Source organism: Pleurodeles waltl, chromosome 2_2 (genome assembly GCF_031143425.1).
Source record: "Pleurodeles waltl isolate 20211129_DDA chromosome 2_2, aPleWal1.hap1.20221129, whole genome shotgun sequence".
Classification (NCBI taxonomy): domain Eukaryota; kingdom Metazoa; phylum Chordata; class Amphibia; order Caudata; family Salamandridae; genus Pleurodeles; species Pleurodeles waltl.
This window is the reverse complement of record NC_090439.1, coordinates 1,099,097,060-1,099,241,238: the sequence shown is the minus strand read 5'-3', so window position 1 is coordinate 1,099,241,238 and position 144,179 is coordinate 1,099,097,060. Positions and strand designations below refer to the sequence as shown.

General features: G+C 46.7%; 1 protein-coding gene across 1 annotated transcript; it reads right to left on the bottom strand.

The window, feature by feature from the left end:
* Nucleotides 1-33,164: 33,164 nt before the first annotated feature.
* LOC138278383 (ly6/PLAUR domain-containing protein 2-like) lies at nucleotides 33,165-100,575 on the bottom strand. The gene is made up of 4 exons (XM_069219252.1): nucleotides 100,561-100,575; nucleotides 99,944-100,070; nucleotides 86,985-87,104; nucleotides 33,165-33,538 (listed from the first exon to the last, which is right to left on the bottom strand). Exons 1-4 carry the CDS (start codon nucleotides 100,573-100,575, stop codon nucleotides 33,318-33,320), a joined length of 483 nt encoding a protein of 160 aa, XP_069075353.1. The 3' UTR covers nucleotides 33,165-33,317.
* Nucleotides 100,576-144,179: the final 43,604 nt, after the last annotated feature.

The window sequence follows — 144,179 nt, the reverse complement described above, 5'->3', positions numbered from 1 at the left end:
ATTTAAATGACTTTAGCATTGTTAATATAGGGAAATAAATATTTTAACTTTTACTAAAAGATGTGGTTATTCATGGCTGAAAGGTCATGGTGCGTGACATTTACTGACTCTATTGACTATTATTGTTATTGATTATTGTTGATTATTGATATTGTGTATTGGTTATTGATTATTGATCTGCCTGTACTGGAATTATGGTGGGAACATCCTAATTGCGAGTCAAAAGGTTCATCGACCTATTTGCGTCCCCTTGTAAGTTTCCTTATTAAGGTCAGACATGCTAACATGACCAACTCCTGCCAGGGGAAGCTGACTGGCTCGCTGGAGCCTAAGACTTTGAGTCTATTGAAAGAGAGAAAAGGACTGCAAAATTATTGGACCATGACACAGCTGTAGGTGGATCTATCAGCAGGTTCCTCGGATTCGTAAATATAGGGTCCAGCAAGTGTCTAGCTACATGAATGGGAGAACTACTGGAAAGCTGGATGTCCAAGACCCTAAAATCCTGTATCAAAAAGGAGGCAATTTTGCAGGTCGTACTTTCAGGGTGGATATTGAAATCCCCCAGAATGGTGAAATTGGCGTATTTGAGGATAAACTGGGAGAGGATTTCAGTGATACTGGAGCTCCAGTTACCAGCAAAACCAGGAGGGTGATAAATTAGAGCTCCAGACACGGTGCTCCCGGCCCGCTTTGTTAAACGTGGCTGTTGGGCAGGTGAATGGCTCCACTTGTGGTAAATGGGTCTTATTTGTTTTTTACATTTTTTTAAAAATTCACTGTTGTGTTAGGATTGACAGAATTTCATTTATATGTTGATGAGGTTTTTGTGCTAAAACTTTCATTTAACTGAAATAGTGCTGAAATTGAAATTGAAGGGGGCATTCAAGTGAGGAAAAACCTAGCAACTGGTGGCCATTTTGAGCTTGCCACTCTAACAGAGCAGTTTTCGCTCTAGTGTTTTACTGACACTGATCATTGAAAAATTTTCTAGCTATCGCGTTTAGAATTTTCAATTCTATTAAGGACACAGAGGCAAGGATTATGCTTCTCTTTCTATGCTTTAATATTTTTAGCAGCCAATCAGAAAGAACTTTTTTAAATAAACTACATATCCCATGAACCCACCATGACACATGAACAATCATAGAGACCAGCCCTATAAAACCTTCATGACAAAGCGTCCCTTCCTCTTTCTTTACGAATAAACACAGTTAATGGACTGATGCCGAAAGTTTCACAATTAAAACAGAACCTTAAAGCCCAGGCAAACAACAACATTTCTGAACCAAGAAGACAAATCATCTCCCCAACGGTGCGGACGAGGTAGAAATCCCAAAAGGAGTCCAATTGCCAATTGTGATAAAAAGAAACCTCTACCCACGGAATAATTCTCACCTGAAGGAGAGGAGTCCTGGTTGGCGGCAGCCGCACCCCTGAATCTTCCTCTACGGAAAAGTTCTCTGAAGGACCGTCTTGAAGGGTAGAAGGTAGAGGATTGGTCTTGGTAGCCACCTCTACCTCTGTGGCCTTGGAAGCTGTCTCCGAATGTAATTTGATATCCACGGGCAAACGCTTGCTCCCTGAAGCGGCCGGCTCGGGCAAAAAGTGGGCGAAGTGCTCTCTTAATCGAACCCTGAGCCTTATCAAAGTTGGAGAAAGTGGCAACGAATTTAGAAAGTTCTTTAAGGAATGACGCTCCAAATAAAATGCCTTGTGCTGCTGGGCCTGCTTCGGAGGATACAAGGTCTGCTAATTTCGGGTCCAGCTTCATCAAAATAGAACAGCGTCGTTCCTTTGAAATCGTGCAGTTGGTATTGCCCAACAGACAGATCGCACGCTGTGCCCAACCAATAGGGGATTCAGTATCTACTGTAGAATTAGACTCTTTTGCTTGGTAAGCCAATTCCAGAATTTTTGTCAAGGGACCTGACAAGTCTATGAGCTTATCTTGGCAGGATTTCCAAGCCCTGTTGATTCCCTTATTTGGGTCTTTAGTATATTTCTTTAAATAAGTCACCATGGAGGGGTCTACCTCTGGGGTCTCCGCTACCTTGTCAGGGAGTTCAGGTCTGGGGCACTCTGAGTGCAAATGAGCATGCACTTCCTTATCAAAATCCTGTCTAACTTGAGTCTTCACATAGTCTGTTACCTCAGAGGGGGGTACCCAAGCAGTAGACCTGGGGTGGATAATTTCTCCTGGTTCATAGATAAAAAGTTTTGCTTATTTACTAGCTGAAGTATGATGGGATATTGCCTTGCGTGGGGGTTGAGAATCATCTTTCGAAGAACTCTGAGAAGATGAAGAGTCAGAGGCTTCCGTTAACGCTTCTGCATGGGATTCCGAAGGCATACTGTAGGGGTATTAATTTGCCAAGGAGGCTGCCAGTTTCTCAAAAGCTTCAGAGCAAATTTCTTTAGAAGGTAATGTCATGGAAGTGGCTCTAGGCCCTTCAATCATGCCCCCGGGGGGGAAGCCAGCCCTGCTGTTGAGCAAACCCTTAGAGATGATGATTCAAGGGAGTTATAGCCTTGGCTAAGGCTTCATTAACGGTCTGGCACACTCCCGCGTCCAGCGCATGCACAAGGTTCTGTTCAAATGAACTAGTGTGTATTTCGTCATAATAATAGTTCTCATCTCCCTCTTGATATTCCTCATACATGATTGACTGAAATGAGGGTAAAAATGTTAATCAATCTGACCCCGAACAATAGGGTCACCAACTGGGTGTGGGGGACCTAAAAAGCGAATCAAGGGGGAGCTTGGTAAATATAACCCAAATTAGGTCAAAAAGTAGATAAAGTGTGGAGGGAGCACCTGAAAAATAGCTCTGGGCAAAGTGTCTGAATATTTTACAAACCTGACAGATCTCAGTTCTGTCAGGGCGTTCAGTGGGAGCAGAGGGGTATAATGAAGAAAAAAAACAGATTAATAATGCCAAACCCTTCCCCAGAAGGCTGGATGTACAGGTTGTCACCGTCTTGAGGATCGCGCTCTGGAAGGCAGTATGCGTGAGTCGGCAAACACTCATCAGGAAGAGAACGTCTGCCAGATCGCGCGGATGCTGAGGCTCGTCCTTAGGGAATGAAAATGAAAAGAGGACCGCGCGGGAAGGGCGGCGGGCCCCGCTCCCAATAAATAACTCCTGCTCCACCTAACGCTGGTGGCAAGCCACACCCGAAGTAATGACAGGTGAAATGCTGTGAACGTAAACATAACCACGCAAACTCATTAAAACACATGAAAACAGGCCATAAGATAGAGCGCTAAAGGTAGAATGGCTTAACTGGCTGAGGAGCAGCAAAGAAAGAGGAAGGGACGCTTTGTCATGAAGGTTTTATAGGGCTGGTCTTTATCGTTGTTCATATGTCATGGTGGGTTCATGGGATATGCAGTTTGTTTAAAAAAGTTCTTTCTTATTGGCTGCTAAAAATATTAAAGCATAGAAAGAGAAGCATAATCGGAGCCTCTGGCCCTGACATAGAATTACTCCCGGCCTGCTTACTTAAGCGTGGCTGTGGGGCGCCAAAGGCAAGTCTGTCAGGGGCGGTGCCCCCCAACTTATAGATATGCTTTCTTATGCCCCTCGCAACTGCTTTTTCTCCGTCCCTCTTCCCCCGAAGCCTGTTCATTAGACCCAGCCTCAGCAGGGAGAAATTGCCCACACTGCAACGTTTTGATCACCCGTGCTCACTCAGAGCCTGTAGCCTTAAACAATTTTAAGGCAGTCCAAGGATAACACCAGAGATGTCAGTTCTATGCATCTTTACGTTACTGATCACGTCTCCGATCCGCTCTTACTTCCTTTCCCGCCACGCACATCATAAATCAGCCATCTAGAGTGGTGCTGCATCAGTAGCACTAATTGTACCATTCATACATGCTCTTAGGGACAGTAAAATGTCTGCTTGAGTAGTGTTGTTTCAGTGGTGCAGACTACACCAGTTCCCAGCCCCAATCCCTTTGCACAGAGTAAAGCAGCCCACTGGGACCGGACTGCACCAGGGGCACTATTTGTGCCAGTGACCCCGCACTCACCATGTCCCATTGTAGACAGTAAATCAGTGCTGGAGTGGCACTGCTTCAGTAATGCTGATTGTGCCAAGGACATGCTGTCATCCCTCCCCCTTGCAGTCAGTATAGCTACAGCTGTTCGGCCTCTGCAGCACTGATCATGCCGATGACTACTCCTCCATTTTGCACCCCCCCCCCGGGACTGTTCTGAATAAGTAATCCTGATCGCGCCAGTGATCTACTATCATCTTCACCACCTTGCAAAAAGTGAAAGTGGTGATGGCAGTTGACCTGTTCTACTCAGCAGGAAGGAGAATGGAAAGGGTAGCCATCCATATGAACAGTGTTGCTACAAATAGAAATTTGTTTCTAGCTAAATAGGGATCAAATAGCAGTTCTTTACCACTTAACACAAGCTTAGCCGCTGTTCAGCCCTACCAAGTAAAAAGCATCAGGGGTTAGTCTAATGCATGATGGTGCTGGTCTCTGCATCACCTCACTGTCATGCAATGTCATTAGTAAATTGATGGCTCTAACACTGCTTGAGGCACCCACCGATTGGATTTTACAACTGTAGACAACAGAGTCAATCTGATTTTCTAAAGAAAGGCATTGTATTGTTAAACTGCAGCTCTGATACGTTTTCTGGATTATTATTCCATATTACAGACCGTATAGTCCTTCTAGACCACCTGTCACTAAGGTCTTTGTCAACATGTCAACCAGACACAGAAAGACAGCTGGACTGTAACGAACTGAGCAATATTTGGGTGAGATGTGTGCCAGGGAACAATATAATTAGTGGACTTCAAACACATTTTCATCATGGAAAAGCACACTCAAAACCCTTGGATGTACTTTAAGGATTTATTTGTAATGTAAAAACTCTATCCTACTGCATACAATATGAGTGGTAAATATTATGAAAATCAGGAAAACAGTAGCCACAATGTTTAGCAGGAGTGTGAACACTAAAAAATATTATAACATATTGGTTAAATGGTGTACCTTTTTTATACCAATATTTACAATCCCACCCTCACCTAATTGGGTAACTAACCTTAGCACAAAAGAAAGGGCCTAATTCGAGTTTCAAAGATGAAAGAAAGCCGAAACGCAGCTAGAGTCAAGCCTAAGTACACCTTCCTACAGCCTTCAGCACGGGTGGATGTTATTACCTCCCGTCCCTCCCTCGCCTTCCTTTCCCAACCAATGAGGCTCCTTGCCTCCCCCTAGACCCCTCCCTTCTCTTTTGAAAAGCCTCCCCCACCTCCACCACCTCCTGTTCTTTTTGTCTAGCCCGCTAGACTTACCTTCTCTTCCTCCTCCACGGTGGGGCCTAGGGGGGCCTTGTGTTGACTCTCGGTGGGCACGGTGTTCCTCGCAGTGGGTCCCCCGGCAGTCGCATCTTCATATGGGTCAGCGGCGCTGCCTTGGGAGACGCTTCTTCCAGGTCGGCTGACGGAGTCGGACGGCTCTCTGGTGGCTGGGGCTGCACTTCCGGGCCTTCGCCTCGCATGTCCTGGGCTGCTTCTCCGGTTGTGTGGATCTTCCTGGATGCGGTAGGGCGGGCGTTTCTGCCCACGTTTTTCTTGTTTTTGGGTTAATTACTGCGCTATTTCCATTGCTGCTTTTGGATGGGGGTAGTTTCTCCTTTATTTTACTGGATGCTGTTGGCCTCTTGGGTGCATTTCATGTTTGGAATATGTCAAGGCAGGTTCCTTCCAAACGGCGCAGGATTGTCTCTTCTTCCTCTTCTTCGGGGAAGGATGTTGCGGTTCCCCTTAACACTCCTGGTGGGCACCAGGTTGCGCTGGGGGTTCCTGCGCCTCTCATGTCCAGGGAAGAGGTTCAGGACATAATTGAGGTGGCTGTGTCTGGTGCTCTTCAGGCTGGGGCTCCTAGGCCTGGACGTTTTCCTGCCTCCCGTCATTTGGGGGCAGCGGAGGGGTCCTCTTCCTCGGATGATGACGCCCCTTCATCTTCTTCTGGTGGGAAGTATGTCTCCAGGGAGGAGATGTGGGATGTTCTTACCCATGTTCAGGAAAATTTGGGGTTTCCTGTTTTTCAGCCTTCTGGGACTAAGTCCACTTGTTCCCACAATATCAAACGCCTTTGCGGTTTGCCGTGCCTTTCCAGGGCCCGGTTAAGGATATGGTTTTCCGTGAGTGGAAAGATGTGGACAAATTTTGTTTGGGCTCAGGAGTAGGTTCTGTCTCTTTGGGCCACCTACATTCAGGGGTGGTCAATGTTCGGGCGGATCTGTTGAGTCGGGTCATTCCTTCGTCCCAGCTTTTTTCCCTCCGATTGTCTCTGTTCCATCGTCTGGTTCGCCTGTGGGGTCTTCCGGTGTTGGATTTGTTTGCCTCCCCACAGAATGCGAATGTGAGGCGATTTTGCTCCCGGTTCCGTTGTCTTCAGGCTTGGGCGGAGGACGGGATGTCGTGTCCTTGGCTTCAGGATCTTCTGTATGCATTCCCACCCTTCCAGTTACTCCGTGCTTCTCTTGTGAGGGTACGTCTTCTGAAGGCTGGGGTTCTCTTGATCGCTCCGCATTGGCCACGGGCAAAATGGTTTCCGTTGCTTCGGTTGATGGCCTCCGGTTACATGTGGACTCTCCCTCTCTGTCTCTAGCCTCTGGAGTTTCCTTGCCTCCCTCTGGGGTCATTGCAGTGGTTGAACTTGACGACTTGGAAGTTGAACAGAGGGGATTGATGGTCTTCGGGGTCCCGGTCACTTTGACTTCGACTTTGCTGGCTTCGCGGCGTTGTTCCACGTTGCTGTCTTATGGTCGAGAGTGGAAAGTGTTTTCTGCCTGGTGTTTGTGGCAGAGGTTGGATCCTGCGGCGGCTTCTCTGTTTGAGGTGATGCAGTTTCTACAGGATGGGGCCCAGTTGGGTTTGTCTGTGGCTTTTCTGCGGGTGCAGTGGGCTGCAATTCAGGCTTTTTGGGGTCCGTGGCATAATCTGTCTGATGAGGGTCGTTTGATGCCTAGATTTTTTCAGGGCCTTCTTAACTTGTTTCCTCGTCCGGTGCGGGCCTTTCCTTTCTGGGATCTTTCTTTGGTGTTGGAGGTCTTGACTGGTCCTCCCTTTGAGCCTCTGGAGTCCTGTGATTTGCGTCATCTGATGTTGAAAAAATTTTTTTCTGGTGGCCATTACTTCGGCCTGCCATTTGGGGGAGTTGGGGGCTTTGGCCTGCTCTTTTCCTTTTTGTAAGGTTTTTCCTGAGCGGGTTGGGCTTGTGCCTGTTCCCTCGTTTGTTCCCAAAGTGAATTCTGCTTTCCATGCTTGGCAGGAGGTTATCCTGCCTTCTGTTTGTCACCATCCTTCCTCGGCTGAGTAGGTTCGGTTGCATACTTTAGAGGTGAGTAGGGCATTGTTGGAATACCAGCGGGTGGTTGCTCCTTTCCAGAAAGGTGATTCCTTGTTTGTTAATTTTGGCCCGGCTCGGAAGAGGGAGAAGCTGTCAACTGCTTCTTTGAGTCGTTGGCTCTGCTCTCTGGTTTTGATGGCTTATTCTTTGCAAGGGGTTGTGCCGCCTCCAGGGATCCAGGTCCGTTCTACCTGGGGTATGGCTGCTACAGTGGCCGAGTTACAGGGCGCTTCTGTGGTGGAAATTTGCAGGGCGGCTACTTGGGCCTCTCCTTTTACTTTTGTTTGTCATGATAGACTGGCGGACTTGGGGGGTTTGGTGTTGGCGTTGGGTCACTGTGTCTTGTCCTCTATGATGCAATAGGGGGATTGTTTTCCGGTGTCCTATTTGGTTGTGATTAAACTTGTTGTAACTCAGTGTCCATCTCCTGTGTTTCTCTTGCTACATCTCATTAGTTGGGAAAGGAAGGCGTCCATTTCTTACCAGTAACGGCATAACTCCTAGTCCTACTCCCTCGCCTTCCTTTCCGTTCCCTCCCGCCCTCCCAGTTCGTAACCCCTGAGTTGCTGTTTTGGGCTTGTTTCTGTACAGGAGGTGGTGGGGGAGGCTTTTCAAAAGGGAAGGGACGGGTCTAGGGGGAGGCAAGGAGCCTCATTGGTTTGGAAAGGAAGGAGAGGGAGTAGGACTAGGAGTAATGCCATTACCAGTAAGTAATAGACGCATGATTTTGCATGAGCTCTGCCCCACGTCTCTCGCACGAAGTCCCCTGTATCTTTTCATACTGTCTATTCATTTTTAAGTCTTTTATAATAAATACTTAACAGAAAAAGGGTTGCCAAGTTCTCATGTACCTACATTGTATGAAGGGAAACATATTTTATAACAAAAATTTTACCACGTAGTGCCTTTACCACGCAGCATTTATAATACATGCATTTACCATGCTGCAATTTTTTGTGCTTTTACAATGCATATCTTTTCCACACATGGTAGGTTTAGTTAAGGTAAATACATGTGTGTGGGGGGCGGCGCTTATATAAGGGTTTAGGTGGGGTTAGGTGTATAGGGTGATACAGGTCCTAAAGGTATTTTTAGGGTTCAGGGGTGGTTAGAGACATAGGATGGTAATGGTATTTTTTAGGGTTTAGGGGTGGATAAGGACATAGGTTGTAAGTGCATTTGTGGGGTTTATGGTTAGGTAGAGGCACAGGGTGGTAAGTGTTTAGGTAGGGGCCTATGGCAGTAAGGGTATTTTTAGAGTTTAGGGATGGGTTGGGGTACAGAATGGTACAGGTATCTTTTAGGGTTTAGAGGGTGGGTAAGGGCATAGGTGGTAGGGAATTTTGTACATGTCGGTGTGTGTTTATGGGCTGTGATGTCATACAACATTGTATGGGACCGAAAAAACAATAAACGAGAAGCAAACTTGCCAGTTTTCATGATACCTTGCCTATCATCCAACACAATCACTAGAACAAGAGATTTGATTCATACACAATGTTATGAATATATTTATGCAGACTTAATTATCACAGGCAAAGATTAATAGCATGAATAAATGTGCATTGTATATATCAAATAACCAACATGTATAATTTCAAAAGGGGAGCACCTAAGAGGAAAAAAACATGATAATCATAACATCTCTGAATGACAAGAATGTTTATCAGATGAATATTTTTACATATGCATATATGTACAAGATAAATGTAAAAGGATAGACAGCTATCTTTCATTGTCTATTGTAGCTAGCTGCAAAAAGCATTTAAAAAGAACACTTCAAACAGTATAAAGTGTCCTGTTAAAAAATTTGTAATTTATGGGCATGTCAGTTTCTTAAGCATGGAACATGAAAGAAGCTAAAACACTCTTGCACTTTGGTGCAATCTCATCAGTTCTCTCTAGATGTCGGTTGACAATGGTGAGCCATAGGACTTTAAAAAACAAGGACGTTGAAATCATAGATGAAAACAATGTCATTGGCGATGGCAAAGAAGTGGAAGCTGTTATGGTTTGCTGAATGGCTTGCAGAATGGCTCCAGCTGTATCCAACATTACAGATTCTTCTGATGTTGAAGATGAAGTCTTTGCACTTTACTCAGCAACACCTATTGAGCCAGCAAATGCAGACACTGGCAGTTGTCCAACTCTCACCATGGTCTGCATTGATGGTGATGATGTAGCCGCTGTTGACGCTGGCACACCATCATATTGCTAGATGTTTTTTCAGTGCAATACGCTTGATGCCTTCTCATTTGTCTGATCACTTCTCTCATATTAAGCGCCACTATGAGAGTTTGCTCTTGTGTCATATCCAAACAACTATCAGAAGTGTTGCTGGAATTCCACCAAACAGATTTGAAAACAATGAACATTGTTAACATTAAACATACTGTTAAAATCTGTCAATAGGCCATATTCATTTTTTTAAAAAGATTGAACCATGTACATTGCATTTGATGGGCAGAAGATAGTGTCTAACAAGTCCGCAAAGTGGTTTGGAAATTGTGTCTACAGAAGCTGTTGAATTTCAGAAGCAGATTGCACTCTTTGCAGGTGAAAAGGTTTGCCACAGAAAATTATTTTCTCCATTACAGACACACCTTTCTGTGCTAACATCACAATAAGCTTCTCACATTTATCAAAGCTTGTGTTTATTTGTTTTATTTTTAGCCAGGAAACACTTTGAAACAATTTTTTTGGAGGAGGGTAAAATGTAATACTACAGCATTTGTAACATGGAAATATAGTCAGGAGTCTACCCACAACAACTTTCATTTGTTCTAATTAGATAACAACCATTTCCTTTGATTGTATGGTAGGAAGGAAAGAATATGGAGGAGCTGCAAGCAACTTACATTCAAGGCCGAGCTTCAATCAGTTATAAGCCCATTGCAGAGTGACAGAATATTACAGGAGTGAACTAGGGGATTGGAGCATATTGATGTGCTTATGAATGCCGGATTGTGTATTACGTATTTTTACATACCAGTTTAATGACCTTTTTTTTCTGACAATCATGTAAATGAAAAGCAACAATTGATAGGGGGGGGGGTGTGGTCAAGATGGCGGCCGTGTAGGACGCTCAGAAACGAGCTCCGTACGGGGCCTGAAATTATCCTGTACAATCACGCGTAAGAGGAGCCTTACATACAAAGAATGCCCCCTCTCGAAATCGGGGACCGACGAGGGACAAGCTGCTGGTGTCAACGGAGGCAAAAAATGAGGTATTTCCTCTCACACGGCGCTTGCAACCTGCACCTCTGAAATCAAAGTCGAGATGGCGGCCCGACCAGTGCAATAGCCTCCCCTGCAAGAAAGCTCCAACCGGACTTTCGCCGGCGGCTACACTGCCAATCTACCTGCGGTGTAAACAAAGAATATCTATGTAAACGTACCGACGCGGATGCGACCCAGCGCCCTAGTGCCGGGAGGAAGCCCTCCGTGGCCTCGGACCTTCGAAGCAGCCTGGATCACAGCGGTGAGTGCATCGCGCATGCTGCGGAGCGGTCCGCTGTGCTGAATCCTTTAAATAAAGAAGCTGCTCGCTTTACCCCTCATCCCCCACTTCTGTGGCACACCGGGGCCGTTGAGTCCCTGGCCCATCACAACACGTGCGGACTGAGCTATGGCCCGCAGACGCTGAACGCGGTATATTAAGAATGCAGTAACCAGCGCCCAACGAACTGCCTAAGAAACACCATAAAGACCAAACCCGGCACTTTGAAATACCGGGCGCTGCCAACACGTAACGTTCAGATATCGCCAGAGGTTCCTCGATCCACTCCCCTAGGTTCTGAACGGCACAAGGACACCTAAGGAGCCTCAAAAAACTATCAGTCGCTGCACTACAGATATTAAGCAGTGTCGCAACGTGACCATTACTTGCAGGAAACCAACAACAACGAAGACATAGTGCGCAAATACAAATCTCCCGCCCACCGCCACCATGAGGAAATCACGACTCAACAAAACCTTCAACAAAACTATGGACACGACCTTTCAGAACCGCTGTCACAAGTTGAACAGTTTCGCCAATTGGAAAATACATTACAGCGTCACTCAGAAAAATTTGAGTCAATCCTACATGCAATACTAGACACTAAAACTTCATTAGAAACCAAGATTGACACAGTCTCATTGGAAGTCAATCTACTGAGAACTGATCATCGTAAACTCACAGAACGAGTCACTCAGATGGAAGCAATTACTCAAACAGTACAACCAATCTTCCAATCGCTACAAACGCAGGTAACAACCATGCAAGACGAGCTCAATGTACTTCATCGCAGGGCGGAAGATGCAGAAGGACGCTCGAGAGGTAACAACATCAGAATCATTGGATTCCCTGAACGATCGGAACAACCCAACGCAGATATATTCCTGGAAAAATGGCTTAAATCCATGGTATTTCATGAAAATTTACCACCTCTGTTCTCCATTGAAAGGGCTCACTGAATATCGGCAGACCACCCAAAGCAGGTAACCCTCCTTGCCCTCTCATAGCTCGCCTCCTGAACTTTCGCGATCTGATTTTACAATTATTCCGCACCAAAGGGCCTTGGCGCTTTGAAAATGCAACAATACCAGCATTCCCAGATTACACAATGGAAGTGCAGCGTAAAAGAGGATCATTCATGGCGGTCAAACTACGCCTCCACGCCCTACAAATCAAATACGCCCTTTTATACCCAGCAAAACTTAAAGTCATAGACCAAGAGACCACACACATCTTTCAAACACCTGAAGATGTGTGGACCTGGCTTCACGCAAAGGGCCTGGTGACAGCTACGGAGGACGAGAAGTAGGCGGACACATGGATTACTCCAAGAACAAAACGCCATCGCAGGAAACCAACTAAAACCCGTCCTAACCAAGAACAAGTGGCAGCAGAGCACGACCAAGCAGTAGCGGCAGCCATACGCTGCTGCAAAAACCCCTTAGATAACCTCCGATCGGAATCCACACAAATATCAGGATCAGATTCTAGTTCTGAGATTTCCGAGACTAGCAGCAATAAAGCCCCACATATCAAGCCTGGCTCAGTGGATGACATTATTTGAGAGACAAGAACAGGCCACACAAACAACGAAACCCGTCATTCTCAAGATAATCCATCATAGAATACCTGGACAGCCCCGCAGACACCACCTACATGGATCCTTTCTCCTCTACTGCATCAATTATCAAAGGCCCTGGAACGGGGTAGACTCTCTTAAAAGCTGGTTACCAACCCCCCAAGATGTACCTTTGGACACCTTGTTCATTGCGACATAGAGACACACGTTTCCTGTTACTAGTTAACATATATTGGGCGGCACAATATATAGGTGCGGCCCGGAAGGGATTGTTTTCAAGGTTAAGGTTTTTTCTTCTTAATTTTATACATGTGTCACCATGCTTTCTACTATGCAATGTCTTACACCTTCGCAGCCCGAAATATTGGGCCATATCCCCGCAGTTGCCCAAACAAAAGCTTGCTACGGAAACTGAAATGTACAAACGTGCTATACTGTTTGTAGCTTTTTGCAAAAGAACTAAGGAATGATGTCTTATACACAATGACCGACCCAAGCCCAACAGTATAGAATAATGACCTGGAATGTTAGAGGTATAGCAACATACACTAAACGTTACAAAATATACTCATATCTCAAACGCCACAAAGTACATATTGCACTACTCCAAGAAACGCATCTTACAAAGGCCGAATTGACAAAAGCACATTCTCGCTGGCGAGGTCAACTATATGGCACTGTTACTTCAGAATTTGCCAAAGGTGTCCTAATATGGGTAGCCCCCGGAGTTCCCTTTGCCCTCACTTCCCAGACAATAGATAAAGAAGGCAGATTTGTGATATTAGAGGGAAATTTAGATGGCTCACCCATCAACGTAGCAGCTGTTTATGCCCCAAATAATAGCCAGATCCCCTTTCTAGACTCCCTCACACCAGCCCTGTTCAATGATCCACTTGCACCTACGATCTGGGGTGGTGACTTCAATTGCATAATGGACCCACAACTAGACCAATCCCATCCCCCAATATCCTCAGCCCCCGGTCTGAGGAATACTCGCCATCTTCGTACCTGGAGTACAAACATGGGATTAGTTGATGTATGGCGTTTAAAACATCCCCAGAACTGAGAATATTCATTCTATTCCCCGGTACACGACCTTCACACCAGGATAGACATTTTATTCAACACCACCAATAATGGTCCTTTTTTAGAACACGTAGAATATCTGGCAAAAACAAACTCAGATGACAATCCGCTATCAGCACTTATATCTTGGGGCACACCACGACCCGCCATACCTACCTGGCGCCTGCAAACAGAGGCCTTATTAGACCCTCCATTTCGTGAATCACTGGCAGACACTACACGCCAATATTTTTCAGCAAGCACCAACACAACTCCCACCCGTGCAGCAGAATGGAAAGCACATAAAGTGGTTGTTCGTGGGCATTTTATGACCACTTCTTGGGGAGTTAAACAACAATTAACTAAGGACCTCATCAAGATTGAACATGACTTACGGCGGACAGAAATGCACGCTGTGGAACCCTCTGGGTCCCCCACACAATTGCACCAACTAAGACGACGCAGGCATGAAGCAGAGTCCACCCTAAGTCGTTACGACTATCGCACACGAATGGCCTTACAACATGCACAGGGTGATTGCTCGGGTAAGGTACTTGACTGGCTCCTCCGAGAAGCAAACCATAGAACATCAGCAATGGCCATCGGGTTGCCGGATGGACGTATGGCCACGACACAACTCGCAATAAACGACGCCTTTAGCATTTACTACAGCAGTTTTATGAGCGTCATATTGATTTAAATATGGAAAGAACATGGGGTTTTATAAGAGGAATACATCTCCCTAAATTGAATGATACACAACACAATGCTACAGAAGATCCCATACAATTAGATGAAATTGCGGCTGCGGTCCAGCAAATGGCACGCGGTAAAACTCCTGGCACTGATGGCTTGCCCATTGAGTACTACGCCACATACCCAACCACTCTCTATCCACGATTGCTAGAGGTGTACCAAGAAGCATTTCAACAAGGCACCCTGCCACTCTCTATGAGGGAGGCCCTGATCGTGGTGCTACCTAAACCAGGGAGAGAAACAACAGATGTAAAGTCGTACCACCCCTTATCGCTACTCAACTTAGACTGCAAGATTCTGGGTAAAATACTTGCCAACCGCCTGCTTCCTATAACTCACTCATTGGTACACCACGATCAATCAGGCTTCATTCCAAACCACACCACATTTATAAATATCAGACGCCTCCTACATTTAATACATAGCACACCGGCCGAAGACAAGCATCGTGTAGCGGTCTCTCCAGATATAGAGAAGGCCTTTGATACACTAGGGTGGGATTTCCTATTTGCCTGTCTAGAACAGATGGGATTTGGTCCTTGCCTATTACGCTGGATCAAGACGCTTTACGGAGAGCCACTAGCAAGAGTAAAAACGTGCGGGGTAATATCTAATTGTTTTAATATACAACGCGGCACGCGGCAGGACTACCCCCTATCGCCGTTATTATTTGCATTAGCAATGGAACCTCTGGCATGCTACCTACGTTCCAAAGCTCAAACCTGGGGCATATGGGACTCTCACAGATTCCACGTGGTGTCACTGTACGCGGACGATGCCCTGGTATACCTCAGAGATGTACATTCCACACTTCCTGAACTTGAACATGTACTATCACAATTCGGCACGGCATCAGGACTCCAGGTTAATTGGCTCAAGTCATGTGTCTTTCCCTTAGTATTATACCCTCCCACTGCGTGCCTTGCCGCGAACAACACACAATTACAGTGGCAATACAACACCTTCAAATACCTAGGTGTATATATTTATCACTCGACCACAAATTTCCTAGATGGTAACCTAACCAAGGCGCTAACGTCTGCCCGCACATCCCTCAATTTTTGGAAGTCGCTACCTTTATCCCCAAAGGGCAGAATAGCGATATCTAAAATGTTAATTTTACCCCGGTTGCTATATTATTTCTCGGCATTGCCTGTTGTGGTACCGCATGCCTTCTTCAAAATGCTAAATAGTTTATTACTAGACTTAATATGGGGAGATAAATGCTGCAGAGTGGCACTATCTGTACTCCAGAGACCGCTCCAAGATGGGGGTCTAGGTGCCCCACACTTTGAGTCTTACTACGCAGCAGCACAGCTACAATGGCCAGCCACGTGGTTGACTTCTCCACTACACCCTGAGACACGTAAACTGAAAGGCTATCGGGGTTCCACACGATTACATACACGTGGTTATCTAGCAACAGGACAGGTGACTCCACTATAACCCCACTGCTAAAAACGGCACATACGTCCTGGGATCGTTATCTATGTCAATCATCACCTACTCCATATTCACCGGCAATAACACTATGGGATATACCTGGAATAATACAAAATATACCAACCCAGACACGAACACTATGGACAGATAAGGGGGTCACACGAATGGAACACCTCTTTTCCGATGGTGCACTTAAATCCTTACAGGATATGATATCTGAATACAAAATTACATCAGGTCAGTTCATTACCTACCACACCATAACACAAAGTATACGTCACATATGGGGCCCAGAAAACACCGAACCACCTACCCCTCTGGTCCTACATGCTATACTCTCTGCAATGACAACTAAACGCATCATCTCCTCTCTACACACTGCCCTTTGGGCACATACTGATATCCCATTACAAACAACACATGAAAGATGGAATAAAGTACTACCAAGCCCACTGACAACAGCAGAATGGAATCTGTCTCTGCACTCAGTAAAGGAGATCTCTCGTAATGCCAGATTTAGATTCATCCACTTTAACTATATACATCAAGCCTATTTAGACCACCAACAACTAAATCATGTGTATCCAACACACGAACCCGCCTGCCCGAGATGCGCTACGTCCCCAGTGGGATTTTACCACATGGTATGGGATTGCCCGAGCTTACAAACTATTTGGCATGCAATTACTGCAATAATCTCTGAAATAACAGATTTTATGTTACCCACGACGCCATCCCTCTGCCTGTTAAATATTTGAACAAAAAAAAAAAAAATGACAAATACCTCCACAAGTTCATTGATTTAGCACTTGTACTATTTAATCGCAGGATAGCCATGGCATAGAAATCCCAAACACCCCCATCAACAACGCAATGGTTAAAAGACCTTTAGTTATGGTCCAAAGCAGAAGCTCACCATCTACAGTGGCTCCAGACGAAGGGCATAACAAGCTCGGGGGCAGAATATTGGGAATCACTAGTTCTGAAGGTGGAAGCAAAAAATGACCTACGCTCTCCATAAATGGAGCACCCTCCTCTAGGGGTAGAACAGGACTACTATACAGTCATACACTCACCCTATATACTCACATGCACACCCAGGGAACAGAAAGCCAGGGGAATGAGTCAGACTTACAAAACTTACTACTCACACTGCGAAACAGACCTTGATATATTTCAAGCATAACATGACAAACATATGATACAACATAAGCATGGTGACAGTTAAATATTTTGCTTTTTACTTCCTCCCCTTTTCTTTACATCTTAATTTTTTAATATATATCATTAATTTTCATTCCTTTATTCAGCAAACAGTGTTTGGTTTTGTTAATACAAAAAAAAAGAAAACGTATGTTCATATATTCAACAAACTGCATATCAAGCAGGAAATGTACCACGGTAACAGGTGAAACATTTGGATTCCTCTATAAACTGATTTGATTGTTAAGACACAAAATACACCTGGACAAGAAAAAATGACGCAACACTATACTGTTCTGTATCACTTGAATTTAAATATGTGAAAATCAATAAAGAAATATACAAAAAAACAATTGAAAGGGTAATTACTCTGCAAGGAGCCACATAAGACATGGGCCTTCTAATACAGAAAATAAGGCATTTGCTATCTCTTCTATGGGCAAAAGTGTGTACAATGGCTATTGTTGGTGATGGTTATCTTTGAGGTTGAATTATAAGGATCAAATACAGTAGGTTTGTTTATGAACTGCTGGGGCACTTTATTGGTTTTGAAGCCTTTAATGCCCAAGTAGATGAGTTATTGCTTGCATCTGAGCCTGTCTTAGTTGTAAAATGCTAAAATCGTCTCTGAAACGATTGAGAGCAGAAGAGATAATGGTAGTCATTGTGTATATTCGATTTGAGAGTGTTTGGAAATCCTTATCAAAAATTTAGAATATAGTTTGCGTTGTTTCTCTAATCCTTTCTGCAACTTCTCTTTCAGAGTAAGCCTGATCTTCTTTAATAAAACATATATCAAGGTGGATATAAATCACTGATTTTTCACAGGGTTTGGCCTCTAGAAGAAAGCTACTCAAACCCATGTCCTCACTCATTCTTTACAACTGTTCTTTCACAGCACTTAGAGTGGAATGTGATGTTCATCGTTGGCATAGTTTCCCAACACTATGGTCCTCACTAGAAGTTTGGCGGAAGGTTTTCACTGTCCGCCGAACATCCGATGGAGAGGTTGTTGCCACACAGGCTGCCTCCCCGCTGGACTCCATAAGAGTTTCCCACTAGACTGGCAGGTGGAAACCTCGGTTTTTGCCTGCCAGCCCAGCAGGAAACAGGCTACAGCATTGTCTCTGACTCATAATTGTACCGGCGGCAATGCTGTAGCCAGCAGGGTGCACCAGCACCTTTGTAAGTTCACTGTCTGCAAAGCAGGCAGTGAACATTGCGGGGGACTAGCCAGGGGAGGGCCCTGCATCCGTTCTCCTCCAGCCTTTTCATGGCAGTGCTACCGCCATGAAAGGCTGGTATAGAACAAGGTCGTAATTGCCAGGGCAGTGCTGTTTGCAGCACTGCCCTGGAAGATTAAGACTGTCACCAACCTCCAGACCAACGAGATCTCTGATGCTGGCGGACCTGGCAGTTCCCTGGTGGCCCGACTGGCAGGGTTGTAATGTGGCAGTCAGACCGCCGTATTGGCAGCGGTTCGACCACAATCCACAAGTCTGACAGTCTAGTGACCACCTGACTTGTAATAAGGCCCTGTATGTGGTTACCATCACAAGAAAATACATGTTATATTGAGGTCAGGGTTGTTTGGTAATGGATCAGCAACTTTGAGCATAAACCTATCTATACACATACCAGTATCAGTTAGCCACAGGGAAATTCCTTCCGAAATAAATACATTTTTATTGTAAGTGCTGTTCTGTATAACCTCAGTCATTTTCTTTCCATTCCCATCCTCAAAAATCAGTCAAGTTAATTTTTGTAATATATCGCATTTTCATATCTCACAATAATTGTAGGAACTGCCAGATAAGCCTTCTGAAACTCAAGTACCAGGGCAAACATTTTTGCTAACTGTGCAGTGAAATTACCTAAAACTTACTGTGTACACAGCTGCTTAATGTCAACTTCTTCAAACACTCCCTGCATTGCAGCACAAGTCAGACAATGTTAATTTAGTGCACACTGTGCTGAACCTTCCGTGTAGAAACCGCTCTCGTTCTCATGTCTGTAAACATTTAGGGTCAAATTTATGGGGATTTGGCACAGGGCAGCGCAGCAAGTCACCTTGCGGTGCTACCCTTCGTCAAAGTGAAAGGGCCGGAATGTGCTGTATCTATGGCTTACAGTGCATTTCTGTCCTTTCGCCCAGTGCTGGTGCCCTTTTGGCTGCCTAGCGCCAACACAGGCAGCCTTGCACTAAGGTGCAAGGGTGCCTGCAATGCATGAAGGATTGTTGTTGGGGAATTTTCCTGCACAAAAAAAAATCCTGAGAGGTTTTTCCCTCTTTCAATGTATGCTGCATAGTGCAGCACACATAGAAAGAGGAAAAACGAGGAGAAAGATATTTCTCCACTTTGCGCCTCACTGGGGAGGTGTAAGGTCTTGTAAATCTGGGGATGCATTAAAATCCATGGGTGCTGCGTGGAAACACTCACAGCAAGATCCATGTAATGCATCCCTAGCACAGAGTGAGGCAGCGCAGCAATTTGCGCTGCCTTGCCATTCTCCCTATGTACGAGGCCATGCCAAGCCACACAAAGTGGCTTTGTGTAGCCTCATAGATATGAATTGGTGGTTTGTGTCGCCATTGCATCACAAAAAGGGGTGCAACGGTGGCACAAAGGGCTCGTATATATGCCCCTTGGTCTCTAACATGTCTGCTTGCAGTCCATAGGATAGCTGTGTGAGCGTTCATCCAATTCTTTTCAGAGAATGTTGGAGTGAATAATTCATACAAGGGCTGAACCCTCTCAGCATAATGTGACAAGTAAGCCCTGTTGAAGTTAAGAAAGCCCATAAGGACTTGTTATGTTTTTAATGTGTTTGGAGGTTGTGAAGTCGCACACTTTTGTAAGAGGTTAGCTGCCAATCCTTTAACCTCACTCATCCTAGAAAAACCACAACAAGATATGCAATTTTAGATTTCCTAAAATGTATTCTATCCCAGTGTCAATTTAAGTGGCATCATCGTGTCCACCCTGGCTAGGTGTTCAATCAATTTATCGTCTGTGATATAGATCTCATCAATATATGATAGTGCCTTGGCATCATCTTGTAAGATATCCATAATTCTCGCCGCAAAGAGTCCAGGGCTCTTTTTACTCCCCAGTGGCAATTGTGTATAAACATATTGAAAACTATTGAGAAGGCAATTAAATACAAGGATTCAGGTGCTGTATTTTGACTAAAGAAATCATTAGATATATCTAATGTGATCTTGCATTTTTTCCTTAATAAATTAGAAAATACTCCAGTACTGTGAGCATTTTGTACAGCGTGTGTCTATGTGCATTTAAATTTCTATAATCCCAAACTAATATGTATAAATTCTCGTTTTTTAGAACTTGAAAAGGAGGGGTGTTCAAGGTGGAATGACAAGGCATTACAATAGTTTGCTATTATGGCTGATCTTAACTTTGACATCATGCTTAGCTTCCATTTACAAAGTATATTGTGCTTGTACTTGGGGGTCACTCTTTAAGGCACACATGTAGGACAGATTCTTTGATGCACCCTGGTGGGCTTCTATACAATGCAGGAACCTGCTTCAAAGCCCATTCTTGCAGATAATACTTGCATTTTTACCTTCTAACCTCAAGGACATCCCTTACAAAAACAAAGGCCAGTCATCCTCTATCAGAATGATACTGTTAAAAATGGGGTCTCTAGTTGGCAGAGGCATAGACCCTTTTCCAAGTAGGGACCACAATCCTTGTCAAGGTAAGTCACACACAATCCAAATTATCCTGTGCCCACCCTCTTGTATCTTGTCACTGAGCACCCAGGCTTAACTTAGAAGGCAATGTATAAAGTATGTGTGCAATAGATCATACAGTAACACAGTGAAAACACAACAAAAATACACCACACAGGTTTAGAAACATAGATAATATTTATCGGAATAAAATGAGGTCAAAATGACAAAGATCCAATAAGTAAAAGTTGAACTATCACTTTTTAAAGGTTTAAAACAATCTTAATCCTTAGAAATGAACAGTTGTCTCTTTGTTACACACAGTACCTGGTTTGAGTCAAAACTATCATGCATGGAGACCACAGAGGAGGAGATGCATGGAAAAATAGGGTGTTTTGTCAGATATTCTGATGTGATACAGATGTTGCATAGTTTCTTTTCGTGCTGCAAGGAGTTTGCATCGTTTTATCGGAACGCAGTCTTGGTTCCTCAATGTGATGTGGGATTCCTTTGATGCCCAGGGACGATGTGAGGAAAATCCTTGACGCGCTGGAAGGAGGCACAGGTGCTGCGTTGATCCGGTAGGTTTTGCGTCAAATTTGCCATCGCAAGGCAGGCGCTGCATTGAATTTCCGGTCCGGAAGTCGGGGCTGCGTCATTCCAGTCGGCTGTGCAACGATTTCTCGTTCACAATGCAGGCTTTTCGTCGATTCCGGCAGGCGGTGCACCAATTTTCTACACACATGGAGTTTCCTGAAGAGGTGAAGTCTTTTTGGCCCTGAGACTTCAGAAAACATGAGGCAAGCTCAATCCAAGCCCTTGGAGAGCACTTTCGGGGAGGGCAGAGTCCTTCTCAGCACAGTCATTTGGTGGGGTCAGAGACCCATTTTATATACCCAAAATTGCTTTTGAAGTGGGGGCGACTTCAAAGAGTGATTTTGAAGTGCACAAGTTCCCCTTTCAGCCAAGTCCTGTCTGCTAGGGTCCCAGTGGGAGGTTATCAGTCCTATTGTGTGAGGGCAGGCCACTTGCCTTTGAAATGTAAGTGTCAGGCCCTCCACCCTTCCATCCCAGGAAAACCCATTCAATATGCAGATGAATACAGGTGTGACTGAGTGTCCTGTGTTTGTGGTTGTCTGGGTGAAATGCACAAGGAAGCTGTCAACCAGCACAGACCAGACATTGATTGGAGACAGGCTGTAAGGCACAGATGGTTTTAAGTGCAGATAAATGCTCTCTTTCTAAAAGTGGTGTTCATAAAATAGCAACATAGAATCCAACCTTACCAATAAACAGGATTTTCTATTACCTTTCTGGCAATACTAAACATGACCTGGTTATCCCTTTCAGATCGGAATCTACTACTCAAAAAGTATATGGCGGCAGTCCTAATGCTAGTCTATGAAAGGATCAGGCCTCACATTAGTGGAAAACGAATTTAGGAGTTTCTCACTACCAAGACACAAAAAACACATAGGTACATGTCCTGCCTTTTATCTACATAGCACCCTGCCCTATGAGTTACCTAGGGCCTACCTTAGGGATGACTTATATGCAGAAAAAGGGGAGTTTAAGGCTTGGCAAGTACTTTTAAATGCTAAGTCGAAGTGGCAGTGAAACTGCACACACAGGCCTTGCAATGGCAGGCCTGAGGCATGGTTAAGAGGCTACTTATGTGGGTGGCACAATCAGTGCTGCAGGCCCACTAGTAGCATTTAATTTACAGGCCCTGGGCACATGTAGTGCACTTTACTTGGGACTTATAAGTAAATCAAATGAGGCAATTGGGTATGAACCGATGTTACCATGGTTAAGGGAGAGAGCATATGCACTTTTAGCACTGGTTAGCATTAGTAAGGTGTGCAGAGTCCTAAAACCAGCAAAAACAGTGTCAGAAAAATGGAGGGAGTCAGGCAAAAAGTTGAGAGATGACCACCCTAAGGCTGTCAGGTGTAACAGATACCATAAGCACCCAATAAACGAGGCTAGAAAATAACGTTATGTCCCCGCAATATATCACCCTCAGCTGGGTTTATGTGTCCATCTTGAATCTTAACCTGTATGTATTCTTTAGCTGAAGTCAACACCAGTCCTCTATGAGAGTCTGGTAAGCTAGATTCATTTCTGCTGTGCTGTCCAGAAACACCACCGTCCAAACATGGTTGTGCAGATGTGTCTGTAGTTTCTAGGCCACGCTTGTTTGCTAACCCAGCTAAAAATAAAATTAAGGTGTGTCTTTGCATCCCAATCTTTCTCTTCCTTGTTTATACTAATTTACTGCTTGAGCACTTGTCCTTTCTCCCATACTCAATCCATCCACTCCTTACTGTACTTTCACTGCCTCAGACTCCTTTAAATAATGCAGACAGCAGCTATCAGAAAACTGATACAAATGTAGCTGTTGAATTTTATCATACTCCCGCAAGCTTTTTGCACCCCTGCTGGACTCATCCGTTTGAGTTTTTTCAGCTTTTTCGTTTTCCCAGAGCTGTATGTGGCTTTCCCGGAACACTCATGCTCCTTTTTTACTTTGAGCTGCAGTTTTACGGGTCCTGATCCTTAGGTATCATTGCTCATAGAGGTGTAAACTTCTAAGATGATCTTTGGAAGCTTCTGTTCCCAGTCTGAAATGCGAACCGCTGCCAGCCTGGCACACTGCCTAAACTGCAGCTCTGCTTGAATGTTGCTCAAAATTATTGAAGAAACTGTCTCATATTACTTTTTAATTTCATCCCTAATTCAAGAGCAGCTGCAGTCCCATGCTTGTTTTGTATTTGATTTAACACCACCGGTAACACTACTAATGAGGGTGTGCCATGCGCGCTTGCAAATATTATTCCCCAAGTAGTATACTGTTCTACATGTGGTACCATAACAACTTGAACACACAAATATAACATCCTAAGTCTATTCGGGGGTCTTGTGTGAGGATAGTCCCTACATGTGATACCATAACAACTGGAACACACAAAGATAACATCCTAAGTCTATTCGGGGGTCTTGTGTGAGGATAGTCCCTACATGTGATACCATAACAACTGGAACACACAAAGATAACATCCTAAGTCTATTCGGGGGTCTTGTGTGAGGATAGTCCCTACATGTGATACCATAACAACTGGAACACACAAAGATAACATCCTAAGTCTATTCGGGGGTCTTGTGTGAGGATATTCCCTACATGTGATACCATAACAACTGGAACACACAAAGATAACATCCTAAGTCTATTCGGGGGTCTTGTGTGAGGATAGTCCCTACATGTGATACCATAACAACTGGAACACACAAAGATAACATCCTAAGTCTATTCGGGGGTGTTGTGTGAGGATAGTCCACTTCTACTTGGTTATTTTTTAAAGCAGTCCGAAATGGAATCTCACCTCTTTATTTGGGTGCTTTGCCCATTAATAGCCTGTGCACTAATTGCCTGCACTTCATGATGGGGTTGTTGTCCAGGACTAGGAACGAATTCCCCTGTAGCAGTTGACCATAGAACATAAAGTCTAAGTCATCTATAGAGTGGCCACTATGTAGTTTAGTATGTGTCTTACTTCTGCAATTGCTAAATTTGCAACATAAGGATATATAGTATATACAGCCAATATGGGGCAAGTAGACCCTTCGATACTTAAAGGACCCATTCTAATATGTTGAACTTCATGAAGTAGCTTGCCACCAAACCATGATGATATGGTTCATAAGGAGTAGGAATTGCAGCATTTTTGTACGTATGAAAATCTCCCGTATTGGGATCAACAGCATGAAACTCCACCAGTAAGAAAAATATTTTAAAGGGTATGCAGTAAGCGCATATGCAATACACGTTACCCCACTCTTATGTTAGGAACACCCCAAGCAAGGAGCTGTTGTGTGACAGGTGCCCTGAAATGTATCCCTTTAGGAATAGGTTGTGCCGTTTTAAAACAGATTAAAACATGGGAATAAAAACTGAAGCAAAGTGGAGAATAACCTCTTATAAATTAAGGTCCCCTTTCTTAGCTAGGTGAGGTATCCAGTAATACAGCAGACATCTCCAAGAAATTATTTTCCAGGGTATGTATCCAGAATTACTCAAAAGTCAAGAAGAAGGTACCCCGTGACGGGGCGCCAAACTAAAGATTTTCTGGATTAATATTCCAGAACACAGCCCAGTATAGGTTTTCTAGACCCTCTGTTTAGGAAAGTCCTCCTTTTTGGCCTGGTCACCCCCATAATTTTTGGAAAGATACTGGTGGTACTGACTCTTGGCTGTGCCCTGGGTACTTCTTACCAGTCCCAGGGCCAGTGCTCTGTATAAAGTGGATATGCACATTAGGCTAATTATAATTGGCAAAATTAACCTACCTATAAGTCCCTAGTATATGGTAGGGCATGTAGGTTTAGGGACCCCAGCATAGGTAGTGCACCCATAGATGCACTGTTGAGGTGCCCAGTATCACTTTAAAGGCAGGCCTGCCTTGCTGGCTGCTTTTAAATTAAAGTTACATGCAAATTCGACTTTGGAATTAAAAGTACTTCCAAAGTCTTAAACTACCTTATTGTTACATATCCGTCAACCCTAAGGTGTGCCCTATGTGCCCCTAGGGTTGGGTGCTATGTAACTACAAGAAGGGACCTTATAAAAATAGTTTTATAAGCCCTGGTGAGGTAAAACAGCCAAATTTGTTTTTCCCTCATTGTAGTGAATGGCTTCCATAGGCTAGAATCGGGAAATTGTATTGTAATTTTAAAAGTCCCCTTAAGTCACAGATACCTCAAGTTTGGTATAAAATTAATTGTTTTAATAAATCCCACAACTTCCAGTTGTGGGATTTAATATAACTTGTTCAGGTAAAGACTTTTAAACTTTACCTGAAAAGTTGCCAACTTCAGCACTGCAGTGTTTTTGCTGCTTTGCTCTGATTGGCCAGCGTCTGGCAGCCTGGCCAGGCTGCCTTGATGAGGTGTGAACTGGCCTGGCTCAACACAAACAGATGTGCCTGGGGGAGGAGATCTTCCCTCAGCAGATGGGGAAGGAGGACGGAGGGAGGGCTGCCAAACTGATCTTCAAAGGCAGGGAAGGACATCTGGAGCAACCCAGCACCTCCCTCACATCCTGCAAAACCAGACAATTAGGTGCCCCCTTGATTAGATTTGGAGAGGGGTGTGTTTATGATTTTTAGCCACACCAGTGGGTGGGTTCAGCCCAAAAATCATTTTCAGCCATGATGGATTTTTGAGGAATGTTACTCCCTGGGACTGATTTCTGCCACACTCAGGAAGTGGTCATCACAGGGGAAGGACCCTGAACCTGATTAGAGAACCAGGCCCCCCCTGTTTTTCACCTAGGAGCAAGGATACAACTAGCAGTCCTGCACCCACACCTCAGATACCTACCAGGAAGAACTACAGAAGAAGAAGGACTGCCCTGCTAGACCCCTAACCTGCACCTGGACACTGTACTCTGGAAGACTGCACCAGCTGCACACTTGGGCTTCAACACAAGAAGGACTTTGTCTGGCTTCAACTGGTTCAAGAAGGGACTCCGTTTGCTACAGGTCAAAACTTGCTAACCAGAGTCCCCTGCACCAACTCCTAAAGAAACTGACCAGCTGATCACTGTCCAGTGGCCAAAAAGGAGTTTGTGTCAGGTGCATTCTAGGAGTTGTAGTCCGTACCCTCAAGTAGCATCTCAGAGCTTCTGGTACCTTGGGGTGAGCTGTGGACCTCAAAAGAACTTTAAAGGAACATTTGGAAGAAGATCCAGAAGTTTGGAGAAGCTTGGAGAACTTTTGAAAAAAAGCTCCATAAAGGGACCGACCCGCTGCAGCAACTCTAGCCGGCTTGCCTCAACCGCGATTCGGCCTGACTTGCAGGTTCGTCCCGGTGAAGAAAATCTCTGAAAAAGTTACTAAATCTGAACAGAGAAAGTTTACTGGGACCTCCCAGCAGTGTATCCGAAGAGGGCTCCAAGGACGTTGGATCAAGATTCAGGTTTGCCACGGTCGAAGGATTTTCATCTCGAAAAAACAACTAAGTCCGAAGGTAGAAATCTCCACGAGGGCTCCCGCGACATGTATCCAAGGAAGAGTTCCAGGTTGGATTGGACTAGCGACTTGGTCCCGCTGAAGAAAATCTTAAACGACTAAGTCCGAACATAAACTTTTGACCGAGGCCTCCCGTGGGCTGTAGCCGACCAGGGCTCCATTGCGGTTGGCCATAAACTTTGACTTTGCCCAGGACGAGGTGCAACAAGATGACCAAATTGGCGCTATTCGTTTCTAAGCGCCAAAAAGCATTCATTCTTTAAAAATGTATATCTCCTGTTCCCTTTATCCAATTTTATTTGTTTTGGTGTCATTTTAAAGCAAACAATATTTTGTATTTGTATAAATTGGTTTTAGATTTTTAAACAGTTTCCTGTGTTTTTTTAATTACTGTTGTGTGATATTTGAATGCTTTACGCTTTGTCGCCTAAGTTAAGCCTTCTCGCTCGTTGCCAAGCTATGAAGGGTTGAGCTTGGTTTAATTTACTGAGACCTAACTGGACCTAAGTGGAGGTTACTGGCCTATTGCTAAGTGTAGGTACTTACCTGCCCTTACCAGTAACCTATTTTCCAACTCTCTGGCACTAAGAAATTTGTCAGCGTGCCAACCCAAGAGAGTAAGCCAGTTGGACTACAGCCATCCGACAACCCACTGAGTAATATTTGTGTGGGAAGTGTTCCAGCTAACGATCAATCCTGAGAGATAACAAAGGGAGAATGGGTGAAATCCAAACTCGCTTTCATCATGGAAAGGAGCAGGCATACTTAGGAACACTAGGAAAGAAGGTATATGCTTTAAATATAGATTTCTAAAGTCAAAATCCTGTCCTAGTGCATATAACTTTAACAGTAATTATTAAGAAAATCAGCAGAACAGTAGCCACAACGTTTACCAGGAGTGTACACAGCAAAGAAAATTGGTTGCATCATTCAACTTTTTTATTTGAATATTTGCAATCCCACCTTGCACTCTTTGAATAACTACGCTAATCTTAGTACCAATGAAAGGATGCAATTTGAGGTTCAGTGATGGATCACACCTGCATACTGTCTTTGGACAATAATGCCAATTTTACATGAAATAGCAATGTTTGCTATTCAAAACTATGTTGAAAGGAATGTCGAGAAGCCCACAGAGTTAAGGTTAATTACATCTCCCCTCATCCTTCAGCAGTGGAAGATGATACGATTCTGCATGGGATCTGTCCCAAGTTTCTGGCAAAATACAGTATTCCCTATATCTTTTCATACTCTGTTCTTAGTTTATATAACATATCGATGCATTGTTTAATCTTTTAGAATAAATACCAGAAAAGGCCCTAGCACCCTTTAATTTACCTCCATTTTGTGACATTGTGGTTTTGTTTTAAAAATTGTAAACGAGAAAAGCTTTCAAACAGTTTCATTATCTATCATTCAAATTAGTCACTATACCACAAAATTATATTCATATGAAATAATACCAATATGTACAAACAGATCTGATTAGCATGAGGCAAAAATGAATAGCATGAATAAATGTGCATTATATATATTTAAATACCTAGATCTAATAACCAACATATATAATTAAAAAAGAGTAGCATCTAAAAGGAAAACTCATTAGAATCATAACAGCTGGACAGCTCTAAACCAATAGCAGGAATATTCATTACTGTTATAACAGTGTTTGACTAGTCTTTATTTTTTCTTCGTTTATCTATGTAAGATAGTGTTTGTAAAATGGCGCCAGTCTGTCTTGCAGTCCTGCGGTCTCCTCAGTGCAGATTCAAGCTTGCGCCTGCACAAGGTCGGACTGAGACAAAATGTAGGCTCGAGCACCAAAATAAAAGTTGACCTTGTTAGCGAACCTTGTAGTTAAAAAACAGTGGCACACATTTGCAAATCAGGCCAGCTGTATAGATATTATGGGAGGTATGGGAGATTGCACGCATATAGGTTTGATGTAGACAATGTTTATGGTAATAGAATGGAACACAAAAGTTAAAAACAGCCCACCAGACCACAAAACAGGCCCAGGAACTGCTAAAAAGCTAGCCCACACACTGACCAGTGAGCCTAGGTGATCGGCACTGCCTGGCTGCCTTATAGGCTAGTCCAACCCTGCACCTGCACAGTGGACAGCATCCCTTGAAATATGGCACATTGTTCTGTATGCAGCAGGAGCACCCAATGGAGGATGTGACCACCACAGGCTCTGCATATAATTAACGCTGCCTGTTTTCCATTTTTACTGATTTTTATAGGTAAATACAGACAGAAAGCCATTTATTTTCCTATCCGTGTTTATTGTTAAATGTGGATTACAGTGGAAATTAGGTTGCTTTTGAGTGATTCTAGATGCTGTCACTCATGACTGCTGCTCCAATACAGTGTAGATTGACAGGTAAGGGGGTTAAGAAACAAACAAAGTAATTTTAGTAATGAAGCTATTCCACCAGTAGATGTGCACAAGTTTGATCTGAAAATTGACATGTTCTCATATAAGTGCATTGACTTATCATCATTATCGGTGTTCATATCATTGAAACCTGTCAGGAATTTAAGTACAAATGCACATTTATTGTTTAAATGTGGAAATATAATGGTTTCCACTTCATTTTTCACATCTAAAATAAATATGGGTAAATAAAGGCAAAATCAGCAAAAGGTAAATAGGGATAAATACGAACAGAAATGCCAAAAACATTAATAACATAAAACAGGGAGCCCTATGTATAATATATGTGTGTTTGTCCAATGTTTCCTTCCCCCTCTACTGTATTGACTTGGCCAAGCCCCCTGTTCATTACTTGTTTGCTTCCAAACTTGGTTCACTTTCTACAAATACAATTAACCAACGCATGCATACATAGATACATTTACAACCCATTCTAATGGCCTCAGAAAGTGCACTCTAACCCGTTATCTAAACAGATTGACAATGCTCCAACACCAACCAGAGCATGGCTTACGCAGCGGAATCATATTTTTCTATCTATCATCCATGGTATGCAGACTTAGGGCCTGATTTAGATCTTGGTGGAAAGGTTACTCTGTCACAAACATGACGGTTATTCCATCCGCCGTATTACGATCTCCACAGGATATAATGGAATTGTAAAGTGGCGGACGGGATATCCGTCATGTTTGTGACAGAGTAACCCCATCTGCTAAGAACTCAATCAGGCCCAAGGTACCTTATTGTAAGCCCTGTGTAAATCTAGATTCAGACACATGCAGTGTTTTTTGCGCTATGCAGTTAATATTAGCAGTGTTTTTTGCGCTATCAGTTAATATTATTAATCCACAATTTTTTTCTGGACACATTTGACCATGAATGATTTAGTGAAATTTGGCCTTTGAAAAATGATCAAAAAGAAGAAAGATGCATGGTAATCCGATGTCATGTGCTGTGTCTCTTCAGAAAGAAGCTGTGTCTCCACTTAAGTGAAAGCAATTGGAATTAGAGACAGGGGTATGAGGTGGGAGTGTGACTGACAGTGCAAGATTGGCCTGGTGACTAAGGCTAAGTGCAGGGATAACCCACTTATTAAGAGCTGTCATTCCATCAAAGCATGTTCACAAGATATGGTCCACCAACCAAAGGTGGGATCTACATTATATTGGGTGAAAGTGGAGGAAGGAAGGAGCTGTGTCTCTACTGTGGGCGTGTCACTTTTTATTGGTGAGGTGGGTAGGAGGTGAGACCGTGATTGAAGGTTCAAGCATGGGGCTGTGACCGAGGTTCAGTATGGGAATAACATTCTTACATAAAAGCTGCTGTCTCATCACAAGATCTTCACAAGAGTCTTTTCACTGACAGACGGTGGGCTGTGCATCATCTTGCTGGAAAATGGTAAACAAGCACAACTTCCTTTCAAGAAAAATCCAAATGAAGTCCTAAGGCCACTTTGACCATGAGGGCGCAAGTGCCACTATACACCAGATCTAAAAGTGTGCCTTTTGCTTACTGCCTGACTGATGAACACTATGGCGGTCATTCTGACCGCCGCCGCCCGCCATGTGGTCACCGCCATTTGGCCGCTCCGCGGTCAAAAGACCGCGGAGGCCATTCTGGCTTTCCCGCTGGGCCGGCGGGCGCTCCGGCGCCCGCCGGCCCAGCGGGAAAGGCCCTGCAACATAGAAGCCGGCTCCGAATGGAGCCGGCGGTGTTGCAGGGGTGCAACGGGTGCAGTTGCACCCGTCGCGATTTTCACTGTCTTCTACGCAGACAGTGAAAATCATGCTGGGGCCCCCAGGGGCCCCACGACACCCGTTCCCGCCATCCTGTTCCTGGCGGTAAAAACCGCCAGAAACAGGCTGGCGGGAAGGGGGTCGGAATCCCCATGGCGGCGCTGCTTGCAGCGCCGCCATGGAGGATTCTCCCAGCCGGGGGAAATCCGGCGGGAAACTGCCGGACCCGGCTGGGCGACCGCGGCTTTACAGCCGCGGTCGGAATCCCCAATGAAGCACCCGCCAGCCTGTTGGCGGTGCTTCCGTGGTCATCCACCCTGGCGGTCGATGACGCCAGGGTCGGAATGACCCCCCATGTGTGCCGGGGTGTCCTACAATGCATGGGTGCAGCTAAGCTTGTGTGTACATCTGTTCCACAATCAAAGTGTGACTGGGCCAGCGTAGCTATCATAGTCAAAAGGGATGCCCCTGCTCCTGCTCTGGTGGGCCCTCCCATCCTGTTATTTTCTTCCCCCCGCAATGATTTCCATGGCTTCCATCATTTTAATAGAGGTAACAATGAAATTGGCTTATGTCCTATCAAGCAAAATGTGTTCTTCAACTATGTTCATTGAGTTTCGGAGCATGAGGAACGAAGCAACATTTATTTAGGCCAAGCTTTGTCGCACATGTACTGTGCCCCCAGCCTTCTAAAATGGGTAAGGCTTTTCATTAAAATGTTACCTGTTTGCTGTTAGATATTCGTCACAAATCTGCGATATTCAACACGCACCTAATAGTGAGTTACACAGTGGGCTGTGTGGTTTCACCTGGTGCTGTATACCTCCATTGTAACGAAGAAACTCAAGTAAGCTGCTGTTCTGCGTCGACATTTAGTTTACGGCTTTATTACTTACTGATGGTCTTCAAAGTCTGAGCCAACCTAGACAATTGAGGTCCATATCAGATCATTAGGTGGCCAATCTGTCTCATTAATAATAATTAGGCAAATCCTGAGTGCGCGACTCTATTTGGCCTTCAAGGATTTGTCTACAAACAATAGGGGTCAATTGCTGGGTGTTTTGAAATGAAGATCCCCTTGTAAAACTACTAAAAATGTAGGTCCATATTCTGGTAGGTGACATGCAATGCAGCAGAGCACGCAAAGTTTGTGCATTGCGTGACAGGAAGAGAGCAGGAGAGCGCCATATTCTTATAGGAATGGCTCTCGCTTCACCTTTCTCTAGCACCGGTGCTGTTTTCAGCTGCTGTGCGTCATGCACACACCTTAGCGCCACAGTGCTAGGCTGTGTGCGTGAGTCTAGCATAGGTTTTGAACAGCAAGAGTATCCTGACTGTACAAAGTACTATGCCTAGACAAGTGCAAATGCTTTTCCCACTTCGTATGTGTGCTGTACAGAGCAGCACACATGCAAAGTCGTAAAAGCACAGAGAAAAGAAAACATTTCTCCGTTTTCCCCCTGCTTTTCAAAGGTGTTAATTTTTGGCGCTAAACCCTTTCTTCTGATGTTTCAAAAACAGGTAAAGTGTCAAAATGCATGGGTAGTGGCACGGGTACACCCATGTACCACCCATGTAACGTCCCTTTGATGCAAAGTAAAGCAAAGCAGTGATCTGCGCTGCTTTGCGTTACTTTGCCACACAAACCAACACAAATACCTATTTGCTTTCTGAATGCCCCAAAAAGTTTAGTGACAGTTTAGTATTGAAAAAGTAGCGCTAAACCGACCCTAAACCTTTGAGAGTCTGGGCTTTAGTGCTCTAGTCAAAAAGTTAAACTTGATTTTGCGCTTGTAAATATCTCTCTCTCTCTATCTATCTCTCTCTTTTCCACCCTCTCCCTCAAATTATACCAGTATTTGTGAGTAAGTCTTCCTACAAGGCCAGGGTATGGTCGCACAAGGGGGCAGACAACTGCAACATTTAAGAACACCCATAAACCTGTTGCATGCGTTTCCCTACATCCCATGCAGGTAGTTTAAGTGTCTTCAGAGGGTCTTAGAATGGTGCAGGGAAAGGTGTTTCTTTGTCCAGGTGAAAATATTTTTTCCATGGATTGAAAAATGAAAAAAAGTCATCAATCACAAATTCTATTATGCAATTCATGCATTTCTTATAAAAAAATGAACACCTCTCACATCTCTAAAAAGTATGAAGTCTTAAACAGTTGGCAGCTTGCTCTGTAATCGCAGTGATAATTCTCTGACAGCAAATGTTCCCTTTCTTTGTGAATCGACACACATATCTCAAAAGTGAAGGACTTTGCGGTGAATTTCGTAATTTACATACTCGTGATGAAAGACAAAAACCAGAACGAACGTGGCTTCTTGCAAAATTGGGTGTTTATTTTAATGTTTTAAAAGCCAACCCGCTTGTATAATTAAATCTCTGCAGAGGTCGTTTTCTTTTAGGGCCACTGGTATATGTTACAATAATTGTGGAAGGGGTGCTGTCTCTAATCGCGGCCTGACTGTCCATCATCGGAGGAAGGCACTCAAGGTCACTGCACTCACGGATAGTAATGCGTGACTAACTTTCACGCTTGGCACGCCATTGCTTTTGAAAAAAGCTTTATGGTTGCAAAGGTCCTCGGTGCAGCAGGAGACAGGATAACGGAGTCCAATCTGCACAGCTTGCGATGGCTTGCACTCGTCCACACAGTCGCTGATGACGCTCGGTTGTCCCGTGAAGGGGTAACCTGGAAGACAATGAGAATATTGAGATCAGTGCTTAATTTGTGTTGGTGGTTTCCGGTGCTGAGCACCGGCACTTATTTTTGTGGGCCGGCACTTATTTTTTCTGCCACAAGCATCTACTGTTAGCAAAACACAAATATAGGAAAGATGAAGGAAGAGAAAAACGAAAAGGCGTCACAAAGGGAGAAAGCAGAAAGGTGCAGGAGTGGGATGAAGGGACAGGGAGTGGATGTAAATGGACTAAAGAGACCCGAGATGGCTTCACGATTGCGCTGTCTCAGTGTCCCGTGCTCGCGCATTTCATTGCAGCAGCCGCGTGTTTCAAAGTAGAGCTTTGGGCACCTGCGCGTCTTTATTTACAAATTAAGCACTGATTGTGAGGAGTCCTGTTTCACATCAAAGCATCTTCCATTGGTGACGCTCACATTGCCTGCTAGAGTTTGATCATTTCGGAGGGAGTGCGGCAGGTTTGTGGGTTTATTGGCTGCAGTGCTGTCACCAGAAGACGATGGTGGACCATGGCGAACCGCCTCTGTCCCTGTTCATAACTCATTCCCTGTCCTATCACTGCTCGCCTTCTTGGTCCAACCTGCATCCCTGTCTCTTCATCCTACGTCACTGGGCCCATCCTTACATATTCGTTCCTATGGCTCCCAACCCTACATTACTGTGTTGATCCACCGAGACATTTTAAAGCATGAGGAACGTGGGCTCTGGCCCCAGCTTTTCGGGGCTGATAGAGCGAGCTCTGTTCTGCAGAAGTCGTGCCCGATAACCGTGAATAATTCTTAAACATATTTTTTTGACTACGTTTTTCTTTATTTATGTTTTTTAACGTGGGTCGCTCTGTCAGAGCCAGTTATAGGCATTTTGCAGAGAAATGTTGTGTGAAAGTTTCATGCAACATCCATAAAAAAGTTCTTTTGAACCAAAACAGGGCCTCACTTATGAGAAATGGGAGGGTGACACAGAGATTCTTTGCAGTAATGTTTGTGAGCTGCAGGCCTTTTACAATGTTGAAAACAAGTCAATATCCCTGAATACTAGATGTGAACACGTTTCAAATTTGGAGGAGTGTGTATGTGAACTGTAAGTGACCTGGACAAAGAGGGCATGAAAGATTTGAAACTTGACTATGAATTCCAAGCTGTTGTAAACAGGGGCCCTCAAAAGACGTTTGGCCCAGGGCCCCCAGAATCTTTAGTTGTCCCTATTGCTCCCCATCTTGTAACGCTCGCCATGTACATGGCCCTTCCACACAAGACCTCCATCCTTCTCTTCCCTCCCCCTAAAACCGACAGCACTTACATGTTCAACATCACTTCTGCCCTGCTGAATACACAGTTCATTTGTTGGACCCATAAGTTCAAATACACTCCCCCCCCCCCCGCTGCAGTCGTGTCTGCGATCTGGCAATCCACAACGCCCCAGGTGTGCCATTTTTATGTTTATTTTTTAATTCACAGGTAAATCGCATTCCACAAGGGAAGTTTACTCTTGACGTCTACAGGAGATTTCAGTAAAACATAAAAAATGCAATCCCAACGTTGTACAATTAACACACTCAAGCAAAAATTAATGAATTCTGATGACGTTAAACAAATAAATCTCAGCCGCGGGAATAACCAACAGGCGGGGACCCATCAGTACTGAAAGTATGTTTCCTTAAACTAACTAGCTGGGTCAGGGGATCACCAGAAAACTGCCCTAGACAGAGAAGAGGATGACACTGTTTGGAACCTCTGAGTTTTAGGCACTTGGTAATCAGGTGCCAGTTCACAAAACATTTAGGGGGTCATTCCGACCCCGGCGGGCGGTGGGTGCCGCCCGCCGGGCGGAGACCACCAGAAGACCGCACCGCGGTCAAATGACCGCGGCGGTCATTCTGACTTTCCTGCTGGGCGGGCGGGCGACCGCCAAAAGGCCGCCCGCCCGCCCAGCGGGAAAGCCGCAGCAACGATCAAGCCGGCTCCGAATGGAGCCGGCGGAGTTGCTGTTGTGCGACGGGTGCAGTGGCACCCGTCGTGATTTTCAGTGTCTGCTTTGCAGACACTGAAAATCCTAATGGGGCCCTGTTAGGGGGCCCCTGCTGCAGGGGCCCCCAGGGGCCCCATGACACCCGTTCCCGCAATCCTGTTCCTGGCGGTAAAAACCACCAGGAACAGGGTGGCGGGAAGGGGGTCGGAATCCCCATGGCGGCACTGCTTGCAGCGCCGCCGTGGGGGTTCACAGGGGCAGGGGAAAACCGGCGGGAAACCGCCGGTTTCCCTTTTCTGACCGCGGCTTCCCCGCCGCGGTCAGAATAGCCCCTGAAGCACCGCCAGCCTGCTGGCGGTGCTTCCCCGGTCGTTGGCCCTGGCGGTCCATGACCGCCAGGGTCAGAATGACCCCCTTAGTCTAAATGTTACCAGTAATACTGGGTTGTTTATTGTATATAGTTTATGGCCCAGATTTAAGAAAAGTAGTGCTTCATTTCATGAAGCGGCACTTTTCGTGCGGCCCATTGCACCTAAGAGCGCAATGTGTGCGTCGCATTTAACATACGCCGCACCATGGCGCAAGTTAGGGACAATACCATCATCATTTTTTTGGTTATTGTTGTACTTTATAGGATTAGCGGCAAAAACTTTGGCGCTAATCCTGCAAAGTACATAGAGGCCCATTAAAAATAATGGTGTGCCTGCTTTTAACATATGCACAGTGCAGGCGTTAAAAATGCTGCTTAAAATGGCGCAGTGGAATCCCATACATGTCACTGCACCATTTTTTTCAGCCCCCCTAATGAGGGAACACCCCCTCGCATACATTATGTCTGGCACAGGCATAATGTGTCACAAGGGTTTGCAAAGTGGTTCAATGCAAGCATTGCTCCACTTTGCAACTATGGCGTGGCGTTTTTGCCACACTATCACCACATTAGCATAAAAAAAATGATGGTAATGTGGCAATAGTTGGCGCAAGGCCCTTACATTTGGACCCATGTTTGTTAGAGCAGCAGCATCTCTAATCTAAGTTGCGGTGTTCAGATTGTACTTGTGAGGCAGAAACTGAGATGGGATGGTAACTTACAATGACATTATCCATGCTTACAATTTCACAGCCAGGAAGGTAAAGTGATTTACACAGAATCAACCACTTTTCAGTGAAGAGGTAAAGCCAGATTTTATCCAATTTCTCTACTTTGCAAGTGACCAATTAAGCTACTAGACTACAACTCGTTTTTAACCTAAAATATTACACGGTTAAGGTTGAAAATACCACTGTGTGATATTCAGGTCAGGAATTAGGCGCACAGTGGCATTTAATGCTCTTTCCAGCCTTTTAAATTGATTAACTTGATAAGGTGTTAGAGTGGGCTGGGTGGGCCGACAGCAGCACCCCGGGGGTATGTGGTGGTAAATTTTGATAATAAATAGCTGGTTGGGTATTTGATCTCTCGTTTAGCATGGTTTCCTGATGAGGGGGTCTCAAATCTCAGTGCACACATTGGGTTTTGTCCACCCTCTTGTGATTGGTCGCCCAGTCCCTATTCTGTCGCACACACCTGCAATACATGAGCCCTCCAGAGACTAGTTTGTAGTGTAGAGAGCCAATGGATATACAGCTTTAGCCTCTTGTGGGGGTGGACTGACTCGCCCTGTCACCATTGGATCCTATGCTATAGGATTTACAGGTGGAGGCTGGCAAATTATCGGACCCCAAGTGAATAGAATTTTTACACAAGTTTAATATCACATGTTGCCAGGAAACCTGAGGAGTAACTATTGTCCTTTTTAGGTTGCAGCCTACCACACAGCGCAAAGACTTCTTGGGGACCTTCAGAAAGTTGACTTAGGAACACATTTCACCCGTTTTCTGGCTTTCTGTTTGCTGGCTTTATTTGCTTTACGCTTTCCAAGTTCGGGTTGTCCCTCCTGTTGCCTAATTCATGTTTTACTGTATCCTTCCACATACCCCCTTTCTGTAAACAGGCTCTCATCTTATCACATTTGCTGTGCATTCAAAGACCGAGGTCAGATGTCAGGCACTGTTTTCCGAGGGGCTTGTTTACTTTTCATTCTCCAGCTTCAAAGTGAGTGGATTTATGTGGCAATCTTGCTGGATACTGTGGGTAGGAAATAGTTAGTTTCTATCACAGGAAAACATTTAAATGAACTATGTAAATATTTCAGAGTGCATCAGACCTAGGAACACTGATGAAACAAATGTATTGTTATTTCTGAAGTGTGTTGGAAACTAATACTTTAAAATGATCAAACCAAATCCTTACACTATGTGATGCAATTTCCACACATTTTTGCCCGTGCACTGTATAGGTTTAGTAGTAAAACTGTATGTCTGTGCAAATGTAATGGTAATTTCAATAGAAAAACGTGTTGACTGTAACATCACTTCACTCTATGCCCTCCACTCTACTTTGCATCACTCCACACCACTGCACTCTACTCTCCACCACTCCACTTTGCACCACTCCACACCACTACACTCTGCACCACTGCACTCTATGCCCATTCATGCTACACCTCTGTACTCTCTGCCACTCTGCAACACTGAACTCTATGTCAATACACTCTGTGCCAATGCACTTTACTCTTTAACACTCAACTCAATGGCCCTGCACTCTACACCAATCCACTGTACGCCACTCTAATCTACTCAGCACCACTGCACTCTATGTCACTGCACTTTACACCATTACACTGTATGACACTCTATGCAACTGCACTCTATCTTGCACCACTCCACTCTACAGAACTTCACTCTGCTCTGAAACAATCTACTCTATGTCACTGCACTCTACGCCACTCTACTCACGCCACTCTATGCCACTGCACTCTACTCTTAACCACTGCACTCTACGCAAATGCACTCTACACAACTGCTCTCTATGCCACTGCACATTGTCATTGTACTCTATGCCTCTGCTCTTTATGCCACTCTACTCCAATCTACACCACTGCATCCTGACACTTTAGGGCATATTTACAAGGAGCTTGTGCTGCTGTTGCGTCATTATTTTTGATGCTCTGGCTGCGTGGTCACTATTCCAAATTTACAAGTGGTCGCATTTGAACCGATGCGTCAGTTTGTGTAGGCCTGTAGGAAAATACGTGCACTAGATCCGGCTGCGCCACACAGATTTTAAAATCTACCTTACAATTGACGCAGTAATATTTACAAGCTAGGCAATGTGTGACGCAACTTTTAGACACATCACGGTAAGCCTGGAATGCGTCAAAATTCCTTAGACTCGGTAACCCAGGCATTGAAAATGACGCAGTGGCTGTGGAATAGGAATCTGACCAGGTGAAGTCACTTAAACAAAACAAATGGAACTAGTAGATAAATCATATCTCCTCAACTAGTAATAGGCCTACACATGTAATAGTCATGTTGTTGGACCCTTTGAGGAACCTGGGAACATGGCTCCTTATATATTATCATCAACCGCAGCAATTTATTGTGATGCTGTGTGCTGCATGTGAGGGACAGGATTACCACACATCATATAGGAATGGGTCCCCAAGTCAATCCAGGCCAACTACAAACTACAAGAGGTAAGTGCACACATAGAATAGGTAACACAGAAATTGTCACTTTACATTACAAAAATGATTTGTATCCACTCTCATTAAAGTTTCACTCAGTATGTCACACATACCTAGGTATATTGGTGCACATAAGTAGACTATGCCCATGGTAATGTAACACATAATCATACTTATACATGTCTGCTATTCATCCTGGACCAATGGAATTGTGTTTAAGATTAGAATTTCTCAATTTCACACTTCATTACATTAGTCCCCACACATTAGGTCTGTTGCATCAGTAAGAACCCAAGCAAAGCCTCCGATGTGTGGCCCATTGTTGAAGATGCGCTTGTCATAAGCCCAAAATCAGCTATGCATCACTTTGGGGCAGGTGCATTGCGCCATCCTTCCCACAGATGTATCAGAATTTCGGACGCATCTTGGGAACTTTTGCCATGGTGCGTTGTCTCATAAATACCTTGCATCCAAGGCATTTGGAACTGTTGTAACGAAGCACATGTTTTTCTGACACAACGCTGCCTTACCACAATGATGCATCAGTTCTTGTAAATATGCTCCTCTATTCTGCAACACTGCATCTCCGCCACTGAACTCCACAACACTCTACTCTGCACTACTCCACTCTATGCTACTCCATGCTACGCCACTGCACTCTATGCCATTGCACTCTACGACCTTATACTTTATTCTGGACCACTCTAGGCTACTCTACTCTGCACCACTCTACACCACTTCACCCAATGCCACTCATCTTTACTCTGCAGTCTTTGGCACTGCAATCTATGCCACTCGACTCTACTCTGCACCACTGTCCTCTGCATCACTCAACTCTATGCCACTGCACTCTGCACCACTGTATGCCACTGCACTCTATGCCACTGCATTCTATGCCTCTGCACTCTACACCACCCTACACTGCACCACTCCACTCTGTGCCACTCCACTCTGCGTCACTACTCTCTGCACCACTGCACTCTGCACCACAGCACTTTACTATAAGCCTCTTTTATCTACGCAACAGCATTCTATGACACTTCATTGTACATCACTGAATTTAATGCCACTGCACTCTGCACCACCATAATCTGCAACACCCTATGCTAATGTACTCTATGCCAGTCCACTCTACTCTGTCACTCCAGTGTATTCCACTCTAAGCGACTCCACACTTTGCCACTCCAATACATGGCACTCTCAGCTACTCCACTCTACAATACACTACACTACTCCTGGCCATTCTACTCTGCAACACTCCACACTACTCTCCCCTAAGGCCACTAACTTTTTGCCGTGCTAAACACTAGCTATGCTAGTGTACAAAAGGGCTGAAAAACATTGGCAAAGCCAATAGCTTTTCCATAGGCAAGAGCTATTGGCTTTTCCAATGCTGGTTATTGATGGCTTTATTTCTTTCCTGTCCTCGACCATGCCCTTAACTTCTGGAAGGGCAAAGGGGGTCTGGCTACATTAGTTTTTTATGAGCTGGGCTGTGTTGCCTACTCTTGCAATACAGGTTTCAGCATACCTCTTAGACTCAGTTGGTTGTGTTACAACCCTTCGTAAATCACCTGAGAAAGGATTCTAATCCTTTCATTCCAGTAGTTATTATGAGGGATTTGAATCTGGACTTGTGTGAGTCAAACCGTGGAGAGGGGGAGGTTTTAGAACAGATGAGTAAGATGGCCGCTATTCACATTTTGAGCACAGCTCCCAGGGAAAGATATTGAATGAAATCATTTGTGTTTTCAATTTATCTTTTAGCTAGAGCCGGTTAGGGGAAGGCCTCTATAAGACCTTCCCTCCTCAATCCATGGGCCGGGGGGCTGCTACAACGATTAAGTCGTCCTCTCTGCATCATTGAACCCACTAATAACTATGCGATTACGAGCCAGGCTTGGAGTGATCCTAAGTCGGTTTCAATGTCTTTCAGATGGATTATTGAGAGTACCCCAGTTTGTCACATAGTGTTAAATAGCAGTGATGTGGCATTAGGTGCCCATGAGAAAAGGATCAATTGGAAGAGGGGTTTTCCCGAGTCTTTTCTAAAAGATCTGACTTGCCAATGTATCAGGGACATGGAGGCTTGCCTCACAATAGCCCTGCCCAGTAAGTGTGTGGTGACAGCTAGCTTCAAGGTGAAAACTATGCTAACCTGGGAAGGGAACAGAGGGAGCAGAACCCAAGCTTATTTGTTTGATCAGGCTTGGTTAAAAGTTTAACAAGATCTGCTGCATGCTCTTAAACTTAAATATAAACATCGAGTGGTGGCCAATATGACATTGTAGGCGGATTTACAAAATATCCATTAAAAACAGGAATGATGAGTTGAGGCACGAAGTCTGGGCACTGAAATGTAGTGCAAATTCTGGGAAACTGTCAACCCTCCTGTCTCTTCTAGTAATGAGTCACCAGCTTTTTACAAATGTATTTCCCCTGATATATGGTGGCCCACTTCAGAAGTATTTATGGATCTGTGGCTATGAGGCAACTGTGGACGATTCTTTTATACTGCAGGATTATTTTAATTTACATTTATCTTGGGGAAAGTTAGGGAAGCTATTGAATGGTTAAGCAGAAATAAAGATCCTGGCCCTGATGGAGTTCCCCTTGATTTGTTCGAGTCTGATATTGTGGTCAAGACTGAGATTTCAATGTCATGGACACACTCTGTTATTAGTCCCAACTTCAAAAAGGGTTTGATATCCGACCCTAAGCACTACAGGCCAATTTCCCTGGTTAGCTCGTCTTTAAAGTTATTGAGAGGGTTATCCCATAAAGAGGTTTCAAGAGTGGGAGTGGCAAAACTTGATAGTTTCAGATACTCAATATGACTTTTGACAGGGGAAAGGCACCATTGGCCAGGCCCCAAATCTATATCTAATCATTAATAAATTCACAGAGGCAAGATCCTGTAGTATTCACATAGCTTTAATGGATCTGATATCCACCTTTGACAGTGTGAGCAGGAAGAAATGATGGCCTTTGATGATCTCTCTATGGGTTGACATTGATATTGTTCACTATTTGGCAGACCTACACCAGAACATGACTGCCTGTGTTAGGCATAGTGGTAACAGGGATTGTGTGGACCACTTCTTCATCAATCATGGCGTCAGGCAGGGATGCATTCTGGCCCCTTTCTTGTTCACATTGTATGTCAATCATCTGGAGGGCCACTTGTTCTGTGAAGGTCTTGATTTACCACAAATGATTAAGAGGCTTATACCTCTCCTCGTATATCCAAAAAAATGTTGTCCTTCTTACCAGGACAGCACTTGGGCTCTTGTGCCTCTTTGACTCTTTTGTGATTTTTATGGCCTCCCTCGATTTAGCCACAAATATCTGGGGAAGTTGCATGTTATGGTGGTGGGCCAAAAATGAATGAAGAGTAGGAAACATATATTTGAGGGGTGGACATTTCTAGGGTCCCTTCCTTTCCATATCTTGGGGTTTTGTTTTATGATGATAGCTCTTAGTCATCCCTAATTTAGTCTAAAAGGCTGACTTTCAGAAGGACTGTGGAAGGAGCTATTTTTGGTTTTGTGGCCAGGCTCGGAAACAAACCGATTCAGCTCGAATTTAAGATCTATAATGCAGAATGTGAATCTAGAGTGTATGGAGGCAAAATGTGGGGCTACGTGGATAGTTCATCTTTACAAGCAATTGAGGACCTTTTTCGCTCAAATGTTTGCTTGCTCTGTCACGTGGTATGTCATCCTTTATTTCTGAATAATTAGGCAAGAGATATATTATTGACACAATTACCGGCTGGGCTCAACTAAATTGTCTTTTGATGTGGGTCAATCCAGATTTGGAGCTTAACAGGTTATTTTTGAGGGATAGTCTTTCTTTGGACCGGACCAGGTGGAAAAAATAGCTTTGCTTAATTACGTCTAAGCGAGATTTCAGGCCCTTGGGTGAACGGGGCTGTTTTTGACTTCGGAGCCTACCATAAAACCAGATGTAGCCAAGACTAAGGACAAGTTCTTCGCTCTGAGTAAGTCCCATAGAGAAGTTCATTTAATGTAAAAGGGGACTGTCCGTGCTTATGTTATTCTTAAGACAACTTTTTATATTGAGCCCGACCTAACTTTCGTAAATGAGTGTTACCATTGCTGTCTTTTTAATTAGATTCCACCTTGGGATGACACATCGGCTATCGGATGTACCCAAGTGTTGGTCCCCTGAGGAGAAATTTCAACCCTGTAGCTGTGATATCTTTTTGAAACAAGACGCCATTCATTTTATCATGTTTTGTGATTTTTATTCTGATCTATGCTGTAAATTTATCATTCCCCTTAAAAGGTATGAATGTTATGCCTACAAAACCCGCTATTATGTTTTTACAACTGCTAACTACAGAACACACCTGTTTTTATGTTGCCGGGTTCTGCAAAAAACAGGCTAAGTTGGGGTACTTAACCTATAAATTAGTATTTTTTGCTAGAACTTAATTCAGGTTTTTATCTTCTTACTGTTACTTTTTTTAAATGCTGATTTGTATGATTTGTGTGCGTTTATGTGTCACCAGGCAGGTCGCTCCCCCCATCTGCCACGCAGCCCCCTGTGGGTTGAACCTCCGTTGCCACTTTTGCCGCCAGACTACTCGCTCTCTTTTTTCTATTCCCCTGAGCTTGTGCTTCTGTGCCACTTGTTTTTTCCATTCTGTGCCCCTGTGTTTTGCTTTCTGTATCCCTGTGCTCTGTTGTCCCTCTCCCGCCATCTTTTCCCGCTGTTTTTTCCCCGGGTTTTCCCCTGGGTTTTTCCCCGGGTTTTTCCCTTGCTGCTGAGCCCCTGCTGCCCCGCCCCCTTCACTCCCATTGACCGCCCCGCTCCCACCTCCCAGCTGCTCCTCCCTCCCTCTGCCCTCATATGGAGGCCGCGAAGCGGTGGTAGAGAGCGACCTTTGACCCTGTCACCAGGCAGGTCGCTCCCCCCATCTGCCACGCAGCCCCCTGTGGGTTGAACCTCTGTTGCCACTTTTGCCGCCTGACTACTCGCTCCCTTTTTTCTATTCCCCTGAGCTTGTGCTTCTGTGGCACTTGTTTTTTCCATTCTGTGCCCCTGTGTTTTGCTTTCTGTACCCCTGTGCTCTGTTGTCCCTCTCCCGCTGTCTTTTCCCGCCGTTTTTTCCCCTGGGTTTTCCCCCGGGTTTTTCCCTTGCTGCTGAGCCCCTGCTGCCCCGCCCCCTTCACTCCCATTGGCCGCCCCGCTCCCACCTCCCAGCTGCTCCTCCCTCCCTCTGCCCTCATATGGAGGCTGCAAAGCGGTGGTAGAGAGCGACCTTTGACCCTGTCACCAGGCAGGTCGCACCCCCCCATCTGCCACGCAGCCCCCTGTGGGTTGAACCTCCGTTGCCACTTTTGCCGCCTGACTACTCGCTCCCTTTTCTCTATTCCCCTGAGCTTGTGCTTCTGTGCCACTTGTTTTTTCCATTCTGTGCCCCTGCGTTTTGCTTTCTGTACCCCTGTGCTATGTTGTCCCTCTCCCGCCGTCTTTTCCCGCCGTTTTTTCCCGGGGTTTTCCCCTGGGTTTTTCCCCGGGTTTTTCCCTTGCTGCTGAGCCCCTGCTGCCCCGCCCCCTTCACTCCCATTGGCCACCCCGCTCCCACCTCCCAGCTGCTCCTCCCTCCCTCTGCCCTCATATGGAGGCAGCGAAGCGGGCGCGCCGCTGGCGCGCCAAAGGCGCGCCTAAGGCAAGCCCGTCTGCGCCCGTCTGCGCCTGGACCGCACCCAGCACCAGAACCCCTGGAACCCGCACCCCCCGCAACGCCAGACTGCACTACGACGCAAGCACCCTCCACGCACTCAACACCAGACGAGACCACCCCTGCTACCGGGCCACCCCAAAACGCACCCAGGGGCCTTTCACCTGCCGGAACTGCAGATTCACCAGCATCCAACCCTCCACACCACCAGCCAGAGAACCCAACCACCTCCGCTGCATCCTCCTCAACACCCGCTCCGCTCGCAAGCACGCCATCGCACTTTGGGACCTCCTAGACTCCACTGCCCCTGACGTTGCCTTCCTGACGGAGACCTGGCTGAACGCCACCTCAGCACCAGACATTGCCATAGCCATCCCACAGGGCTACAAGATCTCCCGCAGAGACCGCACCAACGGAGTGGGAGGAGGAATCGCCATCATCCACAAAGACTCCATCAAAATCTCAACGAACACCGATGACACCCTCACCACCGCCGAGCACATGCACTTCCAGATCCACACCGACCCCAAAACCACCCTCAGAGAAACTCTCATCTACAGACCTCCCGGACCCCGCCCACAGTTCAGTGACACCATCGCTGACCTCATCAGCACCCACGCCCTCGCTTCCACGGACTACATCCTCCTCGGGGACCTGAACTTCCACCTCGAGAACAACAACGACGCCAACTCCACCGCCCTGATCGACAACCTCGCCAACCTCGGACTCAAACAGCTTGTAACGACACCCACTCACGCCGCTGGACACACGCTTGACCCCATCTTCTCCGCAAGCCCCCACGTCTCCTTTAACCACACCACCGAACCACACTGGACCGACCACAGATGCGTCCACTTCACCTTCAGAAAACCCACCACACACCACCGCACCCAACAGCTACCACGCCGCTGCTGGGGCAAGGTCACCGGGGACCAACTGACTACTGCCCTCGCCCTGAGACCACCCACCGACCCCACCGACCCAGACACTGCCGCGACCAACCTCACACAGTGGATCAACGACTGCGCCAACACCCTCGCCCCTCTCAAGACCTTTACAACCAACCACACCAACAAGAAAGCCGCCTGGTTCACCGAGGACCTCCGTATCTCCAAGCACACCTGTCGGAAGCTGGAGAAGAAATGGCTCCACGACCGAACACCAGACAACCACACAGCCCTCAAGAGTGCCACCCGCAGACATCACCAACTCATCAGGACCGCCAAGAAGACCGCCTTCAAGGACCGCCTAGACAACAACGCACACAACACCAAAGAGCTCTTCAGCATCGTGAAAGAACTCTCAAACCCCAGCTCCATCACCAACGCCATCCCGCCATCTCAAGACCTGTGCAACTCCCTGGCCACCTTCTTCCACCACAAGATCAACGACATCCACGACAGCTTCAACCCCGACCCCCCTCACCCACCACCGAGTCCACCACCCCTGCGACTACCACTCGCACCAGTCGCCTGACCGTCTGGTCCAGCGTCAGCGACGAAGACACCATCAAAACCATGGACTCCATCCACTCCGGATCCCCATCGGACCCCTGCCCTCACCACGTCTTCAACAAAGCCAGCACAGCCATCGCGCCCCACCTCCGGAAAACAATCAACTGTTCCTTCGAGACAGCAACCTTCCCAGAAAGCTGGAAGCACGCCGAGATCAACGCCCTTCTGAAGAAGCCCAAGGCAGACCCCAAGGACTTCAAGAACTTCCGTCCCATCTCCCTGCTCCCTTTCCCGGCAAAAGTGACCGAGAAGATTGTCAACAAACAGCTCATTGTCAACAACAGTCCTCATTCTCGGATCCACCCCATCAGCCTGGGACGACTCTTGGTGGCCCACGTCACTAGGCACAGCCCCGGAACCCACGGACCACGCACGCAACCTGGGGGTCATCCTCGACTCCACTCTCTCCATGACCAGGCAAGTCAACGCCGTCTCCGCGTCCTGCTTCAACACCCTCCGTATGCTCCGCAGGATCTTCAAATGGATCCCCCTCGACACGAGAAAAACCGTTACCCAGGCCCTCATCACCAACAGACTCGACTACGGGAACGCCCTCTACTCAGGAACTACAAACAAGCTCCTGAGACGACTCCAACGCATCCAGAACGCCTTGGCCTGACTCATCCTCGATGTCCCCCGCCGCAGCCACATCACACTCCACCTGAGAGGCCTGCACTGGCTCCCCATCAACAAAAGGATCACCTTCAAGCTCCTGATCCACGCACACAAAGCACTGCACAACACCGGACCCACCTACCTCAATAACCGACTCAGCTTCCACACCCCCACCTGAAGCCTCCGCTCAGCCAACCTCGCCCTCGCCACAGTCCCCCGCATCCGAAAAACCACCGCCGGCGGCACATCCTTCTCCTACCTCACGCCAAGACCTGGAACACTCTCCCTACCATCCTACGACAGACCCAGGACCTGCTGGCCTTCAGAAGACTCCTCAAGACCTGGCTCTTCGACCAGTAGCACCCCCCCTCCCCAGCGCCTTGAGACCCTTGCGGGTATGTAGCGCGCTTTACAAATGCGGTGATTGATTGATTGATGTTTCTGTAACTTTTATGGAACTCATTTTCGAAATCAAACATTTATGATGATGATGTGTCAGATCTGCACTTAAGGATTTGACCAAGTCAAACATGGACAAGACCTTCCTTAGAGGTTCAAGTGAAAACATTCTGCCCCTCTGAGTCTCAGCTGGTGTCAGCATCATACCAAATATTCAGTTTCTTTACAGCCATCGTTTATTGGTAAGCATCTTCTTAAAATGACAGGAGAAAGGCAAAGTGTATCACTCATTTCCAGTAAGTGACACCAGCACATTAATACTTGAGTATTGCTCTCGTTTAACTTCAGTCTATTGTAGTTCATCGAAGACACCATCGTGGGGAACACTTGATCAAGAACACCTAAGCCAAACCTAAAAAAACCTAAGAACAGTAAGCCAGTGTCCTGATCTAGTCCCTGAGCTGGTCTCTGTGCAATCTGGCTTAGCAAGTAAACATGAATGGAGACAAATATATGCCTTGTCACACATAGCACATAACAGGATGGACTTGCAGACAATTCTAGCCTCAGACAGAAAAGGAAACTACTCCACTTGGTCTTCTCAGAGTGAATCACCACACTCAAATAATATGGGGTGATCTAAGAATCTGCTGCATGGAAGCAGCCTGCAGAGCTAACACAAAAAACAGGGATCACCAGCCAGAATCAAGCAGGTCACTATGGACTGTCTGATGGTGTGACTTGATGATGTGAAGAGATAGGAATTCTGCCCATAGTGGGTGGAAAGATAACATTTCTCCATAAACTACTGGATCCACTTGTAATCTTCTATAACACTCTTTTCCAGACTGGAGTGCTAGAATTATGCATGCACAATAGGTATCAACCCCTGAAGAGAGCAAATAATAAGGTGGGTCAACACAGGTACATTATTAATACATACCATGGTCACCATTTTGAAAAAACAAACCTCCTTTTGAACAATGAATTCACAATAATCAGAGCACTGGTCAACAGTGAAGCCCATGCACGATGATTATCACCTTTTATCAGTGAGAACCAGATTTATTAATTAACATACAGTTACATCAGATATCTCTCAATGCATCACGTTCCTCCCCAAAACAACAACAAAGAAGTGTTAAAATAATGCTTACAATTTATATTGACTGCATTCAGTGCACCAAAAACCCTTTTAGCCATGTCTTGTTGTCTTGTCCATGAAAGTACTAAAAGAAATATCTATGATTTTTTTCTTGATCTGCATTCACTGTCCCTTTAGAGGATTGTAGAACCCAAGAATTGGGCAGCAGACGTCCTTGTACTTGAGTTTCCTTTGCACCCTGGCTTCCACATTGTTTTAGAACCAGTGAGCATCTGCTCAGTGAGCAGTAAGGTAAAATACCACAGCAGTATGATTCACACAGAAACATGCAACAGTGACTAGATGCAAATAATTATTGGTGTATGTTTTTTTTTTCTTTTTAGGCTCCCATTTCGTTAAAATGATTCCTTTTAGGTCTTATTAAGACATCTTACTCTGTAGAATTCGCAGAGTGGGATTTAGGTTAGTCTCCTTTAACAAAATCGCTCGCTTGGAAAGCCCTTCAGCACCTTTCTTTGATCTAAGATATTATGAATAACATCTTAGATCAGCCCAGAGGAGTATTTGAGGCTCAGCATAATATTATTGGTTGTCTGGGTGAATCCTTCCGTCTTTAAGAATGTGCTTGGCTGAAATACAGTAAGGGCTGCTTTATTTTTAAAAAGAGCACTCAGGGCCTGATTCAGAGTTTATTGGAGAGAGTACTCATTGCTATAATGACAGAGTATCTCGCCCATAAACACTCAGTCCTCCCTCCCTACTTTGAGTTGGATAGACTGCCAGATTTAGACCAATGGAGTACAATTTATTACGTAAGGGTAAACATTCCTCTACAGCCCGAGGGAATATGGGTTACCGGAGCTAAGCAATCAACCATCTGATCTATTTAGATTGGGTGGGGGTGGTCTGATGTTTTTTTTTGTACTGACCATCATCACCATGAATACAGTAAAAAGATAATTCCTGAACGTCAGGAAAAATTCCTGTGGTGTAGGGGCCATTAGTTTTTTTATTTTTTTCAAAAACAGAACTTCTTTGATAGATGGGCTGACATGATAGTTTCCAGAGCTGCAACATCTGTGACCTTGGATCAGTGTTTTCAGTGGAAATACAGAAGGGCTGGTACTCTGTATTCATTTAAAGCAACCAATCAATCAACCAGGGTTTGTCAAGCGCGGATACTCACCCGTAAGGGTCTTAAGGCACTCGGGTTAATAGGTTCATGACAGCCCTCGGCTCAGGACTGAACTCTGTAGAACAGACACATGTACCTGATTCTCCTGGGCCTTGACAGTGCCTTTTCGGTGCATACATTTGTGCACTGGCTGATGATTTTGATATGATAATTATCTCTGTTATGGTGGCTACTCAAAATTTGAAATCTTGCCCTTGCCATCTGGACCATTCAGACAAGTGCGGGAAGCCTGGGTTTTGACAATTGAGTGTTTTTTCTCCTAGACCAGTCGTGCCCAGTGAGGCTCCTACAGGGCTGGTTCATTGGCATTTTTTCTGGCTAGGAAAAGGCATTGGCATTTTTTTTTGGCTAGGAAAAGGATCCAAATGTATGTTTTTCTTGGGATTTCAAGGTAGGTCCAGAACCATGTCAGAGTTTCTTGTTACATAAAAATAATTTCAAATATTTGTAATGTGGACAAAATGTGTAATGCAGTAATGTAAAAAAACAACTTGATATACATTATTTCAATTGTCTAGGGTCTTTCCACTGCGGCCCTGTGCAGGCCATATTATAATAACCTATTAATGTAGTGCCAGTGACAAATCTGGACTTGCCATATCCTCTATTTGTCGTCTTTCTTTGTTGTCTTATACAAAAAAAATACTTCAGTCACAACAACAGATTTGGGTTACATAAGTACAAGCACTGGCTGGTCCTTGTGGCCGAAGTTTGTGAAACAAAAGTTCTCCTGTTTAAAACATCTTTTGCCCCTGAAGTATTTACTGTTACTGCCCAGGATGACTTTGAGATGTAGTCCATCGGGTGTGTATGCATATAAACAAACAAACTCACATATATTCCTATGAACAAGGCTGAAGCACTGAGAGGAACATCAGTAGAAGCAGGAGTAAGAAAAGGACCACAATAGGGTCAGAAAGATATTTTCTTGACATTGATTTTCCATGTACTTGGTAACCATGGCAATCAGAAATAATGTATAGAGTTTACATCAAATGATGCATAGGAACTTAGTGGAGTGGTTACATGAAGCCTGGGGTTGGAAGAGCGGAGAGCAGGTTAACCATTACTGGACTGTGACAGACGATGTGTGGATCATTACACACAGGAGTCCAGAGGGTGATGGGGAAGCGATCTGCGCCTCTGACAGTGTCTGCGGGGGGTATTCGAGGTGGGGCCACTTCAAACAGGAAACAGTGCTGTTCGAGCCCTGTTTTAGACAGCACTTCTGGAAGTGTCATCTGCAAGGTCTCAGTAACTTTGAGGGGATTGTCAAAGCCATGACACCAGTGAATTCTGAGAGGAGGAAGTGATGGAGTTTGCTCCACTTTTGTACCCTATGAATGGCTGCTCCTCTCCTGTGGCACACTTGGGTTAGATTTTTTGCACTACAGGGTTAGGAAATGGCTGCCTCTACTAACTGAACTCTATTTGAGAAGGCCTAATTTACATCCAAAGGCTTTTTATTTTTTGCTCTTAAGGTTGAAGCCGTGAAGCGCTTGGGTCTTGAGTCATAACTCCTTTTCCACCATTTTGGAGACAGCACCTTTCACCATCTTCTTGCCTAGAACTAACCTATGTGTTTGGTTGGTGACCGTCCGGAGGTTATCAAGAGCATGTGCTATTGCCTCGTGTTAAGCTCTACACAAGTCAGTTGGTTAATGCCCCCACTACACTACACTTGACAGAACGAGAATGTCACAGATTACAATCTTGACATCGTTTTTTCACCTCCTCATCTCTGCAAGGTTGATGCAAATGAATTATAGTGATTTTGTAAAGAATGGCACCTGCTTTGCAGCGCTGTGAAATGGTACGACCTGTATTACCAAACGAGATATAAAACAAAACAAGCTATTCCCAGACTGCCCCAACACGCACCAGACAAAGAACCTTAGGGGAGAGGATGTGGCGTAAGGGCCAGCGCTGCCGACTTTGGAGCTTGAGATCACAGTTCGAGTCTCGGCATCGGCTCAACATCCCATGATTCTGGGCAAATCATTTAATCTCCCCTTACTACCAAAAATGATTGTGTTGTTGTGTAATGTAACCGGTGGTCATATAAAATGCTGTAATACCATTGTATCGAGTTTGCACTTTATAAAAATGAAAAAAATAAAGTGCTCCAATACCTTCATCTCGAGTTTGCGCTACATACAATCTGCAGGATCTTTGCCACGCACAGCCGCTTTTGGGGTGGTACCGTTTCAAGTCAGGGCAGAAGGTATTTGGATTTCTGATCTTTATTACCGCCAAGGAGGGGAAGAACTTGAAGAACTTTTTATTGAAATTCCTCACCAAAAGTGACAGGCATAGAGACAGTGCTGCAAAGGTCCTGCCTGACATCGGAATCACTGACATGATTTCCCCGTTGTGACACTAGCACTGTGAATTTTTCGAAGCCGCAGCCATAAATAATATTGCCCAGACACTTCAAAGTTAAAAGTTTGTAATGTGTTTGCATCTTACTGTTATAGCACTTGCAGGTACCCTCGTTTAAACTACAGCACATTTCCCTCGCATAAATAACTATTATAAGAAATAGCTCAGCCTCGATGAGTGGTAAATCAAGGGACTAATGAAGGGTACCCCCTACTAACCTCCAGTTACCCAAAGACTAGGAGAAAAGACCTGTGATTGGTGCTTAGGAGGAAACAGATACTCCCATTATCAATACCAGTAGAAGAGTTCATCTTGCTGGGGGACCAATGGAGGTGGACACGCACATGTTGAGTCAGAGACAACTCATACAAATACCTACCAGAGATTTGTCCAAGCGCATGCACTCACAGGCTCGACCTTAAAAAGCGGGCTTTACTTAAGGTGGCCAATCACCACTCACTCCTTTGTCTGCATGAAACCCAATTGGCCAGCTCCAGGTTCCATTGCTGGGATGATATGGTTTCACAAATTAACTCCATGTAGGTTTTACTTCAAGATCAAGGAAATCTGTTTCCATAGAAATTCCCCCATACACATATATACCTCTAAAGCGAACATACAGGGGATATATCTTTCAGCTCCTGGATTGATTGAGGGTCACCCATATCTTGCCTAAATGTTTTTGCAACCCCTCCCCCCCCCACCAAAACTGACGTGCATTTTTCTGGAAACCCTAATTCTTGTCATACTTGTTGCCCTAATTGGTAGTCTTACATTAGCAGGAGACTTTGATGGGGTTATGGACTGGACAGGCCAGATACAGTCATAGAGCATTCGCCTGAGTAGAACACACTTTTCCTAAGGACTTCATTGGCTAACTGGGCCTTACTGTATATGTGATGACTACCTCAAGTTACCAATGAAAGGTACACATTCTTCTCAGGAGCACACACATCATTCTCCAAGCTAACTAAAGTCTTTCTGCCTACAGTAAACTTGCATGCTGTCGTGGAAGCTGAGATTTTTCCATGGGCATTTCAGACTATGCTCCAGTTCTACTTGTCATAGGCCTCTGGAAATGGGATGTGGAGGCTCAACGCCTGGTGGCTATCAGATGACACCTCCTCATCTTAATTAAGAGAGGACACTGACTCCTATTTGTATCTCATCACAGGGTCTGGTGACACACAGGTTACATTATGGGAAGCCTTTAAAATGTTATTGAGAGGATGAGTGGTAGGCTTATCATCTCCACTCCTAGAAACAATTGCCCTATTGGAGACCTAACTTATGACACTCATATAGGTGAACAGCTGCTTGTAAGACACGGAAACTGTCTGCTTTGGAGATGATCCAGATCTCCCTTGAGCAACATCTGACTGACAAATGGAAACATCGCTGGCTCGTGACTCAAAGATGCATATATGAATGTGGTGATAATGCTAGTAAACTCTTGTATCGGCTGTGTCGCAGGATACCTTCCTGCCATGTCAGTCCGAAACACCCACATCTATTGCTGATGCACTGAGCTAGATGTCATGGAACTGAACTCCTTCCAGAAGGGCATCACCTTGACCCCCATGACATTAGAGGCACCAAAGCTGCTGTACCATTGCTGACAATGGAGAAGTAGGTAAGCCTGTCCCTCAGCTCTCATCAGGTAAGTTGGCAAGTCCCAAAGACCTGCAAGTTGAGCTCTTCAAGTGCCTTTCCTCCAGCATTTTAACCTACTTATGTGATATATTCACCACGGAAGCCTAAGAAAAGAACTTGCTCCAAGGGTTAAGGGAATCATTTATCACTGTTCATCAAAAACCAGGAACACCCACAAAATACTGAGCATCATACAGACCTATTTGCTTAATCAACACGGAGACAACAATTTTTACTGAAATTCTTGAAAACAGACTGCTCCCCCACATGTAATCTCTGTCCCATCATTTATCGAAACTACTGACATTGCTAATGGTTGATTTGAAAAATGTGTTTGATTCAATGGGATGGTATCACTCTATCTCAGTCATAATCAGGTTTGGATTTGACCGCTATTCATATTATAAGTCTGCTTTCTGCACATGAAAATGACTGCCAGGATTCTAATCAACTGGGGTTATTTCCAGATCGTCCTTCACTGAGTGCTCTTACCCTTTAAATTTGCCCTGGTAATAGATCTACTAGTCCAATCGATCCCTTACAGAAGAGGGTGGCATTCATGGGCTCCACTAAGCTGAGGTGGTGGATGGCCGAGTATCATTTTACACATTTGACCTTCTTCCATACCTCAGCAAACCTTTAATAGCTGGTCCCAAGGCAATAGAACGGCTTGATTATGTGGAGAAGGAATCTGGATATAAGGGTAACTAGTCTAAATCCAACACAGTCTGCAGCTCACCTGAAGAGGTCCTATGGGTTTCACCATTGATGCAGGAGTGTACTGATGCTGGAGTGTACTGATGAGGTTTCAAGGTGCTACAGTGTTTGTTTAAGATAGTTTCCTGGCCTACTCTCCAAATGGCCCTGGTCAGTTCTTCTCCTTCCCCTGGGTTTGGATCAAACTGTCTAGGGTAACAAAGGCAAGGGTAGGCATGTTGTCAGGGTCCTTTGTGAGTGCTGCAGGAACAGTCCTTTGAAGTGTAATCAGGGCAGGGCTCAGTTGGTCCCCAGCCATCCTGCCAGGAAGACCCACTCTCCCCACACCTAAGCCCATTTTCTCCTCATGTATGGATGAAATCCACAATAGGAGAGTCATTTAAAGCGTGTCACTGTGGATGCTTGCAGAAAAGCATATTTGGTTTAGGCAGAAAGATGCCAACTTTGTATAAGTCCAAAAACAATAGGGGTTGGGACAATTTAGTGTCAGCAAGGCTAGGCCACTATACAATTTCAAACAAACAAAACCCAGTACTGATGTTACTTCACTAAAATACCAGTTAACACCTTAGAGCACACAACTCAATTAATGTGTTCTCCTTTTATTTACATCATTATTTATGAAAAACACACTTGCATAGTTTCCTTCAGCAAATCAAAAGCAAATGAATTTTAGCCCACAGGACTGAAGTAGATGTAAGTTTCTTTGTGGAGGACATTTCTAGAATTAGTATAGACCCCACTACTTAATAATTTTTAGGATTCACGATTTGGAAGATTCATTAACATTTTTTTACTTTTTGTGTTTTTGTTTTGTTTAGAGTCCAGCAGTTCTTAGTCCTGAGGAGAATTCTGCAACTCTGTTTGAGTTTGAAACGCATCAACCTCTTACATACACCAGGGAGAACGTATGAAAAAGAAGCATTGGTATACAGGGAATTTGCTTTTGGAACTGTCCAAACTTTTTAGTCCCTGTTTTTGAGCCAGTGAACATAATATAGGCTTCCTTCCCCTGGTCATGGGTTTTTGACCAAGAGCCCTAATTGTCTCATCAATCCATCATTGGCTTTTGTTGATGGTTAATTTCAGAACTGGGACACCAATATTTGTATATATCAATAATTTGATGTTGTGTGATTTCTAACAATTTAGGGACATATTTACAGGAAAGTGGCGCATCGGTCCTGATGCGCCACTTTTCTTGCGTGCCCCTACCACCACCTAACAACAACATAGTTGGGCTGTAATTACAATACGGAGCACCATGGCGCATGTTAGGACAATAGAGTCAACATTTTTGAAGCTATTGTGGTGCTTTTCTCCACTACCATCAAAAACTTTGCTAGAGGAGCAAAGTGCCAAGAGGCCCATTGATTACAATGGGTGCATCATTTTAACACCTGCTTTGAGCCGCCCCTATGCATACATTATGCCTGGCACAGGCATAATGTGGCAGAAGGGGTCGCAAGTGGCACAATGCATGCTTTGCATCACTTTGTAAATATAGCGCAGCGATTTTTGTCTCGTTGAGCACATTAGTGTAAGAAAGGTGACGCTAATGTGTTGCAAGGAACCACTACAGCCATGTAAATCTGGCCCTTGGGGCATATTTATACTTGTTTTGTGCCAAATTTGCGTCATTTTTTTTTACTCAAATTCGGTGCAAAACTAACTCCATATTTATACTTTGGCGCTAGACCCATCTAGCTCCAAATTTATTGAGTTAAAGTCATTTTTTGGATGTGGAAACCTACTTTGCGTCAATGAGATGCAAAGCAGGCGTTCCCATGCAAAAAATGACTCTATGGCCTTAACGCCATATTTATACCCCATGCTAAAATCACGGACGGACGGAGGAGTTGTCAAATAATGATGCAAAGCTTGCTTGGCACCATTATTTAACGCCTGGGTCAGGGCAGGCATTAGGGGACCTGTGAGCCTATTTCCATGGTGGAACACCATGGAATAAGCCCACAGGTGCCCTCCCCAGGCCCCATGGACACCCCCACCCACACCAGAGGGACAGCAGAGGATGGGGGAGCCAGGTAAGTACAGATAAGTATTTGTTTTTTAAAGTGCCATTTGGGGCTCTGAAATGGGGCCCCCTTCGTGGCACTGGGTGCAATGGCCATGCCCAGAGGACCCTGGTCCCCTGTACTGGCCATTGGGGTGGTGGGCATGACTCCTGTCTTTTTTAAGACAGGAGTCATGTGGTATGGATGGTTTTGCATCAGAAAATGACGCTAGGCTGGATAGAATCATTTTTTTTTACTCTAACCTGCCTAATGTCATTTTTTGGCGCAAAACCCCCTTCTTTCATACCCCTAGTCCCACCTGGCTAACACCATTTTTTTTTACACTAGCCTACCCTTTGCACTGGCTTGCACCATTCCATAAATACGGTGCCCGGCTGGTGCTCAGAAACGGTACAAGCCGGTGCTAAAATTTTTGGTGCAAAAATACCTTAGTGCAGTTTTGCACCAAAAAGTATAAATCAGGGCCTTAGGGGCATATTGATACTCTGTTTGCGCCGGATTTGCGTAATTATTTTTACACATATCCGGCGCAAACTTAACTCCATATTTATATTTTTGGCAAACATGTCTAGCGCCAAAATATTGGAGTTAAAATCATTTTTTGCCTGGGGAAAACTACCTTGCATCAATGAGATGCGAGGTAGGCGTTCCAGAGCAAAAAATGACTCTAAGGCCCTCGCGCCTTATTTATCCTCCTGTGCAAAAATCATGCACAGGAGGAGGAGGGTCTTAAATAATGGCGCTAAGCCTGCTTAGCGCCATTATTTAACGCCTGGGTATGAGCAGGCATTAGGGGATCTTTGGGCCTTTTTCCATGGTCTGAGACCATGGAAACAGCCCATAGGTGCCCTTCCCTGTCCCCAGGGACGCCCCCAGGGAAACCCCCACCCACCTGCACCCACACCTGGAGGACACCTAAGGATAGGGGACCCATCCCAGGTAAGTCCAGGTAAGCATTTTTTATTTGTTTTCAAAGTGCCATAGGGGGGCCTAACTTGGGCCCCCCTACATGGAACTGTGCCCAAAGGCCATGCCCAGGGGACATAAGTTCCCTGGGCATGGTCATTGGGCTGGGGGTGCATGTCTCCTGTGTTAACAGGACTCATGTCCATGGGGTTTTAATGTCAAAAAAGGCTTATGCCCGTACTAGTGTCATTCTCTTATGATAAACCCCCTGTTCCCCCTATACCTCCCGCACCCGGCAAACGGCCATTTCTAGGACGCTAGCCGGACCTTAACGTCGGCTAGCGTCATACCATAAATATGATGCCGGGCTGGCATCTTGGTATGGCACTAGCCGGCGGTAAACTTTTAGACTCTGAACTCCGTTAGCGCAGTTCAGCATCAAAAAGTATAAATATGGACCTTAGTGTCCTAGAAACAGTCTGTTGTGTGTTTAAATGTGATGTGGACATCTAAAAACTCGATTTGATGTAAACATTTAATTTGTTGTGTCAAAGTTTATGGCAGATAAGGCAACAGTAACATATAGAAAAAAGTGTTTTTCATAAATAATAATGCAAATAAAAGGAGTACACAATTACTGAGCTGTGTGCTCTCAAGTGTTATCTAGTATTTTGGTGAAGTAACCTCAGTGCTCACTTTGCTTGTTCAAAACTTTCTAAAAGTTGCATTTTCAGAACAGTAACTTAGAATCCTTCTTTACCATTAAAGAGTATTCAAAATTACAATTCAAAAGACTGGAAGTAGCATTTTTCTATCCAGTCCTAAGCTGAAGTTGTCACCTATTAAGTGTAATAAGGTAACCCAGTGTTAGTCTATGGGAGAGCTAGCCTTGCAATTGTGAAGAATGACTGTAGGCGATTTTCCCTGTCAGGACACGTACAACTTAAACATAAACATACGTACTACTTTTTAAATAGCATGCCTTAGGAGTGGGTAGGACCTACTGTAGGGATGACTTATAAGTATTAACAAGCATTTGCAATGCAATGGGTCTCGCGTTTATTCGAGTTAGAGCTATTAGCGTTGTAAATTCCTTAATGGACTTTTCTTGCCACATAATTTGAAAATAAAAAGTAAAACAGTTGACATAAGAGAGCCGATTCAAAGTGACACGCCGCCATGAGCATGAGCATGAGCGTGAAGGAGAGACACAAAATGAAAAAGAAGTTTGCTCGCAGTTAAACGTATTGGCAAAGGTGCAATTATCCATGTAACAGGGTCGATGGCCAAGGCGGCAACAAAACTGCCCCAACAAAGAAAAAATGTAACGCATTTACCAATGATAGCCAAGGCAAGCCCTTGAATGAGTGATGGGCGTGCAGTGGGTGCGGCTAAACTCCCACAGATAGATTACAACAGGCCAGAGCGTTTGCATGCCCGACTTAATAATTTAGCATTATACAGCATAACATATAAAACAAAGAACAACAGAGCAAGGTAGCAACTTTAGTATCCCATAGCTCAACATAACATATAGTATCACAATATAAACTAATGCAATAAATATAGCAGAGCACAGCATTGATTGGAGAAGTGACAGTGAATGTGCGATGTGAGTGCACCACTTCTGCCATTAAAAAAACAGAGGGTGCTAGGTGTCATCCTGACCACTTTGTGCATGGTAGGCATATTGAGACTGTACAAGGGTTGAGGGACAGGGCTGAGGTAGACTGAGACTTGGAACTGTTTTAGCCCATAACTCTGAGCATGCTGGGATTTGTAGTTTCACTGCCCCTGTAATAATTTTAGGCCCACAGTTCAGAAATGCTTAGTGGAGTTAGCTGAAAAACCAGGAAAGGGTGAAAGTCACACTTATGACATGGAGCGAGGTGACAGCCAAGCCTTTGACGAAAGACGGATCTTGGTAGCATGGCCAGCACGAGCTCTTCCACCGCTCCAGCTCCGACAGCAACTCCAGTGTTGAAATGAATTAAGGAAAAGATTGCAGAGCATTTGATACTTAAACGTCAATCAAACAGCACTGGTGGTGAAAAAAATGAACAGTTGGCCGACTGTTGGGAGCAGTAAGAGAATTGAAAAATAAAATTCCATACTGGGCGGAAGGTCGGGTGCCCCTTCCGCTTTCCGGGTTGAGCTGCGTGCTTCCCGTTGAGCCAGGCCTGACAGGCTCTTCGATGACAGATGAAGGTGTCCCGTGAACGTCGGGGTGTCGCCTTTCAGCAGTGACTTGGGCGCTGCGGCGACAATGAAATCCAATCTAGTGAGTTTAGAGGCGGCACGTATTAAGCCGGCCCCGCTGCTGTAGCTGATATCCGGCTTCAGACATACATGCCGCTTACCCATTTAAGTCTAAGAGCCTCTTTAGGAGGAGGTATTTCTTTCAAAGTCTTGGTCAGGTGTCCATCTAAAACAACAGACATACATCATCCCTCGAGGAGCTTGGTGACAGCTGCACAAGGCCTTTGTAATTGAGCAGGATAATCATCAGATTAAATCCATTTTAATATATACCACTGCCTCTCTGTACGTAGCCAGCTGTTCTCCCGTTAGCTGCCAACAGTCAGAAGCATTTGCAATGCAACGGGTCTCGCATTTCACGGAGTTAGAGCTATTAGCGGTTGTAAACTCCCAACCGGACTTTTCTTGCCACATTAAATGGAAAAAAAGAGCGAGGACATGCTGCTACAGTTCACTCGTAGTGAAACCTATCGGCAAAAGTGAAATTATCTACGCAGCTGGCAAAAGTGCAATTAACTATGTAACAGGGTCGATCGCCTGGAAAGCGCTTACCTTCTGCTAAGCGAGATCACGCTGCAAATAAAGAGAGAAAATAGTCCACAAACCGGACAGAAAACAGCGATCCTCGCATGTTTTCAGTACTTGGTCGCTGCTCTCGAGGATGGCTAACTACTGGAAAAGGCATGACATATGCATGCCTTCTGCTAATGGAAGCAAGCAGATTTTAACAGGCAAGCCCACAAACCAATGAAAGAAACTGACGTGACATGGGCGGGGCTCCGAGCCCTTTTCTATTTACTGAAGCGTCTCGCAAGTGAAACGCATGCGGGCTCAACCCTAAAAAGGAAGGTTTATGCATGGAAAAGGTTTATTTTGCCAGGTCAAAATGGCAGTTTAAAACTGCACTAATGGGTGCAGTGGTGGGCCTCAAACATGTTTTACAGTGCTAGTTTATTGGATGGCACAATGGGTGCTGCAGCCTACTTTTAGTATTTCATTTATATGTATTTGTAACACGTGGTGCCAGTTACTAGGTACTTATAAGTAAATTAAATGTGCCAATTTTATAAATGTCAATCTTATGATGTTTGAGGGAAAGAGCGCAAGCACCTTATCTCTGGTTAGCTGAGGTGAAGTACACAGAGTCCTCATGAAAATTCCAACAAGTTCAACAAACCTGGGTTAATGAAGGAATGAAGTCTGGGGGAATACCACAACAAAGATGTTCAGTCTAACAGGCCTGTTTGTCTGCATTCAGCATAGCATTCGTCCACCCACAAGTGAGGTAATGAGAGTGCTTGGACTGCAGACTGCTGCACTAACCACTCAAGATACCCTTGCACCTAGCTCCAATGGTTTGCTTCTAGTAGCCCCCTTTCCACTGCTAATTCCTTATGCTGGCTACAATTTGTGGCCAAACAAGATCAGTACACACAGAATAGTGTGACCACTAACACTAGTTAGCAGCTCTCACAACCAATCAACTGTACCAGTGTTGGCAATGGCCCTCTAAGCAGGGTCACCCCAAACCCTTTGTCTTCCTCCTCCTGCTTTTGCTGGATTTTTGCTTTTGATGGTCTTAGGACTCTGTGCACTTTCACACGGCTAACCAGTGCTAAAGTGATTGTGATGTCTCCTTAAAACATGGTTTAATTGGTTTATATTCAATCAGCATATTTAATTTACTTGTAAGTCCCTTGTAGAGTGGTATACCATCTACCCAAGGCCTGAAAATTAAGCGCTGCTAGTTGGCCTGCAGCACATATTGCGCCACCCACCTAAATAACATTTCAAAACATGTCCTAGGCCTGCCATTGTAAGTTGGATGCAATGTCCCACTGCCATGTCGACATTGCATTTAAAGGTGTAAAACCTCCTACCAAGACTTATTTACACATAAGTAAGCCCTAGGCAGCTCATAGGGCAGGGTGTTGTGCAATTTAAAGGTAGGACATGTACTTTTAAGTTTTATATGTCCTAGTGGTGAAAAACTCCCGGTTTTGTTTTTCACTTCTGTGAGGCCCACCCCTGTCGGAGGATAACATTGGGGGCTCCTTATTACATTTAATAAGCTGTAATTCCTAATTGAGAGGAGGTGGATATATTATGTTTAGTACCCATGGACTTGTAATGATGACCCCTCTTAAATGGCAAAGTCAGATTTATCATTACAGTTTTGAAAATGGCACTTTTAGACGGTGACTGCATTGGGGGGTTGAGCCTATTTACTCAGCAAGGTTGGGCCACGTGTAAATCGAAGAACAAAAGATACCTATGCTGATAATTTTTTGTCCACACAGTTAATGAGAGTGATCAAGTTTTTAATTTTCTTAACTTCATAGTTATCTAGTGAAACCTTTTGTTATTTTAAACAACACATGTATACACTTTCCATGTTCTTAAGACAAACACCGCACTTTTGACAATATTTTAAGCCCACAAACTCAAAAAACAAAGAGCATAAGTCATATATCATACTTCAAACAATAACAAAACACAGTACTATCAAAACAATTACCTTATACCTTTCATTATTTCAAGAAACGCATGGAGTTGTCTTAATCTGTTCTATGTTTGAGCACAGTCCTTATTTAAACACATTTAGAGGGGTTATGCCACCATTTTGTTTGGACAGAGCAAGGCATCCATTGTTCCTTTTTGGATTGCCTTTGCGTGGTTATTAATTGTTGACAACTCCCTTGCGCAACATGGTCAACACTTTTTGTAATTCCCCTTATTATGGGTTATCCTCAGGAACAAGACTGGTTTCTGGACCAATGCCAGTGTTGAACTCTCCTTTTTTCTTTTAAAGGGATGTTATGTCCAAGGCATTGCATCAAGCACGTCAAGCCATCTGTAGGCTTTTTTCCTTTGTTTCTTACTTTAGTTTTGAATTTTAGTTTGCAGTCAACGTTTTTAAGCTTTTCTGTGTCACTGTGTTAATTACTCCTTTTCCAACTTGAATTCAATTGTCTCTCTGGTTAAGTGAAGCCTTTCCCAACTTCATTCTGTAGCTCTGTGCTGGGTTTTCAGTTAATTAAAAAGTTTCTCATATTCTCTCCGGTTAAACTCCTTAGCTGCAGTGTTCTCTTCCTCGTGGTCATGCAGTTAATTGCAAGAAGAAGCCATTGAACAAAGGGCTGTGCCTCGTATGCCTGTGACATTGTGCAGATTTTAAAGGCGCAACAGCCAAAGGACAGTCTCAGGGCAGTCTCAGCAAATGCCAGTGATCATAGACAAATCACACATGGCTAAGTGCCAATAGGGAGTTCATTGAGGTCTATTACCCAAAGATATTTGTCAGAGTGAGATCTATAAGGCCCTGTGACCCGAGGTCTATTTTACTGATGCCATGCAGTTGGTCCCTAGGGGTTGGAACTCTAAGGACCAAAGCCCAAAGGCCTGTATCCAAGATCATTCACTAAAGCCATCGCCAAAGTCCTGTCGATGACCTTAATTTGCTTAATAGGTTATAAAGGGCTAATGTTTATGCTCTTTATCTTGCACACAAGGCTAATAGTGGTATAGGCACTACCTACCTTGTGACCATGTTCTAATCTGGCCTTACCTGTCAACTGATCTTTTTTCCCATTTCAAACACTTTCTCAGTCCTTGCCTTTCACACTTTTCTTTTGTCTTCTCACCCATTGTCTTACCTTCTTCTCTTTCTCTCACTGCTCTGACCTCTCCATTTATGCATGTTGACTCTTCTTCTTCTCTTTTCCTTTCTCTCATTTTGACTCGCTCTTTTGTTCTGTCTCCACTTCATTCACCTACTCTCGCCATTACTCCTTTGTTTCCTTTCTTCTTTCCCCTTAATCTCGTCTTTCCCTCTCCCCTTAATCTTTCCTCTCTCTTATTTCTCTTCTTTCTCCTGTACTCATAGTCTCATTTTCTCACAGGCTTATCCCCGCCTCCCTCCTCATCCACTAATGCCCTCTATTTATTCTTATCTCCCTAGTCTGTTTATTTTTAATTCTTCATCTATTATTTAACTTATTCCTCCAGCACCTTGCCTTCAGCTCATTTGTCACACTCACTTCTTCCTTTTTCTTCCTCCTCTTCATTGTCTCTGGGAGCCAAGATAAATATCAGTCAAGCTGCTGGTACTGTCTATCTCAATTCTGTACTGAAATAAGAAAGAAATAGAAAAAAGAAAAAGGAAGAAAGAAAAATAAAGAAGGGGGGAGAGATGTAGTCAACCTGTACCAACAGGAGCCACATCTTAATAATTCTCATATCCTAGAATAACCTGCATGGCAGGCCTAGCCCTTTAATTGGCAATCATTTCTCCTTACTGTTTCCAGACCTCTGTTGTTTCCAAGACACATTCAAACTGGCTATTCTGAGACTCAAGTTATATTTGCCAAGCTCTAAGTAGATAACTAAGGGGCTAATTTAAATTCTGGTGGATGGCCCACGGGTCGGGCGGGGAAGTGGAGTAAATTACTCCATTGCCCAGGTGGATGGACCACCTGCCAGATTTATAAAGGACCACAAGGCAGACAGTCGTGTATATATAAAAGCATTGTCAGAAACTGTTGTGACGGTGACTCCTGTCAATGCATTTTACTGTCTGCCAAGGGGCTGCATCATCAGGACGCAGCCATGTACCACAGAGTATTTAATTTTTCTTTTAAAAAAGAAAATCCCAAAATTAGATTTTCTTTTTGAAAAGAAAAAATATAGAGCCCGCCTCACTATGGGAGTCTTCTCTGATGGCAGGTGGAGCATTATGATTATTTTACTGTTCCCTACCGCCAGGTTTTCCCCTATCCAAATTGGATGGATTTCTCTGACGGCTCTTACTGGTCAGGACTGTCGGAGGAGATTAATCATAGTGGAGACAGAGTAGTCTCTGCCCTCTTATAGTCCGCCCACATATAAATGTGGCGGGCGGGCCACTATATTGGCAGGGAGGGAACTTTGGGCCTGATTACAACCTTGGCGGAGGGGATTACTGCATCCCAAGTGTGACGAATATGCCGTTCACTGTGTCACATTTCAGATGGAGTAATCCCCTTCACCAAGGTCGTAATCACTCCCTTAGTCTCTATTATGAGTAATCCCGCTTCACCAATATATAAATCAGGGCCTAAGAATTTAACATTATTGATAAAAGTAATCAGAGCAGACCTAAAACTACATCTATAATTTTAAGACTCTCTCAGAGATATACATGTGATATTCCCCTGATTATGCACATAAGGTTTTGATGTGGTGAGGGTTTTTTTTCCATGCTTTGGGGAAGATATAAGATAGGAACCGGCCTCTGGCTGTGGCTTTGTGTGGATGCGGGGTATGTATTCTAGTGAAAGAACAGCTGAGCAGAGGTGCCTTGGAGGTGTGTGGGAGTGTATGAGGCTGTGAAGGTAGGCAGTGCCTGTACTATGTTGTGCCTCTACGTGTGTGTGCGAAGTTTGAACAGAGTACGTTTGTAGATTGGGAACCAGTGCTGTTCCCTGAGATGTGAGGCGATGTGTTCCTCCCAGGGAGTATGTCCTGGCTTGTGTAGGCAGTTCTCATGTTGAAGCTTGTAACCTGCTGGAATAGCTGTGACGATGTAGGGTGGGTGTTTAGAGACATACATGATAGCTTATCTTAGGGTGCATGTTCATAGATGGGTGCAGGAGGTATGCTGTTTAGGGGTTGTGTGGGTGGGGAAGGTGTGGTGGGTGCTGTGTTGCATGCTGAGTTGCAGTGGGTGCAAGAGAATGCTTTCTCTGTGTGTGATGTGGTGCTGTGCGACAGCAGTGAGTCGATGGGTACTCTGGGTTCAGAGGCCGGGTAAACTCCACACTGCGTGCACCCTGTTGCTGCCTTTAAGTAGGCATGGGGGAGAGCATAGGGAGCAGGGCTTGTTGTTCGCATGGAAAGGAGCAGCGTCGTGGATGGCACAGGTAAAGAGTTTTAGGTGGAAAGTCGAAGGCAAGGCATGAAGAGGAGGGGGGCAGAAAAGACTACAGAAGGGTGAGAAATAGCAATGTGCACAAAAGGGTGACTGAGTCCATGAGGAACTGCATTAGAAAGGCAAATGAATGGCAACAAGTGAGATGCAAAAGTGTGAGGGACTGAAAAAGCAAGAGGCGGCACAGGCACGGGTGAGAGCAAGTATGTAAGGAGGCAGAAGCCTCAAAGCATTGAAGCCAGGTCTGTGAGGGCCTTGACTGGCCGGAGGACTTGTCTCAGGTAAGTCGGGGGCAGGGGACTGGGCGCCTGCTTAATGACCGATACGTACTTCGGCTGCCATTGAGTAGGCCATGGGAGGGGGAGGCGAGCAGCTGCCATTAAGTAGGCCCTGGGTGAGCGGAGGAGAGCAGGGGGCGGTAGGTGGGGCTTGTCAGGAGCACAGGAAGTAGCAGAGGCATGGGAAGGAACAGATAAGGAGTGTGTGGAGATGTAAGGGAACACATGGGGTGGGAGTAGGAGTGGAGCGTAGTGGAGGCAGAAAAGGCAATAGAAGGGTCAGAAAGAGCAAAAGGCACATAGTGTGACAGAGAGCAAGAAGAATGGAACAAGAAAGGCAAAAGAATGGCCACAAATGAGAGGCAAAAGGGTGTGAGACATAAGGAGCAAGAGGTGTCACAGGCACTGGAAAGAGCAGAAGAAGAGGCGGGAGCCTCAGTGACTGGAGCTGGGTGCATTAGGCCTCACTGGTCTAAGCTACGTCAGGGACTGGGTCCTGGGCTCCTGCTAAATGACTGGTCTGTGCTGCATCTGCCATTAAGTAGGCCAGGAGAGGGAGACAGAGCACAGGGGGTGGCGGGCAGGGATTGATGGCAGCGGTGGTGCAGGAAGAACAGCTAAGGAGCGGGGAAGGAGAGAAGGGATGCAGGAAGTGGGAGGGGAAAAGCGGAGAGTGTGGAGAGGCAAAAAACCCAACAGACGGGTGAAAAAACTCAAAAAGGCTCAAAAGAGTAACGAAGGGAAAAAAAGGCAACGGAAGGGTAAGAAACAACATAGAAGTAACAAAAGAGGCGAGAAGGCAAGAAAGGGTGAGAGAGAGCAAAAAGGCACAAAAAATGGGAAATAGATGAAACAGTGATAAAAGGGCAAAAAAGGAGCGCAAAAGCACACAGCAGTGAGAAAGAGCAAAAGGCACAAACGGTGACAGAGAGCAAGCAGAGAGCACGCAGATTGGCAAACGAAAGGCAAAAAACTGGCAATGAGTGAGAGGCCAAAGTGTGAGAGACAAGAAGTGCAAGAGGCGGCACAGGCTTGAAAGAGAAGGTAAGCGAGAGAGGAGGCAGAATCTTCGAAGGGCTGGAGCCAGGTCCATAAGGGCCTCCACAGGTCGGAGGACTGGTCTCAGGCAAGTCAGAGGGCAGGGGCCTTGGCATCCTACTTAACCCAGCAATTCAGCTTCTAAATGCATAGAATATCATGCATTTATAGAAGAAACATTGATTTTAATAATAATTATATGCATATCATCATGCAGATTTTAAGTCAGGACTGTAGGTGAGGATTATGCATTATTTACTTCTGTTTGTCTACTCTGTAACCTTTTTAAGGATTTTCCCAAAAAATGGAAAATATAAGAATTACCAAACTACATTTCCCCATCCTGCTAGAAAAAAGAGAAACAAATACATAATGAGACCATCCAATTACAGTCATCAGCCTACAGTAAAAGTGTCTTTCAAGTCAGACCATGTCTAGTTTCCTTGCTCATTACAAGCCGGAGACAATGATGTAACCTGTTTCCCAATAGGCCGGCAGAAACCAAGGTGTCCACCAGCTGACCTAGCGGGAAACTCTTAATAGCTCAGGCTGAGTGGTTGCCACAAACTCCCTGTCAGGAGTTTGACAGACAGGCTTTCCTAGCCGCCAAACTCAAAATGAGGCCCTACGTCTCTTAGGACTACTGGCAGATTTAATATACAAGCGGTGAATGAATACAAAGGGACTGATTACAACCTTGGCGGATGGGATACTCTGTCACAAACGTGACAGATATCCCGTTTGCCGTATTACAAGTTTCATTATATCCTTTGGATCTTGTAAAACGATGAGTGGGATATCCAGCACATTTGTGATGGAGTATCCCATCTGCCAAGGTCCTAATCAGGCCCAAAGTGTGCAAAAGAGGTTATCGTCAAAAACAGCTTGCATCTTAGGACAGTGGCTCCCAACCTTTGGTCCGGGGACCCCTGGTGGTCCGTGAACCCTCCTCAGGGGGTCCGCAACTGCTTAGAAAATGAAATATTACTAACAGATTACTAAAGTGGCTAAATGTACAATTGAAACATGCCAAACATACTGTAAATGTCAAGGAATTTAAAATTGGAGGCTAAAAATCAAATTAGTATCCTCAGATTGATTTGTGGAAGCAGGTGCATTAGACAGAATATAGTATGAAGGATGTGTGGCTTCAATTAAAGTTAGAAAAGCTCCAACCTTCCTATTAACATTATTTTTTTTTTCATTTGTTTGCAAATTAAACAAAATATGCTATCATTTGTGGAGGTGTTTAATGAATACTTGTTTATATATTTTTTGTGTATTGTTAAGCGGTTTGAATCATTGACATTGTTGAGGATGGGCTCCCCGACTTCTATTAATGACTCAGTGGGGGGTCTCCAGATTCCAATAATGATTCAGTGGGGGTCCCTGGGTTCCAGTAATGATAAAGTGGGGGCCCACAGAAGTCAAAAGGTTGAGAACTAGTGCCCTAGGTGGTTTATCAACAGTTTATTCTTGGTGGACAAAAACGGACATGGGGAATCGGTCTGGTAATCAACCTGCATGATTTCAATGAATGCTTATTCTACTGTTGCTTCAAGATGGAGAGATCGCCACCCTCACTGTGCCTATTTTTGGTCTGCTCTGCAGTTTACTACATTTTCAGTAGCAGGATCAGTAAACTGAGTTCTATGAGAACTACGGATTAGAGATGTACAGTTTACCCTCTTGATGGGTCAGTCCAAGATGCAAATCTTGGCACATTTGATATGCACAGTGGATCTCATGCAAAACTTTGGTTTCATCATCAACAAATCAAAATCTGAGCTGTTGCAAAAGCACACAATGAACTTTCTGGGGTTTACGGTAGACTCCACCTTGGGTTCCATTTACTTCTCTTGGAAAAAGATAGTGAATATCCTGAGGGAGCTGAAAATGCCTCACCTCAAACACTGGAATAAATTGTGACATCTAGCCATGTGGACCTAAGATTATCATTTATCCAGGCAATTTTTCTAGGTCCACTTCATTACTGGGCCTTGTAAGACTGAACTTGACCCATCTATGGAAGGGTCTTAGATAATCGGAGTCTAAGGAAGGTAGCCTGGAAATTTGACCAGGGTAGGAGCACATGGAGGCTTGGAAAGGCAATCTTCGGAAAACCTCAGAGGAAAGTGATCCTATGAAGAACGCAGTCTGCACACCAACTGCCAGGAATTCCTGGTGGGTCTTTCACTGTGACATATCTGACAAAGGCAACCTATTGTGCACTGAAAAGAATGGACATCATCTCAGAAGTCAGTTATATCAATCACTTAGGGGTACCCATTCCAGAATATGGACTGATTTGGCAAAAGGCTTCTGGCACATCTGTCTGGACAGATAAATTCTCAGAGATGATAGAGCACTTTCAGAGTAAAAAGAGCAGGATATCGGACTGAAGACTCCAGCTACCAGAAATTGGATTGGAGAGTAGTCTTCAATGAGAGATTTTCTGATGCACAAGGATTAATGGCCTTATCGATGGCGTGTTTACCCCACATAGGCATAAGTCTAGCAATCACTCAATTTCATTTCAAAGTGTTCCCAGGCTCTGGGTAGGTAGATGTGTTAATCTCAATCAGAAAACCATATGTTTCCACAGTTTCTTCCCCTACCATTGCAAGACGTGTTTGCTGGTTCATGTCTGATGCAGGAATTGACACTCTGTTGTAAATTCTGGGAGGAGGGCTGCGCCTTCCAAAATGATCTCGCTAGGGTGGTGTTTTGAAAAGTATAATGATAGCGGCATACTGGTTCGCAGATTACATATCCAAAGAATTCTATCATATGCCAATATTGAGAAAAACTGGACTGGTAGTGAGCAAGCTTTGAACATGCATAATGGTTTTTCCACCCAGCTGCAATAATTCATTTCTGAAGCCCCATCGTAAGGCATAACAACTGCATTTTCCATAACGGTGGTATAGGTGTCCAATTTTCAATCTATGTGCCTTCACCATTTAAGTGTTCTTTAAAACGATGCTGTGTAGAAATACATAGAAATTAATGCATATTGCTTGCCTGTGTTTCCTTAATAATATTGAAACTTTCCATTATGAAAGTTAGAAAACTTTACACTTAACTGTACTGTGCCCTATATGTGCCTTTTCTGTGAAGTAAAAGATGGCAGTTTACGATCTGTATTATTTATTTTCTATATAGTAGGTGCATTCTAACATATGATGTGCATCTCTTGGTGTACATGGTGTAATTCATTGGGACTAATTTTATGTCAGAATTCTGTGTGTATGATTAATAATGCTCCTCACAGCGTAAAATACATATACAGTTTCATCTGTAATGTTGTATTATAAAATCAAGATCATTTAATATTTATGAAAATTATTAAACATAAATTTGATATACACGTTTTAGTATACAATATGAACATTTCAGTACATAGGCCCTCATTACAACCCTGGCGGTAAATCCCGCTTACCGCAGTGCTGACGGCCGTCAAGATACCGTGGCCCGCGTGGAAATCTGCAACAAGTATTACGACCCACATCTCGTAATCCGCCACAATACAGACACCCACACAAGTCCCCACACCAAAGGTCAGTGATAAACTGGCTGTAGCAAAACCCACACCGTCACGCCAACAGGAATACGCCCACAGTATCACAACCCACAAATCAACGCGGCAGTCATTCAACCGCGGTAATCCATTGGCGGTACACATGCTACGCTCAAAATGCACACACATTTACAAAACACAACCACATTGGACAATTCAAAATACACACACTGATACACATACACACACCACACCCACAAACGCACACCACTAAAAAACACACACCCACATTGTCCACAAGCCCTTACAACAACATTTTTGGAAGAAGCAGAGAGAGAGAGAATAGCAAACATAACACCAGCATCCACAGGCACACAAAACCATCACTCATACAACATCCATGCACCTCAAAGAACACACACCAACACAACACATCACACAGCACAACAAACATCACCTCTTACATCACCCACACCACATTATGGCACCTCAAAGACACCCCAGGTTTTCTGAGGAGGAGCTCAGGGTCATGGTGGAGGAAATCATCCATGTAGAGCCACAGCTATTCGGATCAGAGGTGCAGCAGAAGTCCATTGCAAGGAAGATGGAGCTATGGCAGAGAATTGTCGACAGGGTCAACACAGTGGGACAGCATCCAAGAACACAGGATGACATCAGGAAGAGGTGGAACGACCTACAGGGGAAGGTGCGTTCCGCGGTATCTAGACACCAGGTAGCCGTACAGAGGACTGGCGGTGGACCCCCACCTCCTCTCACACAACTAACAACATGGGAGGAGCAAGTCTTGGTGATCATGCATCCTGAGGGCCTCGCAGGAGTAGCAGGAGGACTGGACTCTGGTAAGTCAAAACTTTACTACTTTATCCCCCCCACCCTACCTGCATGCTATCACAAACTCCTACCACGACCCTCACACCCATCACCCCAACACCCCATAGAAACCCCACTTTCACAATCCACACATCCCAAACCCATGCCCTGCATGTAACACCAATGCATGGACACCCATCACCAAAGCATGTCCAGTAAAGATACTCACCCAGGCCCCAAAATCACCAATCACACAAGGGCCAAGCCAATAATGCAAGCACAGGAGTAGAGGGTAACTCACCCACTGCACAAGATGGCACACACAGATACAATAACTACGCATTTACACCCCAACAGAACCCCTACCCAACGTCACCAGACAGGAGGTGCCAGCCATATCCAGTCCCCCCACAGAAGAGACCCACAGCTCTGCACGCCTGGATCAAGATGACCAGCCCGGCCCATCAGGGACCTCTGGACAGTCGGTTCCCCTGCCACAGTCACAAACCACCACTGAACCTCCCCCCTCAGGAAACACCAGCACAGCACCCACCCAGTGGGCCTGTCCCCAGGACACATCAATCAGCAGTGTGTCCACCACTACAGGGACCCCTGGCTAACCCAAGACAATCAGTGGCAGTGGGCACACGGTTCAGGGGACAAAGGTGCAGGGTAACAGGGAAGCTGGGAGGACTGCTGTGCGACAGGGGGAGGACAGGCCCAGGGAACCCATTCTCCACGAGGCACTCTCCAGCATCATGGGAGCATATCATCATTCCCAGGAGACCATGGGCACGGTACTGGCCAAGTTTCAGGAGTCCCAGCGGCTGCAGGAGGAACAGTACCTTGGGATCAGAGAGGGCTTAAAGTCCTTTCACACCACCCTGGTCACCATTGCATGGGGAGCTGGCAGACATGGCCAACACCATGAGGGACACAGTGGCACACCAACGGTCCCCTGACACTGGCCTGAACGATGAACAGCCCTCCACGACCGCCGGCACTAGTGGACAGGAGGTCCAGCCACAGGGACAACAGGCCACCAGCACCCCACCTCCTGCAGAAGGAGAACCACCCCACAAACGGACCCTGAGATCCAGGAACAAGACAGAGAACATTGCCAAGACCCCCGCCAGGAAATAAGACTCTCCTGATTGTCACCCTTCTGTCCCACTATGTCACCCTGACAACCTTGAACTGCCATTACTCCACCTCCTATGCCCCCCTTGGACAATGCACCTGTGATACCAATAGACTGGACTCCACCATGGACATTCCTCCACTATCACCCCAGCCCATTGCACATACCCCTCCACTGAATAGCACTTAAATAAACACCCTGAATCACAAAACGATCTAGAGTCAGTCTGTACTTTCACAATTGTGTTATTACAACCTCTCTGACAAATAGAAATGTCAATGTTCATTTTCACATACCAATGTTGGACAGTTGTTGGGCAGCAGTAAACATAGCAGAAGGCAGAAAGTGGTACCCAGATCTGTGAAATGGAAAGCCAAAGTGAACTGCCAGGGTCCATACACAGAGGTAAAAAGGCAGAATCATGCAATGTCCTACTGTAGTATGATATGAGAGGAGCAGTGCCAGTCTCTTACCTATGTCTCACTGGAAGTACTGCATGATGATGTTATTTCGGTTGTCTATATCTTCTTCTTTTGCCCCCTCTTCCTCACTGTCCACAGGCTCCACAGCTGCCACAAGACCAACATCAGGCCCATCATCCTGTAGAAAAGGCACCTGGCGTCACAAAGCCAGGTTGTGCAACATACAGCATGCCACGATTATCTGGCACACCTTCTTTGGTGAGTAGTATAGGGAGCCACCTGTCAGATGGAGGCACCGGAACCTGGCCTTCAGGAGGCCGAAAGTCCACTCTATCATCCTTCTAGTTCGCCCATGTGCCTCATAGTAGCTTTCCTCTGCCCTCGTCCTGGGATTCCACACTGGGGTGAGTAGGCATGACAGGTTGGGGTAACCAGAGCCACCTGCAAATATTGAGGGACAACTGTTACACACACACCAACCCTTAGGGACTCTCCCATACCCAGACACCTATTCAAACTGTGTGGGGGGCCTTGGCCTCACCTATTAGCCACACACAGTGCCTCTGGAGTTACCCCATCACATAAGTGAAGCTGCTATTCCTCAAAATGTAAGCGTCATGCACTGAGCCAGGATACTTGGCATTCACATGGGAGATGTACTGGTCTGACATTCACACCATCTGCACATTCATGGAATGGTAGCTTTTGCGGTTTCTGTACACCTCTTCATTCCTGCGGGGTGGGAAAAATGCCACATGTGTACCATCAATGGTACCAATGATGTTGGGGATATGTCCCAGGGCATAAAAGACACCTTTCACTGTGGGCAATTCCTCCACCTGAGGGAAAACAATGTAGCTGCGCATGTGTTTCAGCAGGGCAGACAACACTCTGGACAACACGTTAGAGAACATTGGCTGTAACATCCCTGATGCCTTGGCCACTGTTGTTTGAAAAGACCCACTGGCCAGGAAATGGAGTACTGACAGGACCTGCACTAGAGGGGTGATTCCTGTGGGATGGCGGATAGCTGACATCAGGTCTGGCTCCAACTGGGCACACAGTTCATGTATTGTGGCACGATCAAGCCTGTAGGTGAAAATGATGTGTCTGTCTTCCATTGTCGACAGGTTCACCAGGGGTCTGTATACCGGAGGATTACGCTATCTCATCATCTGCCCCAGAGGACATGCCCTATGGAGGAGAAGGGTGAGCAGAGGGTCATACACCACATAGCTTGCACAAGGGTGTTTTGAACAATTGTGATGTAATCAGTGTGTGGCGCTGTCTGTCCGTATTCCTGCCCAAAAGTGCTGTGACGCAGTTAGTTGCCCTGCCATGTGGCCCCCTGAAATGGTGGCTGCCGGACCTGTAAGGAGGGACAAGGGGAAATGAGATAACAGCGCTGTCGTTGTGCAGGGTCGCGGCAGGCGGATGAAGGCCGTAGCAAAATTCAGCATTGGTTTTCATTGGGCCCTATGGGTTCCAGGAGCCAATGACGATGTACCCCGGTGGTGACGGTACACACCGCCGCGGACATAACCTCCATTTTCTATCTGTTCACTCACTTGATGCCTGACCTTCTACAGGAGAGGACCTACACTGCAAGTGCTGCTGTGACCTGAGTCTGTAAGTGACAATGGCTACAGTGTCTGGGGAAAGGGCCCCTGCCTTCACCACAGAGGAGTTGGACAACCTGGTGGCTGGGGTCCTCCCCCAGTACTGGAGCAAGAAGACAGCAGAGGCCCAGCTGGGGATGGCCTCCCAACATGGATGGGGTGCCCATCGCACCATGACCCCCCTGATGTACCGGATCCTGGCGATGGCATATCCTGAGTTGGATGGGCGCTTGAGGGCATCACAGCAGCCACAAGGGGTTGAGTACAGTCTTATTCAGCTGACTCTGCACACTGTATGAGGTGCCTGGGTGGGGGAAGTGGGCTGTGGGTTCCCCTAGGCCAGGGCAAACGTGCTAGGGTAGGTCCATTGTTAGGCAGGCTCTGTGGCACTCCAACCCCAAAAGTGGTAGTGGCCATCTACACCTAGTCAGGCTCCTGTGGGTTCCAGGTGTGCATCAAACGGGCTTAGGCACAGCCCCCCATGGGCAGGTGATTTTACCATGAACTGTTAGTGCATGGCCTAGTGCATAGGGCTGCTCCCTGTGTGTTGTGTCTTCCAACGGTGGTGTTGTTTCGGGCATTGACCATGTGTCTCCTCTGTCTTCCCCCCCTTTTTGTTTTGGCACCCTGTCCTTGTGTGCATTAGCATCATCTGGTAGAGGAGCATTGGCACCGGAGCAGGTGGGAGCTGCAACCCACAAGGCCCAGGAGGGTGAATGTACGGAGTCTGAAGGCACCAGTAGAACGAAGGGCGAGGAGAGCTCCACGACGGGGACAGGAGGAGACACCAGCGACAGCGACTCCTCCTCTGATGGGAGCTCCCTTGCGGTGGCGGGCACCTCTGTGCCCCCCGCAACAACAGGTACAGCTGCCACCCCCCCCCACCAGCACCCCCCTCCCAGCAGCCCCTCAACGTGTTTCCCGTGCCCGCTCACCCAGGAGGGTGGGCATCTCTTTCACCCTAGGCACTTCAGGCCCTTCCCCAGTCAGACCTGCTGCCCTCAGTGAGGAGGCTATTGACCTCCTTAGATCCCTCACTGTTGAGCAATCAACCATTTTGAATGCCATCCAGGATGCCGAGAGGCATTTGCAGTAAACAAATGCATACCTGGAGGGCATTCATTCTGGCGTGGCAGCCCAACAGAGAGCATTTCAGGCTCTGGCCTCAGCACCGATGGCAGCCATTGTCCCTTTGTCCAGCTCCCCCTTCCAACCTCCACTACCCAGATCCAATCCCCTCTACCTCAGCCTATCCCAAGCACACCATCAGACGAGCATGCACACTCATCAACACACAAAAGTGGCTCAGACACACATAAGCACCACACATCCCACAGGCACTCACACAAGCACCATACCCATGCAGACACACCAACATCCATTGCCTCCACTGTGTCCCCTCTTCCACGTCCTCCGCCTCCCTCCCAGTCTCGTCTCCACTCACACCTGCATGCACTACATCCTCAGCCACTACCTCCATCACTAGCACACCCATCACCACAGACCACTCACGTACAGTCACCACCCCCACTACCATTCACACGTCCCCTGTGTCCTCTCCCAGTGTGCCTGTGAGCCCTCCTCCCAAATTACACAAACGCAGGCACACACCCACTCAACAGCCATCCACCTCACAACAGCCTCCAGCCCATGCACCCTCACCCAAACTCAGCAGACGTACACCTCCTACAACCACTACCTCTTCCTCCACTCCCAAACTCCCTCCATCTTCCTGTCCCAGTGTGTCTAAAAAACCTTTCCTGGTTAACATTGACCTCTTCCGAACACCTCCCCCCCGTCCTTCCCCTAGGGCTAGGATGTCCAGATCCCAGCCCAGCACCTCAGTAACAAAATGCTCGAGCACTGTGGTCCCTGCAAGTCCAGTAACATTGCGGGCAGCACCCATCAGGGCTGCCAGTGTGCCACATAGTGAGGCCAAGGATCAACCTATTCGGCCACCTGCCAATGTGAAGAAGGGGTCCACATGCCGTAGGGAAAAGCCGCACCAACCACCCAGCAAAGCCTCCTCCAAGACAAAAGAGGACAGTGCCAAGGTCCCAGCAGTGACTTCCAAGGTGGGGAAGGGACACAAGGGCAAAGGGAAGTCAGCTCAGGGCACGGAGCTTCCGGGTGAGGGACTGGTGTCATCCCTTCTGCAAGACAGAACAGCAACCTGTACGGCGGTGGCCACCGCCACCTGCACGTCTGCTGCCTCTGCAACAGTCCCCAGCATCATCTCCAGTAGGCAGTCGTCCGAGGCTGCAGGAAACGTCCTGCTGTCTCCCTCCACAGGTGCTGACACCTGCACCACCGGCAGCATCTCCGCCCCAGACACCGCCGCGGCCACCGCCACCTGCCCCGCAATGTGCCCAGCCAGTGCCACCACACCCTAGATCAACATCGTCCCCAGTGGGCAGTCATCAGAGGCTGCAGGAGACATCCTGGACCCTGCACACACTACATGAGGCACCACAATCAGCACTGGCAGTACCAGCAGTTGGCAGACTAAGTCGCTGCAGGGTGGAGTGTGTCTCTGCCTCCATCGAGTATCATGCTATCTGTTCCCAGAAAATCTCGTGGCTCAGACACCCAGGTGAGGGAATGGGAACTGCCACACCCCATGTGCAGCATTATGGGCACCAAGAACCCTCCGGAACCAGTTGAGAACAGCATCCACTACCCCAGTCCTTGGCAGGATGAAGCACTCTGGGCACCTAGCCCCCTTCGGAACCAGCGGAGAACAGCATCCACTACCCCAGTCCTTGGCCGGATGAAGCACTCTGGGCACCAAGCCCCCTCCAGAACCAGTGGAGAACACATCCACTAGAGAGACTGTGGCTTTGCATTTCCCAGGACCAAGCAGTGGGCAAACCACCCACTTGAGAGACTTGAGAGACTGTGGCTTTGCACTCCCCAGTACTAAGCAGCGGGCATGGAGCCCCCTCGTGGAGCAGTGGCGTGGTCCCATCATCCGGCTGAGGTGCCCCCCCTCTCCTTCCCCCTGAGGTGCCTGTTTTTTTTCAACCTGATGCCCCCGCAGTGTTCTCTCCGTTTTGAGGCAGGTGTCATGTGTGGGCTTCGCTCATGCTTTTTGGGACCACTGGTCCACAGACAAATGGAACAGTATCCGTACTTGAGTAGTTGCTGTACATATTTGTATATACTGATCTTTTAATGTTATGTTGGCCTATCTGGATTTTTGATGATTACACTTGTGTGTGTTGTTGGGGGTGGGGGTGGAGGTGTTGCGTGTGTGTGTCACTCTCTTTTTCCTCCCCCTTCCCCTGTGTGCTAGGTGCAGTACTCACTGTGGTCATCGCCGCCATCTTTGATGTTCCTGGTAGAAGAGGAGGTAAACCAACATTGGTAACACCTGTAACTCGGGCTCCATGGCATCCTGGTTCCTCGTTGGGTGTCAAGTGGTGAGTGGTTTCTATTCCAAGTACTGTTTCCGCCATGCTTTTGTTGGTGTTGTTACCACCCCGGAAAAGCTGGCGAATTTGTGCCTTGTAATACTCTGGGCGGTAAATTGTCTTCCGCCTGTCCGTTGGCGGTTGCGGCTGCGGTGTTTGTTGCTACCGCCGTGGCGGTCGGAATGTTAAAGTGGCTGTTTGTGTTGGCGGTTTCCACCATGGTCGTGATTCAATTTGTTTTACTGCGGTCTGTTCGCGGTATTACCGCAGCTTTACCACCGACCGCCAGGGTTGTAATGAGGGCCATAGTCTAGTGGATTCATCTGAGTGTAAAGCATGTGTATATCAACAGATACACAGTAATATGATCATCCATATCCATAATGTATGCATTTAATACATGTACATATAGAACTTAAATATTTTATCTGAACATAATCCCTGCAGGTCCCTCTTAAATCTAGATATACACAAATGTGAGGAACTTCGGACAGATAGCTTGAGGCTGTGGGTTATTTTAAAGCTTACCGCTATCTGTGGACTAAACAGTTGTTTTGCACATTGTAGTGCTGTGTAGCTATTTTAGCCATGTTTTTAGACATGTTATTTTAGGAACTAGGCCTGCCACTCGTGCACTGTTGCCCAGTTACATTTTATTCGGCTTCCTTTTATTTTTCTAGCACAGGCCACATTTGCGGGGCTGTTTTATTTTCGTTATATAGATGCTCTTTCGCCTAGGAAAGCATTGCGTCTTTAGCAAAACATTATTTTCACTTTGTGCTTTCCTCAAGCCTGCAGCAAGATAGGTTTGCCGGCAAAGTGGTATGCTGTGTCTCTGACATTCACAGAAATATACACATTCTTACGTGGGGACATTCTCTCAGAACATCAGCTGTTTTATTATAAAAACATGTCTGTGTCTCATACATGTTAGAGGGAGATTCCAGCCAGATGACCACGGCTGCATGCTAATTGCCTTCGCTGCAGCTGCTTGCTTAGATTACATGGCCTACATGGGGATGGTGTCTTTTTAGACAGCAGGCTTCCTAGCTCAGGTATGGAGGAAGATGCCTTCCCAGGAGGGAAACCTAAAGTGCGGATCAGGGCTTATCACGCTGTGCTCTAACATAGTTTAGGTTGTAACCACTTATATTCTGCACAGTGCCAGAATGGTGGGACAGTTTTTGTGTTTCACTCTTCTTGGCAACATTTAGCTTTAGCATGTTTTATCATCCTAGTTATTGCAAGTCATGCCATTTTATCTAAGATGCAGTTAATTCAATAAACGCTATTGAATCATTCTCTGTCTCTGTTCGTCTTTGTATGTGTGAAACTAAGGTAACAGAAAAAAGGATGACATCTGATGTGCCACTATTTGCCCTGAGAAGTCAATCTTGCCATACACCCAGTTGCCACAAATCACTCCTGCTCTTGGGCGAGGTGAGGCACTGCAAATTAGCTTGAAACCCAGAATAGGCTGACATTTGTTACATGGTGTGGATTTGGACCCAGCTCCCCACAGTTCAGGTGATTCTGCTGCCCGAATCCAGCAGCCTCACTAGGATAATGAGGGCATACGCGACAACCACTATCTGGGGAATACACAGTTGTCTTGCACATTATATATTGTTGTTAGACCTGACAGCCTTAGGGTGGTCACCCCTAACTTGTTTCCTGCCTCCCTCCACTTTTTGGACACTGTTTTTGCTGGTTTTAGGACTCTGCGCACTTTACCACTGCTAACCAGTGCTAAACTGCATATGCCCTCTCCCTTTAAACATGATGACACTGGATCATACCCAATTGGATTATTTAATTTACTTATAAGTCCCTAGTAGTTTCAAGTTTAGCTTTATTTTGGTAAAATAAAATACCGTAAAAGCACATTTACAAAACACATTTGATGAATATAATAAAAAGGATAACATAATATCCTCTGACTAAAAGGGATAAAATACAATATAATATGAGTAATCTTGAGAATTATAACCCAGTTATATAACATAACTTCAGGAGGACAACACAACTCCTATTCTCATTTGTATGCTAATATTCATACATTTTATATAAAAATGTTAACTATCAAAGTGCAGTTCCACACACAACAAATACAATGCATTATAAATTACACTCCAAAGATTTAGATCTAATGTGCCAGATTGCCTTTAGAAATGTTGCTACTACACATGCCACGGACTCCTGGGGGTTTGTTTTACAAATCCTAAGGGCTAATAACCTATTCATAAAACCCATGGATCTGCAAAGTGGTATAATCCAATGTGCCCTCTGCTTAGAATAGGCTGGGCAATGAAAAAGAACATGAGCCGTGCATTCAGCAATACCGCATCCCATTGGGCATAAGTTAGAGTAACTATCAGATTTAGTCCATCTGCAAGTGAGAGTGTGTAGTGGTAGCAACCCTAATCTAAATATAATACAGTATAAAGTGCATGTGCTAAAGGGGATAAAATCAAGTCCCTATAATGCTCAAACTCATAATGGCACTTAAGCGATAGAAAACTATTTGTCATACTAACCGAGGGCACTTCAGCTAACTTTTCTACTTGTACATTTAGCCAATACGCCTCCTTTACAGCCTACATATCGTTTTTTGGGAGGTGAGAGGGGGTCTGTCCAATAAACTCCCAACCCAAGTTTAATAAAAGTTTTTTCAACATGATTACACCACCTAACTTTTTTAGTAGCATGCAGACTCATCAGGGCACTCAGCCAGGCTCTATATGAGCTGAAAATGTCCAAGGACCAAATCCTAATCCAATACGTTAACGGCCTTAAAGCAGCTCTATGCGAAATGGAATGGAGATTTATATATCCATCTGGATGGGCAATGTGGGGGAACTTGCAGGTACTTTTAATAAAGCTAGATCCTCCATATTACAATGTCCCCATAGCTCTGCCGCACATAGGACTCCCCCTCTCACTTTGACTTTATATATTTCCATTGCAGGACTGATGGCAAATCTGGGGGATCTAGCAGCATATCTCAAAATACCCCCAGATTTTTGTTTTTTAGCTCATAAAGGACTTCGATAAATGAGCCTGCCATTTATGTGAATCCTCCAGTTTCATTCCCAGATTATCGAAGTCAATAACTCTTTCTAAAGCTTCCTCATCCAGAAATATCTGTTTCTTCACTTTATTTTTTGTGTCCCCAAATACTATGTACTTGGTTTTGGATGTGTTAATTTCCAATCCATGGTCTTTTACAAAAACCCGTGAACTTCACAAGCAAGTTAGCAAGTCCAAAAGCAGTTTGAGATAATAACAGAGTGTCGTCTGCAAACAACAAACAAAGGGTCTATTTTGGGTGCATCATTGACAAGGTCCAATAAGTAAGGAATGCACGCATTAATGAACAATAGGAAAAGAGTAGGAGCCAACGCACACCCCTGTCTCACCCCTCTGCGTATTGGGATCTCGGTCATTAGTTCCCCTTTTGTCCCCCATCAAATTCTGGCATAGCTCTCGGAGTACAAATCTTTCATTAAATTTAATGTGGGACCCAGCACTCCGACTTCGCTCATAAACTCCCACAGTTTATAGCGTGGGACAAGATCAAAAGCGGACTTAAGATCTACAAAAGGGACAAAGAGTTTCCCTGCGTCCATGTCCACCATCTTCCATTTGATCGTAAGGAAGCAAAAGACCTGGTCAACTGTACTTATTCTCTGCCTAAAGCCCGCCTGCAAGTGGCTGAGTGCTTGTTTTTCTTCAATCCATTCCTTAAGCCTACTCAATACCTGGCAGGAGAAAATCTTTTGTAAGTTGTCCAAAAGGCTGATTGGTCTATAATTTCCCGGGACACCCCTCTCCCCTTTTTTATGTATGGGTACAATAATTGCTCCCTTCCAGGTCCGGGGGTATATGCCACGTACCAAAGCAGCGTTTGACACCCTATTAACATAAAGACCACAGTAATCAAGATCTGATTTAAACATATCCGTGAGTATGCCATCTAACCCAGGCGCCTTTCCTGATTTTTGGGCCCTAATACCAATATCAGTTTTCTTTAAAGTAAAGGGTATAAAACTAACTGCAGAGGAAGACACATTTATTGGTACGCTATCATTGACGATGGAAAGAACAGGCTTGTGACTATACAACTCAGTAAAGTGGCTAGTCCAGTTTTCGGGGGGAATATGGCAGTCAGGTCTAAAATTCTCATTGTGTCCATTTCTGGCCAACAAGGACGAGAAACATTATGGGTTTCTGTCCTTAGCAGCCAGCAGTAGATCCTGCCAGGATATCTCTTCCCAGTGGTTTTTGCTAGTCTTAAGTGCAGATGCATACTCGCGCCTTGCATAGGTTATCTTGACTCTATCTTTTAATTTTATTGCTTTTATGAGTCTACTCTTAGCCTCTCTACATACCTTACCAAACCATCTATGATGAGGTCCTGCTCCCGAGTATTTATTCTCCCTGGTAGTTGTAAAAAATAGCTCTTTAAAGGCAGGAAAAACATCTATAAGCAGGATCATAACCTCATTCGGAGTATATGGACAAGAGCCATCAGATAACTGATGTGTTGATACTAAAACACACATTTTTTCCCATAATTTATGAGAATTTCTAAAAATATTCTATTTCACAGCACGATTGTTGGAGGACACCTCTAATGAAGCAGGGACTTTGTGATTTTATTGTGCACCTATTTTGGTAAAAAACTGCCTGTCCTATGTTACCAAGAGAGGGGCATGATCACCATTGTATTGGTTACCCACCTTAACATCTTTATTAGAGTGCCATATCCTCACATCAATAAGTACAAGGTCAAGTATACTACTATACAACCCTCTAAAAAATATGGGTTTTGCAGGATTATCTGACGGGAAGCGCCCATTTCCTGGGTGAAGCCCATGAGTTATCATAAAATCTATGACCTGAAAAGCCCTGATGCTAAATTTAGGCTGTTTTATCTGGGACGAGTAAGGAGGAATATTCCATATTGAATCCTATAGCTGCGCTATCTCAGAAAAGGCTAAATTAGGCTCAAGGGACACATTAAAATCACCGGCTACAATAATATAATGCGACAAAAGGAGATCCAGCACCAGGGCATTCAACATCTGGATAGTTTTAAACATTTGGTTAGAATGGTCAGGTCTATTATAGACATTAATACGCAACAGCGGTAAACCTTGCTTTAACTGGATGGAAATTGCCAATATATCGGCCGAGTCCACATGGACTTCCTTGATATTGCCCACCTCAGAGATTCTTATCCAGGTAATAAGGCCGCCCGCTGCTCTGCCAGCGGGTGACGGCTTAGCTTCCTTACAAAAGCAGCTATATCCCTGTCTATAAACATTTAAGGTGGCCCAGGTTTCCTGGAACAAACAAATATTAAATTTATCTATAAACTCCCCCCAATCAACATCATTTAATTTGTTACGAATCCGGTCACATTCCATGTTATAAACTCCGAAGTTAAAGTCTCAAGATCACTAAAGACCTTCTGAGGGAGCTCAAGGTTACACATTCTTACATGACTCTCCATGGATTTAGATTTTACCATATTGACATTAGACAATGGGACCAAAATCCTTGGTGAGAGAGGTTCTAAAGCTGGATTACCGACTGGCTGCAAAGTGACATTACAAGAGGATGCAATAGCATCCTGATGCACTATGGAAGGAAGCAGTCAATCAATGTACGAAGCAACATCTATTTGTTTTGACTCACATAAATTTGACCTCTCAATTGGACAATCATATTCCTTCATGTGCGCACTTTACCACTGCAAACCAGTGCTAAAGTGCATATGCTCTCTCCCTTTGAACATGATGACATTGGATCATACCCAATTGGATTATTTAATTTACTTATAAGTCCATAGTAAAGTGCACCATTTGTGCCCAGGGCCTGTAGATTAAGTGCTACTAGTGTGCCTGCAGCACTGATTGTGCCACCCACTTAAATAGCCCCTTAGCCATGTCTCAGGCCTGCCATTGCAAGGCCCGTGTTTGCAGTTTCATTGCCAATTCGACTTGGCATTTAAAAGTACTTGCCAAGCCTAAAACGCCCCTTTTTCTACAGATACGTCACCCCTAAAGTAGGCCCTAGGTAACCCCTAGGCCAGGGTGCTGTGTAAACAAAAGGCAGGACATGTCCTGGTAGTGTAAAACTCCTAAATTCGTTTTGCACTTCTGTGAGGCCTGCTCCTTTCATAGGCTAACATTAGGGAAACCCTCATAAACGGTTTGAGTGGTAGCTGCTGATCTGAAAGGAGTAACAAGGTCATATTTAGTATGGCCAGAATGGTAATACAAAATCCCGCTGACTGGTGAAGTTGGATTTAATATTACTATTTTAGAAATGCCACTTTTAGAAAGTGAGAATTTCTCTGCACTTAAATCCTTCTGTGCCTTACAATCCACATCTGGCTAGGTTCAGTTGACAGCTCCCTTGTGCATTCACTCAGACAACCCCAAACACAGGATGCTCAGCCACACTTACATACATCTGCATATTGAATGGGTCTTCCTGGGCTGGGCGGGTGGAGGACCTGACACTTACATGTCAAAGGACTGTAGCCTGCGGTCACACAACGGATTTCCACACCCCCTACTGGGACCCTGGCAGACAGGATGGAACTGAAAGGGTACCTTGTGCACTTCTAAGCCACTCTATGATGTCTCCCTGACTACAAAGGCACATTTGGGTATTTAAACAGGGCCTCCGCCCCTACCAACTCAGACACTTCCTGGCGAAGAACCTGAACCAGAACCACCTGCCAAGAAGAACTGCCTGGCTGCCCAAATGACTCACCTGACTGCATTTTGAGAAGGACTGCTGCCTTGCTGTTGCCCTGCTGCCTTGCTGCTCTCTGCTGAAGAAGTGCTCTCCCATGGCTTGGATAGAGCTTGCCTCCTGTTCCCTGAAGTCTCAGGATCAAAAAGACTTAATTCCCGCAAGAAGAACTCCCTGTGCGGCAGAAATCTCTGCACAGTCTGCAAGAAACACCGCACAGCCTGCATCATGGTGAAAAAATCACTGCAGGCCGAACCGGAATGACGCAGCCTGACTTCGCAAGGAGAAGATAAATGCAGTGCCAGTGTAGCAACTGGAAATTCGACACACAGCCCACTGGATCGACGCAAAGCCGAGCCGGAACGACGCAGCCTGACTTCCTGAGAGGAATCGACGCAGCGGCTGCCATGCTGTAGAAATTTCCAAACATCGCCCACTGGATCAACACAGCCCCTGTGACTTCATCCTACAAGTGCTAGATTTCAACACATTGTCCCAGTGGCGTCCAAAAACCCCGCAATCCGAAGAGGATCCCAGTCTACACGCCGGAAATCGACGCAAAGCCTGGCCTGAGTGAAAACTCTACAACTCATTGCTTGTGTGTGCTGGAAAAATCGACACACACCTCCCCGTTTTCCATGCATCTCCTCCTCTGCGGTTCCTTGCAGAGATTTTGAACGCAAACCAGGTACTTTATACTTGCAAGAGGCATTTGTTGCTTTTAAGAGACGTAAGACACTTCATATCATTTTTACAGTGACATTTCAACATATACTTATTGCATCTTAATCATTTTGACCTGCATCTTATCAGATACATATTATATATTTTTCTAAACACTGTGTGGTGTCTTTTGTGGTGTCTTACTGTGTTATTGCATGATTTATTGCACAATACTTTACACATTGCCTTCTAAGTTAAGCCTGACTGCTCAGTGCTAAGCTACCAGAGGGTGGGCACAGGATAATTTGGATTGTGTGTGACTTACTCTGACTAGAGTGAGGGTCCTTGCTTGGACAGGGGGTAACCCGACTGTCAACCAAAGACCCCATTTCTAACAATTGTCTTATCCCTCCCTGTGGAATACCTAGTTGTTTTCTACATTGTAGATCGTCTTACCACTATCTGGGAATACATGGGGCATATTTACAAGCCCTTAGTGCCTCCTTGCGCCACCCTAGTATCATTTTTTTTTACACTAAGGCGGCATCAAGGAGGCCTATTCCCCGTGCTAGATTTACAAAGTGCCACAATGCAAGCACTGCACCACTTAGTAACCCCTTGAGTCACATTATGCCTGGGCCAGTCATAATGTATGCATTGGGGGCATTCCCCCGTTAGGAGGCCCAAAAAAATGGTGCAGTGAAATTTACGAGATTTCACTGCGCCATTTTTCCCATCATTTTAACGCCTGCCCAAGGCAGGTGTTAAAGTGACGCTCCCATTGTTTCCAATGGGCCTCCCCACGCATTGCTGGACTAGCGCCATAATTTTTGGTGCTAGTCGAGCGATGCGCTGCAACTGCTTCAAACATTTTGACACAATTGTGGTAACATGCCCCATGGTGCACTGTATTGGAAATACATCGCTAGCATGGTGACATTAGGGGGCACATAGGGGAGCAAGAAAGTGGCGCATAATAGCGATGAGCCACTTTCTTGTAAATATGCCCCATAGCTGTCTTGCACATTGTAGATTGTCTTACCACTACCTGGGAATTACACAGTTGTCTTGTGCATTATATATTGTGCTATCACTCTGTGTGACATACTTAGTTGTCTTGTACTTTGTAGATTGTCTTACCACCAAGTTGGAATACCAGGGCCGGCTTTAGCACTGGTGGCGCCTTGCGCGACTGTCTTTTTTGGTGCTCCCCCAACCTATGACCACCTCCTCGGATTCCCTCACCACCACAGGGCAAATGTGCCCCTCACCTCTCCATAAACCCCCTTACACATACATTCATTTGTTTTATACCCCTTGTAAAGGCTGTCTTTACTAATCCACTGAGCCATCCACATAAAATATAGTTCTGTTCCTTGCAGCAAGCACTTTAACCCTCTCTGCTACTTTATGGCGAGTCAAAACTGCTGCTAGACAAAACTCAGATTTTCCTCTCTAACACGGACATTAATCACAAGAGGCATCTTGACATTTTAATTGTTTCCTGAAGACCTGATGCACAAGGAACATTTCAGCAGGTGCTTTTAAATCACAAGTTTAGTAAGTTGTTGCTAAACACAGTGCCCCCTGAGGTCAGCGCCCCCCAATCCAGGCCAGCACCCGGTGCGGTCTCACCGCTTGCACCGCCCTAAAGCCAGCCCTGGGGAATACATAGTTATCCTGCGCATTGTAAATTGTTTTACCACTACAACTGGAATACATAATTGCCATGCAAACTATATAGTATCTTACTATTACCTGGGGAGTAAATGCTTGTCTTGCACATTTTAGATTGTCTTACCACTGTCTGGTGAATACATAGTTGTCTTGCACATTGTAGATTGTTCAGAGCAGTTTTTAACCTCTATGCACTTGGAAATGGGAGTTCGAACGAGGCATGAATAGCACTGCAGAGAAGACACTGCAAGAGAAAACATTTTCATCAACATGTAAGGCTAAAATAATCATTTGGCAGCAAAGCACATAGGGCCAGATTTACAAGAAAGTGGTGCATCAGTACTGATGCACCACTTTTCTTATGTCACCCTTGCACCATCTAACAATACCATGTGTGTGCCTTATTTACAAAACAGTGCACCATGGCAGTCGTTAGAACAGTGGTGTCAACATTTTTGATGCTATTGTGGCACTTTGCTACAATAGCGTCAAATATTTTGACGTTAGTATGGCAAAGTGCAAGGAGGCCCATTGATTTCAATGGGTGCGTCATTTGAATGCCTGCTCTGAGCTGGCGTTAGAAATGACCCCAAAAATGGCGCAGTGAAATCTTGTAGATTTCACTGCGCCATTTTTGTGGGCCTCCTAACGCCGGAATGCTCCTCATGCATACATTATGCCTGACGCAGGCATAATGTGGCACATGGGGTTTCAAAGTGGTGCAATGCATGCATTGCGCCACCTTGCAAATATGGTGCGGCAAAAATTGCCTCTTCGAGCCACATTAACATCGAAAAAAATGAGGTTAATGTGGCGCAAGGAGCAGTTAGGGCCTTGTAAATCTGGCCCATAGATAGGTACTAGAATCTGAGAGGGTTGGCTGTTGGTTAAGCAAACCATAGATTTTTTTTTCTTTTTGTGGTGGCAGTCCTGAACTGACCCAGCATGGCCCTTATGTTTAAGGCAGGGTGGATTTGTGCCCACAGCGCATGGGAAGCTGACATGCGTTTCGCAGCCCAGGTGCTTTCTAAAGGCTCATCATAGGCCATCTCATGCAGTGACAAAGAAGCCAATGCAGGAAGGAATGCCAGGGACTGTAGCTAAGTAAAAGTTACACACAAATAGCAACATATGTGTAGATGGTGAAGGGGATCCTTGACCTTGAATTAAGCATCTTGGGGGCTCCTTTATATTTCATTCAGAACCCTGCATACAGCATTCTGAAATTCCCTTTGTTGATCTTGCCCCATACCATGCAGCTAAGACTCTACACACATTCCCTCCTTCATGAACTCAACAACCAACACAGGACAGGAGAGATGAAACAATGGACGGCAGGAGACAACCTGTAGAGGAACATAAACGCATAAAAGCTTACACCACGAGACAACAGTAAGGGGGGGATAAGCATATGAAAATAATTTAAAAATAGCAAATGAAGCTCTCGAAGGGCCTAATTGAGATCTTGGTGGATGAGTTACTCCGTCACAATGGTAGTGGATATCCCATCTGCCAAAATATAAATCCCATAGAACATATGGGATTTATATTTCGGCGGGCGGGATATCCGTCACCGTTGTGACTCGTCCGCCAAGATCTCCCCATAAAGCCCTACGTTATCACATGCTCTCTCAATATTATACACATTCATTTCAGCCTTGGCTGTCTGACACCCTGTCCAACTGACACACTGCTGCCATCCCGCTACACTAGGGAAGAACTGGCAGTTCGGGAAGTGCAGATGATGACATGATCACCCTCTTCACAAAAATTGGCAGACTCAATAAGATTACACCAATCTGGTCATACTGATGCTCAACCTGCAGGAGGTGAAAGCAGACTCAGCTGCCCATAGAGTAGTTCTCCCAAGAAAATCCTGGTCTTGTGAAACCCTTCCATGGTTGCGGAGGATAACCTCAGATTGGTAACTGGTGGCAGGCACCTTCATGCACACAAATATCTTGGACAGAGGTCTTCTCAGACCTTGATACCCTTTAAAAACATGAGATTTCTCACTGAGTTTATGAACGTTCCCAACATGGAGGTTGCCCATATTGGCCCAAAGAACATGGAGATTTCTTGCAGGCTTATGGTATAGACTTGGCTACAGATTTTTGCTTCCTCAGTAGCAGGACCCCGTGTTTAAGGACAGAGCCCCTAATGTGTACAAGGACCCACTAGTGCTCTAGCTGAGGGTTTCCAGGGCATGTGGGGCTTGACGAGCACAGACGTACCTACTCGACTTTCAGAACTATGCTCTGGGTGTGGAGGGATGCCCCCGGTAAGAGACTGCAGCCTAGCTCAATTGACACCATTCCATTGCTTTCCGAGGTACCCATCATGCCCACTTGAGCACTCTCTCTTTAAGGGGAGAAGAGCAGGATCATGTCTCAATCTCCTTCAAATTGCCTCCGGTAATCTGGGGGGAGATTACTACGTTTTCTTTTAATCAGTACACCCAGGTTTGCATAAGTGAGCCCACCAGTGAAGGCACCCAACCACCTATTAGACTCCACTGAAGGAACATTTCACATAAGTCTCCAATGAAACTTCCACAACATGCTGCCAGTCCCATTTTACCACGTATTCCAAAAACAGGGCGGGCAAAGGCCCAGTAAGAGTGTGTAAACTTTGAGAACTGCATGCACATATTTTTTCCACCAAAACGTTTGTTTGCCTGCCAAAAACGTGCTTAATGTGTACATGTCATACCCACTAAAAACGGTTGAAAGACGTAAAATGACTTCTAGTACTTCTTTTTTAAAAAGGGTGGCAGCTGTAACAAAGTTGGCTAGCTTAACTTGCCAGCCTTATTTCTGCAGCAGCCGCCCCAAGTGTGTTGCATGACACAAGAGTACAGTGAACATGAGCACGAGGTCTGCAGTGTCTGGTATCAGACAAGCCCCTGAGGGACACAACAGATTAATTGACTGATTGCTATATTTGTTGAGTGCCCTCACATCAAAAAGTCCTCTTAACGCGAAATACAGCTCCCCCAGGGCAAATTGAGGAGGATAGCTCATTTTGGAGAGGAAAAACAGAAGGAATGGAACTACACCATGACTAACAGAGTAAGATCATTAAAGCCATCGTAGATATACAACGCGCTTCATTTCCACTGAGGTTAACCAGGGCCGCACTCCAGATTTGTGAGGCTGCAATGATCACATTGAAACAGTTTGCCCCATCCGTACTGGGCACTACAGTATAGCTATGTGTTTCATTCAGCTCTGAGTACTGTGCGGAATAAAGCTTTCAACTTGATCTATCTACTAATGAGTGAGTCAAAAGCTATTTTAGAGAAATGGCTGGACTTGTTCTTGTTAATATCTGGGTTTGTGTATTGAAAAAAGTAGCTGATTGCATTAAGCCACGAATTTCCAGTAATTACCGTACAGACCTGTCCACCAAACAACTGCTGACAATATCACAGATTTCATACTGTAAGCATATGCTTATGGTTTAGTGAGGTCTGGCACTGATGGTGAAGATGTCTTATGGGTTGGTCATTTCCTCTTTAATGACAAAACTCCCATTTATAACTCGCCTGTGTGAAAACAAAGCCAAAACCAACTGAATCCACCTGCAAATTAATATTCTGTATTTTGCTGTCACCATTGATTCATACATTATATATAAACTCAACTGTCAAACACTTTTCCGCCCTTTGCTGTAATTATCCCTATACTAATAATATATACGTTAGTCGAAGTTTTTGCCTTATTAATAACATCAGAACCTCAATTGAGTGTATATTAATGAACAAAAACAAAGCAAAATGCAGTCTTTAACAAAGAGTTCACACTTTCCTCTAGTAGTTACATTAACTCACTAAAGAAATGAAAACACTATTAAAATTAAGATTACGATAAGGACGGACCTCACCTACAGCAATTTCTTCTTCAAGTAAACCTTTGTACATCACAATCAATAAGTGCAGGTTTTCACACTCACATTGTGCTCACGAGATGCCACAAACTGGGCTATAAATTTGGTACACAAAACAATTCTAAAAGAATGTCTGTTTACACTCTGGTGTCTGTGGCAGAATCAGCACACGAAATGCCCCGGGAAATGTGAGCTAAATTTAGGCAGTACCGAAAAACACTGAAGGTAGGAAAATAGTCATAAAGCAATCTAGTATAACCAACTGAAATTTAATAAGCAAAACGATACAAAATGATTAGCGGAACCAAATAATTTATGTCACCAATTTAACGTCAAATGTCAAACGCAAAAAGAAATTGCTGCACATCTGCACTGCCCCATAATGGCCACCAGGTGGCAGTCTTGCACCAGAAAAAGAATAACAATCAGAGACTACCAGATTATTTGAAGAGGGAGGTTTAGAAAGAGGTGGAGTCAGTAATCGTCCACACAGGTACACTTCAATGCTTTCAGTCCTCCTGTGATGGACTCACGCACAGTTCCAAGGAAGTGACAGACCTTTCTGCCCTACCTACATTCCAAAGCTCAGAGTTCCAATATAATTGATGTTAGGGAAGTCACTCCTGGTCTATCCTATTTTATAGATCTTCAAGGTAGGCATCAAAGCACCATCTCCCTCTCCAGCAAGGAGTCTCTACACTTCGTTTCACAAGTGGACAACTGGATCTTCTTCAGAGCACTGGCACGTATGCCTTTTATCTCTATGTAGCAGCAGCTTTTGACCCTTGGAAAGTAGTATCAGTTTCTGGGCGGGTATATGCTTATGTGGGCGCTGCGTTTGGACCTGAGCTTCAGCCTTTTATTAGAGGGACTGTCCGTGCCCAAGACAGAGCTCTACAAGCCTCGCAATGACTTCTAGGCTCCTGTGTTAGCAAGCTCCTCAAAGACCCGACTTAGCACTTCAAGACGCCATGGCCATGTCCGGGGCAAAAAAAGGGGAAAAAACTGTTGACAGGTGATAGTGGCCAACTTTCTAAACCTCCCTCTTTAAATAATCTAGTATTCTCTGATTTTTAGAAGCACTGATCGCATATTTAGAAACAAAGGAAATCAGGATCTCAAGGTTAAGGGCCTCATTTGCTAGTTTTTGCCACAGGGCTGTGCGGCAAGTCACTTTGCTGTGCTGCCCTGTGTCAAACGAAAAGTGCAGGAACGTGCTGTTTTAATGAAATACGGCACATTCCTGTCCCTTATGCCTGCGCTGGTGCACAAATTGGTGCCTAGCGCCGGCACAGGAACCCTTACACCATGGTGCCTGCACAAAAACAATCAATGGAGGTGTTTCCCTCTTTCTATGTGTGCTGCACAAAAATAAATAAAGTTATATCTCCTCGCTATGCCTCCCCTGGGAATGCTCACAGTTTTGATGCATTCCCAGGTTTATAGATCCTTGTAAATCTGCAAATGTGTCAATCCCATGGGTGTTGTGTAGGACAACCCACTGCAACACCCATGGATCGCCTGCTTGCTGTAGAGAAAGGCAAAGCTGCGCTTTGCAGTGCCTTGCCCTATTTATCTATGAGGCCATGCAAAGCCACGCAGGATGGCTTCAGCGTCACCTCATAGATATGATTACGGGGCTGCGCCACCGGAGTGCCATAAAAAGTGAAGCTCTGGCAGAATAGGCCTTTTGTTAATGAGGAACTAAGTGTATCAGTTCAAGGCCTGGGTGCGACTCGCGGGGTTCCACTCCATATTGAGTTTAAATGAACACTTTACGAGATTTGATGGCACGAGCGGGCGGATTTCAGGCTGCTTGTGCTGAATTTTAGCATCTGAAACCTTTTCCGAGCTATAAAATCAGCACAAACAGCACCACACAGTGTCCCAGAGGGCGCTGCATGTTTCCGCCACTTGACTAGATGTTTTACTCGAGCTGCAGCTTTCTCAATGAATATGGTCGCTGCAACTGCCCGCGTTGCGAAATCTTGCCGGGAGGCATTACAGAAACGGGAGATTCAAATTCTCATAATGTTGGTGAGTCGCACGCAAGACAAAACTCCGCCATTTGACGGTTGGCAGAGTTTTGCCATAACTCCATGATCCAAGTGGAATGCGGAATGGGCAAAGCTAGTAAACTTTACAGGCGAAGAGGAATTTCTTCTTCTCCTCCAAGCAGGTTTTCTCTTTTCACTGGCTAAGGAAGGAGTTTTTCTTCTTCTCCTCCAAGCAGGTTTTCTCTTTTCAGAGGATTAAGTATGAATTTGAAAGTGTGACTCAAGTTTGCTAGTGGTGATGATCCAAAAACCTTTCATAATACAACTCCTATCATCCCCAATTTTTTTAAAGGTGTTTTGTCAGAGTATAAATGGTTGAGATATTGACCTGCAGATATATTGTACCCTATGTTATCGACTCGCAAAATAGCATCACTGTGGAGCTAAATAAGATAAATAAACTCCTTCCTTGATTATATTTTGGATTTTATTATTATGGTCATGATATATCTGTAACTCCAACCACAATATTGTAATATAGAAGCCACTCTTACATTTGGGACAGTGCAATATAATTCTGGATGTGGCACAAAATATTTGCTAGAGTGGCCCTGCTCTATAAATTTAATATGGTGAAACATTTTACAGGCTATGAGGATCTCTTCCCTGCCTCCCCACTTCATTCATATCCCTCTGAGTTCCACCTCAGAAGCACAAATGCCACACAAGTCTACACTGGCCTGCTTTGTGAGCCTGGCTCAGGGTAACTTATCACTCACTTCTGTGCTTTTCGAGAGAGTACCTTATACTCCGAACTACAGACCTACCACGTAGAAAGTGCTGAGACTGAGCCAGAAATTATCATGTGTATGTACAGCCCAGACAGATAACTGGAACCTGACATAACCAGGTGTCTTGTCATGCATGGTTCCCAGGTTATATATTTGGTTTAAATGTAGTTCTGACCACATTTACCTTTGTACACATTTCCTGCAATATTACATTTTGTAGCAGGGGATGTTTATGAGCGGTAGCTGCAAAAACAAATACAATGTTAAACACATTTCCTAGTTTTAGAGGAGGGCGGGATGCAGTTGTAAATGGGTTTGTTCATTGCCAATTGTATTACTAGAGCAGCAATTGTGGAAACATAACAAACAAAAATACATATATTTTAAGCATAGTACATGTGGAAATCTAAGCCATAATATCAGTATATATGCTTAATATACGATAGAAAACACAAATGCCTATGTGTTGGAACTGTCAGCCTTAGGTCTGTGTTCCCCAAGCTTTTTGCCAACTTACCTTCATTTTTTTTGCTGAAATTTGTTCACTTTACCTCTGCTACCCAGTGCTCAAGGGCCTGTGCTCTCTCCTCTAAACATCCGATTGCCATATTTAATTTACTTATAGACCACATGTAGTATATACCTAAGGCCTGTAAATTAAATGCTACTGGTGGGTCTGCAGCCTTTATCGTGCCACCTACATAAGGACCCCTCAAACCATGCCCCAGGCCTGCCATTGTTGTCTGCATGCAGTTTTAAACATGATTAAAGTGGCCTATACACAGTTGTCATTTTTAATTTACTTATACATCCCTTGCGGAGTGGTATACTTCATACCCAGGACTTGTAAATTAAATGCTATCAGTGGTCCTGCAGCAGTTATTGTACCCCTTAGTAGCACCTTAAAACATTTCCTAGGCTTGCCATTGCATATACCTCACCCCTAAGGTAGGCCCAGGGTAGCCCATAGGGCATGGTGCATTGAAGTTAAAAGGTTGGACATGTACTTTTAACTTTTACATGTCTTAGTAGTGAAAACCTCCTAAACTAGTTTTCCACTACTGTCAGGTCTACCTGCCTCATAGGATAACATTGAATGACCTTATTACATTAAATAACTGCTAACTATTGTTTGAGGACAGATAAGCATTTCATGTTTGGGATCTGTGAAATTCTAATGGAAATCCACTTTAATGGTAAAGTTAGATTTTTAATTACACATTTGAAAATGCTACTTTTAGAAAGTTGTAAATGTCTTTATCCCTTTGTGTCTGCTATCAAAGTAGAAACCTCTAAAAATGTCTCCCAACTTTGAAGACAGAACTGGGATTAAAAGTATTTCCCTCAGACCCACACTTCAGTTCACTGTTTTTTTTAACCTGTGGAAAGGCTCTCAGAGGACTGCCCACTGCTGTGACCTGCTGTGCTCTCTACAAGACTGCTAAGCTGTGCCGGGAAGGACTGCTTTGTTGTCTGGAGCCTGCCTTGAACTAGCCCTGCTGTTTGAACCTTGCATCTTCGCCAGCACTCAGGACTACCGGAGTGACTCTAAGGGTTAGTTTGCTGACCTCCTGTCCAGTGCCACAGGGACACAAAAGGATTCCACCATCTTGAAACCACACTTGGACCCAGCCTGAGAGAGTCCTGAACACCCAAGGTGTGCCCCATCAGTCCTGGACCCTCTATTGTGGTGCCAAAGGTGCTTAGAAATCCAAAACTTAGAACTTAGAATTTTTGTGGCTAAAACTGCTCTGAAAAACAAGGGGACCAACTTGCCCATCTGTCAATTCAAGGTGCATTGCAGGTTGGCCTGTCTTTGTGGCTGCTCTTGCTACGTTCTTCTCCACAGTAGCAAATCATGTTCAGCAGTCCTTCGCCAAAAGGGTATTCGAGCCTCTGTTACTGTCTTTGGCTACAGCTTCCTGCTGTGTTCCACTGAAGATTTTCAACTTCCAAAAGAGAGACCAAGGGCTTGATTATGAGTTCGGCAGAAGGTATACATTGTCTGCTGAACCTCTGACGGGGAGGTTGCCGTCATACTGGCTATCTTTCCGCCAGGCCCATTAAGAGTTTCCTGCTAGGTCAGCAGGCGGAAACCTGAGTTTCTGCCTGCTTGCCTAGCGGTAAACAGCCTACCGCATTCTCTCCAGCTCATATTTGAGTAGGCAGCAATGCTGTAGGCTGCAGGGTGCACCAGCACTCTCGCAATGTTCACTGTCTACAAAGCAGACAGTGAAAATTGCAATGGTGCTGCCCACGGGGGCCCTTGCACTGCCCATTGTAAGTGCATGGGCCCCCCTGGAGCCCCCTGCACCCGTTTTCCACCAGCAAATGGCTGGCAGAAAAACACTGTCATGAAATGGCTGGCGGAGAGCGAGGTCGTAATCCCCAGGGCAGCCCTGATCCTGGGAGAGGTGGCGGTCCCCTCGCGGCCCGACTGCCAGGATTCAAATATGGCGCTCAGACTGCTGCATTGCCAGCATCCACAAACTTGGTGACTGCCAGGTTCGTAATGAGGCCCTAAGTCTGAACATAGAAATCTTCCACCAAAGGGTTCCCAATTACAAAGATGCCTTCTGGGAATCCGCCTGCAGTCTTGTCCCACTGAACTTTACCTTATTCAAATTTCTTTTAAGTCCAAAGGTAAGTGCTGACTGGACCCGATCCACTTCTTGTATCTGACCAGAGCTACATTGCAGTCGGACATATTTTTCGACTTTGACACAGTCTCGTGCAAATTACTTTTTTGTGTGATGCATAAATACTTTACACATTGCTTCTGTGTTAATCCTGACTGCTTATTGTGCCATGCTACCCAGGGTTTAGTGCAGATTAACTTATTGACATTTGTACTTCACCCTGTAAGAGAGCATGGCCGTTGCTTGACCAGGGCTCACACCCCAGTCAACCAGTACCCCAATTTCTCACACCATGTCAACAAAACAGAAAATCATGGAATAAGGATTGAATTCCTCACATGGCTGGAAAAGAGAATATACCAAAAACATATTTCCCCATATGCTCCTCTATGGTGTAATCACCCTATTTAGGGTACCCCAGATGAAACACACAAACCAGCTGAGACTTCCCTGTCTCAACCATTGGGTCCACCAAGATTACTTCGCCAGGCATTATAATGGATTAGATGCCTGATCCAGAGTTATTAAACTGGTAACAGGTTTGGTGGAGATAATCCCCAAAAAACGCCAGGGAAATAGTTGTCACCTATCATACCAAGATAAGCATGGTATCCTTGACATATTGGGAATAAGTTAAAGAGACTGAATAAGTGACCAGTTACAACTAAGCTCCCCTATGTGGATACATTCCCATTGCCCCTTTGGAGGATAAAATTACACAGTGAATGATATGCACAGGTGGATTTTTACCAGTGTCTTTGTACCGGTAGCTGCTGCACCCATGGCAAATAGAAATGTTTCCCCTGCAATTGTGGAATAATTCAAATATGACAGAATTTCTATTACTGGTCAAAGGCTAAATCAGGTCAGAATCATTACCCTACCTAATCATGGTAGGTGTAATGCAAATACCAGCATCCTGAAGCACATTCTGGTTCACCGCCCATTAATGCCTCACTAGTGCTCCCCAGTCACATCATTGCTCTAACTCTCCCTTCATAATGTTAATTAAAAACAATCTGCAGTCAACAATAAAGTAACTACTGTCTTGGAACAAACAAGACAACACCCTAGTAGTATCACTCTTGCGAGGATTATGCTCTCAAATCACCTTTAGATCATCGACCTACATATCATTAAAATGAAAACAACTAACCTTCAATTCTCCATGACAATTTCATGTTAGAGAAAGACACAATATAACCTTAATACCCATTTCAGTGTATTCAAACTCCCTGACACTTGCTGTAAGGATTGATTACAATTACTGCAGCCTAACATCTGAACCAATTTTAATAACATATGCCTTTTCGCACATGACAGCACACACAACTTTCATCCTATTTTCCTATATCTATCCATCTGTTTTCCTCCCCCACTTCCTATCCACTTGTTTTGATTGGCATCATATTAACTTGGACAGGGACAAGATAGTTGTATAGTGTATGCACTTATAACTATGTCCTTCATCCAATCTTTATCTCTGCTTCTACTGATTGACATCTAGTTTATAACTTTTGAAACTGCTCATTGCACCTTATTAACAAATGGTGCTCAATGTTTCAATTCGTGCCATACTGCCTATTTAGTGACTATGCTAAAAGCTTGTTTCATATAATTACATCCAGCTTTCCCTTTTTCTAACCATTTTCACACCCTTTTATGTAAAACCATAGTTAAATGCATTGAAGAAAAGCGCCTAGATCTCACTCATACTGTTTCAAGGAAAGATAGCGCCCTGTATTTACAAAATGCAGCAGTAAAATACCACACACAGTTAAGGAAAAATAAATTTAGCTCCTGAAAAATATATAAACGGGCTTCATGGATTCTCTTAATTTAGCCCTCAATTAGTCTATTTGCTTGTTTTTTGTTTAAAAGGGAAATAGCAGCTCTGAAGCAGCTGTTGTCACCATGTGTTGGGATGTGAAACAAGGCGTAGAATTGAGCAACTTAACAAAACAAAACATAATGTAACACAAAGCCTGCCTTTCTCCATCAATTCTTTGAACATCTCTTACCTTCCCCCTTCATAAAAGTCCTCTGTGGAGAAGCTTTCCCGCCTCTACTTCCCATTGTCAGTGACTCAATCATTCAAGAATCCACACTAGACCCTGTTAAACTTGCCAAATACTGTCACATTGTTCACTTATCCTTTATCAGCAAGATAAAGAGAAAGCAGTCTACCAATAACTCCAAGATTGGGTCAACATCAATCAACTCCAGCAACTTCTATTGTGACTTCAGATCACACTGCAGCATGAAGACAGCAGCATTACATATCAGAAGTAATGCCCTTCAGACAACAAAAGTGATCCCTACCTATTGATATTCTTGTACATTTCAGCCATGCTCAAAACTGCTGATCTGCCCACCCACATTCACCCCTATAGTCTTGAATGCCCTTCATTGGTTATTTTCCTACCTATCCAACTGACACCAATTTGTTCACATTTGCACCTCTAGATCACAGATGATCCCTAGCACCAGCAGGCTCCCCAAGGGTTCCATCTTGTCACCTGTGATCTTCAGCTTCTACAAAGAAACCATTGGCATCAAACTTCACCAATACACTGATGACACACAACTCTACTTGAAAGTCTCCTCTGCTCCACACAATGGTTTAGATATGTCTTCATCTTATCCCACACTAGATATTCAGCAACAGCCTAAAGCTCAACCCTGAGAAAGGAGTTCTGTTTTTCATCAATAATGACAAGCAACAACTAGTCCACACCTAATTCAATGACATTAACATGGAAAGATGTGAACCCCAATTTTAACAGAATGCAAATTCATAACTCAGATTCATGGTGGACAACAACCTCGCCCTCTAGGAACACATCAGGAAGGAAACTAAGACAGCCTGGTGCCCGCTCTTTCTACTGCAGAAGGTAAAACCATTCATTGAGAAAGCAACTGCAGAAGTGGTCAATCCCTTGTACTTTTGCATCTGGATGGTGAAAACATTCTGTTCTACAGTCTTCCAGACACCACATTAGCTTCCCGAAAGTGCATCCCACACACCAGAGTAAGTCCCATGAAGGGCCTGAAGAAATATGAATACAATACCCTCACTTGTATAGAACTTCACTGGCCTCTCTTGCTAGCTCACACCATCTTCAAAACTAGCTGAATCATCTACAATGTCGTGACAACCAGCACCCCACCCTTCATGAGTGATTATTTCACAATGTCCAGTGGCTGTCAAAATACCAGAAGCCAGCACAGCGATGGACTGGAAATGAAGAAGCGTAAAAAAGAATCAACAAGGCTAAGCCTTCTCCAGTTCTGTGTCTAGGATCAGGAACATCATAGCTGTATCCATCAGGACCTCCTCAACCTTGCTCCTGTGTAGAAAGATTTAAATAAAAAAAACTCTTTAAAGAACACCATTTCCGCTCTCAGAACCCAGCTGTCCCTCTAATCACTAATTGCAGATATATTTTCCTTTGATCCTGGAAAACCCATTGCTGCCTTTCGGTTATGTTTGCGCGATGCATGCACATGACACAAAATAATGGACCATCACAATGAATATGACAAGCTCCCTAAATGTCACATAACATGGATACACAGATAAGCTATACTGAGCATTTCAGAATGTAAGCACATTAAATGAAATGGGCTTTGTTTCAGATGCCCCTCATCTTATTTATTGCATGAAGAAAACTGGGTGTGAAGATTCTCATTCTAACTCTTTATATAAGGCATTTAGCTTCATACATCTCAATACAGCATGAAATATTAAAGGGCTTTAAGACTCACCTAGCTCCATACACATGATTACAGCTAGCAGAGAGAACAGAAAAGGCTTCATCTTCAGCAGGTGCTTCAGGCTGTGAATGAAGAACTGAAAGTGGATTGCAGTTTTATAGATGCATTCTTCCACATACTGAATTATAATTATAAACAATTGTGATAAAACATTGGCTTTAGAGAGTATAGTGTGTTAGGCGGCATGAATCACAATGTGTTTCAACAGTGAAAGCAATAATCAAATTGTCATAAACCACACCTTGTTGTGAAATTATGTGTTAGCCCAGTCTGTCATACATTTCCATGCTTTTTCAACTTCATTGTCATGCATCAATATGGACGTATTTATACACACACCCACAAAGCACCCACACACATAAACACATACACAAACATGCAAGCACGTACACACACACACACACGCACACACTCAATGTTTATTTATGCAATGGCATTGAAAATAAATGCGGCCAAATAGCACTTATTTAGAACAACTATACTAATAAATACACATTTATTACTACAATTCAAAGGTAACAATCGAGTCTACTAACACACAACAATAAAATTGACTTGAGAAAAAGGCTTTTTACTGCCTCACAGATTGCATGCAATAATTCATTTACCTGGAGAACTCTCATCGTCAGTAGGTATTGTCAATGTGATTTTGCCATGCTGCATGTACTTAACCCCTTGCATCCTGGTTTTGAATAAATATCTTTTGTTAAAACAAGTGCACATGTGCGAATTCCATGGCACAAACCACTCAACAATGATAATAAATAGCATGTACACTCTGTATATAGTTCAATAGGAAATGTATTTTTTGATTTGGAATAACTTCGGCGGTTTAGGGTTGGTCCATCAAGTGGGGGCTGAGAAAAAGGGGGTGGGGTTCCTAAAACTCATTTTCCCATGTATTTTTCCATAGGAAAATTAGACATAGCTACAGTCAAAACTGCTGTGCGGAATTCCATGGAAGTTAGGCGCAAAGCTAGATCTTGGTTTAAAAAGCATTTTGTTTGTAATTTGGTGTAAATCTGTTCAGTAGTTTTTGAGAAACAAAGGTTTAAAATGTATGACTATTTCGTGCCACGGAGGACCCACAGATCCGACAGAGACAAGATGAAAAGGCAAAAAAAAAAAAAACTGGGGGTCATGGTAGGGATATCCTGTCCTCTTAGGCCAAGTTTGGGAGTCCCAGAGAGAACCCTCTGAGGCCAAAAACTATTTTTTTGGGTGGCACTGCGGATCCGAGGCAGATCAGTGGTGCCATCCAAAAAAAAAAGGAGGGGCTCCAGTCCTCTTCTTTTTTATAAGCTCCCCAGGGTGGTTCCGGGGGCACCGTCGTGTACATTTTTATATGTTTGGGGGCAGTAATGCTCCTGCCAGGTGGGAACAAATACTTGCCTTTTCTCCTGCCCGCTTTTAAGAATGTTTGCTCCTCCTGCAAGAGCAGAGTGGAAATCTGCTCCTGTAGAGTGGGAGCATACTTGTTGCTGGCTTCTGCAAGCACTCAGGTGCTTGCTGGGTAGCCAGCAGGGACTGCTGGTGCCCTGAAACTGCCCTCTCACATGGTCCTCAACTTATTATAAAGATGTGGGCACCTACAAAAACAAAAAAGTGTCAATTTTCTGCCGACACCCACAATAGGTGCTGGCTGAGGAGCTGACAGGGGCTGAAGGAGCACTGTAGCTCCCGTACAACCCCCAACTTAATGTGAAGATGTGGGTGCCATTGGGGGACCCACAAAAAGAAAAACGTGTCTGGCAAAAATATTTACAAAAAGACATTATCAAAAGGAGAAAGAATATTAAATAAGAGGCTGCAGCAACTCATTGATTATTCATTGTTCCGGGAATGAGCAATCTGGGCAGGGGCACCACAAGCATCTTTTTAGGTATTGTGGTGGGCTGCAGTAGTTAACAAATGGTAACCCTATGTTTCCTGGAGTCCACATAGCATGACTCCAGGAAACATTGATAATTTTTTGAGCATTCTCAAAGCTGGAGCTTTTGTTTTTCAGCTTGGGAATGCTGATACTCCTTGTGGTTGGTCTTAAAGCTGCATTTTCTGGCTTGATACTTGTAAAATAAAGAGTCTGGCGGGTGTTCAATGTTGTTTTGACTACAAATGCTTTAAATAATAATTTATTGACAGACCGCATTGATCTTCTGACAAAACCAATAGGCCTACCGTTTATATCTAGACAGTGAGTTACTGAAAAAAACAAAGGTAAAAGTGACAGTTATATTTAGGAATTTAAAAATAAAATAGAAATTTACGGAAAAAAAAACAAAGGTCAACAGGATGGTATAGTTAAGTGAAACATACCATTTTAATCAATCAAAATCACTGAAATCTACCAGTTTTAGTTATTGCAAGTAAATAAAATTGTGCCCTAAAATAGCTATAACATGTGCCCTTTCCATACACAGCTAATTATCTCACATATTACGACACTCATTACATGTTCTGTGATGTTACTGACAACATCACTGCAACATACGAAATTTAATTGCTGATGACAGCACTGTGCATGACATCAGAATGGCATGAAAGTAGAACAAAATTCAAAAAGCTTGCTCTTTTTGAATGGGAGTAAATTCATTTAGTAATTTTTGAGATATTATGCTTGAAGAAAAAGGTGCCCCGGCAGGACTTAAATGATTAATACTTTGTATATCTTGTCAGCTGAACAGATGTGTGTTAATTTGCTTACATCTTTGGCACTGTTTGCCAAATATGCTAACATTTTGCAGGTACACGGTGCATCCACTTACTATTGGTGTTTTCAAATTTGTGCATATCAATACATGAGAGGGTCATTTATTAGGAGAGGGAAAGTTAATTTGCTAATAGCGTAAGCAATGTGTGATGAATCTGTACAAGATTTGGCAGAAGTTTGGATGGTGTCTTTTTTAATTTGTATGACAAAGTTTCTGACAAATCATCAAGGGCTGGCAAAGTTAAAGGGGCAGCAACAACGTTTTCTATTGCTTATAACTTTAGCACTGTTTGATAAATCTAGCATCACATGTGGCAGCCACTTACCAAGTTACACCCAGTGCAGGCATTTTAGGTTTTTTGCAGAACTAAGAGGGAAGAAGTTAAAAATGGGGTTAAAAGATTTTTGATTTACTAATACATTTTGCACCGTTTTAGGGATCTGCATGAAATTTGACAGGAAATTTGCTTGTTTAGCTTACTCTTGGTTTTCTCAATTTCATGCAGCTCTTTCAAAGTGAGGGGATTAAGAGAGGGTGAAAGAAACTCCCATCTGCTAATAAATTTGGCACTATTTTATGAATCCACACACAATGTGGCAAAAATGTAACCATTTATCTTACTGTTAAGTATGTAAAGTTATGAGCAGAGCATCACAAGGAGGCAAAGATAAATGGAAGGGCAATTATAATTTTTATCACTAATAAATATGGCCCTGTTCAATTAATCTGCATGAAATTTGGCAGCAAGGATACTAAGTCTGGTGCAAGGCAAAGCTAGGCATGTCCTACAACCAACCCTAAAAGCACACAGCCAAAGGTGGTTGCTACAGGGACTGTGCATAGCCTGTGCACAATCAATCAGTCAACTTGAAGAGCGATACTTGTCACACATGAGGGTGTCCAGGCACTGGCAGACTCCAGGCTCTCAGTCACAGATCCAGGTTTTCAGCATCCTATGGAACTCCTGTAGAGTAGGGGAGGTCCTGAGGTGCAGGGGGAGGCCATTCTATTCTTTGGCTGCGAGGTAGGAGAAGAGGCATTCTCCTGCTCTGCTACATTGTATGCAGGGGGTATAGGTCAGTGCAAGGGAAGCATAACGGAGGGGTCTGGAGGGTTAGTGGAATCTCAGGTGGTAGATTATGTAGGCGGTTCTGGAGCCATGCAGGGCCTTGAAAGGGTGGGTGAGGAGTTTGAACTGGCATCTTTTCTGAACTCTGACCCAGTGGAGTGTTTTTTAAGTGGGGGGTGATGAGGGTGCGATGAGTGAGATCCAGGATGAGTCTTGCTTCGGCATTCTGGATGGTCATGCATTGGTGAAAGTTAGTTCTGGTGGCAGTGGAGTTTTCAGGGAGGGAAAGTATGAGCTTCATGTCATCAGTGTAGAATATAATATTGAGTTCTGGGATCTGACTATGTTGGCAAGGGTCGACATGTAGATGTTGAAGATGGTGGGGCTGAGTGATGAGCCTTGAATGACTCAGCAGATGATTGGTTTGGGTTCTATGGTGAATGAAGGAAGATGAACTAATTGTGTTCTGTCAGTAGAGGAGGTGATCCGTCTGAGGGCAGCTCCTTGGATGCCTATTTTGTGAATTCTGGTGATGAGTGTGTGGTGGGAGACGGTGTTGAAGGCTGCTGAGAGATGGAGGAGGAAAAGGATGGCTGTCTTTCTTTTTTCCAGGAGAGCCGGGATATCGTCTCCGGCCACAGTCAGGGCTGCCTTGGTGCTGCTGTTGTGTAGCCATTTTAGTTATGGCTCCATGCACTTTATTTTAGCAAACTAGGCCTGCCGCTGTGCACTGTAACCTAGATATATTCTATTCAACTTTGTTTATTATTTTAGCAATAGCCACATTTGCGGTCATGTTTATTTCTCTCTATCTAGCTGTTCTTTTCCTAGGCCATCACTGCGTTCTTAAACAAGACATTTCTTTCACTCTGTGCTTTTCCCAAGGCTGCAATAAGATAGGTTGCCAGTGAACGTGGTAACGCTTTGTCTCTGGTATTCATAGAAACATACACATCCTTACGTAGGGGCATTTTCTCAGAACATCAGCTGTTTTATTATAAAAACACTTCTCTGTCCCATTCACGTTAGAGGGAGATTCCAGCAAGATGACCATAACTGTATGCTGATTGCTGAACGCTTCGCTACAGCTGTTTCTGTAGGCTACAGGCCTCCTGTTCAGGTATGGGGGATGATGTCTTCCCAGGGGAATCTGAAGGGCAGAACTAGAGCTTAACCTGCTGTGTTCTAATATAGCCTGGGTAGGAATTACTTTAATGATTCACATGACAACATGGTAGCATTATTGTTATGCTTCACTTTCCTTGTCACAATTCTAATCCTGTCATGTTTTATCCTCCTGGTTATTGCAGTACATGCTTTATTATCTAAGATGCAGTTGCTTCATTAAAACCTTATCGAAACATATACTGCCTGTGATTGTCCTTGTATATGTGAATGTAAATGAGAGAAACAGATGTGATCTGAGTGACCACGATTTCCCTGAGGAGTCAATTGTGTCATGCGCTCGGCTGCCCAATCATCCCTGCTCCTGGGTGGAGATGAGGCACTGCTAGTTAGCCGGAGCTAAACCCGGATTAGGCCGACAGGTGTCACCTGTAATGGGTTAGACTCAGTCCCCCACACAATAGGCGATTCTGCCGCTCAAATCCAGTAGTCTCATTAGAATAATGAGAGCCTATGCAACACTGTGGTTGCTGCGGAATCTGGATCATGAGTCATCCAGGAGGTCATTGTGTTCTAGGTAGTTGGCTTTTTTGATGACTTTGTACTGGGAAAGGGATGGGCCTGTAGTTGCTGAGTTTGTTGGAGTCCACTGAAGGTTTCTTCGGCAGGGGTATGATTTGTGCATGCTCCTAGTCTTCTGAGAACGTGGAGGAATCTAGTGAGATGAGTAGGGTAAAAAGGTTAAAGATGGGTGGGGGCATAGGTTGTATGGCGCCTCTGAGTGGATGGTTTTCATGATGGTGATGGTGTCCTGAGTGGTGAGGTGGTTTCAGGTAGTTAACCTTGGCACCGTCAGATGCCTGGAGGTATGGCCATTGAAAAAGTCTTCAAGCTTGAGTTGGGGGTTAAAGTTCATGTAGAGTTTAGCGATTTTGTTACACAGGTCTTGAGAGGGAGAGATGTTGCTTGTCGCTGTTGTGGGGTTGGTGAATTCCTTGGCTATGCAGAAAAGCTCCTTATTCTTGTTGGGGTTAGCTATGATGTGCAAGGCCACAGCTTTTTTTCATCTCACATATTTGGTGGTGGTATAGGTTGAGTGCTGACTTGTAAGTGGTTCTGTCGGCTGAGTCTTTGTTGGTGCGCCATCTTCTCTCGAGGTGCTTCCATTGGCACTTGGCTGTCCTGAGGTCTTTGGTGTACCAGCTGGCTTGCTTGGTAGATCTTCTGTGTTTCTTGTTCTTGATGGGGGCAATGGTGTCAGCACTGTCAGGAATTCAGGTGTTGAAGCTTCTGATGTCCTTGTTCATGTTGTTGTGGTGGCTGAGCGGGTTGAGGGGGAGAGTGTTGGTCCATTTGGTCTCTGAGGCCTTGTTCCAACTGTGACGGGCAGTGTTGGGTTGCATTAGGTCGGAGTGCAAGGGGGTTGTCATGGTGAAGTGGACAATTGAGTGGTCGGTCCATGTGAGTTCGGTGGTGTGTCTGTATTTGATGCAGTCATTGGAGGTGAAAATGGGGTCGAGCGTGTGACCTGTTATGTGCATGGGGTCATGTATGAGTTGGTTGAGCAGAGGTTGTTCAGGCCGTCAAAGAGATTGGCAGAGTTAGGGTCAGTTATGTCATAAAGGAAGTCATGGTCGCCCAGGAATATGAACGACCTTCATGATGGCAAGCCGGGGGCGATAAAATCAGTGATGAGTTTGCAGAAGGAGGTTCAAGGACCCAGTGGACAGTATTCAAGGGTTTCCCTAATGTTGGATTTCTCGGCCATTTGGATAGTGTAGTGAAGTTGAGGGGATTAATTGCTGGGATGGTGTGCATTTGATGGAGTCTCTGTGGCTGATGGTGATCCTTCCACCTTTCTTGATGCAGTCATGGTGGGTGATTCTGTATCCTGCTGGTATGGCTGTGGCAATGTCAGGGGCTGAAGCGGGGTTGAGCCAGGTCTCGGTTAAGAAGATGATGTTGGCCACAAGAGTGTCAATAAGGTCCCAAAGTCAGTGGTGTGTTTCCAGAGTGAGCGAGCGTTGAGGGTGCATGCAAGCTGGCGGTGGGAAGATGGTGTTGCACGTTGAGTTGCTATGAGGAGTGGGGGTGTGCATGTTGTAGCATATGATGTGGCAGAGGGTGCAGAGGAAAGGTTTATCAGTGGAGTGTGGTGCGGCACGGTGGCAGTGTTCATGGCTGCGTGCAGGGTCGAGGTAGGGGAGGGCGGTAGAAGTGGAGCTGTGGGTGGGGGCTGGACAAGATTTCCTGGCACTGGGTGTGGTCCAGGCACAGACAGCTACAGAAGGGATTTCTTTTGGAATGTCTTTGGTGCATTAGCGGTGGTGCCAAGCTGTGGATGCCATTCAATAGGTGCTGGGACATGGTGAGTCACCAGGAGAAGCTGGATTGTGCTGGTGAAAAGGCAGGAAGGAGAGGGGGAGTTGGGAGAAAGTGAAAGAAAGGGGACAGAAAAAAGCAAAAAGGGGCAGCAGCAAACTTCAGCTAATATGGCCCAAAGGGGGCAGAAAGCAAAACGAGAGTAACAAAGAAATAAGGTGAGAACAAGCAATAGCGAAAAGACTGAAGTGGAGAGTAAAATACAGGAGGGAAATGGGAGGGAGCAGCAACAAAAAGGACAGGAAAAGGAGCAGGAGCAGCAAAAGGGGTGGGAAAGAGAGCAGGAAGAGGTTTGAGAAGAGAGTGGCCCAGAAGCAGGCTGAGGAAGAAGAGTGCAGGAGAGGAGAGAGGGCCTAGAAGAACGCGGATCCAAAGGTTGGCCGAGGGCCAACATAAGTAGGAGGAGAGCTGGACCTGGGCACCTGCTCCTCTGCACAGTGCAGAATGGGTACATGGAAGGCCATGTGCAGTGGGATTTGGACAGCCATTGTAGTCTGAGCACATGGTGTGGCTTAAATGACTCTAAGGCATTTGCGCCTTATTTAAACTCCTGTGCAAAAATGACGCACAGGAGGGGGCTGGCCTTAAAAAATGAAGCGCAGCCGCATTTGCGTCATTCTTTAACGCCTGGTCAGGGCAGGCGTTAAGGGATCTGTGGGCTCAGCAGGAGCCCAGAGGAGCCCTCCCATGCCCCCAGGGACACCCCCTGCCACCCTCGCCCACCCCTGGAGGACACCCATGGATGTGGGGACCCATCTCAGGTAAGTACAGGTAAGTAGAGGTAAGTATTTTTTTTATTTTTTTTAAGTGGCAAGGGGGGCCTAACTTGGGCCCCCCTACATGCCACTGTGCCCAATGGCCATGCCCAGGGGACAGAAGTCCCCTGGGCATGGCCATTGGGCAGTGGGGCATGACTCCTGTCTTTGCTCAGACAGGAGTCATTTCCATGGTGGTTGTGCATCATTAAATGAAGCGAGTCAGGTTAGCGTCAACATTTTTTACTCTAACCTGACTTGCACCATTTTTTGACGCACAACCCCCATTATTCCCTACGCCAGCGCTGCCCGGTTTGCATAATTTTTTTTACGCTCACCAGGCAGCAGCGCCGGCTAGCGTCATTCCATAAATATGCCGCCCTGCTGGCGCGTTGGAATGGGGTTAGCCCGCGTTAAATTTTTGGACGCAAAACTGCGTTAGCGCAGTTTTGCGTCAAAAAGTATAAATATGGCCCCTGGTGTGTTGTAGAAGAGAGTGTTGTAGAGTGGAATATCGAAGAGTAGAGTGATGTAAAGTGGACCGGCGTAAAGTGGAGTGGGATAGAGTGGAGTGTTGTGGAGTGTCACAGAGTGGGGTAGAGTAGATTCAAGTAAAGTGGAATGGCTTAGTGAGTGGAGTAAAGCCTTGTAAAGAGAAGTATCCTAGAGTGAAGAAAAGTGCCTTAGAGCATAGAGTGCCGTGGAATAGAATGGCATAGAGTGGAATAGTGTGATGTAAAGTAGGGTAGAGTAGAGAGGCATAGAGTAGCAGAGAGTGCTGTGGAGTGTTGTAGAGTGGTGTGGAGTGTCATAGAGTGTCATGGAAAGCATAAAGAGGAGGGCGTAGAATGGCGTGAAGTAAAGTTTTATACAGTGGAGGGGCATAGATTGCGTAAAGTGAAATAGAATATCTTAGTGTTAAGTGCTGTCAAGTCAAGGGGCATGGACTGGAGGGCATAGAATGGAGGAGCACAGAGTGGTGTAGAGTGGAGGGTCCTAGAGTGGAGAGGCTTTGAGCAGAGTGGCATACAGCAGAGGGGCATAGAGTGAAGGGGTGTAGAGTGGTTGGGCGTAGAGTTGAAGAGCACAGAGTAAAGTTTAATAGAGTAGATTGGAGTGGTGTAGAGTGGTGTAAAGCGGCATAGAGTGGTTGTTAGACTTGGCATCCTTGGCGTGGTCTCCCCTAACATTTTTTGCCTTTGCTTCCCAGATTGTTATGTGCTGGACTCTGTTTTTGCTGTTTTTGATACTCTGGGCACTTTACCACTGCTAACCAGTGCTAAAGTGCAAGTGCTCCTATGTAAAATGTATGGGTAATTGGTTTATCCATGATTGGCATACAAATGCTACTAGTGGGCCTGCAGCACTGGTCGTGCCACCCACATGAGTAGCCCTGTAAACATGGCTCACACCTGCCACTGCAGTGTCTGTTTGTGCAGTTTTAAACTGCCAATTCCGCTTGGCAAGTGTACCCACTTGCCAGGCCTAAACCTTCCCTTTTCATATATGTAAGGCACCCCTAAGGTAGGCTCTAGTTAGCCCCCAAATTCAGTCTTCACTGTTGAAAGGCCTATCTCTCTCATGGGTTAACATGGGGGCTGCCTCTAAATAACTTTAAAGTGCAGATTCCTTTTGAGAGCAGATAGAAATGGGGAGTTTGGGGTCTCTGAACTCACAATTTAAAAATATATCTTTTAGCAAAGTTGGTTTTTAGATTGTTAGTTTTAAAATGCCACTTTTAGAAAGTAGGCATTTTCTTGCTTAAACCATTCTGTGACTCTGCCTTTTTGTGGATTCTCTGTCTGGGTCAGTTTGACAGTTGGGCTGTTTGTGAATCTCTTCTAGCCAGTGGGACAAAGGGAGCTGGGGTGTAGCCTGCATATCCCGATGAGCCATCTGTTCTAGAGTGGAGGGAGGACTGGTCACTTACATCTGAATTGGCTGTGCCTGCCCTATCACAATGCTGGTGTGTGTCTGAGGCCTGGCCTGGGCCATGCAGGATCTTGTGAACCACAGAGACCTTTCTTTGAAGTATGCCTACTTCAAAGGCAGAAACTATTGGACCCAAAACCCCAGAAAATTAGATCACTTCTAGAACTAAGAGGAACCTCTGCAAAGGAGAATAGCTGAAGTGCTGAGGAGGAGTGCTGCCCCTGCCTGTGACTATGCTTTGTTGGGCTATCCTGCAGTTGATGCTGAACTTTGTGGTATATTCCTTCTTGTGAAAAATCTCCAAGGGTTTGAACTGAGCTTGCCTCCTGTTTTGAAGTCTCAGGGCCATCAAAGACTTCCTCTGCTAACATCTGTACTCTCTGCTGAGACTCCTGCCCTGCCAAATGGTGTCCTATCCAGTCCCTGGGCCCTTAAAAGGTGAAGTTGGCACACAAGAGCTGAAAATTCATGCACAGAACAGTTCTTTTTGACGCATCATCTGCAACGCGGCTGATAAATGAAGCGCCGCCAACTTTGCAGCTAAAATCAACACTCCACCTGCATTGCGGCTGGGAGATAGACGCATTGTGGCTGGAGTAACGATGCTCAACACCTGCTTACGGCTGCTGATAATGACGCAAACCCCAGGCAGCGAGGTTTTCTAACACCGTGTGACTGGATTTTCCATGCATCGTCCCTGAGTGTCAAAGTCAACCTGACTTTGCGGATACGAGGTGCCCTGTCCAGAAATCTCTGCATCGCTCTCTTGCGAGGGAGAAAAATGATGCATCGCTGACCCGACCGGAGAAGAAACGACGCATAGCCTCCCTTGCGAGGAAGGAACTGACGCATCGCTGCCTTTGTCAACATATGTTCGCCTGTGTGGCTTTATTTTTTACGCTAACCAGGTACTTTGTGCAAAATCAACGTTTCCATTGTTTTCTATGGAGTAAGGCTCTTATTCTTTTGAAAATTCATATTTTATCTTGTGTATGTTGGTTTTTTGTCATTTTGGTCTTGTTTGATTTAGATAATTATTACCTATTTTTCTAAAGTGATTTGGTGTCCATTTTATAGTGTTTTCACTGTATTACTCTGTGTGCTGGTATTAGTACTTTACACATTGCTTTTGAGTTTAGCCTGCGTGCTCATGCCAAGCTACTAAGGGGGTGAGTTGGGGTTAACCAGGTGTGTTTCTCCTTTGCCCTGACTAGAGTGAGGGTCCTTGCTTGGACAGGGGGTAATCTGACTGCCAACCAAAGACCCCATTTCTAACAGTGCGTAGTGTTGTAGAGTGGAGTGTCATAGAGTTTTAGAGTTGAGTGGAGTAGAGTGGAGTATAGTTGTAAGTGGACAGGAGTTAAGTGGCTTAGAGAGGTGTAGAGTGGTATAGAATGCTGTAGAGTCGACTGGCAGAGAGAGGAATATAGGTGGTCATTACAACCCTGGCGGTCGGTGTTAAAGCGGCGGTAAAACAGCCAACAGGCCGGCTGAAAACAAATTGAATTAAGACCTTGGCGGAAACCGCCAACATAGACAGCCACTTTAACACTCCGACCGTCACGGCGGTACAAACAAACCCCGCAGCAGTAACCGCCAACAGACAGGCAGAAGACAATGTACCGCCCACATTATTACAAGCCACCAATCCGCCACCTTTTCCGGGGGCGGATACACTGCGAAGAAAAACACGGCGGAAACAGGACTTGGAATGGAAAACGCTCCCCTCTACACATCCCACGAGGAACCAGGATGCAATGGAACCGGAACTTCAGATTCTTCCAGCCCTTATTTTCCTGCTCCTCTACCAGGAGCATGAACGCCAGCGGCGAAGACCACGGTGAGTACTGCACCTATGACACAGGGGAGGGGGACGGGAAAAAACAGTGACACACACACGCAACACGCAACAACCCCACCCCCACCCTCACCCACGACAACACACACACTAATACATCATGATACATCACAGTTACACCCCATAGCCCCCCCCTGGAAGAATGCAAGGACAAAAGGAAATGAGTCGAATGATTGTAATATATACGAAGACAGTAATCAAAAATATATACATATATAAAGATTTTCACACTATAAACAAATATATACACCAAGAATACAAGTCCAAGGTATTCCACTGTCATAGTCCGGGGACCACTGGGCCCAAAGGGCATGGGCGAGGCCCACACTCAATACCCGAACAAGACGGAGAGAACAGTGCTGGGGCATCAGATAGAAATAAAACAGGCATCTCAGGGGGAAAGGAAAGGGGGGGGCACCTCAGCCGGATGAGTGCACGACGCCAGATCCACGAGGGGGCTCCATGCCCACTGTTCAATCCTGGGGAGTGCAAAGCCACAGTCTCTCAAGTCTCTACAGTGGGTGGGTTGCCCACTGCTATATCCTGGGGAGTGCAAAGCCACAATTTCTCAAGTCTCTACAGTGGGTGGTTCGCCCACTGCTATATCCTGGGGAGTGCAAAGCCACAGTCTCTCAAGTCTCTACAGTGGGTGGTTTGCCCACTGCTATATCCTGGGGAGTGCAAAACCACAGTCTCTCAAGTCTCTACAGTGGGTGGTTTGCCCACTGTTCAATCCTGGGGAGTGCAAAGCCGCAGTCTCTCAAGTGGATAACATTCTCCACTGGTTTCTGGAGGGGGCTTTGTGCCAAGAGTGCTTCATCCTTCCAAGGACTGTGGTTCTGGAGGGGGTTTTGTGCCCAGAGTGCTTCATCCTGCCAAGGACTGAGGTAGTGGATGTGATACTCCACTGGTTCTGGAGGGGGCTTTGTGCCCAGAGTGCTTCATCCTGCCAAGGACTGAGGTAGTGGATGTGATTCTCCACTGGTTCTGGAGGGGGCTTTGTTCCCAGAGTGCTTCATCCTACCAAGGGCTGAGGTAGTGGATGTGATACTCCACTGGTTCTGGAGGGGGTTTTGTGCCCAGAGTGCTTCATCCTACCAAGGACTGGGGTAGTGGATGTGATACTCCACTGGTTCTGGAGGGGCTTTGTGCCCAGAGTGCTTCATCCTGCCTGCGGTGGCCTCAGTAGCGTCGGAATCATTGGCACTCACTGGCCTCCGGTGCTGCTGGCGGTGGTGTCCTGGGCAGCGGTGCTGCTGGCGGCGGTGTCCTGGGCAGCGGTGCTGCTGGTGGCGGTGTCCTGGCGATGTCCTGGGCAGCGGTGCTGCTGGCGGCGGTGTCCTGGGCAGCGGGGCTGGTGGCGGCGGTGTCCTGGGCAGCGGTGCTGCTGGTGGCGGTGTCCTGGGCAGCGGTGTCCTGGGCAGCGGGGCTGGTGGCGGTCTTGTCCGCCGTGCAGATCTTTCCAGACTTGCTGGTTTTACTGTGCCCCTTCCCCACCTTGGATGGTGGCGCAGCTGTCCCCACACCCCAACTGTACCCCTTGGAGCAGCTTTGGTGGCTGATTTCTTTCCCCTCTCCCGCCAGGCACTGGCCAACTTTTTATGATTTACAGTTAGGGGACTGACCGTGCTCTTGCTCCTTGCCACACTGGCTTCCCTGCTGCCTGGCGCACTCCAGAAGCCGGTTACTACTGGCACCACTGGTCCCGCAGATGTTGTGGCTGAGGTCTGGGATGGGACCTGGAGAGTCGGGCCCTAGTAGACTGAAGGGGTGGGGGAGGTGAGGGAAAGAGGTCAAGGTTGGATAGGAAAGGTTTCTTAGGAACACTGGGACGGGTAGATGGAGGGGGTTTGGGAGTGGAGGAAGAGGTAGTGGTTGTAGGAGGTGTACGTTTGGTGACTTTGGGTGAAGGTGCATGGGCTGGAGGCTGTCGTGAGGTGGATGGCTGTTGGTTGGGTGTGTGGCTGCGTTTGTGTAGCTTGGGAGGTGGCCTCACAGACACACTGGGAGAGGACACAGGGGACGTGTGAATGGTAGTGGGGGTGGTGAGTGCACGTGAGCGGGGTGTGGTGGTGGGTGTGCTGGTGATGGAGGTAGTGGCTGAGGATGTAGTGCAGGCAGGTGTGAGTGGAGACGAGACAGGGAGGGAGGAGGGAGACGAGGAGGGGGACACAGTGGAGGCAGTGGATGTTGGTGTGTCTGCATGTGTGTGATGCTTGCGTGAGTGCCTGTGGGATGTGTGGTGCTTATGTTTGCCAGAGCTTCCCTTGTGTGTTGACGTGTGTGAATGCTGGTCTGATGGTGTGCTTGGGATAGGCTGAGGTACAGGGGTTTGGGTCTGGGTGGAGGAAGTTGGAGGGGGGAGGATAGAGACATGGACAATGGCTGCCATCAATGCTGAGGCCAGAGTCTGAAAAGCTCGCTGATGGGCTGCCTGACTATAGTGAATGCCCTCCAGGTAAGCATTGGTTTGTTGCAACTGCCTCTCTACACCCTGGATGGCATTCAAAATGGTAGACTGCCCAACAGTGAGGGACCTGAGGAGGTCAATGGCCTCCTCACTGAGGGCAGCAGGGGTGACAGGGGCAGGGGCTGAGGTGCCTGAGGCGAAGGAGATGCCGACCCTCCTGGGTGAGCGTGCTGGTAGGGGGGGTGGCAGCTGTACCTGTGGATGCAGGGGGCACAGATGGGCCCGCCACCGCAAGGGAGCTCCTGTGAGAGGAGGAGTCCGTATCGCTGGTGTCAGCTCCTGTCCCCGCCATGGAGCTCCCTCCGCCCTCCGTCCCACTGGTAAATTCAGACTCCATAGTGTCGCCTTCCAGGGCCATGTGGGATGCAGCTCCCTCCTGCTCCGGTGCCACTGCTCCTCCGCCTGATGATGCTAATGCACACAAGAACAGGGAGACCACAAAAAGGGGGGGGAGACAGAAGAAAGACATGTTAAGTGCATGCAATACCGCTACTGTTGACGGACACTACAGACACAGAAGCCCCCTGCACTATGCCGCGCACTTGAAGTTCCCTATTCACTCCCAGGGACATGGGTTACAAGGCTATGCCTGATTCGTGGGCCGTGATAGTGTGGGCGTATTCCTGTTGGCGTGACGGTGGAGGTTTTGTTAGCTCCAGTTTATCACTGACCTTTGGTGTGGCCGACTTGTGTGGGTGTCTAAATTTTGGCGGATTCCGGGCTTTGGGTCATAATGACGATGGCGGAATTCCGCGGCCGCGGTGGTGTGTTGGCGGTCTTCTGCACGGCGGTAAGTGGCTTTTACCGCCAATGTTGTAATGACCCCCTTAGTGTCTTAAAGCATATGAGGAGAAGTCCATGGGCTTCTGGCTTCCAGGGGGGAGACAGCTTCTAATATCTAACAGGAAGCTGCACAAGGCGGTGACTTCCCCAACCATTACCTGCTGGGTACAGTGAGTATGCAGGAAACTGGGGCCAGATGTAGCAAATTTCAAATTTGCGAGGTGCAAAGTGCGAGTCCATGCGACTCGCACTTTGCACCTCGCAAATTGGTATGCAGTACGGTGTCTCAGACACTGACTGCAACTCGCTATGGGGTCGCAATGACCCACCTCATGAATATTCATGAGGTGGGTCGCAAATTGCGGCCCCATAGCGAGTATAGGCACTCGCAAACATGGAGGCCTGCTGTCGTCAGCAGACCTCCATGTTCGTGACTGCTTTTAAATAAAGCAGTTTTTTTTTTTTTAAGTGTAGCCCGTTTTTCTTACAGGAAAACGAGCTGCACTTAAAAAAAAACCGAAACCTTTTGTTTCGGTATTTTTTCAGGGCAGGGAGTGGTCCCTTGGACCACTCCCTGCCCTGAAAAAATATTTGTGGGTCCAGTCACAAACTGGAAGGGGTCCCATGGGGACCCCTTCCAATTTGCGAGTGGGTTACCATCCACTTGAAGTGGATGGTAACTGCGATGCCATTTGCGACCGCGTACGCGGTCGCAAATGGTATTGCATCCCACAGCGACTCGCAAATAGGAAGGGAACACCCCTTCCTATTTGCGAGTCGGAAATGCATATTGCGAGTCAGTACCGACTCGCAATATGCATTTCTGCATAGCAAAGTGGCATTTGCACCTCGCAGACGTGCAAATACTTTGCTACATCTGGCCCCTGGAGTAGATCTCAAGATCTTTGGTGCGCATTCCACTCATGGGGCAATGGCCTCAAAGACCTAAAAGGCATTCAGTTAGGTGCCCCCCTGGAAAATATGATGAAATATTATGGAAACGGCCAATTGGTCCTTTGATTTTACCTTAAAAAGGTTCTATTTCAAACCAGTGGTGAATATGGCTCATCTGGTGGTGAGTAAGCTTTAAACTATCATAATCATCGCATCGGGTCCTGACATGGAGTGAAAAATTGCCTAGCTATTATAACAGAAAGTTTCAATTCTATTAAGGACTCAGAGGAGAGGATTGTCCCACCCACAGATTGTTCTCCCAATGACCAGTAAGTATTGAATTATGTTCTTGTTTCCCGTGACAATAGTGAAGTTCTGATCATTAAACAGATATATATTATGCATATTTTGCTTATTGTATGGCCTTGTCTGCTGGAATTTTTGTTCATTTCTTCTATTTTTCTAGGGACAGAAACTGGGAAACAAGACTCGTGATGACAGGACTATGGTGTGACTTGCGCACACTATAAGCATTGTGATGTAGGGCTGCCATCTGATTGGATGGTCATGGACTGCTCATTGCATTACCTATTGTTTGTTTTTACCAATTCCCGGTGTATCATGGGAAATGTGGTTCTTATTTAATGCAATGAGGTGGCTGCTGTTAATAAAGTGAAGAAAGTGTAAAGCATAATCCTCGCCTCCCAGTTCGTAATACAATTGAAACGTTCCCTTATGATACCTAGGACATTTTTCATTCCCCCTCATTATGTTGACAGTGGCCTGCAGTTGTGTCATTGTACGCTCTATTAGGTAATTTCAGACAAACACTACTGCTCATTAGGGTATTTGCAGCCCTCTGGGGCAGGGACATCAACCTAACTAATTATCTGGCTCAAACAAACAAAATAACAGTACATTATCTTGCTAGGCTATATTTCACAACAGGCCAGTGTAGGCTGGAGTAATGCCAGTTAAATGTAAGTTGTACCTGACATTTGATAACTCTGTCCCAGTACAATAGGCTAATCAACGCATCATGCCATATTGGCTTTCTGACCAATTGTGTATCAAGGATAGGAAATGTCATGAAAGCTGCTGGTTTAAGAACAACATGACTCAATGCCCTGCACAGTTGTGCAATCTCTGCCCTCAGCAAATCCTTCTTTGACATAGCATATGTTAAAAGTGAAAAGGGAATTAAAAATGCCTTTTGAATTCTTGGCCTCTCACCTGTGACAGTGAACTAGTAGTGGTACCACCTTTTATGTCAACATCTCACAGACAACACTGTGGTGTTCCACAGGGGTCCATCATATATCCTCTGTTATTCAACATCTACCTAACCCCTTACCATACCTGATTAAATCATTCGAACTCACATGCTACAACTATGTAGATGACACTCAAATCATTTAAAAAAAATGAATGGACTGGAAGACCTCTACAATTTAAAACATGATGACATGTTAACAACGTAAAACATAGTACCTCCTACACAATGAAAACATTAATCTGCATCCCCCCATACGCTGGACACCAACAGGAACTGCAGGCCATCTGCACACTTGTAATCTCCAACTTGACTATGTTTACCGTGCATACCATGGCACATCCGCATTGATCATGCTCAAAATACAACGTACAAAATGCTTCTGCAAGTCTTATTCACCACCTTTACTCAAAAGAACACAAGACTGCAATCTTGCAATCACTCCACTGGATTACTATTGCAAGAATGCCAATGTTCAAGGCACTTCTCATTGTTCACAGAGCCTGTAAGGAAAAGGACTGCTACAGCTCCAAGCTAAATTCAAGCAATACAAACAAAGCAGGACACTGCACTCCAGGCTTGCACCACTTATCATCATACCACCTTACCATAAGAAATCTGTAGGAGGCACTGCTTTTCAGTGCAAGCTCTGGCTCACGCTACCAGCCAGCATTATGTGCATCCAGGAGCATATACACTTCAGAAGACAGGTGAAAATATGGGTATTTCCAAGACAACTACACCACCAAACATCCCAGCAATAGCACCTGGAAAGACAGTCACATGCTCAATCTTAAGCTTACAGTCCACAGATTGGAAACAACACAACCAGCAAATAACTTTCGATAAGCAGGTAAATTAAGCAGACTGACCTATGCTTTGCAGGGGTATTATACATTTATGTAAGTTCATATATAACATTTTTGGCCATACTAATACCATAACGCTCAGTAGTCAGCAGTCAGCAGGCAACTGTAACTTATACCTCTTACTTCAATTAGGACATATATGCTACCAGGGTTGCCCATCACCAGGACTGTGCAGCCAATAAACCAGCCTTCACTAAATGAACAGGCAAGGAATAAATGAAGATATCTGTCAAATACTACAGGTCAACCAGAGGATTTTAATTTAGTCTATTACTGCAGGTCCCAAATATCCATACACTACGGCCTCTTCCTTACATCTCACAATGGCTTGCAGATATGGGAAGATAGTAACAATGCACATCCCAGCATATCTCTTCACTTCTCTCTCTGTCCAACAACGTCAGCTATGGTCCACAACTATACTAGAAATATAGCTCTTATTAAGAAATGTTTACTTCTGTAATCACTTACTCCCTTGTTGTGAAATTTTATTTGGCTGTGCAGTCACAACGTAAGATTTAATAGTAACAGATTTACTAAGATTTTGCATCTGCGTTGTGTTACTTTTGTGGTGCAACCTGACGTAAAATAATTTCTGGTATTTACTAACCTATGTAAAGCCAATTTGTGTGGCTTTGTGTGGTTTAGTAAATACAAAGTAATGCATGGCAGCGCATATCGCTGTCTTGCATTACCTTGTATGGGTAAGGCGTTCCAGTGAGGGAGCAGGGCTTTTACTATAGCTAGTAAACCTTGAAAATCAGTCAAAATGCTATGCCTTCCCCAGTGAGGTGTGACAACAAGAAATATCTTTATTTTACTTCCTGATTCTATGTGCGCTGCATTCCACAGTACACATCGAAATAGAAACAAGCATTTGCAATGCAATAGGTCTCACATTTGCGTGAGTTAGAACTATTGGTGTTGTAAATGACAATGGTGGCCATTACAACCCTGGAGGACAGTGTTAAGGGTGCGGTAATGCTGCAAACAGGCCGGCGGACAAAAAAAGGGAATTATGACCGTGGCGGAAACCGCCAACATAGACAGCCACTTTAACACTCCGCCCGCCATGGCGGTACAGACAAGCAGCGCGGCGGTCACCGCCAACAGACAGGCGGGAGACAATGTACCGCCCACAGTATCACAACCCTCCAATCCGCCACCTTTTCAGGGGCGGATTCACCGTCGATAAAAACACGGTGGAAACAGCTTTTGCAATGGGAAAACGCTCACCTTAACAAACTCCACGAGGAAGGAGGACACCATGGAGCCCGAACTACAAATACTCCCTGCGCTTGTCTTTCTGCTCCTCTACGATCACCATCTACGTAGGCGCCGAAGACAACGGTGAGTACTGCACCTACGACATAGGGGAGGGGGGAGGCAAAAGTCAGGGGGACACACACGCAACACCCCCACCCCCAACCCGACCCTCACCCACTACAACACACACACCAATGCATGTCCAAACAGCACAGTAACAACCCCCCCACCCCCTCGGAAGACTGCAAAGACAAAAGGAAATCAGTTCAAACATTGTAGTGTATCAAACCACAGTAACCAAATATATATACAGATATATATATACACATTCCAGATTTTATACATTACGATAAGTAGTGCAGGTATGCACATATCAATGTCCGTGCACCACTGGGCCCAAAATGCATGGGCGAGGCCCACACTAGATACCTGTCCACAAACGGAGAGAACACTGCAGGGGCATCAGATAGAAATACAACAGGCACCTCAGGGGGAAGGGAAGGGGGGGGTAACTCAGCCGGATTACAGCACCACGCCAGATCCACGACGGGGCTCCATGCCCATTGATGTATCCTGGGGAGTGCAAAGCCATAGTCTCTCAAGTCTCTACAGTGGGTGGGTTGCCCACTGTACCATCCTGGGGAGTGCAAAGCCACAGTCTCTCAAGTATCTACAGTGGGTGGGTTGCCCACTGTGCCATCCTGGGGAGTGCAAAGCCACAGTCTCTCAAGTCTCTCCAGTGGGTGGTTTGCCCACTGTACCATCCTGGGGAGTGCAAAGCCACAGTCTCTCAAGTCTCTCCAGTGGGTGGTTTGCCCACTGTACCATCCTGGGGAGTGCAAAGCCACAGTCTCTCAAGTCTCTCCAGTGGGTGGTTTGCCCACTATTCCATCCTGGGGAGTGCAAAGCCACAGTCTCTCAAGTCTCTACAGTGGGTGGCTTGCCCACTGTTCAATCCTGGGGAGTGCAAAGCCACAGTCTCTCAAGTGGATAACAGTCTCCACTGATTCTGGAGGCAGACTGGTGCCCAGACTGCATCAGGCTCCCCGTGACGGTTCCTGTTCCGTCACTGTCCCAGCTGCACATGGGCTAACGATGCTTGATTTGGCGTTTTGTTCCCTGTCCAGTGGTGCTTTGCCGTGTTGGTCTTTGCCCTATTCAGCAGTGCTTTGCCCTGTTCAGCGGTCTTCACCATGGCGGTCTTTTCCCTGTTCAGTGGTGCTTTGCCATGGCGGTCTCTGACCTGTTCAGCTGTGCTTGCCTTTGCTGTCTGACGTGTGCATTGGTGTGTGGCATGACGGTCCCTCATTGCCCAGCGGGGTTGTGGCTGCCGGGGCCCTCCAGGGCACTGACGCTGGCGGTGGTCTCCGGACCAGTGACGGTTGTGCTGCCCTCCTGGGCACTGACTCTGGCGTTGGTCTCCGGACCAGTGACGATTGTGCTGCCCTCCTGGGCACTGACTCTGGCGGTGGTCTCCGGACCAGTGACGATTGTGCTGCCCTCCTGGGCACTGACTCTGGTGGTGGTCTCCGGAACGGTGACAACAGTGCTGGCGGTGGCGTCCAGGCCGCCGGGGAGGATGGCGCCCTTCTCCGCCGTGCTGCTCTTCCCAGACTGTGCAGACTTCTTCTAGCCCTTCACCACCTTTGGAGGAGTCACAGCTGACTCGGCACTCCCCCTGGGACCCTTGTGAGCAGTTTTGCCGCCAGGAGTCTTCACCCTGTCCCGTCCGCCACTTTCCAACTTAAGGTGCTTTACAAGGGGTGGACTGGCAGTGCTTTGGCTCCGTGTCACACTGGCTGCCCTGGTGGCTGGTGCACTCCACACACCTTTAACACGCACCACTGGTACTGGACTTTTTTTGGCTGAGGTGCTACTACGGGACCTATCAATTGGAGGGGTGGGGGCAAAGAGGTCAACGTTGCTGAGGAAGAGTTGCTGACGAAGACTGGGATGGGTAGCTGGAGGGGGTCTGGGAGTGGAGGAAGAGGAGGTGGTTATAGGAGGTGTAACTTTAGGTAGCCATTGTCTCTTCCAGACCGAGGTCACAGCAGCACTTGCAGTGTAGGTCCTCTACTGTCGAAGATCAGGTATCGAGTGATTCTTCAGACAGAAAATGGCGGTCACGTCGGCGGCGGTGACGTCCACAGCGGTGCGTATCATCACCACCGGCGCACTTCATCATTGGCTTCTGGGACCCATATGGTCCAATGTTAACCAATGCAGCATTGCGCCGCGGTCTACGACCGCCTACTGCGACGGTGTACAACGCCAGCGCAGATACCTCACTTCCCATTGTCCCAGTTTAGAGGTCAGGCAGCCGCCATTTCAGGGGCCCACATGGCTTCATTTACTACTGCGTCACACATACCTAGGCCTACACTCAACACACATACAGGAAGAGTTTTGTGTTTGGTGTCGTGTTCTGTGTATCTGTGGGTACATACCTGGGAATTTGTTGACTCTGTGGTCGCTGCTGTCCTTCCTAGGCACCGTCAGCTGGTACATTTGAGAAGATGGCGGAATTCTCCGGTGTACCGACCGCTGGTGGACCTGTTGACAATGGAGGAGCGACATTTAATCATCACCTGCAGGTTTGACCGTGCCACAATCCAGGAACTATGTACCCAGTTGGAGCCAGACCTGATGTCACCAATCCGCCATCCCACAGGAATCCCCCCTGACGTGCAGGTGCTGTCAGTGCTCCATTTCCTTGCAAGTGGGTCTTTTCAGACAACAGTGGCCATGGCATCAGGGATGTCCCAGCCTATGTTTTCCAACGTGTTGTCCAGAGTGTTGTCTGCCCTGCTGAAACACGTAAGGAGCTACATCGTTTTCCCTCAGGTGGAGGATTTGGCTACTGTGAAAGGTGACTTCTATGCCCTTGGACATATCCCCAACATCATAGTGCTGTTGATGGCACCCATGTAGCTCTGGTCCCCCCCGCAGGAGTGAACAGGTGCACAGGAACCGGAAGAGTTATCATTCTATGAATGTACAGATGGTATGTTTGGCAGACCAGTACATCTCCCAGGTAAATGCTATGTTCCCTGGCTCTGTGCATGACGCCTACATCCTGCGGAATAGCAGTATCCCGTATGTGATGGGTCAACTCCAGAGGCACTTAGGAGACTCTGGTTACCCTAACCTGTCATGGCTATTGACCCCAGTGAGGAATCCCAGGGCAGAGGAACGCTACAATGAGGCCCATGGGCGGACTAGGAGGGTGATCGAAAGCACCTTCGGCCTCCTGAAGGCCAGGTTCAGGTTCCCTATTCTACTCACCAAAGAAGGTGTGCCAGATCGACGCCGGGTGCCTTTTCTGCAGGAGGATGATCCAGATGGCAGTGTTGTGGCAGCTGTGGAGCCTGTGGACAGTGATGAGGAGGAAGCTGAGGAAGAAGACATAGACAACAGGGAGTCAGTCATACAGCAATATTTCCAGTGACACACAGGTGAGAACATTTGTTTTTACTATTACATTCACTTTCACACTTCTACCTCTATCCTGTCTGTCATTTAGTAGCAGTATTTGCTGACTGAGTTGTACCTTTCCATTACGGTTTCACAGGTGTGGTTACCAACGAGTGTCATCTGCTTGCATCCTTCATGGACTTGTGATGTGTGACATAGGTGTGTTGGCATTACAATTGCAAATGCATTTTGACACTGTCATTGATAATACAAATTTACCACATCACAGACTGACTCCAGATTGTTTTGTGCTTCAAGGGTGTTTATTTAAGTGCTAAAAAATGGAGGGGGGTTGTAAAATGGTGATGGGGTATGGTGGAGGAATGTCCATGGCAGAGTCCAGTCTATTGGTCACACAGGTGCACTGCCCATATGGGCATAGGAAGTGGAGCTGGGGCAGTTTAAGTATGGACAGGGTAACAAAGTGGGTCAGTGAGATGACAATCAGGGTGGTCTCATTTCCTGGGGGGGGTCTTGCCATCTTGCTCTGTCCTGTTCCTGGATCTCAGGGACCACTTGCGGGGTGGTTCTCCGTCTGCAGGGGGTGGGGTGCCGGTGTGGTGGTCCTGTGGCGGGGCTTCCTGTCCACTAGCGCCGGCGGAGGTGGTGGGCAGTTCATCGTCCATGCTAGTGTCAGGGGCCCCTTGGAGTGCCACGGTGTCCCTCATGGTCTTCTGTATGTCCTTCATCAACCCTACGATGGTTCCCAGGGCGGAGCTGATGGTTCTGAGCTCCTCCTTGAACCCCAAATACTGCTCCTCCTGCAGGCGCTGGGTCTCCTGAAACTTGGCCAGGACAGTCGCCATCGTCTCCTGGGAGTGTCGGTATGCTCCCATGATGGAGGAGAGGGCCTCGTGGAGAGTGGGTTCCCTTGGCCTGTCCGCCCCCTGTCGCACAGCAGCCCTCCCAGTTCCCCTGTGTTCCTGTGCTTCCGTCCCCTGGACCATGTGCCCACTACCACTGCCCCCAGATCCCTTTTGTTGTTGGGGTGGTGGGTTAGCCTGGGTTCCCTGTAGTGGTGGACACACCGCTGATTGACGTGTCCTGGGTACGGAGGTATGGGCCCGCTGGGTGGGTGCTGTGCTGGTGTTACCAGAGGGTGGAAGGTCAGTGTTGAGCTGTGCCTGTGCAAGGGGAACCGAATGTCCTGAGGCCCACGATGGTCCGGGCTGGTCATCAGGATCCAGTTGGCCAGAGCTGCTGTCGTCACTGTGTGCCTCTTCTGTGGGTGGAGTGGAGAAGTCTGGACCCTCCTGTGTGGTGACGTTCCGTAGTGGTCCTGCAGGGATATAAGAGTATGAATATTGCATCTGTGTGTGTAATGGTGTGCAATGGGTGGGTGTGCGTGTACCCCAGTTCAAGCATTCCTGTGTGTGGGTTTGTGTGATGATGGTTAGGGGGTTGTTATGGGTATGTACAGTGAGCATGCTTTGGTGAGGGGTGACCATTCTTAGTTGTGTCATGCAGGGCTTGGTGTTGGGATGAGTGGTTTGTGTTATTAGTACATTAGTGAGGATTTGGAGTGATAGGGGAGGGGGTGAGGGTGGGGGTGTGTGATACCATGCAGGTAGGGTGGGGGATATGATAGTTAAGATTTGACTTACCAGTGTCCATTCCTCCACCGACTCCTCCGAGGCCCTCTGGATGCATGATGGTCAAGACTTGCTCCTCCCATGTTGTTAGTTGTGGGGGAGGAGGTGGGGGTCCGCTGCCAGTCCGCTGTACCGCGATGTTGTGCCTGGAGACCACAGAACGCACCTTCCCCCGTAGGTCGTTCCACCTCTTCCTGATTTCTTGGATGCTGTCCCACAGCGTTGACTCTGTCCACGATTCTGCGCCATAGCTCCATCTTCCTGGCTATGGAGGTGTGCTGCACCTGTGAGCCAAATAGCTGTGGCTCTACCCATAAGATTTCCTCCACCATGACCCTGAGCTCCTCCTCGGAAAACCTGGGGTGTTTTTGGCGTGACATGGGGTGGTGTGGGTGATGTGTGGGGTGGTGTATGTGTTGATGTGTGTGGTGATGTGTAGTGGTGTGTGGTGTTTTGTGCGTGGAATGTTGTATGGGTGATGGTGTTGTGTGCCTCTGTGTGGTGGGGTTCTCAATTGCTGTGCTCTCTGTCTCTCGGCTTCCTCCAGATTTCTGGTCGTAGGGGTTTGTATGTGATGTGGGTGTGTGTTTTATATTGTGTTGGGTGTGTGGGAGTGGTGTTTGTATGTGTATCAGGTGTGTGTATTTTGAATTGTCCAATGTGGCAGTGTTTTGGAGATGTGTGTGTATTTTGAGCGCAGCCAATAGAATACCGCAGTTGAAATACCGCCGCGTGGATTCGTGGGTCGTGATAGCATGGGCGTGTTTCTGTTGGCGTGACGGTGGAGGAATTGTTTTCGCCAGTTTAACACTGACCTTTGGTGTGGCGGACTTGTGTGGGTGTCTGAATTTCGGCGGATTCCGAGATGTGTGTCATAATAGCTGTGGCGGAATTCCACGGCTGCAGCGGTGTATTGGCAGTCTTCTGCACGGCGGTAAGCGGCTTTTACCGCCAATGTTGTAATGACCCCCAATATCTTTTACCTATGTGTTTTGGTTTGGAGTGTACTTGATGTATGTGGTGTGGCGCATAATTATGTGGGTTGAATTGGAATTATTAGTTGTGAAATTGTGTAGGGTGGAATTGTGTAGTGTATAGTCTATTTGTGTAGTAGAATGATGTGGCATGGTGAATAGATAGGGGAGAGTTGCACAGAATATATAGAAAGGAAAACAGATAGGGATAGGTAGTTTGTGCATGAAGTAGTGAATGAACTCCAGACAGAGAAGCAGAAAGAGTGTGTGTGTGAGACAGAGAATGAAGGGGCGAGCAGGCCATAGATGCATAAAGAGGGAGCTTCTGTGTCCAAAAGTTTTTAAGTTGGTCATTTCTAAATCTAGGGATAGTATCAAATGTGTGGAAAGTTGGCAAACTGATTATTCCAAACTTTTGAAAAGCAGCCCAGTGGTCAATAAACAAACTTCCTTCATAGAGAAGTTACAATGCAAGATTCCCTCACATGGAAGGTACAGTGCAAGCTTCCTCCACAGAAAAGGTACACTTGCAAGCTTCCCTCACAGAGAAAGTACAATGTAAGCTTCCCCCCCCACAGAAGGTACACTGTAAGCTTCCCGTCCACAGAAGATACAATGCAAGCTTCTCTCACACAGAAGGTACACTGCAGGCGTCCTTCACAGAGAATGTACAATGCAAGCATCTCTCACAGAGAAGGTACAATGCACGCTTCCCTCACAGAGAAAGTACAATACAAGCTTCCCTCACAGAAAATGCACCATGCAAGCTTCTCTCACACACAGCGGCTACATGCAGGCATAAGTGCAAGCTTCCTCACACACAGCAGATACAGCACAGACAGTAGCAGTATAAGCTTACCTCACACAGCAGATACAGCAAAGCAGCAATGCAACCTTCCCTCACACCCAAAGCAGATACAGCAAAGGCAGCAGCAGTGCAAATATAGGAAATGAATTGTGTGGAGTCGTGTAGTGGAAAAATGTGGCATGGTGTGCTGTGGAGTTATGTGGATAGTAATTAAATGATATTAACAGTTGTGGAATTATGCAGAGTGAGATTGTGTGTTATAGAGTTCTGTGGAATGATATTGTGTGTTGCTTTGTGGCATGTTGTGGAGTTGAATTATGAGGTGTGCTGTTAAATTTAGTGACATAATGATGAACTTTGTGGTGTGTTTTGGAGGTATGTGGTGTGTTGTGGAATTGTGTTGTGTAGTTGAAATATGTAGTTTAGTGTGGAATTATGTGGTGGGTTTTAGAAATTTGTGGAACTGTGTGGCGTTGAGTGTGTTGTGGAACTGTGTGGCATTGAGTGTAGTTATGCTTATTGGAATTATGTGTTATATTGTGTTGTGCATGTATGTGGATTGCTGATATGTGGCACAGAATGCATTTATGTGGGCTGTTTTTATGCTGTGTTGATTGGAGTGTAATTATGTGGAATGTAATTTTGTGGCACTGAGTGGTATTATGTGGAGTGTAATTATGTTGTGTGGTGCAAAACTGTGGGGCATTGAACCGTGTGGTGTTGTGTGGAATTATGTGGGATGTTTTGGAGTGGTATTATGTGGTATGGTGTGGAGTACTATTATAAGGTGTGGAATTATGTGGCATGTAATGAGTTTGCATTTATTTTCAGGTGTGTAATTATGTGTTTTGGAATTTAATGGACTGAGGGATGTAAAGACTGCCCTGGACCATAAGCCTAATGTATTCCGGTCCACTAATTCTGCTGCAGTAGCCTAAACCTACCATGCCTTGGATTGGCCTCACCCACATTCAATGGTCAAGTAAAATGCAGTTCAGTGTGGAATGATTCGTTCTGTAAATAGCCCTCCTTGCTATGTTATGTAGTAATGTGACATATGTGGTCATTGCACAGCCAAATACATTTTCACAACAAGGGAGTAAGTGATTACAGAAGTAAACATTTCTTATTAAGAGCTATATTTCTGGATCATAAACAACATTTAAAACAGCCTAGAAACCATTTAATGCCCACATGTTTTTGTTGCAAAGAAATGTATCCTTAAATAAAGTAACTGGTGACCAAATACGATGGGCTCGCTTTCAAAGTGTAAATATAAAATTCTGATACATGTTCACAAACATATTAAATGAGGATTTAACATTGGTAAAAAAAAAAGCATTGTTCTCCCACAGTTTTGCAAACTAATAAGGCACGTGTAAAATAGAACCAAACTATGGTGGTCATTCTGACCTCGGCGGTAAAAGGCGCCTACCGCCGGTCAGAAATCCTCCATAATCCCGCCGCGGTCGCGGAAACCCACCACGGTCATTCTGACCCGCAGCAGCCAAACCTCCGAAAATCCGACAGCCACAACAGACCGCCAGACCAGCGGTCGGCGGAAAAGTGGAGGTGACAAAACCTCCACCGTCACGCCAACAGAAATACGCCCATGCCATTACGACCCACGAATCCACGCGGCGGTCTTTCCAACGCGGTTTTCCATTGGCGGGACACACCGCCGCGGTCAGAATACACACAAACGAACAAAACTCAGCCACATTGGCCGATTTGAATTCCACACACCTGATACACATACACACACCACTCCCACACACACAATACAATATAAAACACACACCCACATCACCCACAAACCCCTACGACCAAAAATTCCGAAAGAAGGCCAGAGCGAGACACCACCATCCACAAACTAGCAGCCACAGCCACTCAACACCATCACCCACACAATATCCACACACAAAACAACACACACCACCACACTCAACACACTTAACTACACATACTCCACCCCACACATCATACACACCACCCCATGGCACCCCAAAGACACCCCCGCTTCTCAGACGAAGAACTCAGGGTCATGGTGGAGGAAATCGTTCGGGTAGAGCCCCAGCTGTTCGGCACACAGATCCAATACACCAGCATTGCCCGGAGGACGGAGCTATGGCAGAGGATTGTCGACAGGGTCAACGCTGTGGGACAGCACCCCAGAAATCGGGAAGACATCAGGAAGCGATGGAACGACCTACGGGGGAAGGTGCGTTCCATGGTATCCAGGCACAACATCGCCGTGCAGAAGACTGGCGGAGGACCCCCACCTCAACCCCCACAATTTACAACATGGGAGGAGGAAGTCTTGAACATCCTGCATCCTGACGGCCTCGCAGGAGTCGGCGGAGGAATGGATACTGGTAAGTTGAAGCTTCACTACTGCTTCCCCCCCACCTGCATGCCAAATCATACCCCAACCCTCACCCCCATCCTCGAACCCCACCCTCACCCCCACCCCCATCCTCACCCCCACCCTCACCCCCACCACCATCCTCACCCCCACCACCATCCTCACCCCCACCCCCAGCACACCTATTCCCTGCCAATGTCTCACCATCACAACCCACACATCCCAAAACCTAGGCCTGCATGCGTCCACTAAGCATGGACACCCATCACCAAAGCATGCCCAATGCATATACACATCCCCCCCACAAGCCACCCTCACCAAAGCCCCCACACACGAATGCCAGCACTTGGGGACACGGGAACCCACAGATACACCCATATGCCACACATTGAAACTATAACCATACCTCTATACCCCTGCAGGACCCGACCGTCAACACACCGTCGCGGAGGGCCCAGAATTCTCCACACCCCCCACCCAAGAGGCCGTCAGCGATGACAGCAGCTCTGTCGACCTGGACACCGATGACCAGCCCGGACCATCGGGGACCTCTGGACAGTCGGTTCCCCTCACACAGGCACAGGCCACTACAGACCCAAACCCCTCTGGGAACACCAGCACAGCTCCCACCCAGCGGGCCCATGCCTCTGTCTCCAGGGCGCGTCAATCTGCGGTGTGTCTACCACTACAGGGCACCCAGGATAACCCACCACCCCAACAACAACAGGGACCTGGGGGCAGTGGTAGTGGGCACACCGGCCAGGGGGCAGAGGCCCAGGGAAACAGGGCAACTCGGAGGGCAGCTGTGCGACAGGGGGGGGACGGGCCCAGGGAACCCACTCTCCACGAGGCCCTCACCACCATCATGGGAGCATACAACCGCTCCCAGGAGACGATGGCGACGGTACTGGCCCGGTTCCAGGAGATCCAGGTACTGCAGGAGGAACACTATCGGGGGTACAGGGAGGACATCAGAGCCCTCACCTCCACCCTGGTTACCATGGTCGGGCTGCTGCAGGACCTCATCAACACCAGGACGGACACTCAACAACAACAAAGGGCCCCTGCCACTAGCCTGGACCAAGAACAGCCAACCACCTCCGCCGGCGCTAGTGGACAGGAGGCCCCCGCACAACAGCAGCCCACCAGACCCCCACCTCCTGCAGGAGAAGAACCACCCCGCAAGAGGGCCCTGAGATCTCGCAAGAAGACAGAGTAGGATGTCAAGACCCCCGCCAGCAAAGGATACCACCTGATGTCATCCCACTGTCCCACATTGTCACCCTGTCCATCCTTGAACTGCCCATGCTCCATCTCTCCACAGGCCTCTGGACAATGCACCTGTGTGACTGTTACTCTGGACTCTGCCATGGACATTCCTTCACCATAGCCCCCACCCACTTGAAACCACCCATCCCATTTTGAGCACTGAAATAAACACCTATTTTGCACAAAACTATCTGGAGTCTGGCTTTGATTTCAAAATATTGTAATTGACATGACAGTGCAAATATGTCCTTGTACATAGTGAAGTCAACAAACAGCTGCCACAAAGCTGTAGTCCATGGGGAAACGAAGCACAGGACTCGTAGTGGGGACCCCAGATCTGAAATAGGGAGGGAAAAGCCACAACTCAGTCATCATACACTGGGGCAAATAGACAGGCAGCAGAGATGCAGGAGAGTAGTTCAGATTTACTAAATTATCTTTGAATTGTTACCTGTGTCCTATTGGAAGTACTGTTCAATGATTCTGTCCCTGTTGTCTGTTTCAGCCCCGTCGTCTTCCTCCTCGTCACTCTCCACAGGTCTCTCGGCTTCCTCCAGATTTCTGGTCGTAGGGGTTTGTATGTGATGTGGGTGTGTGTTTTATATTGTGTTGGGTGTGTGGGAGTGGTGTTTGTATGTGTATCAGGTGTGTGTATTTTGAATTGTCCAATGTGGCAGTGTTTTGGAGATGTGTGTGTATTTTGAGCGCAGCCAATAGAATACCGCAGTTGAAATACCGCCGCGTGGATTCGTGGGTCGTGATAGCATGGGCGTGTTTCTGTTGGCGTGACGGTGGAGGAATTGTTTTCGCCAGTTTAACACTGACCTTTGGTGTGGCGGACTTGTGTGGGTGTCTGAATTTCGGCGGATTCCGAGATGTGTGTCATAATAGCTGTGGCGGAATTCCACGGCTGCAGCGGTGTATTGGCAGTCTTCTGCACGGCGGTAAGCGGCTTTTACCGCCAATGTTGTAATGACCCCCAATATCTTTTACCTATGTGTTTTGGTTTGGAGTGTACTTGATGTATGTGGTGTGGCGCATAATTATGTGGGTTGAATTGGAATTATTAGTTGTGAAATTGTGTAGGGTGGAATTGTGTAGTGTATAGTCTATTTGTGTAGTAGAATGATGTGGCATGGTGAATAGATAGGGGAGAGTTGCACAGAATATATAGAAAGGAAAACAGATAGGGATAGGTAGTTTGTGCATGAAGTAGTGAATGAACTCCAGACAGAGAAGCAGAAAGAGTGTGTGTGTGAGACAGAGAATGAAGGGGCGAGCAGGCCATAGATGCATAAAGAGGGAGCTTCTGTGTCCAAAAGTTTTTAAGTTGGTCATTTCTAAATCTAGGGATAGTATCAAATGTGTGGAAAGTTGGCAAACTGATTATTCCAAACTTTTGAAAAGCAGCCCAGTGGTCAATAAACAAACTTCCTTCATAGAGAAGTTACAATGCAAGATTCCCTCACATGGAAGGTACAGTGCAAGCTTCCTCCACAGAAAAGGTACACTTGCAAGCTTCCCTCACAGAGAAAGTACAATGTAAGCTTCCCCCCCCACAGAAGGTACACTGTAAGCTTCCCGTCCACAGAAGATACAATGCAAGCTTCTCTCACACAGAAGGTACACTGCAGGCGTCCTTCACAGAGAATGTACAATGCAAGCATCTCTCACAGAGAAGGTACAATGCACGCTTCCCTCACAGAGAAAGTACAATACAAGCTTCCCTCACAGAAAATGCACCATGCAAGCTTCTCTCACACACAGCGGCTACATGCAGGCATAAGTGCAAGCTTCCTCACACACAGCAGATACAGCACAGACAGTAGCAGTATAAGCTTACCTCACACAGCAGATACAGCAAAGCAGCAATGCAACCTTCCCTCACACCCAAAGCAGATACAGCAAAGGCAGCAGCAGTGCAAATATAGGAAATGAATTGTGTGGAGTCGTGTAGTGGAAAAATGTGGCATGGTGTGCTGTGGAGTTATGTGGATAGTAATTAAATGATATTAACAGTTGTGGAATTATGCAGAGTGAGATTGTGTGTTATAGAGTTCTGTGGAATGATATTGTGTGTTGCTTTGTGGCATGTTGTGGAGTTGAATTATGAGGTGTGCTGTTAAATTTAGTGACATAATGATGAACTTTGTGGTGTGTTTTGGAGGTATGTGGTGTGTTGTGGAATTGTGTTGTGTAGTTGAAATATGTAGTTTAGTGTGGAATTATGTGGTGGGTTTTAGAAATTTGTGGAACTGTGTGGCGTTGAGTGTGTTGTGGAACTGTGTGGCATTGAGTGTAGTTATGCTTATTGGAATTATGTGTTATATTGTGTTGTGCATGTATGTGGATTGCTGATATGTGGCACAGAATGCATTTATGTGGGCTGTTTTTATGCTGTGTTGATTGGAGTGTAATTATGTGGAATGTAATTTTGTGGCACTGAGTGGTATTATGTGGAGTGTAATTATGTTGTGTGGTGCAAAACTGTGGGGCATTGAACCGTGTGGTGTTGTGTGGAATTATGTGGGATGTTTTGGAGTGGTATTATGTGGTATGGTGTGGAGTACTATTATAAGGTGTGGAATTATGTGGCATGTAATGAGTTTGCATTTATTTTCAGGTGTGTAATTATGTGTTTTGGAATTTAATGGACTGAGGGATGTAAAGACTGCCCTGGACCATAAGCCTAATGTATTCCGGTCCACTAATTCTGCTGCAGTAGCCTAAACCTACCATGCCTTGGATTGGCCTCACCCACATTCAATGGTCAAGTAAAATGCAGTTCAGTGTGGAATGATTCGTTCTGTAAATAGCCCTCCTTGCTATGTTATGTAGTAATGTGACATATGTGGTCATTGCACAGCCAAATACATTTTCACAACAAGGGAGTAAGTGATTACAGAAGTAAACATTTCTTATTAAGAGCTATATTTCTGGATCATAAACAACATTTAAAACAGCCTAGAAACCATTTAATGCCCACATGTTTTTGTTGCAAAGAAATGTATCCTTAAATAAAGTAACTGGTGACCAAATACGATGGGCTCGCTTTCAAAGTGTAAATATAAAATTCTGATACATGTTCACAAACATATTAAATGAGGATTTAACATTGGTAAAAAAAAAAGCATTGTTCTCCCACAGTTTTGCAAACTAATAAGGCACGTGTAAAATAGAACCAAACTATGGTGGTCATTCTGACCTCGGCGGTAAAAGGCGCCTACCGCCGGTCAGAAATCCTCCATAATCCCGCCGCGGTCGCGGAAACCCACCACGGTCATTCTGACCCGCAGCAGCCAAACCTCCGAAAATCCGACAGCCACAACAGACCGCCAGACCAGCGGTCGGCGGAAAAGTGGAGGTGACAAAACCTCCACCGTCACGCCAACAGAAATACGCCCATGCCATTACGACCCACGAATCCACGCGGCGGTCTTTCCAACGCGGTTTTCCATTGGCGGGACACACCGCCGCGGTCAGAATACACACAAACGAACAAAACTCAGCCACATTGGCCGATTTGAATTCCACACACCTGATACACATACACACACCACTCCCACACACACAATACAATATAAAACACACACCCACATCACCCACAAACCCCTACGACCAAAAATTCCGAAAGAAGGCCAGAGCGAGACACCACCATCCACAAACTAGCAGCCACAGCCACTCAACACCATCACCCACACAATATCCACACACAAAACAACACACACCACCACACTCAACACACTTAACTACACATACTCCACCCCACACATCATACACACCACCCCATGGCACCCCAAAGACACCCCCGCTTCTCAGACGAAGAACTCAGGGTCATGGTGGAGGAAATCGTTCGGGTAGAGCCCCAGCTGTTCGGCACACAGATCCAATACACCAGCATTGCCCGGAGGACGGAGCTATGGCAGAGGATTGTCGACAGGGTCAACGCTGTGGGACAGCACCCCAGAAATCGGGAAGACATCAGGAAGCGATGGAACGACCTACGGGGGAAGGTGCGTTCCATGGTATCCAGGCACAACATCGCCGTGCAGAAGACTGGCGGAGGACCCCCACCTCAACCCCCACAATTTACAACATGGGAGGAGGAAGTCTTGAACATCCTGCATCCTGACGGCCTCGCAGGAGTCGGCGGAGGAATGGATACTGGTAAGTTGAAGCTTCACTACTGCTTCCCCCCCACCTGCATGCCAAATCATACCCCAACCCTCACCCCCATCCTCGAACCCCACCCTCACCCCCACCCCCATCCTCACCCCCACCCTCACCCCCACCACCATCCTCACCCCCACCACCATCCTCACCCCCACCCCCAGCACACCTATTCCCTGCCAATGTCTCACCATCACAACCCACACATCCCAAAACCTAGGCCTGCATGCGTCCACTAAGCATGGACACCCATCACCAAAGCATGCCCAATGCATATACACATCCCCCCCACAAGCCACCCTCACCAAAGCCCCCACACACGAATGCCAGCACTTGGGGACACGGGAACCCACAGATACACCCATATGCCACACATTGAAACTATAACCATACCTCTATACCCCTGCAGGACCCGACCGTCAACACACCGTCGCGGAGGGCCCAGAATTCTCCACACCCCCCACCCAAGAGGCCGTCAGCGATGACAGCAGCTCTGTCGACCTGGACACCGATGACCAGCCCGGACCATCGGGGACCTCTGGACAGTCGGTTCCCCTCACACAGGCACAGGCCACTACAGACCCAAACCCCTCTGGGAACACCAGCACAGCTCCCACCCAGCGGGCCCATGCCTCTGTCTCCAGGGCGCGTCAATCTGCGGTGTGTCTACCACTACAGGGCACCCAGGATAACCCACCACCCCAACAACAACAGGGACCTGGGGGCAGTGGTAGTGGGCACACCGGCCAGGGGGCAGAGGCCCAGGGAAACAGGGCAACTCGGAGGGCAGCTGTGCGACAGGGGGGGGACGGGCCCAGGGAACCCACTCTCCACGAGGCCCTCACCACCATCATGGGAGCATACAACCGCTCCCAGGAGACGATGGCGACGGTACTGGCCCGGTTCCAGGAGATCCAGGTACTGCAGGAGGAACACTATCGGGGGTACAGGGAGGACATCAGAGCCCTCACCTCCACCCTGGTTACCATGGTCGGGCTGCTGCAGGACCTCATCAACACCAGGACGGACACTCAACAACAACAAAGGGCCCCTGCCACTAGCCTGGACCAAGAACAGCCAACCACCTCCGCCGGCGCTAGTGGACAGGAGGCCCCCGCACAACAGCAGCCCACCAGACCCCCACCTCCTGCAGGAGAAGAACCACCCCGCAAGAGGGCCCTGAGATCTCGCAAGAAGACAGAGTAGGATGTCAAGACCCCCGCCAGCAAAGGATACCACCTGATGTCATCCCACTGTCCCACATTGTCACCCTGTCCATCCTTGAACTGCCCATGCTCCATCTCTCCACAGGCCTCTGGACAATGCACCTGTGTGACTGTTACTCTGGACTCTGCCATGGACATTCCTTCACCATAGCCCCCACCCACTTGAAACCACCCATCCCATTTTGAGCACTGAAATAAACACCTATTTTGCACAAAACTATCTGGAGTCTGGCTTTGATTTCAAAATATTGTAATTGACATGACAGTGCAAATATGTCCTTGTACATAGTGAAGTCAACAAACAGCTGCCACAAAGCTGTAGTCCATGGGGAAACGAAGCACAGGACTCGTAGTGGGGACCCCAGATCTGAAATAGGGAGGGAAAAGCCACAACTCAGTCATCATACACTGGGGCAAATAGACAGGCAGCAGAGATGCAGGAGAGTAGTTCAGATTTACTAAATTATCTTTGAATTGTTACCTGTGTCCTATTGGAAGTACTGTTCAATGATTCTGTCCCTGTTGTCTGTTTCAGCCCCGTCGTCTTCCTCCTCGTCACTCTCCACAGGTTCCACCGCTGCCACAACACCACCGTCTCGACCATCCTCCTGCAGGAAAGGCACCTGGCGGCGCAAAGCCAGGTTGTGAAGCATGCAGCAGGCCACGATGATGTGACACACCTTCTTAGGTGAGTACATTAGGGATCCACCTGTCATATGCAGGCACCTAAACCTGGCCTTTAGGAGGCCAAAGGTGCGTTCGATCACCCTCCTAGTACGCCCATGGGCCTCATTGTACCGTTCCTCTGCCCTGGTCCGGGGATTCCTTACTGGGGTCAGTAGCCACGACAGGTTGGGGTACCCAGAGTCCCCCAATAGCCATACACGGTGTCTCTCTAGCTGTTCCATCACGTAAGGGATGCTGCTATTCCTCAGGATGTAGGCGTCATGCACTGACCCTGGGAATTTGGCATTTACATGCGAGATGTACTGGTCAGCCAAACACACCACCTGGATGTTCATGGAATGGTAACTTTTTCTGTTCCTGTACACCTGCTCCCTGTCTCTTGGGGGAACCAAAGCCACATGGGTCCCATCAATGGCACCAATGACGTTGGGAATATGTCCAAGGGCATAGAAATCACCCTTCACTGCAGCCAATTCGCCCACCTCAGGGAAAATGATGTAGCTCCTCACGTATTTCATCAGGGCAGACAACACTCTGGATAACACCTTCGAAAACATGGGCTGAGACATCCCAGAAGCAATTCCCACTGTTGTCTGAAATGACCCACTTGCCAAGAAATGGAGTACTGACAGGACCTGCACCAGAGGGGGAATCCCTGTGGGTTGGCGGATGGGGGACATCAGGTCGGGCTCCAGCTGGGCACACAGTTCATGTATAGTGGCACGGTTAAGACGGTAGGTCAGGATAATGTGGCGTTCTTCCATTGTCGACAGGTCCACCAGCGGTTGGTACACGGGAGGATTCATCCGTCTCCTCGCCAAACCCAGCGGACGGTGCCTAGGAAGGACAACATGGAGCACACAGTCAAGCAACCCACAGGTACGTACTCACAGCTAGCACAGTAAACGATTCTCTATGCAGTGAATGGCGTGTCTGAGTGGCTATGCAAGGCCTAGGCCTGTGTGACGCAGTTGAAATTGAGCCATGTGGACCCTCGAAATGGCGGCTGCCTGACCTGTGAAGTGTGACAATGGGATGTGAGGTCAATGCGCTGGCGTGGCACACCGCGGCGGTCAGCGGTCGAAGACCGCGGCGCGAAGCCGCATTGGTTAACATTGAAGCCTATGGGTTTCAGGAGCCAATGGCGAAGGGCGCCGGCGGTGGCGGTACGCACCGCCGCGGTACGCACCGCCGCGGACGTGACCGCCATTTTCTATCTACTTATCCACTTGCGACTTGAACTTTCACAGGAGAGGACCTATACTGCAAGTGTTGCTGTGACCTCGGTCTGGAAGGGACAATGGCTGCTGCGACTGGGGAAAGGGCCCCTGCCTTCACTGGAAAGGAGTTGGAGAAACTTGTGGATGGGGTCCTCCCCCAGTATGCGCTACTCTACGGTCCTCCAGACCAACAAGTGAGTTTAATTCAATATGGATTTGGGGCCACTGGCTGGCTTGGGGGCCTGGCGGGGGGCCTGGCGGGGATGGGGGGCATGTTGGGCCTGGCGGGGGGCATGGCGGGGGGCCTGGCGGGGATGGGGGGCATGTTGGGCCTGGCGGGGGGCCTGGCGGGGATGGGGGGGCATGTTGGGGCTGGCGGGGGGCATGGCGGGGGGCCTGGCGGGGATGGGGGGCATGTTGGGCCTGGCGGGGGGCATGGCGGGGGGCCTGGCGGGGATGGGGGACATGTTGGGCCTGGCGGGGGGCATGGCGGGGGGCCTGGCGGGGATGGGGGGCATGTTGGGCCTGGCGGGGGCCTGGCGGGGATGGGGGGGCATGTTGGGGCTGGCGGGGGGCATGGCGGGGGGCCTGGCGGGGATGGGGGGCATGTTGGGCCTGGCGGGGGGCATGGCGGGGGGCCTGGCGGGGATGGGGGGCATGTTGGGGCTGGCGGGGGGCCTGGCGGGGATGGGGGGCATGTTGGGCCTGGCGGGGGGCATGGCGGGGGGCCTGGCGGGGATGGGGGGCATGTTGGGCCTGGCGGGGGGCATGGCGGGGGGCCTGGCGGGGATGGGGGGCATGTTGGGCCTGGCGGGGGGCATGGCGGGGGGCCTGGCGGGGATGGGGGGCATGTTGGGCCTGGCGGGGGGCATGGCGGGGGGCCTGGCGGGGATGGGGGGCGTTGAGCCACTGGCAACGAAAATGCAGACAAACTTGAACGTGGTATTTCTCCCTCCCTGTACGTGTCACATAGGTCCGCGCCCATGAGAAGATCGGGATTTGGCGTGCCATCGCCAAGGAAGTCCGGACCCTGGGGGTCCACCATCGACGGGGCACCCACTGCCGCAAGAGGTGGGAGGACATCCGCCGCGGGACCAAGAAGACCGCTGAGTCTCTGCTGGGGATGGCCTCCCAACGTAGGCGGGGTGCCTGCCGTCAACTGACCCTCCTGATGTTCCGGATCCTGGCGGTGGCCTACCCTGATTTGGATGGGCGCGTGAGGGCAGCACAGCAGACACAAGGGGGTGAGTCCAAGCATTATCTACTCTGTTGTCGCGCAGTGGAGGTGTCTGGGTGGGGGAGGAGGGCTGTGGGTCCCCCTAGGCCAGGGCGATATCTGTAGGCTGGGCACCCCCGTAAGCCCCTGTGTCCCCAGCCACCACCCTCAGTAGTGTGTCAGTACAGCCATCCCTGGGCCGTGTCATCCATGGGTGCAGTTGTCAACTCTAGGCGTGTAGGGCATGTTCCACGGAATGCGTAGCGGACCCCAAGTGCGCAACTTAGTGCAGGGGGCATCTGTGTCTGTCATGTCCGCTAACTGTACCGGAGATCCATGTACTCAATATCCCTTTATTTCTCTCTCCCCCCCCCTTTTTGTTTGTCTTTCTGTGCTTGTGTGCATCAGCATCATCAGGCGGAGGAGAAGTGGCATCGGGGCAGGAGGGAGCTGCATCTCACATGGCCCAGGAGGGCCATGCCACAGAGTCTGACTGGACCAGTGAGACGGAGGGCGAGGGGAGCTCCACAACGGGGACGACTGGACCCTGCAGCGACACGGACACGTCCTCGGAAGGGAGCTCCCTTGCGGGGGTGGCACCATCCGTGCCCCCCGCCATTACAGGTACAGCCGCCACCCAGCGCACCATCTCCGCCCTCCCAGCAGCCCCTCAGCGTTCGCCCCGTGCCCGCTCTGCCAGGAAGCCGGGCATCTCCTTCGCCCCAGGCACCTCAGGCCCTGCCCCTGTTACCCCCGCTGCCCTCAGTGAGGAGGTCATTGACCTCCTCCGAACGCTCATTGTTGGGCAGACTACCCTTTTGAATGCCATCCAGGGGGTGGAGAGGGAGGTTCATCGCAGCAATGCGTACCTGGAGGGCATTCATTCGGGTCAGGCTGCCCATCAGCGATCGTTCCAGGCTCTGGCCTCAGCACTGACGGCAGCCATTGTCCCTGTCTCCTGCCTCCCTCTACTAACTCCCTCCTCCCAGTCTCCTGTTCCTCTGCCTGTCCCACCCACACCATCAGACCAGCCTGCACACACCTCAACACCCAAGAGAAGCTCATCCAAACATAAGCACCACAGATCACGCAGACATTCACACACGCAACATTCCGATGCAGACATGCCAACAGTCACTACCACCTCTGTGACCCCCACCTCCTCGTCTCCCTCCTCCCTCCCTGTGACGTCTACACTCACACCTCCATTCACCTCACCATCAGCCAGTGTTTCCATCACCAGCACACCCTCCAGTCCAGTCCGCACACGTGCAGTCACCACCCCCACTGCCATTTACACGTCCCCTGTGTCCTCTCCCACTGTGTCTGTCACCCCCTCTTCCACACCACACAAACGCAGCCACCCACCCACCCAACAGCCATCCACCTCACGACAGCCTATCCCTCCTGCACCTGCACCCAAAGACAGCAAACGTGACTCACCTACAACCACATCCTCTCCCTCCACTCCCATTCCCACTGTACCTACCACTCTCCATTGTCCCAAGAAACTCTTCCTCGCCACTGCTAACTTCTTTCCTGACCCTGAGCCCCCCCCCTCCTTCTCGTCGGGGTAAGAAGAGCACCTCAGCCACCACCAGCCCTGCAGCCCCCTTGACAAGGGTGCAGGGGTATTGGAGCCCACCAGCCCGCATGTCTGGATCTTCGCCCAGCAGCAAGGGGACAGCCAGCCCACCCCCTGGGAAGAGGAGCAGAAGGCGGAAGGGGCGCCGCAGGAGCCCGGCTTCTACATCCCCCCCGGACACCACCCAGACACAGTCACCAGCCACAGCTCCAAAGGGAGGAAAGGGCCACAGACTCCCGACTAAGGAGGGCAAGGGCAGCAAGTCGGAGAGGTCAGGCTGCAGGCCTGCTGCCCAGGAGGAGCCCACCACCCCCATAGCCGCTGGCCAGGGAGGACCCAGCCCAGCTGGCCAGGAGGGCCCCACCACCCACAGCCCAGGTGGGCATTGAAGGAGCACCATCCCCGCTGCCCAGGAGGGCACCACCAGGCAATGAGCAGTTGGCCATAGACCGGCCGCCGTCTCAAGCACCGCTGAACTGGGCCCCGCCGTCTCAAGAACCGCTGAACTGGGCCCCGCCGTCTCAAGAACCGCTGAACTGGGCCCGCCGTCTCAACCACCGCTGAACTGGGCCCCGCCGTCTCAAGAAACGCTGAACTGGGCCCCGCCGTCTCAAGCACCGCTGAACTGGGCCCCGCCGTCTCCAGCACCGCTCCGCTGGGGACCGCCGTCTCAAGCACCGCTGAACTGGGCCCCGCCGTCTCAAGAAACGCTGAACTGGGCCCCGCCGTCTCAAGCACCGCTGAACTGGGCCCCGCCGTCTCAAGAAACGCTGAACTGGGCCCCGCCGTCTCAAGCACCGCTGAACTGGGCCCCGCCGTCTCAAGAAACGCTGAACTGGGCCCCGCCGTCTCAAGCACCGCTGAACTGGGCCCCGCCGTCTCCAGCACAGCTCCGCTGGGGACCGCCGTCTCAAGAACCGCTGAACTGGGCCCCGCCGTCTCCAGCACCGCTCCGCTGGGGACCGCCGTCTCAAGCACCGCTGAACTGGGCCCCGCCGTCTCAAGAACCGCTGAACTGGGCCCCGCCGTCTCAAGAAACGCTGAACTGGGCCCCGCCGTCTCAAGCACCGCTGAACTGGGCCCCGCCGTCTCAAGAAACGCTGAACTGGGCCCCGCCGTCTCCAGCACAGCTCCGCTGGGGACCGCCGTCTCAAGCACCGCTGAACTGGGCCCCGCCGTCTCCAGCACAGCTCCGCTGGGGACCGCCGTCTCAAGAAGCGCTGAACTGGGCCCTTCAAGGCAAGAAGCGCTGAACTGGGCCCTTCAAGGCAAGAACCGCTGGCCCTTTGGCAGACGTGGCAGGGCAGGATCTGTCTCGGGCAGGGCTGCAGGATGTCCTCTGGCCAACATGCCTCCTCCAGTGGCAGTGGAGTCTGTTATGGACTGTTTGGACTGTGGCTTTGCTCTCCCCAGGATGGCCCAGTGGGCAGGCCACCCACTGTATGGACTGTGGCTTTGCACTCCCCAGGATGGCCCAGTGGGCAGGCCACCCACTGTATGGACTGTATGGACTGTGGCTTTGCTCTCCCCAGGATGGCCCAGTGGGCAGGCCACCAACTGTATGGACTGTATGGACTGTGGCTTTGCTCTCCCCAGGATGGCCCAGTGGGCAGGCCACCCACTGTATGGGCTGTATGGACTGTGGCTTTGCTCTCCCCAGGATGGGCCAGTGGTCATGGAGTCCCCTCGTGGATCTGGCGTCGTGTACTCAAGTGGCTGAGGTGCCCCCCCTTCCCTTCCCCCTGAGGTGCCTGTCCTATTTTCTTTCTGATGCCCCTGCAGTGTTCTCTCTGTGGAGTTCTTGTCGTGGGACTGGGCCTTGCCCCTTTGCACAGGACCCCTGTGGTCCACGGACAGTGGTTGGACTACATTTAGTAGCTGTATATATTTTGTACATAGTTTATTTATTTATTGGGATTACTGGTGTCCATATTTCAATATATCTGCCCGTTTATGATCTCTTCTTTTGGTCTTTGCATTATTTCGGAGGGGGGGGGTTGTGGGTTGTGACAGTGATCTGTGGGAATGCATTGATGTGTGTGTTGTAGTGGGTGTGGGTGGGTGGGTGTGTGCGGGTACTCTTTTCCCTCCCCTGTGTCGTAGGTGCAGTACTCACCGATGTCTTCCGCGCCGCCGGGCGTGCTCCTGGTACAGGAGCAGGTATAGGAGTGCGGGGATGACCTGCAACTCGGGTTCCATACTGCCGGAATCTCGCGTGGAGTGCGTAGAGGTGAGCGTTTTCCCGTTCGTAGTCTGTTTCCGCCGTGTTTTTATCGGCGGTGCTCCCGCCCCGGAAAAGGTGGCGGATTGGTGGGTCGTGATAGGGTGGGCGGTACATTGTCTGCCGCCTGGCTGTTGGCGGGGACCGCCGCGCTGTTTGTTTGTTCCGCCGTGGCGGGCGGAGTGTTAATGCGGCGGGCTGTGTTGGCGGTTCCCGCCAGGGTCAGAATTGCATATTTTGGACCGCCGGCCTGTTGGCGGCTTGGCCGCCGCATTATCACCGACCGCCAGGGTCAGAATGAGGGCCTATATGTTAAATCGAGTGCATTTTTTTAACGTTAGTAAAGGAAAGGTAGAATTTAAGAAATGATAAACATACACCTAGCTATTTGCAGATCCAGAAATAGTTATTCTAATTCTACGGCTTCCAAGGGAGCTGCTTGTAAATATTTACAGCAAGGCACAAAGCAGAAGAAAATGTCCGCTGCTTTGTGCCATTAACCCCTTCGCTGCCAGGCCTTTTCCCTCTCAGGTGCCAGGCCTTTTTTGGCTATTTGGGGCAGTTCGCGCTTAGGCCCTCATAACTTTTTGTCCACATAAGCTACCCACGCCAAATTTGCGTCCTCGTTTTCCAACATCCTAGGAATTCTAGAGGTACCCAGAGTACTCCTGAAGGAGACGAAGAAATTAGCCAAAATACATCAAAAATTTAGTTTTTTTTATAAAAAGGGAATAAAGGGTTGCAGAAAAGGGCTTGTGGTTGTTTCCCTGAGAATGGCATTAAAAAAGTGTTTGTGGCGCTAAAATCACAGTTTCACAGCTTTCAGGAACAGGCAGACTTGAATCACAAAACCCAATTTTTCAAACACAATTTTGGCATTTTACTAGGACATACCCCATTTTTACTATTGTTTGTGCTTTTAGCCTCTTTTCAGTTAGTAACAGAAATGGATGTGAAAATAATGCTGGATCCCGTAAAAGCTAAACATTTCTGAAAAGTAGACGAAATTCTGAATTCAGCAAGGGCTAATTTGTGTAGATCCTACAAGGTTTTCCTACAGAAAATAACAGCTGAAATAAAAATATATTGAAATTGAGGTACAAAAACTGCCTTTTTCGTCCACGTTTTACTCTATAACTTTTTCCTGCCATGTCAGATTTTTGAAAGCAATATACTGTTACGTCTGCTGGACTCTTCTGGTTTCAGGGATATATAGGGCTTGTAGGTTCATCAACAACCCAAGGTGCCCAGAGGCAACAAATAAGCTGCACCTTGCAATGGGTTTTCATTCTATACCGGGTATACAGCAATTCATTTGTTGAAATATAAAGAGTGAAAAATAGGTATCAAGAAAACCTTTGTATTTCCAAAATGGGTACAAGATGGGGTGTTGAGAAGCAGTGGTTATTTGCACAAATCTGAATTCCAGGGTGCCATTACTAGCATGTGAATTACAGGGCATTTCTGAAATAGACGTCTTTTTTAAACACTGTCGTACATTTGAAAGGAAAAAATGTAGAGAAAGACAAGGTGCAATAACACTTGTTTTGATATTCTGTGTTTCCCCAAGTCTCCCGATAAAAATGGTACCTCATTTGCGTGGGTAGGCCTAGTGCTCGCGACGCAAAACGCAACATGGACACATCACATTTTTACATTGAAATCTGAAAGCTGCAGAGTTTGGCCTCTAGGTCAGCCAGCACCTAGGGAAACCTAACAAACTTGTGCATTTTTTAAAACTAGTCATCTTTGGGAATCCAGGATGGGGTGACCTATGGGGCTCCCACCAGGTTCTGTTACCCAGAATACTTTGCAAACTTCACAATTTGGCCAACAAAAAACACTTTTTCTTAACATTTTGGTGATAGAAAGTTCTGGAATCTGAGAGGAACCACAAATTTCATTCCCCCAAGCCTCCCAATTAAAAATGGTACCTCACTTGTGTGGGTAGGCCTAGTGCCCGCAAAAGGAAAAGCCCCAAAACACTATCTGGACACAGCAAAATTATCAAATACAAAACTACCTGTTTTTGT

Bases quoted from the DNA above. Each gene is read 5' to 3' on its own strand.
- LOC138278383 (XM_069219252.1), bottom strand. The intron at 87,105-99,943 runs GTGAGTCTTAAA...TTTCTCTTGCAG, and splicing joins AATCATGTGTATGGAGCTAG to TGTCTTCTCTGCAGTGCTAT. The intron at 33,539-86,984 runs GTAAGACAATCT...ATTGTCTTCCAG, and splicing joins TATGTATTCACCAGACAGTG to GTTACCCCTTCACGGGACAA.